Below are 112206 nucleotides of genomic sequence, written 5' to 3'. Positions count from 1 at the left end.
CTGTCAATAAAAGTGAAAACCGTGAAACAAACGATTACTACGAAGAACCCACTAAAAACCAAGTAGCTAATAGATGATGAAATTCCACATATGGGAATCTTTTCACATTGTAATAATATTTCAATTGCAGGTCAATGCCAAAATTTTGGACACTGAAAGTAGGATAAGGGTACCTTTGTAGAATCTCCCAGTAAATTTGTGCGGTCACATAGGTAGAAATAAAGCAGAATCAAGCCGAATTCAGACCTATATGCAATGGAGTTGTGAATATCGAATACATTCAACAAAAAGTAGTAGAATGATCCTCCTCAAAAGAAACTTACACTGCCCTCAAAGTTGCTCGATTTTCCAGCAAGAAAGAGTCATCCATAACAAAAAACCTAAACAAGTCAATTAAATAAGGAACTTCTTTATGAGAAAAATGGATAAAACTCAAGGGTATAATCAAGCATGACATTGCGTTTAGTAGAATAAAACCTAATGATATTCAATTTGATGGATGAAGCTTGGAATTTTGCAGATGCTGGTCTGGCAAGCTCTGCTCCCAGCAAAACAGCCTGATCATCTTCCTTTGTACCCTTGGCCAATTCATCAAGACCGGTATCTGAATGACTGTAGAATGACACCATAGTGATCAATTGTAGAATAAACCGTCCTCAAATTAACCCTAAATTAATAGTTCGTAAACACACTTAATTTTCAAGATGCAATAAACAATCAAGATTCTTTCAAATCAACTTCCTAAAAATGTACTTGTCCATACTTGAAAAATATATTCCCATAGGGAAAATTCTGAAAAGAAGGGAGATAATCATAGCAACATCCGGAGAGAGAAATGAAAAAAGAAACAGAGTTATGGAAACATTATTGAACATAGTTATTTTAGGAGGAGACAATGTTCTCTGTACTCCAAATACTCTGAAAATATCCATGCGACGAAAACTGGAATAATACCCAGCACAAAAGACACCTGGAGCACAGTTAGCAGAGCTCCGTCACTGAATAGGAAAATTTTGTTCGTACAGGGAAAAGCTGAAGGCAAGAATACATTAGAATTTTTATACTGAAACGAGTGGCATGAAAATAAAATTACAGTGAAATGCAAAGGCGACAACGCCCATTTGTTAATATGTTGATGAATATTAGATGGGGGAAAAAAAACAACGGAGATCACTCATGTACTATCTCCAAAATGGAGATTTAGATGGGGGAAAAAAAACAACGGAGATCACTCATGTACTATCTCCAAAATGGAGATCATGAATTCATGATGAATATTCTGCATGTACTATTCCAAGGCAATATACTCATGCATGATTAACCTGCATAAAAATTTGTCTGATTAAACCCATAATTTTACTCCCATTCCATTCAATTCAGGAGATGTTTAGATAGAAACCAAATTATAGTTTTAGAAGTGATTTATCATAAATAAAATTAATATGTAAGATGAATTCTATCTTGACTTACTTAAAAAAAACTTATCCTCCTATTAGAAATAATCCTATTCGAGGCATTATCGAGCACTAAATGTAAAGTATCTTTCCTAATAGAGATTTGAAATTTGGTTTTCCGTCTTGTGAGAGACTAACCATTCTACTAGACCCAACTCTTATTGGATCGGGTGTCATTTTTATGCCCCACTGCTCAAAATCTAATAGCTCCTATCTGACAAACCCACTATTATTGGGCCAACTATAAGCCCACTAGTAGTTAACTATTAGATGCAGAAAGCACACGCAGAGAGATCGTAATATCACCAGCATTGCATGGTTAGAACTATCACACAAAACACTACAAACAACCGAAACTTCAACTACAAATTTGGATTCATCCACAGCGCACACCTGACCCGGAGTGATTGGCCCGGGAACCACCATCCTCGATGCCCAGCAACCGGCTCAAAACTGCAAAAATCCATTGATATGAATGAGAAACACGTGCATTGGACTCTGAAGTTCAGAAGCAGACAATATGAAGGATGCCAGAAATGAAGAATACAAATCACCCGCGCAATTGAAGCTTCCGCTTTGGGAGGATGTGTCAGAGAACGATCAAATATACAAACAACATGAACCTGTGTAGAGAGGAAGAGACAGAGGGAGGGATCTGAAAGGAAAGAAGAGTCTGCTTCAGGCAGAGAGAAAATGTCAGAAGGAACGTCTATCTCTCCCGCTCTCTAATGCACAGTAGTTGAAGGAGTTCGCGGCTTAAGGCTGAGTCTGATTTTTGTTTTAGTCCGTTAATGCTGTGCTGGGTCTTAATCTCGAATCATTGTGGGCGTTGCTACTACATTTTCTCGCTTAACTGCTTTAGGCGTGCTTGAAAATGCAATATCCATCACAGTGGCATATGATACTCGTTACTATGATCAAATCTGAACCATTTAAAATATAGAGTTTCGGTACATTCAACACTTTCAAGTATTTTTTTAAGTGCATTTAATATTCCAAAATATTTTATAATGCATTTAGTATTTTTTAGATGCATTCAGCACTCAGAAGTATTTTTTTGTCTTAATACTGGATGCATCAAAAAATATTTTTAAATATTAGACGCAGTTAAAAAAATACTTAAAGATGCTAGATTTATGTACCAAAATATACTTCAAAATGCTAAACACAACACAGAAACTAGTTTCAGTACTTATCATTATAGTAAAATTTAAACCATTCAAATACTATTTTAATGATATAGATCTAAAGTTTTCAACTGGTAAGTTTTTAAATAAAAAATTATTTTTTAAAAAACTCACAGCTAAGAAATTATATTTATTTTGGATTATATACTTATTAAAAATATTTTTAAAAATAAAAAATATTAAATATTAAATCCTCATCATCCATATTAAATTTGAATAGTTAATATTTGATGAATATCATAATGCTCATTAGCACGATGAGTACTGAAATTGGTTTCTAGATGCACATGAAAAATACTTCTAAATATTAGATATACTTTAACCCTAAAATATAATATAAATGGTCCAAATTTAAAATGTTTGATTTGTGATTTTTTATAATAAATTTATTTTTTAAAATTAATTATAAGATTATCTTTATTTAAAATTTTATATTTATTAAAATAAAAAAATTAAATTGAATCTAGACTATCCAAAATTAATTTGGATGGTTTAGATAAAGATAAGCATTTCATGTGTTCTTGTCAACAACAAAATCTCATTAAAACTTGGCAGATGCCAGATAGTGCTGCCACCTGAACAACTTATTGGTGACAAAATATTTATTTATTATCTATTATTTTGATGTCAATTAAACTATTAAAAGCAACTATAATAATGCCTTCGCTCAGGTACTGAAATATGAAGTGAAATGGGAGAGGGTTATTTTTAAAATTAAAAAAAATTAATTGAAGTTGTTTAAATTTGATATTGGTAATTTATTTATATTTTTTAACATTCTATTTTAATCCATATATATTCTAAGAAAATTTAATAATGAGTCATAAATAATGCATCTCCTTTCTTACTTTATCTTTTTGAAATAGATGGTTTATTTGGTGAAAATTCACAAATATTTTATCATTTATTAAAATTAAAAAAAATTATAAACTGTTCAGATCTATCAAGAGTCAATTGAGGATTGGACAGCAGTGGCAATTGACATTATTCGAAGAAAGTTTCACGCCATAAAAACACACACATCATTTCGTTTTCATTGTTTATGAGTGATTTAAATGCGTAAAATTTATATATACATATATATCTATATGCCATTAATATTTAAAAGAAAAAAGTTACTCGTTAATATAAAATATCAGTTGTGGATAAAATTTAGCTCAAAATTTTTATAATTATTATGTTAAATTTTTAAATCACAAACAGATTAATAATAATTTATATTCTTCCAGTATTTAATATAGGACCTAATTGCGGAGTTAATTTTGATCTTAAATATAAGTTTTATTTCTTATATTTATCAATTTTTTTTAATCACTCTTATGGATACTCCCTAAATCATAATCAAGCATGAGATGGAGAAAGGATATAATGAAGATGATTAAGGTATTTTAGGAAAATCATGACATATTTATTATAATTAACCAACTCACCTAAATCTTTTAATTTAATCAAATTAATTAAATAAGTATTATATTAATTACAGGAAGAATATTAAGAAGTAAAGTTTATGAGCTAATAAATTTCTCACCATTATCACAATCACTATCGGTCCCCATCACTTATACGGACGAGCTGCATCAATGCCACCATTTTCGTTTCCTCAAGTTATTATATTCTCCTTTCGTGGTAGCTGGCTGCCATTAATTGTCACCATATAAATACTTTACATTTTTTTAATTATTTTTCAAATGATACGAGTTCTTATTTTTTTAATTTCCCTTTTATTTTTGTAATTTTTTAACCATGTACCATTTTTACACACACACACAATTGAGTCATTTTCTGGTTATTTCTAGACACCTGGATTTAACTGCTCATCAAATAATTTTGGGCTTATTTCTCCAATATTCTTCATACATAATTAAGAGAAAAGAACAACTAATTAATCAATATCAAGTCAATCAAAACTAATTAAAAAAATGACATTTACATTGGTATAAATATTTTGTTGGCAGGTTTCGTAAGATGGAACATAGAGAAAAAGAAAATACATTCCATGAGATCTTTTAACTGTGGGTCATAATCATCTTTCTCCTTCACCCTCACACCCCCCTCTATATATATATATATATACACACACACTGTTTATAGGATGGCCTGTGTCTGAACAGACACCACATAGCTTGTGAGTATTATATTCCTAGGTTACGTGTCAAAGCAAAGTTGTTACAATATACAATATAATATAAATGTATATATATACTAATTATTGTTAGACCCTTTTGATTTTGGGACAGGTTTCAAATTAAAGCCGAATTCTTAATGGGGATCGATTACCAAGTGGTCTCTCACATGCATGAGGATATATCATTTTATTATTTGGTGATAATATGGTATTTTTATATTATAACCCCCACTGGATTATTTTTATATTCATTCCTGTTAAAGTTAATTTATTAATGTAGATCCGGGCACATCGAAATCTTGTAGTTGATGGAATAGTAATAGATGAGAGGCTTTAAAATTAAGATGAACACTTAAACGCGAATTAATTTGACTGGTGGTAACTAAATTGATTCTCATATAGTCACGTTAAATGGACTGTGATTTTAATTTAAAACTTGAATATTAACTATGTATGCAAGTTAAAATAGTCAACTTACTTATAACCCATCTTGCAAAAATTAATTATGTATTATGAAAATAAAATTAAGTGCATCAGCTATATTATCGTTGTTTCTTTTTTTCATTTTTCAATTTAGGTATATTCTTTTTTATAAGAAAAATTAAACCTTCCAATGCGTTACAATGGAGAAATTCTAGGCAATTCAATAATGAAGTAGTAATAACAAAAAAAAAAAAGAAGGATCTTATGGGTTGTTTGATTCTAACTACTCATACCTAGCTTGTTATATGAAAAAAATTACTTCCTAAAGAAATATATTATATTTCCTATAAAAATAACGTTCCATCTCGAAATTTACTCATGTCTTGTCCATTTAATATCTCATTTCTCATCTCAAAAAAAAAAAAATTATTTCTCAAAAGCTAAATTTATTTTTTTAAAAAAAATTAATTTTCAATCCTAATGACATAAAAATCATTAGTTTAGATTCAGGAGATCTAATTGCAAAAATATTTTCAAAAATTAATATATAACATCTGGAAATTACAAGTTCTCGAGATTTTAATCGGGAATAATGAAATTGCTTCCAAATTCTACAGAAAGTCTCATTCCCAAAATCATGAGAAGCCATATTATATAATTGTTGAACTAAGTAAAAGTAAATCATTTAGTTATATGTATTAAAAAAATTCCATTATCATTTCTTCATACCAAGAACGAACCCTAAAAAAATGCTACCCATATATGATAATGAATGGCACGGAACCCCATTAGATATGATGAAAATGAACGAGAATAATGTTTGATACGTGGAGGCCATTTATCCAACTAGAATATATCAAATCCTAGGGAACACGATGAGTTACAATTTGAACAACTTCTTACCTAAACCATATATATTCATTAATAACCTAGGTGCGTTAAGGAGTTGACTTAACTTAGATTCAAACCAGTTTGAATAGGGTACACATAAGGATATACATTTGTTTGATCAATAATTAACCATGTCATATTAATAATTAAATTAAATTAAGTGGACCAGCAATTACAACTAATTACCTAAAGTTTCATCAATTAGCATTGATCGTCTCGGGCAGTAAATTGGAAAGGTTCCAATTAATCAATCAATTGAAGCAAAATTATTAATTTGGTGTCCTGTCAAATTAATGTCAATTCCATCAGACAATCACTTTATATCATACGAAAATATTTGTGCTTATGTAATCCAAGGAATGCATGCATGCATACATATACATACATACATATATATATATATATATGATGCATGACTAGCAAACAGTATTTATGAGTGCTTACAGTGATACATTTCGTCAATTTTAATTAAGTACGCAATTATTCATAATCTATCGTTAGTTAGGACCTAATCTTGCTTCATTTATTATCCATCATATGGTTGAATTTTCACATGTTGGCAGAGGGAGGCATCTTTTAAAATGAAAGGAAAACACGTAAGCAAATTGTTTGGCTTTCCAAAACTGGACTTCGATCTCTTGCGTTGTAATTTGCGAATAGCTTGTGATTTGAACGTCTTGATCAGATTGTTATTGAATTTAATAATAGTGCGTGCCAAGCCTTCAGATTCACGATACATAAAATTAGAACAGGAAAAAGAAACATAACGAGCGAGAAAGGAAATTCGTTGGGTTTTTCGTGTTTGAACAAGCTTTATTTTAATATATATGAGGCGGAATCCAAAGTTTAGTTGAGTTTTTTTTTGGCCTCACAAGTTAGTCTGAAAGATTATTCTATATTATTTGACACGGTTTTTTTTTTATTACTTATAAGTCCCGTTTCATAAGAAACATTGAAAATAAAGAACAAAGATTGCGATTGGAATTAAAAAAGAAAATCTATTAAAAAGTGTTTAACATGAAAGGTTACTTATTACATGGGATTGGACAAACCTATATAGATGAAATTGAGGAATACCACAGGGAGAAGTGGTATTTTTCAATCCTATTTCAATGGATTTGCCAAATCCCATCTAACAATTAATTATTCATGCTAAATATTTTTTTAATAGCTTTTTCCTAGTTTAATCACAATTCTCACTTCTCAATCTCAATTGTTCGTACCAAACGGGAGCATAGAGTGTGTGATAATACACTTTGTGAGGTATTGGAAAATAAGTTATTCCAAGATTAAAGGACTGCTGATAATCTAGAGGAGCCCTACTGTTAATCAAACAGCCAGTTTTGGAGTAGTTAACTAATTTAGTCAATAATAAAACTAAAACCTTTTTTTAAAAAAAAAAATCTATGAATCGTCGACGAAAATATATTGATTCATTGTCGTTTGATCGATCCTCTCATGCTAAGCTACAAAACTGCAATATCTTATAGAGAGAAGCGTCGACCATTACAACACTATTTCACGTGATCCTCTCCCAAAGTTGTTCAATCTACGTCAGTTGACTATGATTAGTCATTCATCACTTTGGGCTAATAAATCGAATGATATTAATTGTTGTTCCTTGACAAACATTTCTTATTAATTAATGATAAACCACATGGCTCGGGATTTTTAATACAAAAGTTTACCTTAATACCAGGATACGATCAGATTCGAAATCCAAATAACAAAGACTCTTCCTCAGACCTAATTAAAACTGCGCAGCTTTGTTTTACTTTGTCAATGATATATAATATGTCTAGTTGGGGAACAAGTAGTGTCAATATTTCCAAGGTCAAATATATCTCCTCTACAACTATTATTCATACACATAATAGGTCATTTCGTCCACGTTTTAAATCAATATAACCCTAAATTCCATCCATGTCGCATAATGATTTAGAATAATAAACAAAATCTGACCGAACAACAGGTTCTTCTATATATATAGAAATTACTGTCTTGCTCTTTCCTCAGAATAAATTCATAGCTATGAATTGATGCAATAGCTAGAATCGAAGTGCATTATATTCCAGCTGGTCAAGAACAAAATTAAAACGAAATATATAAGATGAAAGCTAACAAAATGGAGATGGGGCAAAGCGTTTAGTATGTTCCTACATTGATAATCAATAACCAAAAAAAAAAATTCAATCAAAATGACGTTAATTAAGCTAGCTCTTCAGATATAGAAACATATATAAATGCAGATCCTACACGGGACTGCATGCTTCTTCTCATACAATATATATAGCTCTTCTAAGCGTACCAGTACCTCGGTCTCATCCCTCCATATGATCACTTTCTTACCTCGGAAGAAGGAAAGCATATCTGAAGTCGGACTAAGTTAGAACTTAATCAGATATATCTAATAATATATAGGTAGATATAAAAACTACATATATATTATATAGCTAGATGTATAAGATACCTATATTTACAATAAAAGATCAGTAGTCGATGATGGTGCTTATAATGGATTATATATAACTAGGGATGATCTTGTTTGAGGAACATGGAAGGAAGAATGTCCTGGAGGAGGCCGTAGTCATAAGGAGGAAGTTGCTGCTGATGAAGAAGAGAAGAAGAAGAAGCATTGGTACTGTGGATAATATTACTGTTGTTGTTGTTATAATAAACGTTGGAAGGGGCAGCTGACGAGTGATGGTGGGGCATGTGAAGGAAGAAATCATGGTGGGAAGCGGCGGCTGCTGCAGCTGCGGCGGCAAGTGATGACGGAGTGTGTGGTGTTAAGAGAGATGAAGGTGTGAACATTGCGGCCGCATTTCCTCTCAGCGATGTGGGGACCGGATGGTTGTGCTGACCCTCATACGTTGTTATCACAGTGGTTGGGTCCTGATATGACCTCTCCACGCGTTTCTTCACTGTGCACTTCTGCGTCGTGCACCTGTAGTAGCTTCTGCGATATAATCCCATTTATATTCGTCAGATTTTTCCACAGTATCTTCTCATCATCATCAAAAGATAATAACCTTTATACTCGACATAACTAAGAGAGCTAGCGGATATGAAGAAGAAGGAGGAGGAACTTTTCAATTGAATCTCACAGTCACAGGCTGTTTCCTTTTTCTTTCTCTTTATTTTCCTCAGATTCGGTAATGTTAGATAGATGGGTAAAGTTATTAATGAGCAGGTTTCGATTCTGAAGTGGTTAAATATGTTTCTCTGACTGGGTGTGTGAGATAGATATCAGATATGGTGCAAATAAATTAATTGAAGAATGTAAGTATATATGTGTAAAATATACCTTGGGTAAGGGCTATTCTTGACTGCTTTCTGTCCATATTTTCTCCATCTATAACCATCTTCAAGGTGATCCACATCGCTCTTGGTCATGAACGCAAACCTGGGCTCCTTCTGCTTCTTCTCTCCTTTCTTCCTGCCTTTGTTCCTGTAAGTTGCACTATCATTAATTTAAGCCTAGCTAGCTAGCTACAAAGTCAATAAGATGCGCCACACAGGTTTCATCAGGTTAAGATTTAGGACAAGAGAGGAAAAGGAAAAGAGATACTTGCCCTTTCTTGCTAGATCCTTCTTCTTCTGATGCTTTGACCTGATCATCACTATCTTTCTTGCTCTTCCCTGAGTCTTCTTCTTCAGCTCCGGCTTCAGAAGAAGATGAATTAGAGACGGAAGAATTCTGGGTCACCGGCGTTTCACTCCCACCACCTAAATCTCCAGGAGCTTCTGATGATGGCTTCTGATTAATAATATTACTGCCTTCAACAGAAGAGAAAACCTCGGAGGAGGAAGGAGACAAGCCAAAGGAAGTAGCAAGAGAATTGTAGTCTAGGCCTCCTTGCAGGCATTCAGTGAAGGTCATGTACGGAGGATCATCAAAACCTGATGATGAAGAGACAGGAATATTAAAGCAAGACAAGTTCTTCTCACAGAACATGGCAGATCCACCTGTGGACTGCTGATTATTATGGCCTAAGTAAAGATCCCGGTAATAAAGATCCTTACTAGGTTCATCAGACATGAAGAAGATGAAGGAGGAAGGAGAAGAGTGAGAGAGTACAAGAGAGCCTAGGGGGTAGTCTTCTTATCTAGTTCAGGGACTTTTAATCGCTTGCACTTGGGGAGTATTATTTATATGTATATAAAAAGAAAAGTCATTGGGTTTGAATGGATGGAGAGGTGATAGGGTCACTTTTTAAAAAAGGAGGTTGACATACCTTCCAATCCCAAACCCAAAAAAGAGCATTCTTTATGAGACGCTAACATTTTCAGTCCATGCTACTTCCATTAAGGAGACTGATCAATATTAGTTAGGGAGGTGGGGAGACCCCCTCTCTGCTGCCCTTTTTAATTGTTTTCTCTCTTCTTTAAAAAAAAGACAACACAACAATTCAATGCCAAACCATTATCAATCCCATTCGTCACAACCCAACAACACACACACACACACACAAATATATATATATATATATCTTATCCCCCCTCTCTCTATATGTGTCTAACCAGTTTCGGTGCTCATCATTTTGAGCACCCCAAGCTCATCAAATCTGAACCATCTGTGTCTCATTTTGAAAGTCCAGATTTAATTTCTTTTTTATTTTTATTTATTTAAAATAATTATTTTAATATGTATAAAATTTAAAATAAAGATAATTTCTTAACTATTATTCTTTTAAAAAATAGTTTTTTTCATTTAGAAATAATTAATTAAAGATTTTAAATCTGGACTATCCAAATAAGATATAAACAATCCAGATTTGATGAGCTTATGGTGCTCATCAAAGTGATGAGCACCGACACTAGTATCCTCTATGTATATATTAAAAAAAAAATATTACCGTTCTTCATATTATATTTCTGAAGATATAATTTAATCTTAGTTTGTTCTTTGGATACCCGAAAACTCACCCATAACATTTTTTTAATTATCTTGAACGTTTCTGCTCAGTCCAAGCAGAGTCTTCTAAGGTGTATACACACCACACCTTATTTATTAGTTTCTCAACTTCTAATGGTTTGGCCAAAATCTGTCTATTGTAGAGGAGATATGAACTCTACTTTTATGTATTGAAGAAATAAATCAGAATATTATTACAAGATGCGCTCTACAACTTTTCATGAGTAAAGTGGCCAACCAAAATCATGAGCCATCGGTACAAGTTTTCTAGTAATCTTATAATGTTGATTGGGAAAAAGAAGAGTCAAAGAAAGCACTAGGGTTGACTCTCTCTCCCCCGTTAATTACTGGCACATTTAAACCTTCCCTCTTGTTCCTTCCACGAATGAACACTCTCCAATAATGCAAAGCTTCTGCACTGCTTATTACAAGAAAATATTATAATTTTATATACTAATTAAAAATTAACAAAGCATATAATTTTTAATGAAATAATGATTTTATAATATTTAAATTTAATATTATTACAACATTACAATTTTTATACATATTTCATACATTCAAATCTCACTATTGATGATGGATCTCTAAGTATTAAATAAATAAGCTTCTACCATAAATACTCTCTAAGTTGTGAAATTTGTTCTCACCTTACCAAGTTTCAGAATCCTATTCATTTAAATCTTTTTTATTATGAAAAAGGAGGGAAAACACACGCATACTCATAAATATAATTCATAAATACAGTGTTTTCCTTCCTTCTTCTTTTTTTTTTTTATCGTGCCATCATAAATAGTACTGCCTCTAGTGCTAGTTGGCTAATTTAATCAGTAGATAAAAAAAATAGTTAAATTAGTTATTTGTAATAAATAGATATTGTATTTTTTAAAATATCTTTACTAATCAAGTGTATTAATTAAAACTATCATTATTATAAAGATTACCTCCAAAAATAGATAAATATAATAAATAAAATAAATTCAAGTCTTATATTTAAAATTAAGATAAAAGTAAAACCAACTCTTATATTAAAAATCATTAAAGCAGAGCGTGTTAACAGGCGGGGAGCGTGGCGCGTGAAGGAGGAGGAGCGATAAATGAATGAGAGGGATGAGAGGTCAATGATTCAAATATTGCTACTAGAAGAGGGATGTATTTGGGAATATAAGGGGCACGCGTGGCGATAGAGGCACCGGCATTTGACCGAATCCGACGGAAGACGAGGCACGTGGCGGAGACGCTGAGGGCCTTTGTCGTGCTGACGAGGAGCCGACGTCAGCGAGGCAGTGGGGAAATAATTGCTTTGTGAGACCCTTTAATTCTGGTTTTGTTTCGCTGCTTTGTATTTGGCCTTCTTTCTACTTCTTTCCCTTTCACTCCTTTTGTTGTTTTCTGTGGAAAACAAAATGCTTTACGTAAAGGCAAATTCAAACCCCTTGTTTGGTTCCCTGGAAAGTGAAATTCATCCACTCGACTCAGCAAGAATGTATAATTCAAATTGCTACGTATTATATATATAGATCCTTGTTTCTTTGTTCTAAAATAAGGAGAACCAAAGCAGGAATCTTAGGATCCGTGAATTGGAGCTTCCAGAGAGATCACAGAATTTTGGATTTTTAACATGTGATCGAGTCCATGGATTGTCGTTGATGAAAAAAAATAATAACAAAATAAAGGTTAGCTACATGTTAATTTCTTAACAGAAATAATGACTGCTACTACTTAACTTATTACCAATATGCTGATTTATAGAGTCCTCGAAAAAGTTTAATTACTGTTGGGAGTAATTATGCAGATTTCATGATTAGTTTATATAATTTATTCGACAAAAAAAAAATACCAGGTTCGAGCTAAAAAGTAAAAACTAACTTTGGGATAGGATAAGATCATTATCACGATGAAAGCTAGAGATAAGGGTCTGACATATGAGAGATCAATTCATTTTAATAAACCATGAGAGATGCAGCCAGATTTTAGGCAGGCTTCATATGATTCATTGGTCAATTTTCTCCTTTTTTTTCCCTAATGATATTCTAATTAATCGATTTTTAAAAAAATATTAACAATAATTAGGAAAAATTCAAAATGTGTGTGTGTGTGTGAAGTAATACTTCACTACTTCACTCACACACACACACAGACAGTACTACTATAGCCTAACAGTCTCGAACTCAAAGAAGAAGAAAAAAATGGTGAAATAGAGAGTGTGTGAAGTAAGTGAGAGAGTGTTAATAATATGATGATTAAGAATCTAATTAAGCGCTAATTAAATATTAGGTCCGAGAGACAACTCAATCGGAGTATTTTTATGTACGAGGAGGAAAAGCTGGTTAAGCATGCATATCTCAAGATTGTTTATGAATTGTGAATGTCAAGTGTCATTTTCTTTAATTTAAACATCTTGATGATCTGATTTCAATATAAATTTGGGAATAATTTTAAACTTTGAACGTCAAAAATTGTAAATAACTAAGCAGATGAGAAAAAGGCAACAAAGAAATTAAAGAAAAATATCAAGTTGTGTATGATCATTAATTAATGATATTTAAAATATGACCCTTTCATGGAAAGAAGAAACAGCTCGTGTTATATTTAATTTAATTTTGGAGGAAAACTATTTTAATTTGCATAGTCAACTCAAGCAGCTCGAAAAAGCTAAAGCCAAACATCAAGTACCAAGGGAGGGGCCAAGGAAATTAAAAGAAATAAGAGTTTATAATTTGTTGGTTTTGATGATATGATTAGTTTAGTCATTTCATGAGACTCTCCCCAATGTAGAAAAATCAAAGGCTCATAAAGTTACTTTTACACTCTCACTTGTGACTTTATGTTCTTCCTCTTCTTTCACATTTCGTTAATTTTTTGTAATATTTTAATAACAATACATGTTTGTGAAATGAAAGATTGTTACTGGCATCAGTTGAATTGAATGGAAGTTAATCAAATACTTGTGAGGTGCATTTGAAGTTTAAATCTTTTGATTGAAAAAAGTCATACATTTAGGTTTGATATCACTCAAATTTAATTTAATAATATTAAATAGTAAATCTTTTTATTTTAATTAATTTAACTAAAATAAGATTAGACTAAAAGGAGAATTAAAATGAGGTCCCATGCAAGAAAAGAAATTAGAAAACAAGTCTCAAAAGTTGTTATTCTCTATTCTCGAATTTGTCATTACAAGTTGTTCAGGTTGTTATTAGACCTTTTAGCAGTTATTTCTCTTATTCAGGACTTGATTGTAATTCTCCCTAGACTAAATGGTAATGTTTCTATGATACTGAGGTGTGCTATAAAATAATTGATCAAGTTGCTGTACTATAATGCCCGAAACAACGTGCATGCAGAATAATGAGCCGCGCCGTAATTAGTGGCTATTTTGTTTGTAAGAGCCCTTTTCTTGGGCATTCTGCAATAGTTAAGAAATGAAACTAAAGGTTTCTCATCACCGTACATGTTTGTTCAATTCAACGGGCGATATGTTTTTTCTCCCCAGTTTTTCATTATAATTAATTTTAACCAAAAATCGGGTGCTAAAATTGCATAATATAGGATGGTGATGAATCCGGCCGGATACTTAACTTGAATAAACCCGTTGCATTGGACAAAATAAAGAGAAGAGCGGGCATTGCAGTTAATTATTACGTCTTTAATATAAAGGTTAGCTGACTAATTTAAGTAGATTAAAATAATTAATTTAGTTAGTTATTTTTAAAAAATAGGTGTTACCTTCTCTAAAATACTCTTACTAATCAAATTTAATGCATTAATTATAACAACTATTTGATGCAACATTTAATATTTGTAACTATTACAAGGACTATGTTGAGAAAAATAAATAAATATGTCCTTATAAGACATACTTACTAATTATAGGATACTAATAATAATATATACTTAATTAGCAAATAGGATGACAACATTTAATAAATAAAACTAACTTACTTCCTTAATAAATAGTCAATTAAGGAGTACTTCCGATCCTTAATATAAGAACTAATTGACTAAATTGAGTAAACTAAAAAAACTAATTAAGTTAGTTATTTGTAATAAATAGGTGTTGTCTTTCCTAAAATATCTTGTTAATAAAGTGTGTTGGCTAGAGCTACCATTATTATAATGACTACCTTGAAGAAAAACAGATAAATATGAGAGATAAAGTAGATTAAGATCTTATATTTAGAACCAAAATAAAAGTCAAATAAACTATTATATTAAGGGTCAAAGGTAGTATGAGAGACAAGGTGAAATAAGGTTTTATATTTATGACCAAATTAAAAGTCAAACTAGTTTTTATATTAAAAACCGGACATAATATAATTTACTTAGATTGTGTAACATAAAAATATTAAAGAATCCGAAGCATCCCGGTTAAAATTGAACCAAGACACAATTAGATGACGTGTGAAATTAAAGATATTATATATATTGGGTTATATATATTGACGTTTAAATCAGATTTCTTTGACTCGTTTATTATATTTAGACTTTAATTAATGGCTTCTTTCACTTGGGGTTGGTAATGCTTGAATAAGTGAAACAATACACTATCTCCATTGTTGTATTCTTCGATTTTCTTCATAGACACAAAATATGTTTAATTCCTTAATCTCTTAATTGAAACAAAGTTGTAGGTCCAGAAAATTGGCAAGTGACTTTCTAATTATTCGAGATAAAAATCGATTTTATACTTTTCAACATAAATAAAACCAGCATGGCTGTAATTAATTATGGAAAAAAACAATATAATAAGCGTTGAAAAGTCTTTATTATTATTATTATAGCAAAATCCAACCAAAAAAACTAACAAGAAGTTAATAAGAACAAATAATTAAAATTTGACGTCCATGTATGGTTGATCACACCAAGTTATCAATTTTATTAATCAATATACCAATTATATATGTTCACAACCCAAAAAAAAATACAATAACAATACAGTAAACGACATGAGTGCGTCATGCGTATATCATACAGAGTACGATTAAAATAATTAAAAGATATTGAGAAGATTAGATTAATATTCAATCAATCTAGAAGCATAATTAAAATATTAGGTGTACAAAATTAATAATAATAATGGAAAAAAGCAAAAGCACATGCACACATCAATTATGGAAAGCTTATGAGAGGCATCTTATTAATAGACGACTCCTTCAAGAGAAATGACAAATGAAAGCGAGTTTTACATAAGATTATATAATTGATTATTCATATTTTATAGTTAATTGGATATGGCGACGTTGCTTCAAAGGGACGACTTTAACTTGTCCCTTTTGTTTTAATTTTTTTATTAATTAAATATTGGGGGAGAATTTGACGCTATTCGTGAAGGAAATGAATTAAAAAAATTAGAATGAAAATGCATGAGATTGTTGACCCGAATGGGGTTGTATCGGTTAAATATATAAATAATTTATAAGTGACATAAAGAGCTTTTGGTATCAATAATGGAAGTCATTATCAACACAGAAGGGCAGGTTTTTTGTTAGGTGTATTAACATAGAAAATTAAACAGGAAAAAAAAAAAGGAATCTTTATAGACGTCGACAACTCCAACCATAATTCAATTTAATCGTACAAAAGCATACAGTAATTCACACTCATTCTTGCTTATGCAGCCTTCCAATTTTATCTAATTTTATCTTATTATAAATATAAAAATTAGTTGAAATATTTATTTTGATCTTATATGTAATATTTTAATTCGTTTTATTTTACAGATTTATAATTCTATTTTCAATCAATTCTTATGATGAAGGTAGTTTTTTATACAAGTTTTGAAAGACGGTACTCTAAAAAAACTTAATAATTTATTGCAAATAATTAATGTAATTAATTTTTAAAAAAATACCACAATTAAACAATACTAAAGAGAAAGGATCACATATATATGAGTTTTGATACCAAAAAAAAAATTTGAAAGACAAAGCAAGCATATTATTCATTTGAATAATATAATTCTGGCTCTTTTGCTTCCGATATCATTAAACTTAATTAATTGTGTGCTTAAATAATTAATTAATTAATGGCAACATATGTTCATTGTATGAAAAAAAGGCAACGTATATTCATGGATAACTTTTATATGCACAATTAAAAAGTTCAATCACGCAAAGGGCTCTTTATTGATCACATTAATTAAGTGACGAGATTTCTGAAGGGGCTCTCCTAACACCCTTTTTGGTGGAATGTCTATTGCTACTTAATCTCACAATTAGGCCTGAATAATCGCATTCATATCTTGTTCTTGAAGCTCTTCAACATAATTAATATAATATAAATCTTATCAGCTCTCAATTTAAACGCACTGAGTATACTTCAAATCTTCCCGTTCAAGCCAATTTTGATCAGATCTTTACAATATTATTTTTTATTTTTTTTTCCAATTTAATCTTTCAGCTTGGTCTTGGTCTAATTCAAGACAAACCCATCATAAATTTCAAACAAAAAATAAAATAAAATAAAATCCTGACGTGACATAAAGTGTTATCAACAAGCGATTTGCTTGGTCATTGATGGAGCACAAATGGAAATGGACTTCTTCACTAACCTTATTCAAAATCTAGAATGTATCAATAATAACCTCTTTTGTTTTTTTTTTAAACAAAGTTACATCCTTGTATATTCGCCATGCCGTTTGATTTTTCCTTTTAATTTAAACAAATTACACACGCAGATATATACACACAAACACATACACATTATAGGTATAACTATGGGGCAATTTTGTTCGAAACACTATCAGATATTAAATATGGACATCTTTCCCAGCAGAGATTTGAACCTTAGTTCACTACATTATGAAAAATTAGTTCTTTTCACTAGACACAATCCTGTTGATAGTATATACTCCCTCCTGTTGGAAATATAAGCTAAACTTTGTTAGAGGGGCTTCGTTTCTTTTATAAGATAACATTCACTTTTATCTAAGCTTAATGAGTTTTTTTCAATTTTACCCACATATATTCTCTTTTCTTTTTGATTCATTTATTGTATCTTTTACTTATTCTCTTTATTAATAAAGGCATATTTAAAAATATATATATACTTTACATATTTATCATTTTAAACTGATCTTAATTAGTTTATTGATAAATATAAACAGATAAAGTTTAGACTATATATTGAAGCGAAGGGAGTATATATTCATGGGAAAATTGCATTAGGGTCCCACCCAAGGAAATTAAATACAAAAGTCTCTTATAGTCATCAAATTAATCTAAAGTTGTAAGACACATTATTGCTAGAGATTTCACTTGTTAAATTACCAAGTTACCCTCATTTTTTTTAAAAGTATGCATTGATAATTAAAAGTGCAATTTTTAACACCTAAGGTGCAAAAAGTAACAACTTATCATGGCGCGTATTAATAACTCATGCATTAAATCTTTGTGATATATTAAAAAAATATGTTGTTAATACCTGTTGTGATAATTGTTAATCATTATACTTTAAACTGTTAACAACTGCTTTTTCAGTTGTCAATATATACTTAAACAAAAGATGAGGACAACTTAGTAATTGAACAAGTAGAATCTTCTACAATGAGATGTTTTGCGACTTTAAATTAAGTTGATGATTTTAAGAGATTTTTTCGTATTTAATTTTTTTAGGTGGGATCTTAATGCAATTTTTCCTATATTTATTGAAGGAGAGAAAATGCTCTCTTACAGAGCCCACTACTACTCTAAGTTTAACTTAAATAACAAGTTTTCTCTTTTGTGTGTTCCACTTTGGGTTATAAAAAGACACAAATCTAACTAGGGTTGCCTTGTCTTGCAGCATAAGTTTGATTAATTAATTAATCGAATTAAATTAAAATGCCAACTCACATCAATGAAACTTTTTTTTTTGGCATCTGAAACCCTTTTTTCTCCCTCCCTCATGAGTTAATTATTTCTTATTGACCTGAAAGTTAAAGTCAACATTCATCAATCACACTCACCATCCACTCCACTTGGAATGTTCCCCAACTTGGTCAAATTTTGAATATATTTTTTTTCCTGATACAATCTAGCATAATTATTAATGCTTTTCAATTCAGAGTTTTTGCAAAAACTTGTTGATCTCAGCACAAAATCCAATGTTTGTGTCTACACCCATGTGTTAAGTTGGGATTTTTAATGTGAAAGGTTCTCCCTTGGATTGATTCTTTCTCAGGTCAACAGTTATTTTGACTGGTTCTAATTTACTAAACCTTTCATCACTTTCGCTTTATGTTTACTAATTTAAAATCTGATTTGATCACACACTGACCCACCAATTCACTGTAGCAACCAAGAAGATAGAGAAAGGAAAAACCTTTTTCGTCGCTTTAATAATTTAGTATTTTGTCTTACAGGGTCATCAACTTTCACAAATTGCAATAATTTAGGATGGTTTGACTTAGTCATGCCCTTGAATTATTGTTAATTGAAGAAAGACCAGGAAGCAATAGTTTGTTTTTTTTAAAAAATTCTTTTTATCTGTAGTTAAGGATTATTTACGTTGTTGGTGGGTACATATCAAATGCTTACACGGAAAAGAAAACAAATATGAATTAAATAATGCTCTACTTTTTATATGCTAAGATTTGTATGGTTCCAAAGAATAAATCATGACAAATCAAAAGTTTCAAAAATTAATTGATAATGCTTGATATTTGAGTCATATGAATAAAAAGACATTTTAAAGAAAACTACCTCCTATTTTAAGATTAGGCTGTGCTTAAATTTAGATTTGTTAATAATACGAGATAGGCAAATATCTAAAGGTTATCAAGAGAAGGTAAGATAAAAAAAAAATATTTGAAAATTATAATCTTTTACCAAGTCATACATATATATGACACAATCATCGTGAACTTTTCATTCAACAATCAAATTTTTGGAATTGCTCCTCAAAAGTCTAGGCTACATGGAGAGTTGCCTTATCATGATTGCTTAAAAGAAACAGAGCACACTGGAGACTGGACTACATCTAATCTACCACTTCCCACAACGTGTTTTGTCTCAAAATTTTAAGCTATGATTAGCATCTGAGTGGATTTTCCAAGGTGAAGGCTCAGAATAATGATTGTGAAAAGGGAAAAAGAAGATGCAATTTTGAAGCAGCCATTGAAGAACAAAAACCAAACCCATTCACCTAATTCTTTTGTTTATATCAGTTCTTGTACTGATATAAAGCCCTTTTCATACTGCATAATCCAAAAAGTTAAGCGTGTCAGCTTTACTATATCATACTCTAAAATCCAAGAGGTTCACAATGACACACACCTAATTCCAACCTCTTCCCAATATTTCTAATCACACTTACATCTCAGATGCCTTTTTTTTAATCATTCTGCTAAAATAATATTAGTGCTTCATCTCAGCCTCTTCCTAGATCTCCAACTAAGGTCAAACAGTTTACACGTAGAATTTGATGATCAAGAATGTTTCTAAAGGTGAGCGTGAAAATTTCTTGGAAGATCCAGTCTACAAAAATAAAATAGATGAGTCTAATCACAAAAAGACATGTAAACATAATAAAATTAAGTTTTCAACGGGAATCACTTCCTGCATACCTACAAGTCTTCTAATAATTGATTTGATTTACTTATCTTTCATAAACCTATATAACTATTAATTTATTTTCAGGTATCTTTTTCTGCGATATATACATATATATATATATATATATTTCCCATTGGTCAGAGTATGGCAGAAGCATCCAATAAAGGAGTGCCTTTCACAAGCACCATCGCATTTTTTGTCATATCTGTTTGTTTGGTGGCTTACTTTCATCAAACAACCAAAAGACCACTCACAAATAGAAACAATTTGTGGGAGTGGAAAAACAAAATCCATCTAGTTGAGCAGATGAGAAGGATTGAAGAAGTCAAAAGGTTCAGATCAAATTTGAGGAAACTTCAAAACTTGTCAAAGATGTCAGGCTTTTCTAGCGAACTTGTTGGCCCTCCTCTTAAATGCACTATAACCCTGTTATTATAACGGTCATAGGGGCCTGCCCACTAAAATTAATTCCCACAGCACCTACTTTCCTATCGGAGAGTCAAGAGAATAATTCAAAATGCGGTTTTCTTTTTCTTGGCCATGAGTATAAGATGATTATAAGCTGAGCCCCCCTGTTTCTGAGTTATGGAACAGATATCAAGTCAAATAATGCATCTTCCAGTACGAAACAGGGGGATTATGAAATGAAATGAGGAATAAAAATTAATTCTCAAGTACAACATAATTTGTAGTTATAAATATTTAGGTAGGATGCAATTAAATAGCACCTTCAAACCATTTCCTCTAAGATCTTTGCATGATATAAGTGAAGCTTCAGGCGTTTCCCTGAATCAAGTTGTCTAAGTTCTATATCCTCAGATCTTATAAAACAGAGACAATGTTCAACAAAAATTCGTAATTGATCAACTTGTGGTCCTAGTGTCCTGCTATTTACCTTTGGATCTGTGGCACCATCTTAAACAAATGAGCAATTTTTTCTTCTTCTGCTTTGCTTCTATCTCCCTGAGCCAAAGAAAAATAAAATGAATGCAGGAAGCCTCACATGGAGATGCAGAAGTTAATGTCAGAGACAAATGAAAAAGGACGGATTCCGCGTACAACTACTTGATGGGGGAGCTTTGCCACCTATTGTGGTCCTGTCCTACTTAATTCAGATTAGTGTGATCCTGTTACCAAACGATCTAATCCAGAAAAGAAAACAAAGAAAGAAAGAAATGGGACAGGTATTCCGCGTACAGCTATGTATAGGCCTATGGAGGGGCAAAGAAGGATGGCTAAAGCAATCCTTGTCGAAAGTCAAAACAGATTATAAAACTGATTAAGTTGAACGAAGGATAGGTCCAGTACGGAATTTACGTTTGTGTTTGTCAGGAATGAAACGGTGGAGACAGACGTTATACAATGATTTTATATTAGAGGACAATGATTCAAGCCAAAATCTTTTTAACTTCAGTAATGGAAAAGGGAACGAGAAGTGATATTGAATACAAATTATTTTATATTTGTACTTAGTGATTAACAATCACAGGAATAATTTAACCCAAACAAAAAAAATACTTATATAAATGAATATCAGGAGAAGTATACTATTCAATAGCTGTGAGAAGTATCACTTCTTTTAAGCAATTTCAAAATATATACAATCCTAACGACAGAGAAGCACACCAGCAATAATGCATATGGATAAACTCAGCTCATTAGACATAGATTTCTTACAAAATAATAAGTGCCTCAAACTACGAGTACCCCTTCGTGATTCGCAAGCCATCTCTGATAAACTAGACATTTCTACTAGTAAAGCAAAGAAAGGTAAACTTCTTCCTCCAGTCATTCGGAAAATTACACCTAACCCCGACGGAATGCTTCTTGTTCGGCAATCACATTCCGCAAACGCTTCATCTAGTTGAGATAGGGTGAGAAAGCAATCACCAACAAGCAGCTTGAGAATATAATGTGTGTGTGTGTGTATCTCCCTGAACTGAAAATACCCCACATGGAACTTGAGAATCTAATATCCCTCTTTTCAACGGATGCCACGGTAGAATAGGATTGATTAATCAAACTGAAGCTGTTTAGCAATTTTGACCCTCCATGAGATCAGCTAGAGTTATTTTTCCACAGTTGCCGGAATCTATCTTATCAAATTTCTCACCAATCAGCAAAATGTCTTTATCTGACACTTTCCCCATCTCCTTGAGCTTGTAAATAACATATTCTGATTTACTGCAAGAGAAACAGCAAATGCTTGTCAACAATCCCTGACAATGCAATGAGGCAAAGCTGAAAGTGCCAGAACAAGCAGAAAATCAGTATACAAGACAATTATTTAACAATTTCCTCTTTCTCCCATCTGAAACAGAGAATGAAACAGTCTCATGCAAATTATAGGTGCCAACCATCCAGGGAAGTGAGAGCAATAGAAGAGCTAAGTAAAAACGATTTATCAAACTTGATATCATGATTACGGCAACAATGCATTAAAAAGGCTAATTATATGACTTTGTTAATGCAATAAAGCAAACTCAATAATTATGATCCAACCATAAAATAGATCTACCTATTACATAGATCCCATTAAACTGATAACCAACAACCATCATGAATGCTAATTATAGCGTTCTAGAAAACTATATTTTGTTGATTATGTTTCCCCTCTAGAATAAAAATGGGATGCCTTTAATAATAGCACTAAACACTTACTTTCATTACACACACACACACACTGAAGCCTAAATTTAAAATCATTCTTGTCAATCACCGATTCTCTAAGCAGAAGCTAGCACTGAGGGAAATTTATGTGAAACTAATCCTATCATATGTCTTTTTGTGCACATGCAATACCAAAATTTTAATTTTAAGCATGTTTAATCCACGTTTTGGAGTTCCATAAGCAGTCCAGCTTCTCCCTACTAAACTGGGAAAATAACTTTCTACTCTAAATCTGCCTAAGCACGCCTTTTCTGCAAGACCTCCAAACCTGAAGAAAAAAATATATATCATAGGAATTGTACACAACTTGACCTTGATCATAACGTTTAGCTGTTTGACATTTCATACTTACAACTTATGAACCCACCAAGCATCCAAGCTTGGAGAAGTAGCAAAAATAAATGGACCTCCCAAAGCTGCAACTGCAAACAATAACTGATCCAAAACCTTAAAATCGAGAACTCACTGGAATTAATCCTGCTTAAATCTGCAGTCCTCCGAACACTAAATTAAAAGTATAACAAAACATGTAGTTGTCCATCCTCTATTTTCCTCTCAAAATTTTAAACACACTACTCTCTTCCATAAACTTGTCTATCCAAGTGCAGTTCTCCAAAGCCTATTACCACAATACTAGTCATTGTTGTATTTGCAATGGTTACCAATGATCTGTGTAAACCTAACTTGCGCAGGCAGTATAATCGGGCAAAATGAAGTTTACCAAGTTACTCTGAAAACATGCCATATCAACAACTGTTTATTGCAAAATATGAGTATAACATCCCAAAAATTTACTTAATTGAGCTGGTTCAGCAACGCAGGACATATTCTCTTTTCATGTTTTTCACTTTGCCTATTAGTTCCATGTTATATGATATGTGCTTGTTAATCCCTCCCTCTATCAAGAAATATTCCGGATCTTAATAACAAGACGGCCTCAATGACAGTGACATTGAGGTAGCCAAGAAGGGGAATATTTCAACAATAGTAGAACCACTTAAAAGTAAGTTTCGATTGGCATGTTATGTCTTCTACTACTAGTTTAATTACTCAGGCCAGGCTGATTCAGCTAAACACTATACCAAGACAGAAAAGCAGAATGCAAGACAGCAACTTGTTCCCTTCAGAGATAGAGGAGTACAAGAACCTCTAATGTATAAAGTTACTGTTCTAAGGTAAACCAAAAACATAATGAAGAGACACAGTTTAACACAAAAACTTACTGTCACAATAACATAATTGATCAGAAGATCTGATAGCCACTTTATTAGAATATAAAGCATTTAGACCACTTGAATCACTAGCCCAAGCATAAAAAACAAACTTCCCAGCTAATATACACATTATAACATCCCAGATTTGATAAATAGAACATGAAGAGACTTAAGAACCACATACCAAGACATTATAAACCAGAACAACCATATAAAACCAACTTCTTAAAATATCTGAAGATTCCATCTCTTCAGAGAATTCTAAAAATAACAAGATCTGTGAAATTAAAATCTTATGATAATCTTAAAAGATGCCACTATTTCCAACATCATGCCTCGATCTAAAATTCTTATTTAGCATGTCCACACCTCACCCAGCACTGGTGTCGATCGGCTCCTACCTCTTGAATATTAACTATACATTGCAACATGTCACCTCACTTCAATATATGTACTCAGAGAACTAATTAATGACGTTTAAGATTTAATTAAAACATGAAAGGAAGGGTTTTGGTTTCTATTCAAGTCAATTTATAACTTTTTCCTTTTTTTTGCTTTCATACCATCTTTAAATTATCCAACGTGAGTATAAGCTATGTGCACATTGCAGGTAGTCAATTTTTAATGTTGATATTTGGCGCATATGGTGTATGGTTATATGTATCAGCTAGAAAAGGAAAAGATTACTTTAAAGAGAACAGAACAAAGTGAACCATTGTTAATAAGAAGAATCAACAGTTCTGAATGTCTTAAAGTACAAGCAACATAATAGAAACCTATGGACTATGAATACCAACTCCATTTCTTATCAAGGACTACTCATTTGCACTTCACTTTCTAAAGACCAACTTGCACTTAAAATGACTCATATCTAATTAAAACAATGAAAGTTTCTGAAAGATGAACATGTAAGAGAGCATACCTCACAAAGCCATTATTGTCTATATCTGCAGCAAGAAACTCAGAAACAGTCATATCCTGACCAAGAATCCAGTTTGCCATTTTCCTGTGTCGCTTATCCACTCTTGCCTCGGCCAAATACAGGAATGCCCGGGCCACTGCAAGCGTTGATACAAGTAACCATATTGCAGCAAAGATGCGACCAGGCAATGTCTTGAATGCATGGTCCCCATACCCAACAGTTGTCACGGACATAACTGAAAGATAAAAAGAATCCAACAACCCGAGCCCTTCCACAAAATGCATAACCCCAAAACCAATTCCAATACAAAGGACGACAACCCCCAATGCTAAAGACACCTTCAACCTAATCCTCATTCTCCCTTTCTTCACATCTATTATATATGATCTCGCATCCTTCTCAAGTCCAACCTTAGTCTTCACCGCTTGGAGCAAGTGATTCTCTTGCAAATCAAGAACATAACTGACCATACCACTGAGCAGTATGTCAATAAACCCAAAACCCACCAATACAAACAATATAGAAAACAGTTTTGTTGCTGTACTATTTGGAGTAATATCACCATAGCCTATTGTACACATTGTCACTATACAAAAATATAAACCGTCTATAACAGGATGAGTCTCAGTTGCTGAAAAATTATGACGATTGAACCAATAAATAACCACCCCCAATGACAAATACACCATAAGAAGAATAACAGCTTGGCGAACAATCGACTGGGAACCAAATTGGGGTCTAACAACTTGGCCCTGGTGATTAACACCGCTGATTACCGCCATAGCCGGGGCAGTTTTGGAGCGATGAAGATTAGTTTTGTGACTAGGATAATTGGGGTCAGTAAGCCAAGACTGTTGGGGTTGTGTATCTTGAGGGTCCTCTGAAGAAGAGGAGGGTCTTGGGGAGTTAAGGGTAAGTGTTAAGGCCTCGAGCAAGGGGGACGAACCTGTGGGGGAAGAAGGGCCAAAGATAAGTCGGTCCTTAATCGCCGAAGGGGTAAGAGGAACAACGACCTCATCGTGCTCCGGTAAAGGGCATAGCAGCGATGGTGGTGGCGGAGGCTTCTTCCTGGGACTAGCATATGGGAGCAGAGGCTCTTTCTCCATACTGGTCGGCCTCAAAACTGCTCTTCGGTTCACAAGAATCCCGGTTACTACGAGAAGGCAAACGGAGGCGGTTTTAAGATGCCGAAACACGTTTCAACAAGCGATTCAATCATTCAATTCATGAACTTAGCAGAAAGTGCTAGTAGAAGAATACATAGCATTAAGTAGTTCCGCGAAAAAAGGAAATTTGGCTTGTCGTCACACAATTGGTCTTCGATGAAGACGAAGGTTGATACGGAAAACGCAAAACGTCAATGATTAATTGAATTTGGGGGGCAAATTAAAGACAAAGAAAACAAGCATGAAATGAAGATAAGTACGGAGTTTACTCCACTGTTGTTCAGTAAAAAGATTATGAATTTAAGGACCGGATTCAGATCGAATCCTCCAAGGTCAATACTACGTGTCACAATCAGACGCTAACTAGTGGCGCGTGACGTTTCTCTTTGATCATGCATCCTCCGACCTGGCCCGTTCCAACAGGAGAGCGAGACAGGATTTGACTTTTGCTTTTCTTTTTCTTTTTCTTTTTTTAAAGGGGGGACTAAAAATTATGCTTGCATTACACGGAGAATATGATCGTGCCGGTAATTTACAATTTTACATCCTATTGTTATGCACATTTTTTCCTATTTCTCAATAAAGTATAAACCTTCATTTTCTTAAATATTAAAAATACCAATAACGAGTGAGAAAAAAAATGTAATGATGAGTTTTTAATGGAATAATGGCGTATTTTCCACTCTACCTGTAATAATGGACATTGAAAAATAATCCCTACCAATAACTTGTAATTAACATGCCGTGAAAAAGGTGCAATGAATCGATGTCATTAAATATAAAATATAAAGTTTTTTATGAGTTTCCATTTATAAATAAAATTATTTTTAATATTTCATGCAATATAGGAGAATTGTATTGGATAGTCCTTATGAAAATAGAAGGCAAAAATGGACCCGCAAAAAAAAAAAAGGAGACAAAATGTAAGTTAATGAAACATGATTTGGATCCGAAATTTTAATTTGTTTTCTTTATTTCATTAAGAAAATATGCAAACTTCTGTGAAACAGACTATTATGAATTCCATTAGCATATTATCTTATTCTCGCATCTTCTCTTACACGTTTGTTTTGATTAATAATCAGTTAAATCCTTGTTGGCATAAAAAAAAAAAATCAGTTAAACTTAAATCCTTAAGTAAGACCTTGTGTGGGGTTTGATTAGGTACCTTAATAGGCAACTTCTACAATTTATTGTAAATTTTTTATGCTATATTTATGGTATTAATAGTATCGATATTAATTCATGCATCTTTTTACATTGATTTGTCTTTTTATATTTCACATTAAGTTCCTGCATCTTCCAGATGATTTTCATGCTAAGTTCGCGAATAAGGTTTATTCTGTTTTAGTATGTGGATTTTAAGGCCATTTATAATAATAAAAAAATTAATATTTCTTTTAAGCGATGCATTATAATTTTTTCTACCAACAATTATGTCAACTTTTTTTCTATATTTATTGACAGAAAAAAACTTGTTTATTGATGAAAAAAAATGTTCCACATTAAAAAAAAAAAAGTACTATTCTCTTGAAAAACTTAATATTCTAATAAATAATACTCCTCCGGTCCTAATTATAAGACCCAATTGACTTATTTGAGGAGATTAAGGAAGTAAGTTAAGTTGGTTATTTATAATAAATAAGTGTTGTCATTCCTAAAATATCCTTGCTAATTAAGTATATTGGCTAAAACTATCATTATTAGAAGGATTATCTTGGAAAAAAATACATAAATATAAGTAACCAAATGGATTGGGGTCTTATAATAAGGACCGGAGGAGTAGTTTTTTTTTGTGCGTGTCATTGGTCAACTGGATGCCAGTTCAAAAGAATCAAAACATACTTGATATGGCTGGTTATGGCTGGCAGACGGCCCTCTTCCTTCGCGGTCAATTTTCAGACATTCCTATATATGCGCGTTAATCTGAATGCTTGATCATGATGTCCATTTCCATTAGCAAGTTTTATAATAAAATCATGAACAGCTCAATGATTCATTAACAAACCAACTCCACGACATGCCCAATTTATTCCTACTTCCAGTTTAAAGTATAAGATAAAGTTTATCTATTTATATTTATCAAGAAATTAGTTAAAATCAGTTTAAAACAATAAATATGTAAAACATGTATTTTTTTAAATACATCATTATTAATAAAAAAATAGTGAGAGATATATAAATGGATTAAAGAGGAAAAAATATGGGGTAAAATTAAAAAAAAAAAACTCATTAAATATTTAGACAAAAGTAAATATTATCTTATTAAAAAAATCAAATCCCTCTAACAAAATTTAGCTTATATTTTAATTCAGAGGAGTATTATTATTATTACTATTACTACATAAAATGTTCGCAACTTCGGCGTTAGAATGTTTGCCCTCCCTTCTATAGAGGTGACTCCAAGGCTACAACAGTGCCATCTGATGCCCATGGGAACTATTTCCAACCAATAATAACATTATGCTCTCCAGGTCTTAATTTCAAGAACTGCCTAGAAAGCTTATTTTAATAAAAATTTTAATTCATTTTATCTCTTATATTTGTCATGTTCTTAAAATTAATTTATTTAACCTATATACTAATATATAATCTAATCTACCAAATTTGAGTGACTCTTGCATAATTGAGACGGTGAGCAAGTGATGAGTTGTAATGATATCACACTAGATTCGAGCATACAAATCGGAAAACCAGACCTCACCCCTACATTAAAATAATAAACGCAATTATGCAGAAGACAAAATCATACGCAGCTCAAGATACGTTAACCTGGCACCGTAGTTAAGCCAAGGCCCTAATCAGATTCTTGAAGGCTATTATTAGAATAAAATTAATTCAATCATAATTTTTTATTTTTGTCCGCAGAACTCGAGATATTTCTCATTTATAAAATTATTTTATGTGATTTCTCATCTTATTTCATTCCATTCCACATGAGAAATGGAACAAAGCTATTGCGTGACATCAACACTACGATAGGTCTGTTCGGCTCAAACGGAGATTCGAGTTTGGATACGCATAAACCTAAAATAATGATACCAGTGAATTAATCCGGAGATTGACCTCAGATAAGCAAACAAGCTATGAGCCCAATCGGCTATAAACATATGAAAGCAGATTTGTGCCATTCATGTCAGGTCACAACCTTAGAAGGAGAAATCTCCATGTCTCCCGTGGATCCAATCTGTTCACAAGCTCTCTTCATAGACTTAACCTGTTGGTACGTTTGCTGACTAGTAAATGGGCATCACCCAAACAGGCATCAACAACCAGAGCTGTAAAATTATTCTTGCTCATCTCCAAGTCTCGCCAAGCCCGAACAGCTTGCAGTCATTTGTGATTATTACATCTAAAAAGGTTCTGTGAAGAGAGCACTGAATGTTAAGTAATCTATATATCTCAGGTCATGTGTACGTAACCATAAATTTAGCAGATGCCACCCACAAGATAGATATTGTCATACATATGAATGTGACCGGTTACAAATGAAAACTCTTCCAGAGTAATTCGAACTGGCAAGGGGCAAAAATTCAAAATCATAAACTGAAACATATATGTCTTGCAACTCAAACGATATACTGTGTGGTTAAATGCACAATAAAGCATCGTATTAACACTCAGCACACCTTTCGAAGGGATATCATAGCAACAGCTAATCATCATCATCAAGGACACTGCGACGCCTTTGTATCTGAAAATGTAACAAGATGTATAACACAGCGGTAATTATACCTAATTTGAAAAAGAATGGGATAGCCAGTAGTCTACAACTTACAGTAACTTTCGTCTGCTTGGTTGTTTGGTTGTTTATCTGCTCCAGCAATGATATGAGTCTTTCTTCAGAAACCTGCACATGCCATTAAATAGATAAAATGCCCTACTCTAATTCCTCACACGCAATACACTTCAACTTCCAAATGGATCTGATCTTATTTATTCTCTTTTCTTCTCAATTGATTACTACAAAATGAGCCTCTTCAAAGAAAGGAATAGAAACGAATGATGTAGGCCATGACAACGTTAGGTTTAGAAAAGAATAAGAAAAAAATTATTTTTATATTTTGCTAACTAAAACTAATGGACTTGAATAATGATGTCAATGCAACGGGCGTTTAACCCGGAGAATTTCAGGTTTTCCTACAATCAGAAATCTGATGACCTCCTCAATGATGAGGCAGCTTCTTGAACTATGGTGATGGCCAAAGCTTCATCATGTCCAATCATGGCAGTGGCTCTATAGAGTTCAAGACCCACTGCTCAATAGCCTGCTAATCAAATGCATTTTTGTCCTCACATTTTGATTCACCGCAAACTTTTCCCCCTCCAAGTTTTAGATGGACTTTGTCAAATTACAATTCTTTTAACACTAAAACTAGTAAGCAAACAGGACCTAAATTACTTTCCTACATTTTCCTACTACGTTCAAAATGTTATTCCTTTTCATCTAAAATTGAAGTGTGCCAGTAGGCTTAAACCTTCACCATCATCAAACAGAGCAGATAATTTATAACCATAAATGAAAATGTAGTTACTTGTCATGAAATATTAAACATACTCAATAACACAAGCCGCTTGTTTAGAATACAATCGACAGTTTACTATCTTTTGCAAGTTTTAATTAGTGTCAACCACAAGACATAGCATGGCACTATAGATTGATCAACATTTCTCAGCATCAAAGATTGTAGAATGATTGGTTGCACAAGAGTTACAACGGAGATCAAAAGGATGGAAAATATAGAAATAGAATCATCATTAGAATAAGAAGTAGAGAAGTTGCGGCAAATGACAAGATCCAAAGTACCTTTTCTGTTATCTGCCCCATTTGAGCAGCTCTCAATATGACATCTTCAACACCTCTTGCTTTCTCAGGTTTCACCAAAGCAATTCGAGCAACTACATATAATGATAGCACAAACAAGAAAGATATAAAAGCGTCAATTACATGCAGAATATAAAGGAAAAGATCAAAACGTAAATAGCAAATTAGCATGCTATCGTAAACAATGGAACATACAAATGTACGATACAATAATACATTATTCTAAGTGAGGGGAGGAAGGATGACAGCAGAGAATGAGAGAGAAAAGCTCATCTTGAAACAAAGAATGGCTCTATTGCCAGTGACATCTTTAATGAGCGGTTTTGTAACATCGTTTTGACTAAAGTTTTGAAGGTAATCTCATCCATGAATATAACCCATTTTAGATGCCTTTTTTTTTCATCTTAAAAAAAATGTCTTTTATTTTCTTGCCCCTAAATGCGATGATTTCTTACCGCACTTCCCCCAAATTGTCTCAACATAGATATAACTAAATTATACAACCGCCAATTGCATCCAAGTAAAAGTAGCACTTTCAATCTTCTGTCAGACCCTCTGTAGAGTAGCATTGAACAGACTATCAAATAAAGTTGCTTCTATAACAATTATCAATTAAAGGATCAAACCAAAACCGGAAGGAAGATTTAGTGCTCTTTAATAGATAAAAAGTGACTAGACAAACAAGAATCCAAAAATTCAGGTATAAACTTACGTCTTTCTCGAGCCTCAGCAGACAATATCTGACTGAGCATCATTTGTCTTCGCTCCTCCGCCTCCCTAAATAAATTGTTTTCTCGTTTAGGTGAATAATCTTTCATCCCAAAAACATTAAATGCAGAAAAGGAAAAAATATTTCAAATATAATTTATAGAACGAAGAAGAAAAGCTCGTGTAATTGTACAGCAATTTAGTATTAAGTGACTGACCTCTTAGCATCCTCCTGAGCCTTCTGCTGTTCAGAGTTTTGTTGACTTCCCTGATAACAATAATGACATGACCAGCAACATCAATATACAATATACTTTCTCTCTTATAGGACTGAGTAAATTTAAAGCCCTAGTGACCACTAACCATGCCTTGCTGAGCCATAAGCTCCTGCATCCTTCTCTTTCTGATTGCTTCTAACTCAGGATCAGCCTGAAAAACAGTAAGTAGCTTTATTAACTAATCTGGAAGAAGTATGAAACTAGGAACCCATAAACCAAAACGTTGAAGCACAAGTCAGTAGAGGGGTGCACTTTGACAGAGATACAAGGTTTGACTAATTTTTCAGGGCTGCCTCACGAGTAATTACAGTTCAAAGGTGGTAGACCAGAGAACAACAAGAATATTAACTAAGAGAAGCCCAATAAACAAAATGCAGAGCACCATGAAATCCAAAGTTTGCAATTCCACATAGGGATCATCTCAATTCTTTGAGATTTCAAAGTTCAAGGTTTCTAAGGTCCGTAGCTCTTATTCAAGCTCAAAAACTCGTAAAGAAACTATCAAACTAGTTTAACACCGATATCAAGCGTCATAATCTCCGCCACCAAATTACCAAAGAAGACATCCAGCATGTAAACAGATCAGTGCTAACCCCCCCACCCCACCCCACCCCAAAAAAAAAACGAAGTCTACTCATGTCAACACGACATGTTTAGGTCAGAAAACATTCAAAATTCGGAAAGAGGATAAATCCTCAACACCCTGATGCAGAGTCCCTCCGTTTTCAGGGGAAATAAAGCAGAAAAATCAGGGGAAATAAAGCAGAAAACGATATAAACGGTTCCATTCATTGAACGCACCATTGGTAAGCTAAGCAGAGTAAACCCTAGAGAACCGAAAGTGAACTTCCCGATTCACCACCTAGGACGAGTAGTAGGATGGAGCAACCTCCTCACCAACTGAACCACGAAAGGCCTTTTGTTTAGAGATCGCGTTTGTAATACGCGATTGCCCTTTTGTTAAAAGATCGCGTTTGCCTTTGTCAGAAGTCAGAATTCAAACAGAGAGCCTATCGGGTGTCGTGGCAAGCGACCATCGTCCATAGCTCTACACGTGAGAGACCTCGGGCGTTATTTGAATGGGCCCACTCTATCGGCCCACTATGAATCTCGCCAGCTAATGGGCCTTCCATTGCGCAACTCTGCTAATGGGTTTGGTGCATGCTCCTTATTATTTGTTCGGGAACAAAAAATAACATCTGTATCCAAAAAAAAAAAGTCAACCTCTCGGACGTTTTTTTTTTCCATAACTGAATATATTGGGTTCAATGCATGTAACAAAAATTAAAGGAAAAATCACCAAAAAAAAACTTAAAAATTAAAAAATTACATACAGACCTGTTCATAAAAATTGTTGTCATTTACTATTAATTATTGTCAAAACCCATACTAATGTTGTAATGGTCCCTTCCAAAATTAAAATGATAACTATTAATTGTCTCTATAAAAAAATGATATTTTTTGCCAACAAAAAATGATATTAATTGGTTATAATTATTGTTAAAAATGATTAATTAGTTTTATGCATTTTCTCTTTTATCTTTTTCAGGAACAACTAAATATATATATATATATATATATATATATATATAAGATATACGTAACTAGCAATTAATTTAAGTAGCGGCTTTAATCAGTAAATTGAATCATTGTTCAAACGGGGAAAGACATGTTCATGGACTTGTCTCAGGATTGGTCAGGCTCAGTGAGAAATTAGATTGAACTGGATGATTTTCACGAAATAAGTGTATAGTAAATTTGAACGAATGATCGAATTTTCTTGATACTGGATTTAACCTCTAAGGAGGCCCAAACAAAGAAAGACACAAATTGTTTTTTTTTTGGGCAGAGAAGACCCGTGATTTGAGAGCAAAGAGATTTTTGTGATGCTGTGATAATGCAGCCTGCATTAAAGACAGATAACAACATTAAATAGTCATGCGCATTATTTTGCCAAATGCTTGTGGTTGGTAAATAGACTCCTAGAAGTGCTTTAAAAAGTGTTTATGTGAGTCAGGATAAAACCCATCTATGTATCTGAAAATCCGTAAAATTATCCAAACACTCTGTTTCTTAGATGAATGAATGAGATTTTGAGCAAAGAAAGCAGAGAAGGTGACAAGTATGAGATGAGAGGACCTAAACGCCCTAAATTCATATGCATCCTCAGTTTTTTTCTAGCTCAGGATTGCCTTCTCTTTTCTTCAATTCCGATGTCCTCAACCTCAACCATATTTCACTCTAAATTTATTAATTAATAATAATACAAATACATTTACATACTTAACCAACCTCTGCTAAGTAATGACTAGTTGACTACCCTCCCCTGCTCTTCTCATTCTTTATTTTTTCCCCCTTCTTTTTCTTGTATAAAAGACAGTTTTATTAAAAACTAAGTAAAACAATATATAAAAAGGATTTCAACAGTTAACATATCAAGAAAGGTAACCATGAAGCCCAATAATAAAATATTAAAAAAAAAACAAGTACATATATAGAAACGTAAAACAGAGAGTAAAAACATAGAGGTAGCAAAGTGCAAAAAGAAACTTGAATGTAATAATAGGTTCGCAGTTTAACCTAGTAGAGAACATCCCAGAACAAGTTTCTTGTCCCGCATCAACTAACCTAACTCCATGCATGGTTACTCTGAAGGCTCAAACAATCATGGAAAGAGTATCGACAAGCACACGTGTAAAACCATTCTCGTAAGTTAACATTACCACGAGACATGAATACAACTCATGATCTCATGACATCTACACCATTTGAGGTGTTGAAAAAGAGGAATTTTTTCTTCTACTTGGCTTACATGTACCTTGTAAATTAAAAACTAGATTGAGATTTAATCCTTTTATAAGATATTAAATCTCAATAATTTTAAATAATAGGAATGAAACGTGAAGAGAGGAAAAAAAGAACAAATAAAATAAAAGATTCAAATCCGATCCGTACCCTCCCTCTGGGCTGAAATCTCAAACCCAATTTGTGAAGATCATATATGGTCTTCAAACCATTGTAGATCCAGATTCACATCAACTTTGTCCCCCCCCCCCCAAGGTATAGCAGGGGAGATTTTATGATTCAAATATCAGAGTGTTTGAAAATTTGAATTTCATATATTTAAAGATTAACAATAAAATCCGTTAAATTTACTAATACGCAGCAAGTTATTTAAATATCTTACACTGCCTATAAAATTAACCGTATAATCCTCCGGTAAGAAACGTTTAATCCACAGTCAATGCTTGCGCGGCAGAATCGTTTCCTCTTTCTTTTTGTTTTTACATGGCATGACCACTGAATCATTACTCAAATCTCTCCGTCAACATCACTCTTTCTTTTTGCTAGTTTAGTCAAAACCTGAAGAAACTAAACAAATCCCATTTGAAGCTAATAACAAGGTCCTCTGGCTTCCAATTACCGAAGCAGACCTGCAGGTGTCAGGGACTCACTCACCGATACATAAGGCAAATCCAGAGACCTCAGCTGAGGAAATGGGCTTCACAATGGGTCTGAATCTTGTTCTTCTCGTCGCTATGGTGGCCACCAATATCCTCGCCCTCTACCACCTCACCGCCTCCTCGTTTCAGCCTCCCAGTTCCCCGAAAACGACTCAACATGTTCCCGATCAGCTCCTCCATCAACTCCATACGATACGCGCCACCGTGAATCGACTCACGCGCCTTCAGCAGTCATCTGGGAGTGACAATCCTGCTTCCGCCACTAAACCCACTGTCCCTTCAGATCTCTTGTTGTACTCTCGTTTGGCTCCTATAGCTTCGGCTTGCCATAACTACCCTGAGCTCCTGCACAAGTACATGAGCTACACTCCTTTCTCGCTCTGCCCTTCAGATTCCGACCTCGCTGAGACTCTCATTCTCCGCGGGTGTCACCCTCTTCCTCGCCGGCGATGTTTCACTAGAACCCCACAAAAACCTACTTCTTCTCTTCCACATAACCCCTTCCCTTCGTCGCTCCCGAGCTCCAATGTTATCTGTTATCTGGGATAAGTACTCCTGCAAAAGCTTTGATTGCCTCAACCGCTTCAATCCAATATGGGTTTCGACCTATCTCAAGAGAGCTCCAAATTCATGAGCTACAAGACCGAATTGGATCTCCCGCTCCCACAATTGATGCAAATCGCAAAATCGGCGAAATCTGTTCTCCGTTTAGGTCTCGACATCGGTGGTGGCACGGGGACCTTTGCTGCGAGAATGAAGCTGCATAATGTGACGATAGTGACTACAACCATGAACGTGGCCGCGCCATACAGTGAGGCCGTGGCGCTGAGGGGGTTGGTGCCGCTGCATGTGCCGCTGCAGCAGAGGCTGCCATTGTTCGATGGTATTGTGGATCTTGTTCGATGCGGTCGCGCAGTAAACCGGTGGATCCCATTAACGATGATGGAGTTTATGTTCTATGATGTGGACAGAGTATTGAGGGGCGGAGGGTATCTGTGGATAGATCAATTCTTCAGCAAGAGAGTGGACCTTGAAAATGTTTATGCCCCTTTGATTGGAAAGTTTGGGTACAAAAAGGTGAAGTGGGCGATCGGAAATAAGACCGATGCTACTGGGTTGAAGAATGGAGAGGTTTACTTGACTGCCTTGCTTCAGAAGCCTCTATCGAGATGAAGTTAAATACAGAGGTAGCGTGCTGTCCCTAATTGGAAGGTCCTTTCTGTATCTAACACCCATATACTTTAAGTACGTTAAATGAAAATTACGTGATTCATGACTAGCTTTTATATGCATTCGCCATTGCAATTTGATTACATTATGTTGTAAGTGAATAGAAGTTATCCGTATAATAAAACACGATAGTTCGGTTTGATAGACCAATTCATGGTGAGCTGAGTAGTTATTGAATGCTTTAATAAATAGGTGACTTAATTGGTTGAACTTTGAGGGTTTCTAGTTATTGGAAGGACCAAGTTGTCTTTCAACATGAAGCTGATGGAAATATTATGTAACAAACATTTACAACGGCCTGGGGCCTAAGGACTACTTTGCTGTTTTCAATGCGTTTGTCTGCCCAGACTATGTACTATTTCATTCAATTACCTTGGATCTTGATTAGTGGAGGTCTTGGTTTCACTGAAATTTTCCATGGAATACTTTGACTCAAGAAGTTATATGCTTCAGTATCTTTTACAAAGGACATCGTTTCAATGTAACCGGAATTTTAGACTTATCAGAGGGGAAGCCATCTGGGCATCTACTGTTGATCAGTCTGAAGAATCATGTCTATTTTCTGCCATTGTGCATGAAGTGCTTCTAAACCTTTTAACAATGAGTATAGTATGTGGGATTGTCTATCATTTGCTTTTTCCAGAAGTTTGCCTCTCAAACTTCTAGACTCGTGGGGGAACAGTTGTGTTACTCCGCAACTCTCTAATTTGTTGTGCTGAAGTGTTTTTGTTTTGGTTGCAGTTAGATGTATTATGTGAGGATGATATGATCAGAAGTTAATTTTCCTGATCTTGCCTATTCTAGACTTGTTCCTGGGACAATCAACCACTTCATGTTTACAGTTTGACGCAATTAATAAGGGGTTGGATAGATTTCCTCTCATGGAACTCCTCACAATTGCATGACATGATTAGATTCCTCTAACATTAGAAAGGAACATAACTCTAATTTTATCAAATAAAATAATAGGTAACAATCACAGTCGTTGCTCTTTAACCATCCATCTACTATTTTTAGTGAGCTCACGTTTATGAAGTTAGACGTAGTTCGATTCATGTGAGAATAGATCCTGGATTATGCTAGAATTTTAGGTAGACATGCATTTCAGATTACAGGAAGGCAGTTTGCACTAAAATGCATGGGCCTTACATTCTATGATAATCCTGGTAACTCTTGTTCATGTTTTGAGCAATTAATGTCGATATCATCTACTTACCAAAAAAAAAAATGTCGATATCATCTGGGGCTTTGCATGTCACCCCCACACTTCACTTCTTACAGAGGAGGAAAAGAGTTCCCCCTTTATAAGGGTCACTACTGTACGTTAGAATAGCATAAGCTTTAACAACTAGTTTAGCACGTGACTTTCTATCATTTGCTTTGACCTAAAGTTTAACAGTTTTTGAACCAAAAAAAAAAATAAAGTCAAAATTCACGAAACATTTTTTGTAATATCAAAGTCTGCATGATTTTTCAGTAGGTTCTGTACCGATGATAAATAATCATGTTATTCTGCAACTCCCTGCAATTTTGCTGTGCTTAGTAAGATTATGTTCTTGATTGCAGTTAGAGATTGGAGTATTTGATATGAGAAATTGTTTATCCTAATTTCCTTGCACCTTCTACCTCAGGCAGTTCGTGAAGAAATACTGATACCTACTGGGACGGATTGCTCTGGTTGCCGGTTGTAAACGTTGCGAAGGCATCCACTCAATGAAGGAAACTTAAAGCAAGATAAAATGGAATTGTATATCGATAGTGGTCTTGGGACAAATGGCGAAGGAAAATATGCCCAATAGACTTTTTTTTTTTTTGCTCATAGTTGTTTTTATTGTTATTTCAATTAATTGTTTAGAAATAAATTTTAGAAACGCCAATTGCCTGGTTAGCAATAATTTTTTAATACGATGGGTATTTTGAGGTTTGTCTTCAGTTGACTAAATTTCAACATACAATCCGGGAAATCCAAGAAACACAAACCAAACTCAGGACGCCCCTGCGGGTAAACTCAACAAATTCTTGTTGGTAAGTTTCGTTATCTCTGGAATTTGCAGAGCTCACCCTTTGAAATGGGAAGAGCACAACACTAGATTATAAGGTTGCCATTAGCACAGTGATCACGCCACAAGATGTTTTTCGAAATTCACTAACAACTAAAGCAACGAAGGCATCCCTCGTGCTGATTTTCTATTACGCTATTTGGGGAAACACCCATAGCCATCTCTCATTCTGCAGCTTTCCGCCTTAGTAGGTGATCCACAGGAAGCTTGTTGATCTTAGCAGCAAGTATGAAGTCATTTTCTGTCAGTCCGCCTGCATGAGCATAGATCACTTTGAAAAATGCCCAGGGAATAGATTCAATAAAACCCAGGATTAAATATCAGGAATCAAAAAAATACATAGTCCTGCTTTGCACGCATAAATTATAAAATGAAACCCAAGACAATCACTTCTCATTTGTTTCAGTACTGACATTACCATCTGCTTTCAAATCGAATTTTTTTAAGTTGCTTCCTTTTCTTTACTTGTTACGAGCAGCTTTTAAGCAAATAAAATAGCAAACTTAAAGCTACTGAATAGATGCCCACATCAAGGCCTCAGAAAATCATAAGAGCAAAGTAGCAAACTTAAAGCTACTGAATAGTGAATAGATGCCCAGATCAAGACTTCAGAAAATCACAAGAGCATGGGACCTTTTCCTTTTTGAAGAGGAAAAAATATACATTTATCTGCTTTACAGAGAGTGACAGGATAGCAAGAGCAGAGATGCATGATAAAAAGGAAAAAAAAAATCAATGTCAATAAAGACAGACCAAATTATCTTATGCTTGAAATGTACTGTTTCATCGATGCTGTAGCCAGTAAGCACCAATATGCCTACACAAACTCGTGTTGATTTCACATCATGCGTGGGAAAAAGCTCTTTTGTATCATATTTCTACATGCCGACAATGGATCAAATAACTTGAATAGTAATTCATACCAACTGCATGAGTCCAAATCTCTATAGTAACATTGTTCCAACCAACAAGGTGAAGATCGGGATGATGACCTGCATTACAAACGCCTCAGTTATATCTTTTGTATAACCTTTAACATCAAACAATAATAGTAACACAACGAATAAAGAACATGATACCTTCATTTTCAGCAAGATCAGCAACTATCTTGAAAAGCTCCAACCCCTTGGTGAAAGATTTTACTTTCCATGACTGCCTCAGCTTCATTATACCATCTTCCTTTACCAAATTCCATCCAGCAACCTGACCACCCCGCGTAAATAACAAAAATGATGGCACTCGGAATTAGAATCAAAGAACTTGAAATTTATAAATGAACCTGCGGCATAAGAGAGTCTGCTACACCATCGGTCATGGGTCGCAATTCCTTTGTATTACATGGTACACACTTCTTAATTAACAGATCTAACAAACAGCCAGAAAACAAAAGGCATATTAGACGACGACACAAGGAGATTTTTGCATATGCGTGCTGTCATCAAACTAGTTTCTTACACAAAGAGCCAATTATTGAGACAAAGTAATAAAATAGCAAGGTTCATCAAAGAAATGATAATTTCTCTTAATAGGAAACAGGGAGAGTATAAAGCTGAAGTACCGAATACATCTATATGGACAATACAACTTTGAATGAGCAGAAAGTGAACAGGAGGGATATCGTTGAATATTGACAAGGCCCAAAAGCAAGGGCACAGGGGTCATTTGAAATTCAAATCCCATGAAACAATCGAAGAAACATCCATGAAACAATGAGAGAATCGTGTTTAAGATGGGACATCTAGCTATCACTCTCAGAGAAATGTAAATAAATATATGTATAAATATATTCATCTAAAAGGAGAGGAGTTTCAATCTATTTTATGCCAATGCATTTTCATCCATTCTCATCCCGTTGGCCATACTAAGAGCAGGAATTTGAAGCATAAACCTCAGTATTACTAATGAAAAATTAAAAATAATTAGATGTGAAAAGAATATACTTGCTCCGCAGCCAAGGAGCAAAAGACTGAAAAAGGTCTAGACGAACCTTTGCTCGTGCAATATGTTCTAAATCTGGGAAGTGACTTATTTGATGAGACTCCAACTTGATCCTTAGGTATGTCAATGACACGACTACATAAACTGCAAGCAAGTTAAAGTGGAATTCCAAAGAACAAAAATTCACGCTGAAAGCATGATAAGTAAAACTCACCAAACATTAAAAACTGTAAATAGTGAATAAATAGGTGTAAAATCAGTATATGCTTAGCAAATGCACGTTGGAAGGAAGGGGAAAACAACTTAGCAAATACACACACTCATAAATAATTATTTAAGCGACTAAAATTAGTAGAAGAGGATCCAGTACCTAGTAGAATACTACAGCCAAATCAATCCAAATCAACAAAACACAGTGAAAATACTAAAGTCAAATCAAAATTTCAACTTAATGACGCCACGGTTCTAAAGTTTCCAATTGATAGCCAAGGCATTCATCACTGATAGATTCTCTCCCTAGTTTCTTACCCCAGGCAGGGGAAGATGGTATCGACTGGCGAAAATTAGACAATCACAGAAAGTGACACATCAAAATGCAAAATCCATATGAATGCGTAAACCCAAAAGAAAAATCTTGAAAACATGGAAAACCCAACCGAAGAAACAAATAGTACCATCCATCCGATCGAAGGAAGTCTTCAAACAACGGTGCAAACGAAGCCTTAAGGTTGGGTGAAGAGAGTAGGGGAAGCTGAAGAAACCGATTCATTCGCTAAAATTTGCCTCAGGCGGTGAGGCTTATTGCAGCTTGTATGATGCACTAACCGTTTCCGCCGGAATTTCGCCGAATGAGCGCAGCAAACCTTTTCACATTCCCCTTCCGCCCGGTTGGTACAACAAGTCTCCAATGCACGGCAGGCGTTTAATTCAATTTAATTTAATTTTTACAAAGCACAAATTTTCCATGTCTAAAAAATAAGTCACAACTTTTGACTCACATATCGCGCAATTTGTAATTTTCGTACCATATATTTCTTAGTTATGAATACAATATAATTTATTTCTCATATTTGCGTGGAAATGTATTTGATTAAAATATAAATTTTTTCTAAAATTATGAGATTGTTTTAAATCACATGTAGGTTATTCTTACGTGTTAGGTAAAATTTTAGGAATAAAAATTTTATATTTTAAGTAATATTATAAATTTATCAATAATTAATAATCTAATTACTAATTATGTTAATTTGAAATCGATCAAAGACATGTTATTGAAAAATGTCTTTTAGTGCTATAAAAAAAGGCCTTTTATAATTTTGTGAAAAAAACTAATAAATTATTATTTTATCTTAAATTATGAATATCTCTTTTTTTATACCAGCGAGTTATGAATATATCAACGCATACGTATATGCGTGTGCAATATATACTGAATCAAAATCAGTAGTGCAACTTATTTTTCAGACTTAAAAAATATAGATAAATTCATAAATTTGTCTCTTGTAAAAGCACCATGGGGCTGCCGATAAAAAATGGTATCATGTGGTTTAAATATTAGAATTTTCAATAAAAAAATGAAAAAAATTATACGTAGGAATAATTATCAAGATTGTTATTAATGAATATCTGACATAGAAAATACCAATAACCACGAGATTGAACATTTCGCTATTTTGCATCATTTTAAAATTTGAATCTCTACTTCTTTCAATATTATTTTAAGTGCACTTTGTTTAGAAACAGCATCATTGCTAGAGAATAAAACAATAAATCAAATTTGCTATAATGGTTTGAGACCCTATAATACTAACTACGATATCGTTTACTTTATACAAGACGCTTCAACTTGCAGGACACTGACTCAATTTTCTGACATCAACCCTGACAAGTTAGATTACAAATTCTCTCTATTGTATGAGAAAGTAGTCTGCATCCTGACCAAAAGTATCCCCAGCAGTAGGAGGTAAGTTACTTCGTTGAACACTTTCACGAACTTAGCATGAGTCTCTGCTTCATGTTGAAACATCCTCACCAATTCTTGCAACTCGAGCTTCCTAACTTCAACCTGTTCCTCGGCAATAGGTTTCCTGAGTCCGAGGTAAGACAGACCAAGTGCAATAAGCACTCCTCCTATAAAGAATGTGATGACTGTGAAGACACCAAATGCATATGGTGTATTTGCTGCCCCAGGTATTCCATCAACGTTAATTCCAAATAGTCCAGTAATGACGGTAAGGACAACGCCAACTCCCCCAAATACGCCTAAATTATGGGTCACTCGCAGGCTTCTGTCCTGAATTAGTATTCAACAAATGCGTCAACAGTTTAGGTGTCAGTATGAGAACAGTTATGGAGAAATCATTTTGAATACTGTTTGTGTAGGAATGGCAATGGATTGGAGTAGGACTTAGTTTGCAATATCCATCCTCATCTTGTTATTCATTTTGTTCAATACCCACGCTTATGATTATGTTTTTTCTTAAAAAAAAGGGGGGGGGGTTTGGTTTCTTTTCTACTAATATCCGTGGGTATTTTATCGCCTGATACCCATCTCTACTTATAAGTTCAAACCTCATCATAGATGGTTTTGTAGATTTATATGATGTAGGAATATGAGGCAAATAGAGATCGAGCTACTTGGCCCAAACATGCTCGAAGCCCTGATTGGATGTTAACTTATCCGACCCAACCAAGATGCGACATGCAGAGTAAATATCGGTGTAAGTTGTCATCCTGTGTTTGAAAATAAGAACTGGGGTGAAAAACTTGGCAACAATACCTGAAGCCAGGCACGAACACTACTCAGCATAACATCTTGAATGGTAAATAGGCGGCCTCGAACTGCTTCTTGCTCCTCAATCATGTTCCTTGTTCTCTTTCTAATTCCCTCTAACACATTTCTTGCCACATTGCCTCTCACATGTTGGAGAAGCTCAAACACAATCTCCTCTCTCGCATGCAGTGACCACTTTACTCTGATAACCTGCAGTGGAAACACAATAGTAAAGACAATGGATAACGCTCCAGTCTCTCCTGCATGGTGCATACAAACTGAGAAGTAAGAGCTATAATATGTGTGCCTGAGTGATTAACATTAAAATGATCAACACACATGAGATCTTCCATATCTCTATAAACGAACAGTTATTCCTTAATATAACCTTTCTACCGGTTATCAGACAAAATAAACATGTGCTGCCTCCATTAAAACCCCAACATCTGTCGTTGTCATCATTAATATTTGAAAAATTAATATCCAAATATGATTTTTTAACCATATGTTTCAGAGACAAATTAATCACTATTAGCAGCACATTTTCCTTACTAAAACATACCAATTAATAATATTACTTCATCTGTTTAACTTTTGTCAGTAAGAGTGTAAGAAACTGCTCCCACGTCAAACGACATACTCAATGTTCAGTTGTTCACAGAAACTCCATAGAAATTATTCAATAAGAAAGTAGCAGACCAAGCCAATATAAAAAGAAATGGTATGCTTCATGTAAAAATGATCGAAAGAAATATATTTGGGCTTACAATTACTCATATAGCTCATAATAAGAAATTCCTTCAAAGAAATATTTTCTGAATCAACATACCTGTCTAGATAACCTTCTGATTTCTTGATTAAGAATTATGCTTAAAAGGTTTATGTCTTCATGGTTTCTCCTAGTCAAAAGGAAAACTCTCAATTTAGCGCAGAGCCATTTTAAAGTAACACTAAAATTTGAATTGCCACACATAATGCACAGTAACAAACCTGTTCATAAACTTCAATTCAATCTCATCCGCTGCCCCAAATATTGTTTTACGGAATAACCTGGATATCTAAAGAAGATTATTAAACCAAAGTAACAAAATTGAAGTTCTCTATGAATTGTAGTTTCCGAAGTGCCATTCCATCACACAGAGTCATGCCTCGATGCAAACATGAGGCCAATTCCTAACATAGCATGCCACTTTTTATGAAGCATGACTCAGATGCAAATAAGCCCATGTATAGTCAATTTCTGAGAGGAAATAAGTCTTACAATCACAATCTTGAACTTCAATTTATTTTTGTTTTTGATTTAGATTTTCTTGATTTTGTGATCTTATCTCCATAAAATCACGACTTTGCATGTTATATAAATGAAACACACACACACACACACACACACACACACACACACAGCTACGAAGGAAAATGATATTCAGCCATTCAAGAATGCATTTGCTGATACGATGCCAAACATTTACCCCTTTTTTCTTTCAGTCAGGGACCCCCTAAGAGTTTCTTCGGAATGATAACTGATTTATGAATCCTCAAGCATATAAAAAGTAACGGAAATGTGCCAAGTTATAAGGCAATTATCAGTTTAGTCTTCTTTACAGGAAAAACGAATGCGCAGCCAGAAAAGGAGAAACAAAGATGTTTCAAAAAGTTAAAACTAAAGCATAGAACACAGCATGAAACATGAGATATAAATATACCACGCACATGACCTGTTTCAAATGCTACTGTTCATACCAAATAAATCACATATCAGATAATGTTGTCATTACCTATCATCCCATTGAGAAAGGTGGCATGCTAAACGTGCTATAACTTCATGCACAGTTCTTGGCATGTCATACCCTCCAACAGAAAGAAGCTCCTAAACCAAAGCAGAGTGCTGAAGCAATGAAACATATTTTTAAAAGTAGAATGCACATGGTAGTGAACTTGTGGCTAGATGTCATCAAAGAAATATGCCAAGGAAGAAAAACCTGGACTTCTGTGATACCCAAAACATTCACTCTTGACACGGACCCCTTTACGTGCATTACAGTTACTAGGAAGTTTTGTGCTTGCCAGGACCTAAGTACCACAGGGACATCATCTTCGTCATCAAAGGGATCACCAACAGACTGTCCTAAGAGCTCAAATAACAGACCTCCAGCAACTCTAACTGGGATCTATATACAAGAGAACAACTTCAGCAATAACCGAGAAACTAGAGGCCGAAGAAATAACCCCTTAGAGTAGGAAAACATTCATTGCTTGTTGCAAATATTGTTCAACAACAAGATTCCTTCTAACATCTATCCTATATTAGCAGTTAAGGATACATTAGGGCTAGAGTAGATCATTCACAAAGATGAGAATTAGAATTACTAGTTGACAATAGATTTTAAAAAATAGTTGGAAAGAAGAAAAAGGAAATGGATCATTTTGACAAACATGTTATTCCAACTTTTTATTCGATCTGAAGGCAAGTAATACATAACACAGTTTACATGCACTTCCTCACCTGTATGTAAAAATGCTTAATACTGGAAACATGCTCACTTAGCTATAGGTGACAATAGTTGATATACTATCAACATATAAAATCAGCAACAAAGCATCTTGCTCATCCAAGATCGGTTCATTTTTTACTTTGTTATTATGGAAGCTGATCTAACAAACAGCAACCCAACAAGCCCCCAGACCAGAAACAAACAAGTAACACCATTGAAGAGATAAGATATGACTTCTTTATATATAGTGGCTAAAGCTGTTGAAGAAGGTCAAAACACTTGCTATTTTAGTGCAATCTTCATTCAAAGATCATCCACAATTCATAATCAAGATTTTCCCCCCAAAAGTTTTGCAAATTATGGAATTCATTTCTTTAGTTTCTCTCTTTAGAGTTTTAGCATATGTATTTCTGATTTTCTTGCTGACATTGTCACTGATCTTGTAAGCTTAGCCTAAGACAGCACCAAGAGCTTGATATTGCGCATTGGAAATGATCTTTAGCAAAGTAGTGTCCAAGATCAGATTTGAAGACAATAACATCTAAGAGTAGAAAAACGGAAAATACAATTTACCTCATAGAGAAGATGTTTCATTCTCTCACTTATTAGCCGACTTTCATCTCTTAGAGCTACACTGATGGCAGGATGAAGCCACTGAGCATTTCTAAGCCACACCTCAATGTTGTGGTGACCTGCAGACACATTGCACCACCATATGGGTCCTGATGGGCGCTCCCAGTAGGGAGCTGCTAAATCTGCCACAGTGAAATCATCTTCATCGTCTGCTGTCCCAAACTGCTGTGAGGCCCAGGCTCCATCAACCTGAACAGTTTGGACAAGCTCCAAAATTCTTGTCCACCCAATTGGCACCCAATGACTACGCTCATACTTTTCTGCAGCATTAAATTGGCCAGACTGAAAAAACTGGCCATCTTGGTCATCTGAGTTATGCAACCGACTACCACTTAAATGAAATGCAGATGATGACTCTGACAACATGTTTCTATCTGGTCTCAGGGAAGCCCCTCTTGAACAATTTGCAGGGACATATATTTTAGGATATTCAACATCCATTTGTTGTTTATCTGGGATAGTTGAAGGGGAACTTGATTGAACTGATTTTCTTTGACCTCGAACAAATTCAAAGGCACAAATAAGCCCATCAGTCCAAAGGTCAATTTGAGAATAATTATCCTTAACATCACAAGTTTTAACGTTTGCAGGTTTCATCTTTTTGCTCAGGGAGTGCGAATGGTCTCTTTCTCTTATGTCACTCATTTTCACCTCCACCCAAGGGTATGCACAAAAGTAAAGCATCCAACATGTATCATCATGTCAAGGTATCTCTGGACCAGAAACTTCACAAAGCACACCACTCTTCCACGAACAGCATCATAAAGGACAGATTCTGTCATGTGATGTTTGAAAAAATTAGTTTGACTTCACATCTTGGTTTGATCATCAATAGAAAAATTTCTAAGTGACCATAAATTAATTGTGCAATTTTGAAGGAAAACTATTTAACTGTGTATTTAGGATAGGACAGTATTTTAATGGGAGAAAAGAAAAGAAAAGGCTCAAGCAAATAAATAATCACTATTCCTCCATCTCTTGTGCCAATCTAAATTTAAACAAAGATTGCATATCACCTGAGGCTAACTTGGGTGACAAGGGTAGGGTAAGATATAGCTTAGGTGATAAGCGTAAGATAGGATGTAGGCAGCATCATAGTGGAAAAGGTCCTCCACTGAAAGGTCGCATTGATGCCCAATATTGGGGGGAAGCCATCCTCACAGAAGTACACATTATCAATAGAATGCCTCCCAAGACCCTTGACTTTAAAACACCGATGTTTTTGTATGCCTATGATGGATGGGCAAAAGACACTAGAACGCAATAAGGAGTAAAATTTTTAATTATTCAGGTAAGAAATTAGACTTGCTCAGGTATGTTAAGCAAATAAGCAGTAAATCAAAGAATTAGTCCCAGTGAAAACCTATCCGTCTTAACCAAGGCCTTAACTGGAAAAAAGAAGGGGGGAAAATCGTGCGTGTGTCTGTGAAACACGATAAAACACAATTACTGCATAGCATTGTATTAGCGCCAATCATTAAATATTTTCCGCCTTCCAAACACCCAACTTCATATTTTCAACAGTTAAAAAAGCCTTGCTATGAATCCCAGGAGCACAAGCATCTAGAGAACTACGCCATGTTAACTCTATGATCCTTCACCAAAGTACCCGTGCTCCAAAACAAAAGTATCATGAAGACAATGATCCGAACCAAGAATAACCAAGAGAAGAACAAAATTTGGAATCAAATGATAGACGATAATAAGCACGATACTAACGCTAACAGGCAAGAAAAGAATACATAAAATCAAGCATTTGGAGACTTACAATTCAAAAGAGAACTTGGAAACTCCTGAACAGAGAAAATTATAACTGGAATACGAAAAAGAAAATTCATATTAACAATGCTAATAATTGAGGCATTGCATCACTGAAGTAAAAGAAATGGACTTTGCCACGTGACGATAGTGGTGGTCGCGGCACGCCCCACGCAAATGGGAAATGGTACGGCGGCAATAACAAGAAGTAAAGTAGCTCGCTTAGCTAACATGCGCCAGCGTGAGCGCCCAAAGTTGCTAATGTACGCCGAGATGGGGGCTTTGTCTTGTCGGGTTGGGCCGGGGAAAGCTGTTCCCCTCTGAAGCGGAATCCATTGAGCATTTTGGGCCGATTAGAGCGGAGGCACAGTGGGCAGCTGCATGCAAAATACAGTTAGGGCCCCGACTAATCTCTGATAAGGAGTTCAAATTTTTACTGAAAGAAGTATCCACATATAGTATTAAAAAGTATCTCAAATAAGATTATTCATAATAAGAAGATGCATAACAAAAAAATACAATTTATTTTTAAGTTGAAAATTGTTTTCATACTTCAAATCAAAAAATGTGCTATACATATTATTATTGATCCTTAAAGAAAAGTTACCGTTGCAATCAATTTAATGAATATATTTATATCTATTACTATCTCATATCGTCAATATAAGAGTCAGTTGAGTTATTTGGGTAGAATTAGGAAGTTTGTTAAAATACTCGTGCTAATCATGTATATTAATTAAAACTATCATTTAATGAAATCTTTAACATGTACACTTACTACAAGGATTACTTTTAAAAACATAGATAAATATAAAAAGCAAAATGAATTAGAGTCTTATTATTAAATCAAATATTAAACTAGCTCTTATATTAAATACCAAAGATAATATTTTATAAGTTTAATATGGATATGTATATAACTTCTTATTTTTAATTTAAATAAAAAATTGTGACACAAGCCAAATACTAATACACTAAAATTTCAAAATGATTTTTTATAACATTAAGTAATTTGTACAATTTTTAACTTGTTTCCTGGTAATAAAAATGCTTAATTAAATATTACTCACGATATTTACTTTGCTGAATACGGGTTGGTCGAATGAATTTATCAAGAAAACTTACCATACAATTGAATGAAATCCTTATGCCAAAACTTACATCAAAATCATTCTTAACCGCTAGTTTTCTCTTAGGGCTATATAAATATAAATTTTGTTTGACTTGTGTCCAACAATTATTATTATTATTTAAACAATAGTTCCTCCACCAAATATAATACTACCTCTTGTTCTAATTACAAGAACCAGTTGACTAATTTGAAGAGATTAAGGTAGTAAGTTGAGTTAGTTATTTGTCTTAAATAGGTATTATATTTCTTAAAATATCCTTGCTAATCAAATGTATGACTAGAACTATTATTGTTAGAAGAGTTATTTTGAAAAAAAATATATAAATATAAAAGACGAAGTGGATTGAAATCATATATTTAAGACCAAAATAAAAATTAAATAAAGTCTTAATAGAAAGTAGTAGTCAAATATACTCATTTAGTTTCTGGCCAATAATACCGGGTATTTATTGAGAAATTGAGGAATTTAAGTTTGCAATAAGGTTATTCCCTTCCCTCAGTAGGAGCAGAAATCCCTTGAAATACATTTTAGATAAGAGGTATAGAGCTCATCAGCATTCTTGCAGATTATATAGAAGTGAGTCTTTCCTTTTTCTGTCCTCATTTTACCTGAAACAACTCGAAAAGATCCCGTTCGTAGTGAATTGCTCTAATTCTGCTATAACAAGTTATGTACCTTGCAGGTTTATGGCTACAATACCCGAGAAGACGGTGGATAGGGCAGTATGCAAAGAACTTTCCACTATAACCAGTAAGAGAACAGTATAAAGGTTGAAAAACGTACAAAGTAGACCAAATTAGCACACTTAGTTCCTACGTTAAACATCACGACAGTAGTGGTGTAGAATACAACCTCGTGGCACAGGGCAGCAGCCAGTCAAGGCCTCTTTAGACCAAATAATGATACATTTTAAATTATTAGACCATAACGCCCCTGATTGGCCACTTTTTTAAGTCACCCAGACCCTGAAAAACCAGGGGACATAGGATTAGTAGCTGTTTTGCCATAGTTGCTGGGGCTGCTTGGTGGCTTGTTGGCCTTGAGATCCGCCAAGGGATGCTTCCCTAGGATTCTGCTGCTGATGTTCCAGAGAAACACCTGTCTGAGAATGGTATAAATTAGGATAGCCTAGAGGTCCAAAATGCTGTGACGGTTGCTGGCCTTGCCGAAATCCACTGGATTGCTGATTCTGTCCCTGAAAGCTGTAATATGTGCTTGCTGGAACTGCAGACATTGTTCGGGAGCCAGGTGCATGTACCCACATGGCAGAATTATCATTCTGGCAAAACAAGAAATACATCGCTCATATGAATTCCGAGGTAAGAAACACAGCTCCAAAACAGAAGGAAAAAACCTTAGCTCTTTCTTTTCTTCCATTCATTCATTCTTTTTTTTTTTTGGGGGGGGGGGGGATTGGAGACTGGAGGGGAGCGCTACAGTTTCTCACAAACACAAGAAAATTTTAAAAATGTCACGATAATGAAAGCCGGTTAAATTAAGGTAAAGCATTTTTAGGCTAAAGATCTTTGTACCTGCTGCAGCGATATCAAATGATTATTGTCCTTGTACTGTGAGTTAATAATATCATCATAGCCAATCGTTGTGCCAGTGGGAGCAGCAGGTGGATTCAAGGGGAAGTTCCCACCAGGAATGCTGTTGGAACTTCCAAAACCATATGCAGATGCAATAGCTGCTGACTGGGGCAAGCTGCTGACAGAAACACTGTTTTTATACTGTGGAAGGACTGCTGCAAGAGATTGGTGGTATGTGCTATTTCCAGCAAAAGCCTGCTGAAATGCTGAAGGCATATAGGTATAGCTCTGAGGCAAGAATGGATAGCTTATCATATTAGCAAAATGTCCCAAAGGAACCGTAGGTTGGGGGTAGGGATGCACAGCAAGATGTTGAGGAAGTGCAGGTCCAGTGGCAATGCCAGCACCAGGCAAGGATTGTTGTGGGTTAGGTTGAGGTGTCGAGATGCTGCTTGCTCTTAGAGCCTGCATATCAACATGGATAAATCATCAGATGACTCAATTCGTGAAGTCACCCTCTTTCCTAGACCCAAAAAATAAATTATACAAATATCTGACTCAGCAAATGCGATAGCAGATGAGCAACACAAATTTAATGACATGCTCTACAGTTGCACTGAGAATCGAATGAAAAGATTTATCCAGCAATTATGTCAAAACATTAACAATTACCCAGAACGTCACTCCATTAAATAGGAAAGTAAGCATGCTTTATCATAGGCATATCAAAATCACAAGTCACTAGGCCAACGCTACAGAAATATCAGGATGAAACCACAAAACTTAAAGAGTCTTGCGCTTTCTATTTAAAAAAAAAAAACACGGAATAGGACTTCAAAGTTGATTTGAACAAGCAAGTCATGCAATCTAGCCGTAAAAGTTCTTAGCGGCCACAATAACATAATTCATGGGCATTAACATAACAGCTCAAGCTTCCAAAATGAAAAGGTCTTTGATGTAATATCAAAGCCTATATAACCAAACGGGCTTAAAATTACATCCTTGCTGCTTCCCATCCTCCTAATTCAGACTAAATTTTCGCACAAGGTATGTTAGCCTTTGCTTTATTCACATTTCAAGCCCAAAGGGCTCTCATATAAGGGGCAGGTATTAAAGTAAAATTATTCCTGAACATTAACAAAGCTTTTTAATTTAAATGGTCATTTACAAACATCAACATGCATAAAAACCCAATATTAGGATTGATGCTCGATAGTAATACCAAAACATGACCGAAACGCTCCCATCATTGAATTAACGAAAGTTAAAAAAAAAGGAGTCGACCCATGACATTCAAAGACAATGAATGAAATTCAGGAACACACAGCACACAGGAAAATGAATGGGAAATTCATTTACAAAGATAACCAGCACATAAAGCCTATATAATCAAATGGTATGAAATTTATCCTCAAAGGCACAGTGAATTTCAGGTACATACAGTGTGCGGATGAAATTCAACTACCAAACATAAACCAGCAAACAGGAACAGCACAAAAGAAAATTCATGCAGTAAAGCAGCAGCAGCAAGCACACAAGAGAAATTGCAAGAGTAGAAGGAACTCTTAGTTTGCAAGAGGCTAGACCACTCGAGTCACTCCACCAAGTAAGCAGATTTCTCCTTGACTCCTCCTTCAACAAAACCTAAATGTTCCCTGCTAACTAACTTCACCACACTCCTCCAACTCACCGTCACATATGGTTGATTCATTAGGTCAATCATTCCCTAGTAATTCCTTTCCCATCATTTCAACAATTTCACCATTTCGGACCCTTCAAGAATATGTCTGATGCTTATTTTTCAAGGGTCCCATCCATTCCACTCTTCTTCCTACTAGAAGTCACAATTCTATCAGAGAGAGTAATAAATCTAAAACCCCCCCCCCAAAAAAAAAAAAAAACCTCAGATACCCTGTAGAAATCGAAAAGAATGGATACTTTGTGAAGCATAAGCAAATAAGATTATTTTGTAACATATTTGTAGGAAGTAAAAGACCACCACTGGATGACAAGCCAAGTACAGGAGGAGAATAACGGAAAGTGGAGACAAAAATGACAAACATCAATAAAAAATCGGTCAGTCTTTTGATATAAACAATTTTTTAAATAAAATGAAAAAAAATTTCTAGCTTGACAAAAACAAAAAAAAAACTCTTATGGGAAGCTCATCAAGGATGCCTCACTATACAGAGATTTAAATACGCTAAAGCAGAAACGCACCTCTGAAACTGATAAAGTGGGACCACCAATTGAAGATGCAATGTTGCTATATTTTGCCGGCATTGACTGTGCTGCAGGGAAGGGTGAGTATGGGATATCCTCCCTTGATGTTTGAACTGTTGAAGACAACAATGCGCTCGGCAAGGAATTTGTATATGCCTGCTCAAAACTAAAATTTAGGTGTGGTGTAGGATTGACCAATATAAATGGAAGATAGAAGAAAAAAAACTAAACCATTACCAATCGTTATAACCACATTAAGACAACAGAAGAAATGGATGCACTGTATTATGGGACAAACTACGCTATAGTTAGATTGTAGACAGATTTTATTTAGCAAAGCAGTTTGGGAGAAGTGGAATCCTAAAATCAGCTTTTATCAAATTATACAATCAACTCAAATTCTTGCGACACAAGGTCAAATTGATTCACCTCATAGACCATAGCAATAGAAATAAAAGATTCTGCAAATTTTAACGGCAAAGTATCTCATCATGTCATTGTAAAATTGACTGGAACTGGAACTCATAGAAGACGCAGAATAAGGCCCAACCCAACTATGAAATATGTTATAATGCAGCTTCATGAATCTTCAATTGTATGTACTTTACCATAACACTAGAGAAGGGAGCAAGGTTTTGCATCTGTGAACTTGTCTGTGAATGAGGAAACGTGACATCTGGTTGCTGGGTGTTTTCATAAGTAAATCCTTGTGAAGATTGAGGAAATGAATATTGATTTCCTGGAGCAGTTTCAACCGGTGTGGAACTTAAAACCTCTGGTTGTGAAATGGAAGGAGATTCATATGTTTCAGCCCCTACACCAGTTCTATGCACCAAATTTCCATCTGAAGTAGTAGTAAGATGTTCATCTCCATAATAGTCAGAATTCCTGTCCCCAAAAACAAAATCCTCGAGAGTTTAGACAACCCTGGAAGACAGAAAACTGCACTAAAGTACATCATCACAAAGCGACATACCTTGCATCTGAAGGCTCAATTGTTGAAGCATCTGTTGTTGCAGATGCCTCCTCCAAGTCGTTTTTCAAGGGCCTAGAAGCAAATTGCCCGGATCCAGAAAATGCAGCATTAGCTCCGGATCCAAAACTTCCAAAGCTCAAATTCAAACATTCCGGATGGTGATGTTGTAGGTGATTTGGAATCACTACAGACGGATGGCCCTCTTCTGATTCTGACGCCTGATCATCTTGGTGCAAATTTAGCTTCTCCATGTTTGCAGCCACTGATGAAATACCATTTTCAGCTGGCAGACAGAAATTAAGAATTCAAGACGGGGACACTTTATGCAGGCACAATTATCATAATCACAGGCAGTTATGAGCTTCAGACAGTAACTGTATTACAATAACAAGATCCAAATCCCCAACCTTCACCACTCACACAGGAGGGGGAGGGGGAAAAAGAACAAAACCGCTAAAACAATAATTACTTTAGATGAGTTCATCAAAGGGAAAATACAAGAATAGCTCCTCCTGCTGTTTTAACCTATAATGGTTTTAGATATACCCTGCATCTATTTGCTTAACCTCACATATGCATAGAACGAGAGACATCACAAATGAAAATTAGGTAACTTCATGCCAGTTCCGTCCAGAAATCAGTGCTCTAATTACTACTAGCTCAATTGTCCTCATTCATACATGCTTCACTCTCTACAATAGAATTCTTTAGCAGACGCATACTTCAAGAGATGTAAAGGTAGAACAAGATTGTAAAGACGGTACAAAACATAAAGCATTGGACCACCTTCATTATTATCAAAAGGATGACAGTGAGATTGATAAGAATTTAAATCCTTGTACAACTTGCCATCAAAAGATGCACCTCCAACATTCTCGTCTGCTACGCTTTTAGCAGACACTGAAGCAGGCTCAACATTGTCTGCATTCTCAACAGGACCACCTCCATCGACATGTTCATCAAAGTGGGATGTCTGCTGCCAATTAGCTTCACCCAAGTTAGATGAGTTTGCATAGAGATCAGAATTTGCATGCATATCAACAACGGAAGATACGTTAACAGCTTGATGGTGATCAATTGAAGGCCATTCATTATTCTGTGAGACACTCTGGCTTAGAGTAAAGTCTTGATCATAGTTTGTCTCCGAAACCTTTGGAGCATGATTTTGCATTGGATGCAAATTGTGATGCGATGCTGCTGGAGGAGCCAAAACATTTTGATGATTACTACTATGGATAGAAGAGTTAGGCATGGAAGCCTTAACCTGTGGCCTGCCCATTTTAACAATATCAGCCATTGACATTTGGCCAGAGCTCCCCATCCAAGCAGAATGCGATCCAGCACGATGTGATGCAGAAGATAGCCCATCAACCACGCCTATGCCACATACTTTATTATTTTCAGTGGCCACAGAATCACTGCAATATAGAACAACAGCACATGAGAATAATATCTTCCCCGTTTATTAATTCTAATGAGATTGGTGCCTAAATGCTTGCAATCACATTTAAAAAGACAGCTAATTGTATGTGCCACCCAAGACATCTAAAAGAACAGCCAAATCCAGACAATAACAAGAAAAAATGCAAATTAAAATTCAGTAAAGCCAATTTTCAGCCAATATCTGCCCAACATTTTCATTGTTCCCTCCCCAAACTCAATGTGCATTCACAGTAATCTGGAACCAACTGTTTGAGAATACAATAACAATCAATCTATCAAATTGAAAGGAGGGGGGGATTTGCATGAGTTGGATAAACCTATTGCGACTTAACAAGTTAACACTTGTGGAGCAGCAAATGAACATAATTAGTTTCATACACCGCTAACCCAGGCAAGTGGTGGCATTTAGTTGTGAGTGTGAGCATAGGCACAGACAAACACATATATATAGTGGGTTCGATTTCCAGGCATCAAACGGCCATAGAAGCTCCATTGATTAATGTGACATATTCCCATCAGGCGCTTTAAACATAGAGAATGATAAAGATACTGCATTGTTTAGCCACAAATTCAAGAAATCCATTTTATAGTACCCTATAACAAGGAAAAAATATTGAAAATTGACAAGACCAAAATAAACTGGATACAGAGTTATCATACATGCCTACCACCACCAAATTGTGTTCTCAATAGCATTTCACATCCCATTTTATAAAATTACAAAAACAGTTTCACTCAGTGAAAAAATAATTGCTTTAATTTGAAACAAAGATAAAAATAAAAAAAATAAAAAAAAAGTCGAACATGAGCTTCAACATCATAAACATGAAAGTAAGTTGCAAGAAGCAGAAAGTAAATAGCACAGTAAGATTATGCCAAGATATTCATTTAAAGGCTAGAAATAAAAAAGATCATCATTTACAAAATTCAATGCACATGCATAGTGAACATTTAAAATGGAAAACTGAAAAGGTGTGTAGAATGACTACATTTTGGCATCAAAAACCAGTAGTATTAGTATCCTCCTGCTGCACACAAAGCCTTAGGGAGGGGGGGCGGGGAAAAAGAAGGGTGTAATAAACATGGTTAATTAGTGCTCTCCTCCAAACCCAAACTCAGATAAAAACAAAGGTAAACAAACCTGTAGGAGGATGGCCACCGGTTGACATTATTCCCTGCACTACTGGATGCAGAAGGCGTAGAGCCTCCATAAACATGTGTTCCATTTTCCCTCTTGTGCAAAGGTTTTCCCTGCAGGAGACCAGAGTCTGACCTCCAGAAAGGACAAAAGTTAAGGGAAATTAAGTTGTAACTTCGTGTGAATTTTAAAGTTTGCAGCAATTGAGTAGCAGTATGTCTGACACTAGTAAAAGAAAATAGCACCCGCCATCCACATACCATTACTACCTAGTTGGTTGGTGCCACTACGTCCCCCATAACGGTCAGTGCCAGTCCTGCCACCACGACTAGATGTGTTATTTGTCCCACGTGACCTGGTATCAATTGTGTCCTTACTCTGAAGCAACAAGGCAAGAACAGGTAAAAAAGAGAAGAAAACCATATAACATCAAAATGAGAAGAAAAAAAGATAGAAATACGAGGATAACAAAAGTCCCTCTTTCCATCCATCGGCAAAACAATAAGCATATCTATAAATTACCCTGCTGAGGATTTACTCTCCAGCACACGTACTTATCTATAAATCCGAGCAAATATGACCCCCGCCCAAGAAAACAAAGTTAAATAAAAACAAACGGCAAAACCAGTTACTGTACACCCTCTTGATAATATAAGAGACGAATTGCCGTGCACAAATTAAATTTTAAACAATGTGAATAAAACGTATGCTTCTCGCATAGACGCACCTCTTTTTTCTTTTCTCGTTTGCTCTTCACCTCATGAAAAGGATCTACACAATTCATAAACTTAAGATTAGAAATTAAGCCATCCAAATACTATAAGCAAGTGATATATCACCAGCCTTCTGACCACTTTGTCTCCAATTTATTATCTATAAAATCTAAGTTTACATCTCTAAATGTGACAAAGAGACTTAGCTGGTATCTACGACAACAAGACAAACAAGAAGCTCTAGATCAATGATTTGTCACACTTCATTTATTTTTAGATTTATTCAATTCTTATTTTGCCAGATAAGAATCAGACGGATCCTATTGATCAATGAAACTGCCGTTGCTCCAGCTGAGAGAGGAGGGGTAAAAGATATGTTTAACGCAAGATAGAATATATAGAGCGATGTAAAGCATGTAACTTGAATTCCAACCAACAACCAGAAAGTTAAAGTTAGACCTGCACAGCTTCAGTAAACTTAAAAATGAAAAGCATGTCATGTAAATTCAAAACTGCAGGCAAAAAAGTTTTTTTATTTCTCGAGCACCCCATAAACTCCACTCAAGAAGCTCTTAAAGAGTATTAGAGCTTGGACCGAGACCAAATTCCCCGACGCCCAGAATAAACCGTAACAAATGCTTAAATTAGATTATCATATAGGCGGCAAACGATAACTTCACCAGAAAAATGAAATATAAAATGATCTCAAACACATGGAAATAGTATAAATCGTTGATGAGAGAACCTTGGGAGAGGAGGCGACTAACAGCTTCGTTGGGGTCCATGTTACACTCTCTAAGCATCGCATAGATCTCATGCTCAGGGAAATTATGGACAATCTCCTTCAAGCTCTGCACCATCTTCCTCGACGCCGTTGGAATCCCCGATATCCCATTGCTACCTTTACCATTGTTGCCTCCTCCTTTGCTACTCATCCTCTGTTCCACCTTCCCTCTCCTGACTATATGTTCCCCGACCAAGCCCGGATCTTCCGACGCCCCAGAGGGCTGGCTCACTTCGCTGCTTGCTAGGGTTCCGCCGCGCGAAGAAGAAGAATAAAGATATCTGTCTCTCTCTCGCTCCCTTTCTCGCTTTGCACCGAAAACCTCTTCTCACAATCTCACTCGCTCTCTCCCTCCTTTTCTCTCTGTGCGGGCAAATTTTCTAATATATTATTTTTCTGTAAATGACCATAATTTTGTTACGAGCTGATTCCCCCTCTTCTATTGCTTCTCAATCATTGCCTCTCGATGCCCACTATTCAGAGAGGGAAGATATGTCCTTTGGGTCTAATTATCGTGACCAATGCTTTGTTTTTTTTAATACTTTCCTTCGTATCAAAAATTATAATTTATAAATAGTCATAAAATTAATATATATTTTTTTACCAGCTATAATTATATACATGTATATGCAAATAATTTACCAGAAGTTATCCAACTTAATTCAATGCGATAAATTTATTGTATTTGTCTTGCATATTTAGTCAACTTTATTTTTGTTGATTAGTTGGGACTAGATAAACTCTTTTTGAACAATATTATATTATACTATTTGCTAATTTAAATTCAAAATATCGATGGCAAAAATAAATTCAAATTGAATATTAATTAAAAAAAAGCCATTGATAATTGATTTTGGTTTTTTAACGCATTTCATTCATCCGAAGTTTCCAGGCTCGATTAGTTCAATTTTAAACAAAAACCAAATCAAACCAATCGACTGAACAAAAAAAATTTTAAAAAAAATTGATTGGTTATCTCACCAGTTCGATTTGATTAGATTTTATATCTGATCTGATTTGGATCATATTTAGATAATTATTTCCCCACTTTCATTACATTTTAAAAAACTCGTGTTAAAATAAGTTAGATGGTTGACGTTAAACTTAATAATATGTTATTATAAACGTTAACTTTAATAACAAGTTGATATTATGTAGTGACGTAATACTAAAGTTAATGGGTTAGAGGAGTAAAAAGATAAAAGTATATAAAATAACTGCTACAGGTATGCTATAAAATATATATTATACGAGTATGTACCCAAAAAAAAAAAAAAAGTCCTGATTCAATTTGGTTCGAGTTCTTAGCACGCAAGACCGATCCTGATCGGCTTCATAAGAGAGAAAACCAGAACATTCCTTATTTTAATTGATCCTTAAAAGTTTTAGCCGGGTTGATTTGCATGATTTGATACAAGAATGATCTAAAATAACTTATAAACGGCTTTTCAATTATAATTTATGAATTATATAATAAGTATGTAAAATGAGTTTTATCTTAACTTTCACGTGTTTATAATTACTTATGTAAGTGATGCTAACTACTCACCTAGAAAGTTTTGTTTGGTTTTGAATACCTTCACTGCACACGATAGAGTTGATCAAAATTTTTAAGGAGACCTATATTGCAGTCCTTATTCTTTGGTCTCATTTTTAATGAGGTCCCTCAAAATTTCTTTTATTGAATCCTTATTGTTTCAACCGTTTAAGCCATTTACCCTTCCCTTAAAACACATTAAAAACAAGTTACACGTTTGTCCATGAGCAGTGATGTAACAAATTTGAAATATATACATTAGGTTAGGGATGACGCAGAATTTGGGCTCGATCCTTCGCAGATGAGAGAAGGGAGAATTTTTGCTGCGCAAATCCTTGATTTCTTGTTGTGCATGGTTAAGGGATTTGAGTTTTCATAGTGGCTTTTTAGTTGTGCGTCTCACTCTTCTTGGCAGTTGACATTAAGTTTTGTTAGGTATTAGAGTCGTCAAAACAGGCTGAGCCCATCAGACCAGCCCATTTAAGCATTTTTAAGTGAAGGGCTAGGCTTATATTTGAGGATGCTGAAAACAAAATTGGGCTTAAAAGGGTTAGCCCTTTAGGACTCAGGAATAAAAGGACCGTCCTGTTAGGGTCGAGAGCCGGCCCTTTTAAATCCGCCTATTTTTTTAATTAAGATATTTATATAGTTATGGATTCATTTTTTATGGATAAGTTTGAATTAGAAAATTATTTAGAAGAACTAATACTTAATCCATATAATTGAAAACAATTAGATGTCTTGAAATGGTGGAAGGACAATTAAAATCAATTTTCAATTCTTTCAAAGATAACAGTTAATATTCTTAGCATTTCAATCACTACAGTAACTAATGAATTTTCCTCTGCTATCAATTCACATGTCTTAACAAAGTATAAAAATTTTCTTATTCTAACAAATGTTTAGGCTCTCATCTGTACTCATAACTACTACATAGTTTTACTTTAGACAAAGTGATGAAAACAAAAACCTTGATATTTTTATCATGAAAAAGAGCACACTTCCAGTGAAGAACAATCAAATATTGTTGATCTTGATGATGGTGATGAAGATGAAGATAATAATCATGTTGATATTCTTAATTTTTAATTGCTTGGTTTTATCATTCTACTTTCCCTATTTTATTTGGTTTTTTTAGTTTGGATAATAATCATTAATGTTTGATGTTTTTCTTATACATCATTAGTTTATTTTACTAATATTATAATTTGAATAAAAAAATTAGATGTTTTATTGTTTTATTTTTTTTAATTTCAAAACAATTGAAAAGAATTTAAATTTTTAAAAAATAACATAAAAAGGCTTGCCCTTTTAGGCCTTGAGCCCACACATCTGAGGGCCGGGCTTTAATAACACAATAATTTTAAGATATGCAGGTTTTAAAGGGCCAGTCTTTTTAAGCCCTAGCCCTTCAAGTGCTAGTCTTTTAGGCCTGGGCCGGCCCTTATTAACAGCTCTACTGGGCATATGATTAAAGGATCCAAGTTAGCACACACGTGGACTCAATTTCTAACTCTAAAATAACACGCAAATTACTTTTGAAGTTACAAGTATGTCTAGTGCTTTGTTGCTAATAGTTAAATACAATGTGAGTGAGGTCATTTGAATCACTAAGGGAAGAGGAAGCGTCGAGTCTGATGAAACAGTTATCTGTAGAGGATGGTTTTGCTGTTAACCTCGCTGAGCAAATTCTCGCCACCGCTAGCAGGACTGCTTCAGGGGCAGCTTTCAGCAAGATGGACGGCCAAAAGAAGCAATCATGTGTGATTCTACTATAGTTCTCTTAGAGAATATTTAGATGGAAGTCAAACTACGATTTTAAAAATGTTTTTATAGAAACGAAATAAATATATAAAGATGTATTTCATGTTACCAGACATCTTTTTAGTGCGGCAAGATATCGTTGATTTCTTCCCTTCTCAAAAGTGGCTTTAGGTGACTACCGAAGCAAGACGCATGTATTAGGAGGAGGTGTGCAAGAAAATTGATGTGGTTCTTGAAAGAGGAGGAGGAGTTGAATTTCTATTCTATGTTCTTTTGAACTTGAATTGAGGTGCATCAGATCCTTTGTTTTCATGTTTGCCATGTCCGATCCTATCAGCCACTGCTCATCAGCGGCATTTAACTCTTTTTTAACGTTTTTCCAAGTAGAATGATTGACAATTTAAACGGTTGAAGTAATAAGGATTCAATAACAAGGAATAACTTGCGAGAATGAGACCAGAGTGCAGGGACTATGATACTACCTCCTGTCTTTAATATAAGACCTCGTTTGATATTTATTTTGATTCTAAATATAAGACCTCAATCCATTTTATCTTTAATATTTATGTATTTTTTTCTAAGGTGGCCATTCTAACAATAGTAATTCTAACCAACACACTTGATTAGTAAGGATATTCTAGGAAACGCAACACCTATTTATTACAAATAACTAACTTAATTTATTTTCTTAATTTTTTCAAATTAGTCAATTAGCTCTTATAATTAGAATTGGAAGCAGTATTAGTTTTTCCAAATTTTTATCAGGCAAGCAAATGATCTTTTGGGTTAAGCTTGATACAATTAGTATTATGGTCCCATCTAGAATTATGTTTGGAATCACTTAACATGCTTGGTACTGATTCCGGTCTTAATTATAAGAGCTGGGTGACTAATTTGAGGAGATTGAGAAAATAAGTTAAGTTAGTTATTTGTAATGAATATGTGTTGTCTTTCCTAAAATATCCTTACTGATCAACTAGATTGGTTAGAAATACCATTGTTAGAAAGACTAACTTGAAAAAAAAATGCATAAATATAAAATACAGAGTAGATTGGAGTTTTGTATTTAGGACTAAAATAAAAGTCAAACAAGGTATTATATTAAGAACCAGAGGTAGTATAAGTCAAGACCAAATTCTCCTTATATACTAACCTTATATTTTGTAAATTAATATTCCAATAGACCCCATTACTATTATTCCAACCCACGGCCGCAGAGCAGCAATGATAAGCAATGATTAATAATTGATTGTTGAATTAATTTTTGCAGGAAATAAATAATAAATACTTTAACTTATATATTCAAATACTTTTCACAATTTATTTGCAAGTGAACTTTTATGGAGTCGCCATCTAGAGCCCGGCCTCATGACGAGGCGGCTGAGCTTGAAAAAAATTATAATTTTCTTTTATAATTGGATTTTTCAGGTTAGTTCAGATGAGTCATGAAAAATTCGGTTAACTGAAAAATGTGAATTATTTTTTTTTAATAATAGGAAAATAAATAACGCCTAGACTCATCGAGGGAGAAAAATGTCTCCACTAACTTCTTTTTCCACTTCCTCTCCACTTAATATTTTTGTTACTGAATTAACTTTCAATGGTTGAGATTCAAAACTAAGTATAAAACTATTACTATTACATTATATATAATAAAAATTTACAATTGCTAAACCATTCCCATCAAATTTTAATACTATAAATTTATCAACTTATATTTTATTATTTAAAATTTAATATTATAACAATATTTTTACATAATAAATTTTAGCCGTTGAAACTTGATCTAGTGATAAAAATATTAAATGGAAAAAAATGAAGAGAAAAATTAGTAGAAACAATCTTCTTTTGACTCACCACATTCTCATCGATATGATAACTTCCATACAATATTTGGAGTCATATTCATCTTGTCACTGCGATAAAATCTGAATCGTTTAGAGTTTGATGTGAACAACCTAAAACATCAAGGTAAATTTAAAATTTAAAATCAATTTGAATGATCATACTAAATTTTGTATGACCATAAAATGTGCTCCCTTGCTAAAATTAAATGTCTACCTTGTAGCCTTATTAATTATTTTTTATTTCCTATCTATCCTAAAAATATTATCCGGATTTTGATAACACAGACTTTTTATTTGGCATGCAAACTACTATCTTTCGATTCTATTTATAAGATCTCGTTTGCAAACTATAAACAAAATTTTATAATTAGAACTGGAGGTAGTATAATCTCATTTTTTACATGACATTTGATAGAGCTGATGTCAAACCCCAGAATACAACGCATTTGTATTTGATGTTATTCCTATAATCTTGAATATTTAAGAATGTTTAAAGCATATGGTGGTAAAAAAATATTAAGGAATGTACCCAAAAAAAATATTAAGGAATATTTGCAATTAATATAAAGATATGGCGACATTGACCGTTAATTTCGAGGATCTATTTTTTTTTTTTCCGATGCTGAAATTGAGGCCATCCTTTAAAAAATGATAATAACAAATGGTCTTGACAATTTGGGCTTTTGGCCCGAAAGCCCAGATTGTTAGGGCCGGGCTTATATGGACTTGTTTTTGTATAGTTGAGCTTATTCAACCCGACTCAAATGAGGACCGGCTTGCCCGAATAATTGGCCTTCTCTTGTATTCTTTTTTTTTTTTTTTTTTTTAATTTTTTAAAAGCTCTACCTTCAAGTTGTGCTTTACCTGGGCACTAATACTACTAGTTATGCTGTTAAAAAATTCAGAGGGTGTTTGAATTACTTTTTAGAAATAATTTTACAGCGGAAAAAGAACTCAGCCTCACAATTTTATTTTATTGACGAAGTTTATAATTCTTTTAGAAACATAACAAATTAAAAATGCATCTTAAGGCAAAATATATCATGAAATTGTATCGAAAATGTCAAATATATATTATACTCTGTCGAAAAAAGGGGTCAAATATATATTGGTTACTGTTACTTTTCTTGTGGTAGAGTTTTTAACCTCCTTTTTAAAATCTAGTCCAAAGATTTTTCATTTTATTTTATTGGAGTAAAAAGGCGGGGGATTCTAACTGATAAAATGCAAGGCATAATCATCACTCAGTCATCCTCCAAAAGAGCTCCAGAAGAGATGAGCATCTGGCTCGCAGTTCCACCACCGTCGCCGGCAGCGAGACCCCGACTTCTTTGCAATTCAAGACTCAATTGCATCAGTTGGCTCGACAGGACTTTGGTCGGCGCTTTTTCCGGTGTTCTCTCGTTCGGACTCTTGGTCTCCTCGCCGTCTGCCATTGCATTCGAAACTCCTTCCCTTCAAACCTCGATTTCTCCTCCTCTTACTTCTTCTGAAATTTGCCGTGAATTTGAGCCAGAAGACAGGGCTGACACGGGTCCAGAGGTAGTGACTAATGAGGGAATTGTTGAGGAAGCTTGGAAAATTGTCAATGATAGCTTTCTTGATGCTGGTGGTCGTCGCTGGTCGCAAGAGAGTTGGCAGGTAACACGATGCCTGTCACAGTTCATTAGCTTATCGAATTTTTAGCCAAAGAGGCCGGGGCGGCAATTTTTGTATTTTGTTTCGCATCCCTTCTATCACATGCCTGTTGAAGTGGACGAGGGCCCAATTTCCATAGCGTAGCCTTCCAATTTGAAATATCAGCTTATTGATCTTTCTTGGTTTGATAGAAATGTTTGCTTGGATGATTTAGCTCTGTTCTGTTGACTCCGTTTTTGTATTTGATAGCTCTAATTTATCCCACGTCAATCTTGTGCTCCATTTAATCACGGACAGATTTTATTCTAGTTCCTCGCGGTGGCTTTTGGTCCCATTATTATGCGAAACTAGCTTGCGTCTATGCTGAAGTCTATTATTTTTTAATATCTGGTACTGCGTGATGGCTGACGCAAATGCCATTTTATAACTCCAGCAAAAGAGGGGGGATATCTTGATCAATTCCATTCAGACGAGATCAAAAGCTCATCAGATAATAAAGAGAATGCTTGCCAGTTTAGGTGATCCCTATACGCGGTTTCTTTCCCCTGAGGAGGTAATTGATTCTTCATTTTCTCTGGTCCAATGCATTGATTATAATGATTGCATGCTTTATTGTATTTTTTTGCATATAACTTTAATGCAAAATAAATTTTTAGAATAAAGGTGTCTGCATTTTCACTTAAGTCACCTTCTCTTCCCCTGTATAAACTTGACGTTTGAAACTGATGATCAAAATTTATTCAAAAAAATATTATTTTTATTATGAATATGATATGAAAGCACAATTTTTATCTTCATTTTTTTTTGGAAATAATGAAATTAAAATATTATAACTTATTAAGTTTACACAATTGCTCCTGTTTATTATAATAAACTTAATAATATTTTATTTCCGAAATTAACTTATTATTTATTGGTTAAATTTAAAAATTATTTTATGAATATATTCTTTGTTTAATAATTTTACAATTTACTAAATTCAGAAAATTGATTATCTTATGTTGATAAAATATATATTTACTACTTGTTATGTAAATATAAATAGTATTTTATTTCCAAAATTAAATTATTATTCATTGGTGTTTTGATCAATATAGATGTAATCGTACCTTATCTTTTGATGCAAGGTAAGTACTAAGTATAGCACATCTTTTGGTTCTAGGGGGAGAAGAGTGCACTTTTAAAACAGAGGATGAAGTTGTGTAATTTAAGTATCTCCCAAGAGAGGGGAGAATAATTTATACTTGCTGTTGTCTATTATGATTCTCATAAACTATTTATGACTCTGCTTGATGATTTTGTTTATGCATGAATGATGCCACACACATACACGTGTAATTTCTTCTAAAGTGCTTTTTACAATTATTATTTAATGGCATATGAACTTTTTTATTGTTAAAAGTTCTCGAAGATGGCGAGGTATGACATGACTGGTATTGGAATAAACCTTAGGGAAGTTCCAGATGAAAATGGAATTATCAGAATGAAGGTGCTAGGAATTATACTGGATGGCCCTGCTCATTCTGCTGGTGTGAGACAGGTAGACTGAGGTGTTTCTATTGATTTAATGCACTAATATCTTTTCGAATTTAGATTTATCTGCAATGAATTTCTGTCTGCAGCTGATCCTCAATGTTATTGTGATGTCAGAATCATTTCTGCGCCTTAACCATATTATAATTTAAAAATGATTGCACTGGAATTTTTCTGGGTCTCTTCTTCTTTTTAGCTCCTTACTTACCCGTCTACTTTCAATATTAGAATTTTTATCCCTGAAAAAAAAAAAGCATCACCCCACGTATAGTAATTATGCCTTTTGAAAAGTTTGCTCTGCATTTTCTTTTCTTTCCACTGTTCGGATTATCCCCAACGGTGATTTATTATTGATCAATTTTGCTGCCTTTATTTGTTTTCCATTTGGAATTATCAAATGGTGTACATGCAAAGAATTAATGTGTATATAGTATAATGATTGATAGGGTTCCCCTCATTTTTTTCTTTTTGGGCTAGGGGGATGAAATCTTAGCTGTCAATGGTGTTGAGGTTCAGGGGAAATCAGCATTTGAAGTTTCGTCTTTGTTGCAGGGCCCTAATGAAACATTTGTGACTATTCAGGTTGTGAATTGTGATTCCAAAATTTTAGCATGCGCAGAAGCCTTTGTCTGTATTTGCTACAATGTTGAAATTGGAGAAATTATTTTTACTGATAGGTCAAGCATGGCAACTGTGGGCCTACAGAATCAATAGAAGTACAGCGGCAACTTGTTGCTAGAACACCAGTCTTTTATCGGCTGGAACAAGCAGATGGTGATACTACTCCTGCGGGGTACATACGCCTTAAAGAGTTCAATGCATTAGCGAGGAAAGATTTAGTCATTGGTCAGTTTCAGTTGACTTCTATAATTATGGTGCTTTCTTAATCAGAACATGTTTTCTTCTTTGGTTCCAAAATATTTTAGCGTGAAAAAATTGGCACACTTCTCTTTCCTCATTACTACTCAGTTACTCTAATTGTCTATGTGGTATAAATTCTTGATCCTGCTTTGTAACATGGTATGTTCTTTAAGTTTTGATAAAAAATGCGTATGGAACTTGAAAAGGATGGTAGAATGAATATGCAATGCTAATTCACTCTGATCTTTGCTCTAATGAACTTGGTGCCAGAAACTAATTGAAGATTACATTTTGCTGTTTCTTTGTTTGTAGTATTCTATGTATCTTGTTGGTGTTTCCCATGCAGTGTCAAATTATCATAAATTTTTCCAATAGCATTGAATAGAAAGGCAACGACTTGTTGGATCTTCCTCTTTTCTTCTTTTCCCATTGGGTTTCTATTTCTGGCGTCTTGAGTTGTGGATCATCTTGTAATACATCACAGTAATGAATTTCGCAGCAATGAAGAGACTACAAGATATGGGTGCTTCATATTTTATTTTGGATCTTAGAGATAATCTTGGAGGACTAGTACAGGTTTCTTTTCCCTGTAACCTGTATACATCTTTTTATGTTAAATTTGAGTAAATGTTCCACTTTATGCATGCATTCAGAAAATAATTTTCTGCCTTTCAAATATGTTCCATTTGGTTGTTTCTTTTGTTCAGGCTGGGATTGAAATTGCCAAGCTCTTCCTTGGAGAAGGGGACACGGTATGTTAATTCATGTCAGCATACTGCAGATTGCCGTGCTTTTAATTTATAATTATAATATTTTTTGTCTTATCTTTATGGTCAAAGCTCTCAAAAAGTACTAAGGGTAACTGTCATTTGCCTACTATTGATATTGTATGCTGAGTTGCTGACTGTATTCGTGGCTTGATTGTCTAACACGGCATTTGTTCTACTGATGTCTTCCCGACAGGTCATCTACACTGTTGGTAGAGATTCGCAGTTCCAAAAGGCTATTGTTGCTGATGCTTCACCATTGGTTCAAGCTCCTGTTATTGTACACACTGCTCTTCATCTTAAATCATTCTAGAAATATTTCTCTCCTAGATTTATCCTTTTTAGGTTTGCATTTGGAGAAGCAACTGTTCAAGGCATTTCATTGTCAAACTTTTAATGAAACATAGCTTCTCAGTCAAATAGATGTCTGGTCCTATTAGTTGCCCAATTTTTAGGGAGTGAAAAAAATGTGTTTTTACATTGACCAAGGCCTTTATATGGGTCGTGATCCTGTAAGCAATCCCCCCGCCGCCCCGTGGGGGTCCTCTTGCCTTGCTGATTCATGTCTTTGCTGTACTGGACATTTTGAAATATCTTATTGGCTTCTGTCATTGCAGGTTTTAGTGAATGATAAAACGGCTAGTGCAAGTGAAATAGTGAGCAGTTCATTTTCCCAACTATATCATTGTTAATTCATCTTCCACTTCTTGTGCTAACTTAATACGCTGTTATTTATTTTAGGTTGCTTCTGCATTACATGATAATTGTAGAGCTGTTCTTGTGGGACAACGCACGTATGGCAAGGTTTATAAATTTTTTTTTGAATCACTTTGCAAGATAGCGCATTTTTACCTGTACAGACCTCTTCATGCAATGAATGTTTTCTCGGGGGCGGGAGAATTTTTTTTTTTTTTTTTTGGGGTGGGGTTGTAATGACCGGGAGCTGTGCCGTATCATGAGTTTCTTTTTCTTACGCACGTCTGAGTATGTGGTATGTAATAGTTGCTTCAATTTTCTTGACACTCACGCACAATGTCATTGACAGGGTTTGATCCAATCAGTATTTGAACTGCGTGATGGATCCGGTGTGGTTGTCACAGTTGGCAAGTATGTAACACCAAATCACAAGGACATAAATGGCAATGGGATAGAGCCTGATTTCCAGAAACTTCCAGGTAGGTCCCGCCCACCCCCAACAAAAAAAAAGAGGGTAGATTGCCTTTGGTAATGTGAATCCATATCCATATGCGCAGCGTTGGATGATGTCAGCAAACGGCTTTCGAACTGCACTATGCTTCAGCAAGGATGAAATAGTCCATAGTGGTATTCTTATGCAACTTGTTGCTTGTCATATAATTCCAATGTTTTGAAGAATCTGTTGGTTGTTAACTGCCACGCTCTTCCTGAGAATGTCAGGTTTTATTACTATTACTAGACTATACATGGAGCAGCCTGCCGAACTGGCATTTGACAAACAGCTGGCCTCAATGCCCAAAATGAGTGGACAATGGAACGCTTTGGAATAATGGCATCATCGAGATCAAACTGGATGGTTGGTGAAAAGCAAGGTGTACAGGAACCATAAAGGGGAGTTGAATCCGATAGGCCTGGCCTGCAGAACAGACGCAGCTTGTGATTACGACTTCACACAGGAAACGTTACTACAATTTTTTAACCTTTCAAAACTTGGGATCTTCTGTTTCTTTTGTAAAATCTCTCATTTTTTCTCTTGATGAGAGTGTATCATAGCCTTGGTTTCATTGTTTGAGGGTATACAGGAGCAAAATCTCACTACCTTGTCAAGAGAGTAGTTAATGAAATGCAGATTTTACCAGTTTAGGGGTTGTATACTGTGCTTTTTTACGCTTCCTCCACCATGTTAGCAAGGCAACTAATGAGATGCTTGCTCACATGGCATTAACTAAAATTTACTGATCAGTTCTAGTTGGAGGATTCATTCTAGTCTTAAATATAATATTTCAATTCTACATCTCCCGTGTATTATTTTTTTCCTCAAAATTTTCATGTAGTTAGATTTTTACAGTATGATATATAAATTATGTTAATAAACTTCAATAATAGTTAAAATGATGTTTTAAAAAAAAATGTCACACATTTATTTGCAATTAAATAATTTATTTAATTTTCTTAGTTTGTGTGAATAATTAGTAATAAATCATGTAAATAAGTCTCGACTTTACTTTTGCTTTATTGCAACGTATTATCCAAATTACAACGAAAATCCAGAAATAGTTACCTGATCTCAATCAAAAATTAAAAAAAATGTTAAAAGTGATGATCTTTCTATAATTTAAGCTAGCATCTTTTTATCAACATTTCATCGCCTCATCAACATTCCGTTGTAGTCTAGTTGGTTAGGATACTCGGCTCTCACCCGAGAGACCCGGGTTCGAGTCCCGGCAACGGAAATTTTTTTTTTGGGGTTTCTTTTAATTCTATGGGCAACAGTACGGTTGGGAAGTCGGAGGATTCTGAAATCCTATTTCAAAGAACTCATTATCGGGCCCCCAAAGCCACCATACTCAAGTTAAGACCCAATCTTAAATACCAAATTAACATCAGATCGATAAATCATAAATTTATTCTCCTCCCCCCCCCCATTATCTTCCATTGTCACTGAATATATGAAACCCTGAATCTGAATTAATCAGAATGCTATCCTTCCAACCTTAATCTAAAGTTTCTCAAGATCATATATGAAAAGGGGAAAAAAGAGCAAACTCCCCTGGCTAAAGCGATACCTAGTAAATATAACAAAATCTTCGTAATACCGAAGAGACAATGGCGATAACGAGGTAGCTTAAGAATAGAGAATCCAAGCCAGCTTCTTAAGGGAGAAGACAGTATCGGATAACTAGAGATTTGCCCGAAAAGGAATCGTAAATATTCCAGAGGAAGTATCAGTATTTATAAAAATGAAAAGAAATGGTATGTGTCGAGACACGCAAGTGGACAAGATTACTGAGGAGACAACATTCTTCATTACAGACCCTAAAAGGCAACAAAGTACATTACCACAATCTACAGGCTTTAGCTTTTGGTTCAGTCCCATAAAACAGTGAAAAAGAGGGGCAAAAAAGAGGAGGGGCATTACGGAGATCTCATGGGTCATATCATTAATTATTTATTATATTTTAGCCCCAAGCAACAGATTTAATTCCAAATGGATCACCCTTTTACCTTTTTCCCTCGACAAGCACCTTTTTGCCTCTTTCTGCACCTACAATTGCTTGCTAATTTCAGCTACCCCATGCCTCCTTTCTCAAGTTTTCTCATATTCTTCCTTCTCTCCTGGATCCAAGAAAGCCACGATTCTTCAAGTATTTGTTTTATATATAAGATGCAAAATACAAGGACAAAATTCTTCACACCAACCCCATTCTTCTCTTGTTTTTTGTATCTTAGCTTCTCCAGACTTGACATTGATCCAAACCAAGAACACAGCAAATCAAGCATAGAAGCCAACCTGCAGAAATGGGTGCTAGGAGTCTTTGGCACCTGACCTTGCTCTCCTTCTGTCTTTTATTCAGTTCAGGTGATAAACTTTGTGTTTAACACCTATAAGCTCAGATGTATTTGTTTTGCCTTCTTAGCTTCAAACATTGATTTAGCAACATTAAGCAATAGAGCTTACAACGTAATTATATTCAAGAAACAGAAGCTGATCATTCATCAACAACAGCAACCCAGCAAATCTCCTGCATGCGTGTATGAATAAATGAAGCAGTGTATCAAAAATATATTTTGCTAACGCATGAAGAGTTCCATAGCTGTAGGCAGAATTACTAATAGCAGCTCTGAAACAAAGTCAAAATGATGATTAATATTAGCTGCAGCAAGGGTATATATAGCACTTAAATGAATTACAAAATTATTCCTTCTATCAAAATCCAAAACCCATGTTTTAGTTTATCCCTGATTGGCCTCCTTGGAGAAGAAACAGAAAGTTTTGAGTCCATTCATGTGGGTTCATTATCAATATATTTTCAAGCTTTTCTTACTGCGAAGCTAAGTATTCTTCGTTTCTTTTCCAGGAACAGGGATAGCCAGAATATTAGGAGATGAAGAAAACCAGGGAATCTTCTCATCATCTGAATTTGAAACTCTGCCGGATGGAGTTCCTGTCGTCAATCCAACAACTCCGGGCACAGCAAATCCATCTCCTTTGGCAAACCCAACATCACCTCAAGCACCAGATACAACAGGGCAAACCCCAACAACACCATATATGCCCCCCTTATCCCCAGACTCACCCATGACAACCCCAACCACACCTCCAGCCAATCCAACCATATCCCCAACCAATCCAACTGCACCTCCGACTGACTCAAGTGCACCTCCGGCCAACCCAACTGCACCTCCGGCCATTCCAACAGCACCTCCAGCCAACCCAACCACAACTCCAACAAGCCCAACCACAAACAGTCCTGCATCTTCAGGTGGTCAATGGTGTGTTGCAAGCCAAACGGCTTCAGAAACTGCTTTACAAGTGGCTCTTGACTTTGCTTGTGGCTATGGAGGTGCTGATTGTTCTGCAATTCAAGCAGGGGCAAGTTGTTATAATCCAAACACCGTTCGTGACCATGCTTCTTATGCATTCAATGAATATTACCAGAAGAATCCAGCACCTACAAGCTGTTCATTTGGAGGAATAGCACAGCTTACAAACAAGGACCCAAGTAAGTCCTAATTACAACATCCTTGAGATGATTTTATTGTTGAAACTCGAGTCTGCAATGAAGAAATTCAAATTATCAATTTGTTCTTGTCTTCAGAAATGGGGAAGTCAAGAATAAAAGTCATCAAAACTTTTCCACCATGGACACTTCAATTTAATATGGAAAAGACTAAACAATGTCCCTCTAAACCAACTCCATGCATAAATCTCTTTTCAGTAGCTAACGAAGGTCTGGCCTCTGCCTCCACGAAATGCCCCCTTCAGTAACTGATGGATGTTCTCACGCATTCCTTAGTGACCTTAGCTTGCTCACCCTTCACCAGATTGATACACATCTATGTCATTATTTTTCACTGCATTGATTATGGGCTTCACTAATTTCATTCATTTAGTACTGGATCATATAGTAAGCATAAAATATTCAAGATCATGACAGTTATTTTGCTTCACTAACTTAAACTACAAAGAAACATTTTTTATATTATTGCAGGTACTGGGAACTGCCACTATTCATCAACAAAATCACAAGGGTGAGAATTCTTAGCCGCATTATCTTATTCGTATTATAATGCTAAAAAATGAAGATCGATCACTGAATCCCACATCCTAACATGTACTGTGCATGCAGCATGAGTCCACCAACAAATCAAAGCCCGCTGACAAATCAAAGCCCTCTTAACCAATCCAGTCCAATGAGTACAACTCCTCCAAGTGTGTCAATGCCTGGTGGATCAACAATACTTGGTTCAGAACCAACACAAAGCCCCAGCTTAGCCTCAGCTCCCTCTTATTCCTTGCTGCTGATGTTCACCATGTGCAGCCTCTGGGCTTCGGTCCTCACAGAGAATATTATCTAGACCATATACATGGTGCAGTCACCGTTTCGAAATGAGCTGGAATTCACGTAGCATGCCGGCATTCTCTTGAGACTTCGAGGAGGCAGAAGGTCAATAATTCCATTTGTTATTTGAAGTCTTGCTGTTTAAGTTAGTACTACCTTTGAGCTATATATGTCCATTAGTTGATCATAAAGCCCAAAAAAGTAGTAGAACAAAAGATTATAGGTGTTGTAAACAGATTTTCTATAGTATTAGCATAATAATAAATTGCTAGACAGTCTATTTTCTCTTGGAATATTTCTTCCATAGAGAAACTCTGAAGCTTATATTGGCTATAATATAATTATTTATAGAGCCAAGAGCCATTTTAAAGGAATTATTCAGCAATCAGTCTAAAACAAGACCATAATTGTAGACAAGGATGTTCAGAAGACTAGCTCCAAGGAATCTAACTCATCCACGACAGTAATATATGAAAATGTCATGTAACTACGTCATTGGGCATCATATAAACATGGTTCGATGAGGATAATTTTCACCTGCTAAAAGTGAGAAAATTTGCATGGAGAAACCAAAAATTTAAATATAAGAGATAATAGATGTCAACTCTTGAGTAAAAGGTAATGATTCTATATATTCGCCCTCTTTGAGTATTTATTTGTGGAAGCGGATGCTTACCTTAAAGTCAAAATGCAATACTGATTCATCTCATCATATTTTTCAAGATTATTTCCACGATCAAGTAATATGCCCATGAAATATTAACACATTCAAAAAACAACAGAGCATTGTTCTGCGAACCCAGGATAACATCCACTCAGAAGGATTACAATCTTAACAAATGAGAAAGCTGGAGTTCAGAGAGCACCTGAACTAGGTGCACTAGACTTCTAATAAAAAGCACTAGAGCAGTACAAGTGAGTTTAACAATCCTAAAGTTTTGAGGGCAGGGAGATGTGCCAAGTTACAAACAGCCGTTAAACAAGTCAGATTAACATTAAATATTGAAGAGTAATGAAAATACATGTGGCTTTGTAGTCATTTATAGAGTCCAATACTAGTAAAAACTATTACATTATAAAGAACAACATTGGGCATTTATTCACTTTTTTCTACAGCTATGCCACTCAGATATATTTCTATTACAATTCACCAGAATTTATTATTTTACAATCATTTCAGATCAGAAGCAACAAGGAAGAAACAGTGATACAGATGACAGCTAAGGTGGCCACAATTGAACCTTGGTCAAATGCTTTCTGCAAGCTTGCTCTTGAGAAATGCTGGAAAGCCAAATAACCCGCAATCAACAATGAAATGATAGCCCCTTCTGTTGTTCCCCTGACAACGTAGGAAAAATAAAGAATGTGAACGACTTAATGGCTCCCATATGATGCTTAACTTAAGTCAAAATGATGAATTTACTTACCTTAATTTCATAACTTCATATGGAGCGACGATCACCAAGAGCAATGCTATAAATGGCAACTCAAGTTCACCTGAAAATTTAAAAGATAACCAGAAGAATTTTTATGTATCATCCTTCAGTTTATTTGCAGGAGAGTAATAAGGGACAAAATAATGAACTGATTTCCACCAATTCCAATGGAAGCTGTGGTGTTTGGGGAATCTATAAATTAAAATCTAATGTTACTCTCTCCAGATTTGCTAAATTTCATTCTACTATCTCATAAATATGAGCAGCAGACAACAGAACCTACCAGGTATATGAAAGAAGAGACGAACCAGGAGTGCTAGGAATGCAGACCATAGACCATATCTACCCCTGCAAACCCAATGTGTGTAAGTTGATTTGAGGAAAAAAATAAGGAATTGATGTAGTCCGTTGGTGAAAGAGTATTTCATGTTGAGCAGGAAGACAAAAATGCTCAGGTGGGGTGGAAAACGTACTGCATCCAAGCAACGATACTTGCAGGAGCTTGCAAGGCAAATAATGGAACAATGAATGACTTCGGCACGCCAGTGCCTTTAGCCAGTATTAAAACCCTGAAAATTTCTAAATACTCATCAGCCATATTTTATTTTTTATTGTTAACGAAAGCGATAGATAAAACAGTAACTGCAAGGCAAAAGACTGAAAGTGACATTTCTGTTTAACATTAGTTGTAAGTAAAAATTATCAGATCACCGAAAAAATTGTCATATAAAGTAGAGTAAAGCTTCATTAGAGATAAATATAGGTGAAATTTTCAGATTGATCACTCCATCTTGAATGGTATAGAGGACACAACTATTATCAAAACGAGTTCTCTCGGGAAGAGAGTGACTCTTCAAAGTACAAGGGATACAGCATTTGGTCACAATAGTAAACGGAGACAAATTACAATTAGTAGCTTGATCTGTATTTGACCCATGGCACCTAACTGACCTAACAGCTAAATCAGTCCCCTTCGTTCCCAAACCAAATTCTGTCTAAAAAATCCGATGTTAAAAACACGCGAACAGAATAACTCTTATTTCTGTGACGGGTATTTGAAAAGAAAACGAATGAAAGCCTGCTGATTTGCTGTTTCCATCTTCGAAAATAACATTTCAGATTCATAGGTAATATGCACTACTATTATTCCTGAGTTTCATCCAAAGGGCGCCTTTTCGTCATCTTGGATTGCATTATGAGTTATCCACTGAGCTCATCCACACTTGCTTTAAGGTTTTTACTCTCCATCTCCAACAATCACTTGTGAGTTATGATTGAGAACCAAATTATATTAAAAATACATTATTTGTGACGATAACTACACTAAATTCAGAAAATTCCACTGCAAATCTGGAGTTAACTCAGTTCTTCCAGATTTACATACATATGCATATAAGCAAATATATATTGATTTAAGAGAGGAGAAGTAACTGACACAGAAGAAACAGTCGAGATCCACTGGAGATTGCGAGCAGTGAGAGGAGCAGCATAGCAGACGGCACGGGATCCTCTGGTTCTCCTTGTCTTCACTATCCTTCCATTGTGCTCAATCAAAGACCTACAGCCTCATCAAAACCAGATTATAAATCAAACGGCTCAGATACTCTCTTATTCATGCATTAGAAATTCGTACTTATTTAGAAAGTTCGATACCTTAACGGATTGTAGCTGTAGCTAAGCGATGCCCCAGAAACAAGAGAACCAGAACGTGGAGGTATAGCCAGAGCTCGAGGACGGAGGTATGAGCTCTTGATGCTGATGGAGAAGAGTGAAGGAGTAGTTTTCACAGTTGATAAGAGAGAAGCAGACGACATTTCTTCTTCCTCTTCTCCTTCTTCTCCTTCTTCTCCTTCTTTTTGCTCGTTTTTCTTTCCGTTCTTTCTGCTCTACCGATGAAGGCTTTCTACGTGTCTTTTCTCCTAGCTGAGTTCTATAGGATACAGCATTTTGTAGTCTTATTATTACCGCATTTTCACGTAAAGCTAAGGGAACTGATCCCAAGGCTTCAGCACATGATGCCGCGTAATTTCTTTGTAAGGGGGCTAATCTCACTCTCTCTGGAATTATGAGGATAGCCCCTTTTTTTGCGTGTGCATGAGTTAGTGCACTGGATTAAATAATTTTATTCACTTTAATATTAGAAGACAAATTTTTTTAACAAGAAAAAAATTTAGATCAAATCTTTTATATCAAGTTTTCTAATAAATTTATAATTAAATACTATTAAATATTAATATTTCAAAAATAAAATATGTAATCATATGTAATTAAAGAATTGACACAATAGATATAAAAAACTTAACGTAAGTCTTGTCTTTTTTAATATTGACGTTGTCAATAGATATTGATCCAATATAAGAACTAGTTGAGGGTCCTAAATATAAAATGTCAATCTATTTTATCTCTCAAATTTATAATATGTTCTCAAAAATATTCTTATTAATTGTAAGGTATTTCCACCCAAGTATAATTTTAATATATATGATTAAATGAGGGTACTTTAGAAAAGTTAGCACATATTTATTGCAAATAACTAATTTAACTAATTTTTTAATCTCTTTAAATTAATTATCTAATTCTTATATTAAATATTAGAGGTAGTAGTTGACAATAATATAATTTTTGAAGGGGGAAAAAAAAAGATGAGAGTGGGACATACACTGATGAACATTTAAAATCCGTTTCATTTATATATAGTAGTAATATATTTCTTAACTCTTATACAACCCTTTAATTATGAGAGCTAGCAGAGGATTTTAATTTAATCTTAAAATCTCACTTTATTTTACCTGCCAAAGTCATAATTTTTCTTAAACTCTCTATTTGTTAATCAGAATTTTCTATGAGCAAAGTAGTTTCCAACGCAGACAAGGCCCAAGGCCTAAGCTGGTGACCTCGATTGCACTTAGGAGGGGTGCCCGCTTAAGGCCTCCTCAAGTAGGAGAGCCTACGTCATAATTTGCGGCAGTGGATCCCCTTAAAAAAATAAAATAAATAATTATTTTAGAGAAATTAATGCATATCTTCTTAATAGAAATAATTCTATTCAAAATATTATGGGTAGTGAATGTGACACTTATTAAAATTTATCATATTATAAGAAATTAATATTTTCTGCTAGACACTGATTACTTTTTTTATACACGTATGGATCTTGTCGGTAACAAGCATTTCGTCAGGAAAGGTGAAATGAAATCTTAATAAGCTGGCACAGAAGCGTCTGGCTTCTTTTCTCCTGACCAATGAACGGCTCAAACATAGGCCCAAAAAGACTCGTTCTTATCCAGCAAGTGGGCCCACTAGCCAGCTTTCAGGCCCAAACTAAACTAAAATAAGACTAAAATGGCACCAACCGTCGAGGATGTGCGAGGAGGCAAGGCAGGCGACAAAGAGGAGCAAGCCACGTGGGATGACGTCATCCAACTCGAGTTCGGAGAAGAAAGAGCCGTCGATGTGCATGCGGCTTTGATGTTGACCTTTTAACAACCCGGTTTCTCCCCCAAAACTCGCTCCACCGTTGTTTCTAGTGAAAAATAAAATTGAATTTTATTTATTCTTCGTATTTTCACCTTGAGCACAAATTTTTCACTTAGAGTGTGTTTGGTTGGAGGGGAGGGAAGGAGAGGGGAGGGGAGGGAAAATGAACCCCTCCCCTCGTTTGGTTTAAAATTTTGGAGGGGAGGGGAGTCAAAATGTCCCCTCCCCTCCCCTCCCCTCTTCCATTTTGGCTCCCCTCCAAATTGGGGGTTTTTGGAGGGGAGCCAAAATTTTGGACCATTATACCTTTGTAGTTTTTTTAATATTCCACTTCTACCCATAAAATATATTATTATAATATTTATTTCAAATAAAAAATATATTATCCTAAGTAAAAAAATAAAAAATAAATACATTATTATAATTAAAAATATATTATAAAAATTATTTAAAAATAAAAAAGTATTTAAATAAAAAATTATAATATTATAAAATTAATTTTTTATAAATATATTATTTACTAAATATATTTTAAAGCTGGAAAAAAAGATAGCCTAAAGAAAATAAAATTTCATTTTTCTTAGAGCATATAAAATTTGTTAATTTGATTATTTTAAATATATTATTATATTAATTAGAATAAAAAATTACTGTACCAATTTTTTAATACACATATTAACATGATAAGACTGAATTTTTATTAAATTATATGATTTAAATTAAGATGTAAATTAATTTATATAATATATCAATAAAAAACATAAACTAATATGTAAGGGTAAAATGATAAATTGATTATTACTATCCCTCCCCTCCCCTCCTTGAACCAAACAAGAGATCATTAAATACCCTCCCCTCCCCTCCTTTTTAATCAAACCAAACAAGGTGAAGATGAAACCTCCCCTCCCCTTTCCTACCCCTCTCTCCCCTCCCCTCCCCTCAAACCAAACAGGCCCTTATGGCTTTATTTTTTTTTTTTTGGGTTAAGAATGGCTTTATTAGTTGTTACGATATGACAATTGTATAATTCGAGGGGTGCTTGGTTTGGGCCAAAAACCATTCTAAAATAAATATTTTTACATAAATCGAAATAAAACCCATATCACTTTCTTATTTTGTATACTATAAAATTATTTTTAAAATTATAGTATAGTTTTCATCTAAACATCCTCTTAATCAAACTGTTTGAAGATGATGATTCAATTTGTAACCCAGAGAGAATAAGTGTTCCTCTTGTGAAAAATTGGTCAGACAGGAAGCATGCATAATTCTAATCTTTGCTTAAATTATGTGGTTTTTAATTAATAGAAAACCATAAAATCGTATAATTATATTTCACATGTTTAGAGATTGCAAACATGCTTTTAAGATTGTTTCAACCATGGCCAAGTGTTTATAAGTACTTTTTTTGTGTGTATGAGATGAGTACTTTTATATAAGACTTTTATTATATATTTATCTTGTATTTTATAAATTATAATTAAAAAAATTACTTTTAAAAGATTCAATCACAATTTCAGGCAAACCTATCATGGCCTCCTTTTTTCTCCCTTTTTTTTTTTTTAAATGGCGATCTTAGTAGAGATATTGTGCGCAGGTAATTACAACAAAGAGAGGGATATAGAAATGAGAAAGAATGTGCTGTGCTATCTCTAGGCTTTCTACGAACCCGTTTGACATAGCTTTTTCTTTTTTGTGAAAAAAAGAGGCCAAGGCCTAAATAACAATTACTCCTCCGGTCCTTAATATAAGACCCATTTAACTAATTTAATTAGATTAAGAAAGTTAGGTAAGTTAGTTAATTATAAGAAATATAACACATTTTTTCTAAAACACCACAATCATCTTTCTTAATACCTCATCTCTTTCTTTTACTTGATTATGGTTGAGAGAGTACCTATAGGGATAATTTAGAGAAAATTGATAAATATGATAAATGGATCTTATATTTAGGATCAAAACCAATTCAAGAATTGGGTCCTATGTTAAGGATCGGAGGAGTAGCTTATTCTTTTAAGGCCAATTCCTTCTAAGCCTTCTCGCAGTGACCCATTCAATTCCATGGGAGGATTATTCCAGACTTTCCTCTTTTCATTCTGGTTCAGACTCATCTTCGCTAACATGTCAGCACACTGATTCCCTTCCCTATAGATATGCCACCAGCTAATGGTCCAGTCTTCCGTCTACAGTTCTTCAATTTTCCGGGACAAGGTATAGCAACATAAAATTCTTGTTCCTATCCTAAGTTCGTATATGACAGTGGCAGCATCGCACTCAGCTACAATTTTATGAAATCCCAGTCCTTTGCGCAGTTTCAGGCCTTCATATATCCCCCAAACTTCTATCATTTTTGCATCACATCTATGTAATTTTTTTCAGAATCTGGCTAATCCTTCCCCACAGTCTCCTCTGATAACTCCCCCACACCCTACTTATCCATTCTTCGTGACCATTCCATCTGTCTATTATCTTGTGGAGCCCATTTTGCCACTAGTGGCTCGTTCTGCTTCCTCTCTATTACTCCTCCGTTCCATTTCTCATGACAGGCTCGTAAATATTTTCTAATGACACGCCCTGTCTCTCTCGGCGTTTGGAACTCTTTGTTATGAACCCGTAAGTTCCTCCATTTCCACAAATGCCAATAATTGCATGCAAATAATTCTAGCCAACTCTGATCCTCTCTTCTCTTGTTTCCACTTGTAATTTTCCTATACAACCAATCCTTTCTATCCCATCTAAAGAAATTCTTCCTTAAATGGTCTGGCACAAGTTGTCTCTAAGTCAAAGCAGTGAATGGATAATCTTTTAATGCATGTAATGTATCCTCATCGTAAGCTTGGGATTTGCATTGGGTGCTCATCAGTTTTGATGAGCACCCAATACTCATCAGATCTGATCTGGACGGTCCAGATTTATTTTTATTTTTACTTTTATTTTTTAAAAATAATTATTTTAATAGGTATAGGATAAAAAATAAAGATAATATCTTAACTATCATTCTTTAAAAATATAACTTTTTCTATTTTAAAATAATTATTTAATAATATTAAATCTGAACCGTCCATATTAGATCTGGACGGTCCAGATTGCTCATCAGGTGATGAGCATTGGGTGCTCATCACCTGATGAGCACTGAATGGGAACCCGTAAGCTTGGCATATAGTACACGTTGTTGTTCTTGTACATGAATACTTTAACTCTCTCAAGAACTTTGAGCTTCCAAACAACCTTCTAGCGATTACCTTCTGTTCCTTCGTTCTCTCCTTTTACAAGTTTATATGCACTTGTAGTTGAGAAGATCCCATCTCCTTGCGGCTTCCATTTCACCCCATCTTCTTCTCCATTTTTCAAGGGAGGTATCATGTCTTTGATGTTTAGAAGAACCTGAGGAAGAAAGTTCCCTATTGTCTCCAGTCTCCCGTTTCCACATTTATCCGTCAGATCCCTGACTCTTAGATTCTTCTCTAATCTTGGATTGCTTCCCACATAAGAGACGAGTTTTGGCTCGGCGAGTATCCATTTGTCTGTCCATACTTGAGTAGAGGCTCCATTTTTTACTTCTCTCTCCACGTTATTTTGAAACGTATCCCTCAACTTGCTTAGTTTTTTTCATAGGCGCGAGTCCCTTGTTTTTACTTCGGGAGTGTTGGACTCATCTCTCCCGTATTTGCCATGTAGAACTCTGACTCACAAGTCCTGCGGATTTTGATGCATCCTCCAAATTAGTTTTAGTAGAAACACATCATCCATCCCTTTCAAGTCCTTTATGCCTATTCCTCTGTTGCTCTTATGTTTACATAGCGCGTGTCACACCACATCATGCCACTTTTTTTTCGTCTCCTTGTTCTCCCCAGATAAATTTTCGGCTCTGTCAATTTCTTCTATCACCCCCTTCGGCGGCCCATCATGCTACCCATAATAGATTTGACTAGCGTCATTCTCCTTGCCTATTTGGCATAGCTTTGAAAATTACTCACAAGCATATTCTACTTAAGTGAAAACAAGACTCTTCTTATATAATTACTACTTCCAATCCTAATTATAAGAACTAGTTGACTAATTTGAGAAGATTATGGAAGTAGGTTAAGTTAGTTATTTATAATAAATAGGTATTGTTTTTCCTAAAATATCCTTACTAATCAAATTTATTAGTTAGAACTATCATTATTAAAGGGACTACTTTGAAAAAAATACATAAATACGAGAGACAGAGTGGATTTTGGTCTTATAATTATGATCAAAATAAAAGTCAAAAGAAGTCTTATATTAAGGATCGGAGGTAGTATTTTATATTCTGTAAATCAATATTAAAAGGTTTATTATAAGCTATTCCAAATGGGCTCATACGATCCAATTCATTGTTTTTATTTTAAAAAAGGGACACTACGACACACAGGATATAATGTCTTTCTTCTTCTTTACACACTCGTGACCATTTAATTATGTTAGATTTAAGCATTATTTGGCGCAGTTAAGAGTATTCCTTTTAACACTAGTAGAAAATAATACTTCTAATTTTTCATATAAGAGCTAATTTGATTTTCAGTTTTATCTTAAATATAAAACTTTAATTCATTTTATTTCTTATATCTGACAAAGTTAAATCAATTCTACTAATAGCTAAGCCTGTACATTTTCCTATACTCTGTTCACCGTTGAGTTGATTGTTTTAAAGACGTAGTTGTGGATTTTTTGTTTCTGGATAACGTATCAACGCTAAACTATAAACATCAGTTGACGGATTAGGTTTAGGTGTAAACGGAGAAGTACTGAGTTTCTACGTAACTTGTACTAATCCGTTAGCGAGTGCGTTTAAGATCATCAAATAGTTCTTCTTACGCGTTTTCCACTTTTATAGGCATTGATACTAGCATATTATTTTAATTGTAATATAGTACTTGACTGACTAATTTGAATATATTAAGAAAATTAATTAGATTAGTTATTTGTAATGAATAGGTATTGCATTTCTTAAAATATTCTTGTTAATCAAGTATACTAACTAGAACTACTATTATTACGGATAAATATGAAGAGCAAAGTGAATTAAAATCTTATATTTAAGATTAAAATAAAAATTAATTGGGTTCTCCTATTAAGCAGCGGAGGACGTTTTAGCTCATAATGTATTTAAAGTTAGGAACAAAACCCTGTCAAACTTCCAAACTGTGGAAACCCAAAATCTAATTTTGCTTACCTTTTCCTGTTATCTTCTTCAACATCTGCGCTAATTTTAAAACTTCACGTAACCTCATAATGGCGATGTGGATATTTCCTGGAATATTCCTTTCTTACTTTAGTAAAACATCCACGCCATATCGGGTTTCAAGTTTATTCCAGATCACAAATGGTCCCAGTTTACACGAAATATTATTTGAGCATAAATAACTAGTTTACATATAAAAAAGATATATTGTATATAAAGAGAAATTCAACTGCTCATGGCACAAGAAAAAATGATTACATATAAGGAAAGATAAATGGTTCATATGTAAAGTTAAGTTGCACATTACAATAGTTGAGTTGCACAAAATTTTTATGGAACATTTGCCAATTAATTTCTTCATAAGAAATTAATAACATTTTTTAAAATAAACCAACACATCAATTTGAATTGCATTCTTTGATCTGGTGTTCCAACTGAACTAAAATTATTCCCGCATGAATTTACCAATATACTCTTCCGGTCTTTAATATAATACCTATTTAACTAATTTGATTAGATTAAGAAAGTTATGTAAGTTAGTTAATTATAAAAAAATATGACATGTTTTTTGTAAAATATCATAATTATTTTTTTTAATACTCTCCCCTCCATTTTCTATTTGATTATGGTTGAGAGAATATTCATAGAAGTAATTTAGAAAATTTTGATAAATGTGAGAAATAAGTTTTATATTTATGACTAAAATCAATTCAACAATTATATCCTACATTATTAAGGGAAGGAGGAGTACCGCTTTTTTAGAAACCTGGGATGACAACTGTCAGCAGCTTCTTGAATAGGTGAATATTTAATAGCTCAACCCTTTGAAACTAAAATTATTTTTTTTTGCCAACGAAATTAAACAAATTTACTTTTCAGTTATTTGGAACGCAATTTTTTAAGCTGTCTCTTTCCTTGTTATTGAGTACATTTGGTTTGAACAGTAGTAGTGGTCAGCTTCTTTGGCGAATTAAAATCTGGAACTGGTTATAATAAAAGGAAATTTGGGGAATTATTCCTCATTAAAAAATTTTACTAATGAGAAGATCCAAAAGCAGAGCACCAATATCTCGTATGTATAAAATTTATAGAGTACTGATGCTTTTTATGTGGAAAAATGTATTAGTTCTTTTTAAAGGTAAAATATTTAATGAGAGACTTTTTCTCAGTATTTTTTAAAATAAATTGACGTCGCATTACAGTTCAAGTGCCCAAATAAGTTTACGGAAAAAATCAACAATTTAAATTTATGTACTTAAAAGCATTTTTTTTAACCAGCTTCCCTTAAAGCCTCTCATATGTTTTTTTTTTTTATACAAAAAGGAGGAAAACACCTCAGAAAAGCTAGCCTACGTCGGCGTCCAACTCGATATCTTGTTGCAGCAAATAACTCATCAGGGGGGTGTAGGATTGTGTGAAGTCCGGGGGTGCCTCCAAAGCTTTCTTTGCTAGCCAGTTAGCTACCCCATTTACTTCACGGGGCACATGCATCAGAACCACAGTCCATCTTCTTTCCAGGAGACCTCTTATTTCCGTTATCACACCTCCATCGGGATGACCAGCTACCGTAGTGCACTTCGTAAGCCTAAGATCCGCAGCGTCTGTCTCAACATGCAACTGTCGAATACCATGGTCCCAAGTTATTTTTAGACAGAGCAGAACCGCCCATAGCTCAGCAGAGAGACTATCACCATGTTCAAGGTGGTGCATGAACCCCAGGATAAAAGCTCCCTTCTCATCTCGCACCAAGCCCCCACATCGACCTCCTTTCCATCTCGAGTATGCCCCGTCCACATTTGCTTTTGCCCAACCTCTCGGAGGTGGCTTCCACCGTGCTTCCCGATCAATGACAGTGCACCCATTCAATCTTTACACCTGCTAGCTTTGTTTTGGACTGCTTCAAACTTGTAACAATCGACATCCCTTGCTTATACACGCTGTCATTGCTTCTATCCTTCCCTTCAAAGACTCTTTCATTTCGGCGTTGCCACAGGAGCCAGCAGATGGTGATAAAGCCTCTCATTTCCACGAAAAGAGGATAAGGAGATGTTTTCAACTCAAGCATTCACTGTTTTACAAACCGCAGCTAGAGCTGGGAATGCGGGCTGGCGGTGCGGATACGGGCCAGCCCGCAGCGGTGCGGGCCAAAAACTTTGGCGGGCTGGCATTTTGCCAGCCCGAGCCTGCCGGCCCGCCTAACTTTTTTTAAAAAAAATATTATTATTTATATAAATTTGAGTTTAGTTTGTAATGTTAAAATTGGACTTGGAGTTTTAAACTTGAGTAAAGAGTTATAATAAAATAATGTGAGAATTAATTTATAATTTGAGAAGATATTTTAGAAAAAACTAACACATATTTTTTTCTAAATAATTAATTTGACTATTTTTCTTATCCAAATTAATTAAGTAGATCTTTTATGTATGTATTACATATGCAATTACATGGATGAGAAGATGTAAATATGAAATTTGGGGGTTAAAATCCTCCAATTATATTGTATAATATATTAGAAATTATATAAAATTAAAAATAAAAAAAATAAAAAAAGCGGGCTAGCGCAGTGCGGGCTGGAGTAGCCCGCACCTTGGCGGGTTGGAGTAGCCCGCACCTTGGCGGGTTGGCATTTTGCCAACCCGAACCCGCCATTTTTGGTGGGTTGGGCCCGCATTACCAGCTCTAACGGCAGCCCGGGAGCTTTTATTATCGATGTTGTTAAATTATTTTTAAAATTTAAATTCTCATGTTTTGATTTGACTTATTAAAGTTACATTACGCATGTGACCTCGACGGCCTCAGGCTCCTCCACAAGTCCAAGCCACTAGTTAATGAGTACGAGGTAACCCATAGAACGATGAATGGGAGAAGGAGATAAAATATATCCATCAAAAGTATTTCATCCCAGGTTAATGTAATAACTAGTTGATAGATTTGATTCAATTTTAAATATAAGTTTTTAATTTATTTTGTCTCATACATATATTATTTTTTAATCAATTCTTTATTGTCTGTGTGCACAGTGTTTTTTGTGCAATTTTCAATGTAGATAACTAAGATAAGTATTTTTCAAAACTAAATACTTCTCCGGTACTTAATATAGAACATAATTATTGAGTTGATTTTAGTCATAAATATAATATCTATTTCTTATATTTATCAATCTTTCTTAAATTATCCCCATAAATACTCCCTTAACCATAATTAAATAGAAAAGGAAAGGAGAATATTAAAAAATATAATTACTGTGTTTCAGAAAAAGCATGTCATATTTTTTATAATTAACTAACTTATCTAACTTTCTTACTATAATCAAATTAGTTAAATAGCTTTTATATTAAAGACCTGAAGAGTAAATATTTTTTATAAAATAAAAAATAATTAATTTTTATTATGTATAAATTAGTCATGATATAAGTATTGCTCTTATATTTTCCTCCCCCCTATTAATAATATTACGTCCCTTTTTTTTTTTTTTTGATGAGTATTACGTCCCTTTTCTTGTTCACGTAGTCGCCTTTTTCTGCTTTTTGGGACCCTAACTGGTCACTGTACTAACGAGATCCAAGTAACTGATTTGGATGAGGATGACACATCATCCAAAAGTAAAAATAGATTGACGCACGTGCACCTTCATTTGAGTTCAATCTCATCTTCTCTTCTTCTTGTATTAATTATGCGTTGAAATAAAAGCACGTGTTCGTTGGTTTTTTTTTTTAATTCTTTATTTCTCTCTGATTTCTTTTTAAAGAACAACCATGTGGTTCTATTGGCTTGGCCTTGTAAAAATTTAAAATTATATTTTAAATTAGAATGCAATGGATATAATATATCGTGCTTTTGATTGAAACACAAGTGTTTCGTTTGAAAGCTTGCAACTACATTTTCATCTAAAGAAATTATCATGACTTCAAAATTACGTACCACCTGGTGTCCTAAATATAATAAAGCATATTTTATACTCCTCCGGTCCTAATTATAAGACCCAATTGACTTATTTGAGGAGATTAAGGAAGTAAGTTAAGTTGGTTATTTATAATAAATAAGTGTTGTCATTCCTAAAATATCCTTGCTAATTAAGTATATTGGCTAAAATTATCATTATTAGAAGGATTATCTTGGAAAAAAATGCATAAATATAAGAGACAAAATGGATTGGGGTCTTATAATTAAGACCAAATAAAAAGTCAAATGGGGTCTTATAATAAGGACCGGAGGAGTAATATAAATTGTACTTCAAATTATGTCCTATGTTTTATACTATGATCTATATTCTATATTTGGGACTAAAAGTTGTATTAATGTCTTTGTTAATTAATTTAATGCTACCTCCGGTCTTAATTATAAGAACTAGTTAGCTAATTCGAGGAGATTAAGAAAAAAATTAAGTTAGTTATTTGTAATAAATAGGTTTTGTCTTTTCTAAAATATCATTACTAATTAAATGTATTGACTAAAACTATTATTGTTTGAAGACTATATTGAAAAAAATACATAAATATAAGAGACAAAGTGGGATAGAATTTTATATTTAGGACTAAAATAAAAATCAAATAAGATATTATATTAAAGACCAGAGGTAGTAATTCATAAGAGAAAAAAGATATTTTTGTCAAAATTAAATATATTATTTCCTGACCGACAACCCCATTCTGTCGGTGTTTAAATTATATAAGTGATTTCGGTATCTATATAAAAGACGGGACTCATTAGCATTAAGTCCAAGATTAAACATAAAATTCTAAATGAATTTTTAATGTGAAAATTTTCTCAATACAAGAATATTAAATTCCTAGTGCCCAGCTTTATAATCTCATATTTTTTATTTTTGGACTGAATAAATAATACCATTTTATAATCTGATCAAGAAGCCCAATGCTGCAAACTTTTGCCTTGAGAGAATTATTTACTCTATGTCCTGACAAAAAAAAAAATATTTGTGCATAAAGTGTCAACCTTTTTATAAATATTTATTGTTATCATTGTTGTTAGAATGCTAGCCCACTCGGATTAGTTTATCTTCTTATTTAATATTTTTAGTGCATCATTGTTTTTAGTTTATTTCGATGTCATGTCATATTTGTTTATATACTTATAGAGGGTGACATTTTAGGTTGCTGGTTGCTCATGTTATTATATTACATTATATTTCATCCTATAAATTATTAATTATAAATTTGAAAATGAAAATTTTCCATTAAAATTTTATGCTATCCACGATTTTAAAATTAAAACAAAATTTGATTTTATTTGAAATTAGATGAAAAGTAAAAAAACTTAAGGACCTGATAATGTTCTGTAAGAAAATTATTAATTAAAAATAATTAATGTCAATAACAATTCTATAAAGGAAAAAAAAACCCAAACCGCTTAAACTAATCATAAGTGTGATGAATTTTTATTTCAGATTTACAAAACCTAAGTTCTTAAAGATATTTTATTTCAAAAAAGATAACTTTGTTTGTTTTTTTTTTATGATTAATACTACCTCTGATCTTAGATATAAGAGTTAGATGGCTTTTCTAAATATAAAATTTTAATCAATGTTTTAAAAGCCGGACCGGAAGTCGGACCGGAAAGATCAACGGGTCATGGTTCAATCGGTCGGATCGGTCGGACCGTTCGGTCAGACCGGTGACACAATAATTAATTTAAAAAAATATTATATACATATAATTAGTATATATGAAAAATATCAAATTATTAAATAATTTAGAAATGCATTTAAATAATCTAAAATTATAATAAAATCATTGAAAATGGACTAAAACCTTATATATTTAATTTTATGTATGTTTAAAATATTTAATTTATTACAAATTATCAATTCATTCAAATCAAAATATTTTTTTAAAAGATAGATCAAATATCGAAACAAAAAGACTAGCGACTCACGATTTTAACACCACAATATATGAAATTTTCAATGAAATAATATTATATGGTTATAACTAGTCTAAAAATATATTAGGATATTTAAGGGGATCAATTTTTTTTATTTTTCTTCTATTTTTTAAAAAAATTTTAGTATTTTTCAGTCAGGCTAAAAAACCGTCCGGTTTTCTGAAAACCGTTCCGGTTCCCGGTCCAACTCCGGTTTCCGGCTTAATAACGGCTCAACTCCGGTCCAATCCGGCTCAACTATGTGAACGGTTTTTTGGTCCAAACCGAGCCGTTAACGAGTCCGGGTGACAGTTCAACCGGTCCGACCGTCCGGTCCGGTCCGGTTCTTTAATCATTGATTTTAATTCACTTTGTCTCCTATATTTATAATATTCTAAAAAAATCTTTATTGATTATAAGATATTTATACTCAAGTGTGGTTTCAATATACATGATTGAATGAGGATAATTTTAAAAAATCAACACACATTTGTTACAAATAATAAATTTAACTAATTTTTTAAATTTTTTAAACTAATTATCTAATTTTATATTAAAGACAAAAGGTTGTATTTGTTAAGGTATTTTTTTGGCCACCTTTTTGCGCTGAAAGCTTAATAATGTTATTTCGTTATTTCTCCTGAATTATGAGGTGACTTGCATATTTTTAAATCTAAATCTTACAAGGATGCAATACTCTACCCGGATTTTTAAAATTTATTTCGTGTATTATCTTTTGTTCCAGATTTATACTCACATGACTTTTTTTTTGGATACAACATAAATTTTTAATCATGGATATAATTATGAAGAATTGTGATTCGTCGCCTGATTTCCCATTTTTAATTAAGTTAAGGAATTTCTCATATAATTTCATACGTGTTATTCACCGAGTATTAAATGGATAGATTAAAAATTAAACACATCTAATATCTATTCATTAGAAAAACTATGATCAAAACTCAAAATGGTACTTCTCCAGTCCTAAATATAAAATTCTTTTTATAGTGTAAATTACATTACAAAAAGCGTCTTATATTTACAACTGTAGGAGTAGTTAAAAGAAAAAAAAGAAAGAAAGAAACATAGCTCACTGGGACAATCTATTTTGTGGACACAATTATAGTAACTCGAGCATATTATCTGTTGGGAAAAATATTATTTGATAAAAACACTTTTGACAATTGCAAGATAAATTTGATTTTTTTATTTTTTTTGCCAACGAGTTTGATGTAACTTGAAAAGTTAATAAAGCAAGCAACACAACAACTAATATCACGTGACTAAAAGTCGAATACAACATTCTGGCAATTGTTAACAAGAGTGAATAAAAGAATAACAAAACAAGAATAGCATATTAAAAGAAAAAAAGGACAAAAGATGTCCAAATTCTGAAAAAAGTCATAGCTTAATAGATAATGTAATCAACCATGAACCATCATCAACTATGCTCTTAAAATTTGTAGTAACTGATTTATTTAAAAAATGAGCTGGATATAGATCCGAATATATTTAACCAACAAGATTTAAATAATATTTTAATTAGAATTTAAATATATTAAATTAAATAGAAAGTATTATAATTAAATGAGATTTTAATTAGAAGTTCAAATAAAAAATTTATTAATTAATTTTTGATTTGAATAATATCTTAATTGGGATTTTAATTGGAGGCTCAAAAAAATTAATAATCAATTTTACATTTAAATAATATTTTAATTAGGATTTGAATAATATCTATTAGAATTTCAAATTTAATCAATATATATATACTAGTTCGTGCATGGCATGCGCAAAAAAAAATCTAATTTAGTAGTAAATTACGCAGTACTTTCACAAAAGTGATTAACATAATGAAAATAAAATGGACCAAAAATGATTAGTACCAGTTCCGAAGAAAAAGATATACTTTAATTAACAAGGCGTTCTAGGAAATGAAGGTTGACGCCAGCATGATTCCTCCGAATCGAAGTGGCGTATATCCAAAAATCCTAACCTCAATTTTCAAAGAGAAATTTTTACTTTTAATCTGGGCGTAAGCCTGCATTGATTAACATATTATTATTATTTGGACGCCAAATGACCTTTAAATACATTTCAATCCTCCACATTCATCCCATTCCAACTCCGTTCATGCCCATCCTTCTTTCTCTCTCTACTCTCTTTCTCTCTCTCAATCATTCTCTGCTCCTTTTCACTCCTTTGGACCAATCATCGCTCCGCTCTTGCTCTTCCTCTCACAAAAGATTCCCCATTGGGCTGCCCCGTGAAAGCAGAAGAAATTTAGAAGGGACTGTGCTTCCTATCCTTCACTTCTTTTCTACTTTCTGATCGTTGACAATAGGGGTTTTTGGGTCGATTCAATTGGAAATTTCTTTGGGTCTGAGGCTCCGTCGTACGTTGCTGTTTTGTCTCTGAACTCTATCTGTCTTCTTTCTAAAGCTCCAGGGTTTGCTGATTTTGTGTTCTCCTTTCCAGGTGATTTGTGGGCTTTATTTTGATTAAGCGTTTCTTTGTTTTTCGAATGCCAAAATTTGAGACTTTTGAACACTCTCGGGGCTTGATCGAAATGATCAGCGAATAATTGCAGCCGAATTTGCTTTCTGTTTTTGGGTGGGGAAGGGGGCAAGTTTGAGTGCAGCGGTTGTGATGATCGCGGGTTTCAGTCTATGTTACTCTGAAGTCTCCAATTGCTCGAAGTGTTTTAAATTTATGGTCTTGGGATGTAGGGTACCGCTTCGCTCTTGTCGAGAAATCGAGTTATTTTGGTAGTTGCGATCACTTGGTTTATGGCTTTATGGTATGGTAACTGTTCATTTCCCCCCTCTTCAATAAATGTCAAGAGCCGGATGGATGCCCCGTCTAGCATTTCACATAGCTCAACTGCCAGCGCCTCAACGATTGAATTTGAGTGGGGTCCATTTTAAGGTTACCCGATTGTAGTGGATTGAGCTCGTACTGTTTATTGTAAACCGTCATCATGAGTTTAAAACTAAATTTGGTGACCTGGGGCTAAATCACCTTTTTCTTTTCCAGCGTGTCTATGTGCTAGGAACCTAAATTATGTGTGTGTTTTTTTTTTTTTTTGGGTTTGTGGTTAGCATGGTCTTTGGAATTAGTATTGAGGATGAATTCAGTCATATTTTGATTTCTAATGACATATTCACCTCGCTTTGTTTATGGAGAAAGATGGTGGGGCTGGATGTGATGGCCTCTGGACCTCTGGAAGGGAGGTCTTCGGTCTTTGTCCTATTTCCTGACCCATCATCGGACCTTGTCCTCTTTCCTGATCTGTCATCCAGCATGAAAGAAGTGACCTTCATATTTGTTCTATTGCAATAGTGAAATAAGAAAACCGTTGAAATTTGTTCAAATTTATTTTCATGTTGTGGAAGGCGGACAGTATTTTGATTGGAGTTGCATCTCTTCATGCTACATTGACTCTAATGATTGAAGTTGACTATGAGATTGTATATCAAGCACTAGATCTCTCTGCTGATTCGTGACAACCTTCTATAGAGTTCCTTAGTTTCATATTTTTTTGAAGAATATTGTTATTTAAAGCTTGAATCTCGATGTTCATGAGCACTTGCAGTGGCACCATGTGCCTCTGGTGGATTCTTGTTTCTATTTTTAATGATATCCTTCACAAATGTATAATAGTTAGATGACTCCCTGTTTATCACGTTTAAGTGATTATACCTGCATTTATGTACATTTATGGGGAGAATGGTTGATTTTTCTTTGTTTTTATTCCTATTTGTGTACGGAAGATCAATAAGATATATATATATATATATATATATTAACATTGCTATTAACGTAGAAAAACTGTCATTCTCAATTTCTGTGTGTGTGTGTGTGTTTTAAATTTTCCCGTCTGTGCATTTAATGCTGAACCTAGATATGTTAAAAATGAAATTTTAGGTTTTAACTTAACTAGTATTATTGTGTGTAGAACTTTTCTTTACCAATAGCTCATTTATTCTTACCCGTTTGCCACTATTAGCGGTTTTTCAAGTTATTTGATGATTGACATATCTTTTGCACTATTATCTTATGGTGAAAGAGAAAATAACTCAAATTATGTTTTCTATTACGTGTCCGATGCAGAAGGGCAATGCAATGAAGCAGTCTTTCGACATTTCAGCTTCTGGTATTTCTCTTAAGTCATTAATTTTGTTTTGATTGTCAATATGAGTATGAAATTACGTTAAATACGTCCTTTTCATTACTAGTAGGTCCAACCAAGATTCCATCTATAAATATCCCTAAACAAGTGGGACTTAATGCTTGGGGGGTTTCATCTGGATCTGAAGCCTACCATGCCTCATCAGATGCTAGCCTTTTTTCTACCTCATTGCCTGTTTTGCCACATGAGAAGTGTATGTATTGGATGCTTTACTAAAGAATGGTTGTTGTTTGTGTGCTTTGTTCGCCATGAAATTTATTGACTTGTTTTGGGTTATCTGTAGTGAACTTGAATGACACCGAAAATGAGTATCAGTCTGTGGATGACATCTCATCTGGCTTTAAAAAACTCCACCAAAATTTAGAGGTTAATGAATCACTTGAAGATGCGAATATTGAAGCACTTGGGACAACGCTTCCAGATGACGAGGAGGAGCTTTTAGCTGGCATAACGGATGATTTTGACCTGAGTGGTTTGCCTGGTTCCCTGGAGGACTTGGAAGATTATGATCTTTTTGGAGGTGGAGGTATGGAACTGGAAACTGATACTCATGAAGGTCTTACAGTGGGCATTTCAAAACTAAGTTTCTCTGATAGTACAATTGGCAATGGTTTGCCCCATTATTCCTTTCCTAATGGTGTTGGAACTGTTGCTGGGGAACATCCATATGGGGAGCATCCATCTCGAACATTATTTGTTCGAAATATTAACAGTAATGTGGAGGATTCAGAATTGAGAGCCCTGTTTGAGGTGAGTCTAAACTTGGGTGATCTCAATCTAAACTTAGTGCATACGAATGATGTTTGCACTTGTCCATGCCACTTTATACTCTTCCTTTGGATTGGTTGTGTTACTTCTTTAAAAATTATCTTGCCAAGTATGAATGCATATTTTTCTTTTTATTGTCGTGGGTGTGGGTATGCATTGCTTTTGTGGATAGGCGGAGAGGTGTTCAATCACATTTAAGTATACATACCTGCATGTGCGTAGATTTAGTCTCTATATCTCATTTAGTGGTTTATTTCTTCTGATCCTCTTGCTATACAAAGAGAGGAAACTCATTATTGGATTGTTCAGAAGAGCTGAGTATATCAAGTGTTTGCTTGGTTATGGACTGTGTGTAGAACTAAAGGAGTAATTTGGTGTGGTAATTCATACTTTGTTGTGGTTGTTGTTATTAGTTGGATGCACTAGCTACCGATTGGAATTGGAAATCAATCCAAGTGATTGCTTGTCTAAATTTATTATCTGCTATTTCGCCAATTTGTCGGTATAATGATTAATGGAAATAGAAATGCCTTGTTGCTTTTTAGGCTTATGGGAACTGCATGAAGAATAGTTACTAAAAAGCTAGTTATTTTGTCCAACTTTTGTGCATGGATTTATGGAATGCGAATTATTTATTAACTGATGCTTTTATTCTCTACATTCACGGTGCAAGTTTCTCTATTCTTAGACCTTTTTCCTTTGCAGCAGAAGAGGCCTTCGCTTGCATAGAAATGATGCCAATTATTTCTTAGCTGATATTGATATTCTTTAAATTTTCTACACAAATTATTAATTAGTTTTAGATGTTTTCTTTTTAGCAATATGGTGATATTAGAACCCTCTATACTGCATGTAAACATCGGGGGTTTGTAATGATATCCTACTATGACATCCGTGCTGCTCGAACAGCTATGCGTGCATTACAAAACAAACCTCTGCGGCGAAGGAAACTTGACATTCATTTCTCAATACCGAAGGTTTCTGAGCAACTATACTGTCCTCATGATTTGTCCTATAATTAATTGGTTGCCATAAGAGTATTTTTTTTCCCTGTATGTCCCAGGATAATCCATCCGACAAGGATATAAATCAAGGAACATTGGTGGTTTTTAATTTGGATCCGTCTGTTTCTAATGAAGACCTTCGACAAATATTTGGGGCTTATGGCGAGGTCAAAGAGGTGATGATTAATCCCTGAATAATTTGTGTATAACAGCCCTGTGTTTTATTGATGGAGGACGATTACATATATAGGAGAAATAGGAGAGATTAAATCTAATCTAATCCACCTAAATTTCTCCTATAATCTCAATAATAAGGACTAAGATAATGATAATAATTACAAATCTGGTTTGGAAGGTAATAACAGAATATGTATTGGAAAACTAGGTTATATCCTAAATGGGCCCATAAAAGATGGCAGGCCCACTTCCAACAATCCCTTTTTATTATCGTATTTCTGGGTTACATTTTTTTAATCACTTGGTTAACGGTTAATAACTTGACATTTCTACAGATAAGGGAAACTCCTCACAAGAGGCATCATAAATTTGTTGAATTTTATGATGTCAGAGCTGCGGAAGCAGCACTTAAATCATTGAACAGGAGTGACATAGCTGGTAAACGTATAAAGCTAGAACCTAGTCGTCCTGGTGGAGCTCGTCGAAAGTGCGTATGCTACTAGTGTTACTTTTGATTTTATTTTATATTTTCAGTAACTGGAGATTGCCTTTATCCTCCTGTAGAGGCTAGGACTATTGTCTATTATTTTTTAAATCTTCAACGTGCAATTACTTCATTTAGTAGGATCTGGTATGATTAGAACTAATTAAGCCCTGGCTAGTGGTTAGATATCGTGGTCTTCAAATCTGGTTGGTGTTCTATGGCAATCTGGTAAGTTAAATACATGTTTATATGGTTTACAATCTAATTGATTGACTCTTCTTTTATTTGGTTAAGAAAATAACTCTAGTTAATCAATCACTGCTTGTGGTTGGGGGGAATTCAGAAGACATCTCTCTAGTAGGGTGGGCATGGGAATGTACATGATTGCTTTTCTTGGCTTTATTATCATAGTGATTTCAGTGTTTTTGCGTTCCTTAATTTATTGCTTCATAGCTAATAGATTGATCATTGATGCATAAAATATCAATTGATAACCACATCTTGTATCTTCTAGTTTGATGCTCCAGCTAAATCAAGATCTTGATCAAGATGATTCTCGGAATTTCCGACATCAAGTGGGTTCACCTGTAGCCAACTCTCCACCAGGTAGGTCCCTTGAGATGCTTAAAATCCATTGTCATGGTGTTTTTATAATAGCGTTGCATTTTCTTCACGGTCACCGTGTTCCCTCTGCGATTGTGATCTCTATGATGGAATGAAGTTAATAACACAGTTATAACAGGTAACTGGTTGCAGTTTAACAGCCCCATTGAACATAAGCCAATGCAACCTATCAGTAATTCTCCTGGCTCTAGGATTATGAGCCCAACAACTGGCAACCATTTGCCAGGATTAGCTTCAATCTTGCAACCTCAAGGATCTAACTCTATAAAGGGTGCAGCTATTGGTAAGGACCTGGGAAGGAGTAGTCATGGAGATCACATGTTTAGTAGTGCCAATTCATCACATGGAGCCACATTTCAATCTCATTCACTTCCAGAACCAGCATTCGGCCAATATCATGGAGCTTTGTCCTCTTTGGGTCCATCAACTTCAAATGGATCTTCTGTGGAAACCTTGTCTGGGCCTCAGTTTCTTTGGGGAAATTCAAGCTTATACTCTGAGCACACCAAACCTTCACCTTGGCCTAGACCATCTGTAGGGCCTCCATTCACATCAAATGGAAAGGGTCATGGCTTCCCATACTCTGGTCAGAATGGTTCCTTTGTTGGATCGTCCCAGCATCATCTTCATCATCATGTAGGCTCTGCTCCATCAGGTGTTCCATTTGAGAGGCGCTTTGGTTTTCTTCCTGAATCATCTGAAACCTCATTTATGAATCATGTTGGTTATGGAGGCATAAATGTGGGACACAATGATGGAAACTACATGGTTAACATGGGTGGATCTGTTAATGCTGGCATTACTATTCCGCGGAACATGTCTGAAAATGTTCAATCAAACTTTAGAATGAGATCTTCTCCAAGGCTTAGCCCTGTGTTTCTGGGTAATGGTCCTTACTCAGGGCTGCCACCCACTGCCCTGGACAGTTTGACTGACCGTGGAAGGAGTAGACGGCTAGAGAACAATGGTAGCCAAGTTGATAGCAAGAAGCAATTTTTGCTTGACTTGGATAAGATTAAAAGCGGTGAAGATGCAAGGACTACTTTAATGATAAAGAATATCCCAAATAAGTATGAGTCACTTTAGGCTATTTATTGACATCTTTTTACTGGATGCTTGGATGATAGATTTATTGTTGATATCTTGCAGGTACACTTCAAAAATGTTACTAGCCGCCATTGACGAAAATCACAGGGGCACCTATGATTTCCTCTATCTGCCTATTGATTTTAAGGTATGTGCTGCGTTTCTGTGTAGGCCATATGCCTAATAAAGAAAAATGTATTGCCGAGACTATCAGTAGGAAAGAGAACAAGAAGTTCTTCTCCTGTTAGAAAAGAAATTACAGATTCATTAGCAAACATAGTTTTGCAGTCTCTTTCTGAATCCACTGGGGTAATCCTGCTTATAAAGCCATTGGCTGAAATATATAAAGGCCACAAAACAATGATTCTCTCCCGAGTCAGAGGTATAGGGAATGCGTATGATTAGTCACTCTGTGTTCTGTACCAACCGAGGACTCCACAAAACAGCTGGCGTAGTGCAGGGCCAAAGAACTTTCTGTTCTTTGTTCATGGCAAAGCCAGGGCATTTGATGGCTAAAAAAACCTGCAGGTTAGGTGGATACACCAAATTCTTCTGAAAATTTCCAAGCAACCTGCTCCGACTCTGTCAAGCCATTTCACAATGCAAAACAAATTGTTAATTGTTTCAGAATTCCCAAAATACATGACAAAAGCATATGGAGAAATAGGCATATTGGGTCTTAAATTCGAATGATTTGTATTAATTCTATTTAGTGCAGCAGTCCAAACAATTGGACGGGGGCCTTGGACTTGCAAAAATCGAGACAAAGAAAACCAATGTCCATTCAGACTTGAATAAACAAAAAAATCTCATGAAAGAGCAAGAATAGGAATAAAAAGTACAAACTCCAAATCCTTTTAACTGGGAAAAGTAGAAACACAAAACGGAGTGCGGATTTCCTATAATGAAGGAAGATTATCAACAATTCTAGCATTTAACTTTCTAGAGAAGTTAAAATCGTACAAGGTCTCATTGTCTATCTAGATATCGTGGTCTCTGTTTCCTTTAATCCAGTGAAGCTTATGGGTATTTTTGCTGTGGATGCAGAATAAGTGTAATGTGGGTTATGCATTTATCAACATGCTGTCACCTTCTCTTATCATTCCATTCTACGAGGTATAAGAAATTTTAAAGAGGCTTTTTGGCATAATTCTATTTCATTGCCCCAAAAGTTGTGCTGTAGACTCTACTTTTCCAATTTCTTTTGAACATCTGTAATCTTTGCGTTTATTTAAAATTAAAAGAGAGAGAGAGATTATAAAAGAGACGCTTTATCTTTAAAAACGTAAAAGTTTGCATGTGTTAAAGTACTGAAAGATTCACCTTGTCTGATTTTGTAGACATTCAATGGGAAGAAGTGGGAGAAGTTTAATAGTGAGAAAGTTGCTTCTTTGGCATATGCTCGAATCCAAGGAAAGGCTGCCCTTGTGAGCCACTTCCAGAATTCTAGTTTGATGAATGAAGACAAGAGGTGCCGCCCGATTCTCTTCCACTCGGAGGGTCCTGAAGCTGGTGATCAGGTAGGGATGCCGTAATTGAAAAAACGTAATGGCATTTTATTTTTTCTGTGCCTTAAACTGGTTTATTTTCTCCCCTTTTTGGATTAACTTATTCGGTCTACTGATGTAATAGCAGCTTGGCAACTAAATATGATAATTTCTTCCTAATGGCCTAACTGCAATGCTTTTATACTTCTGTAGATTGTACAAGAACATCTTCCCTCCAACAATCTCAACATCCAAGTCCTTGGGTCAAGTGATTCGCATTTGAATGACTCTCCTGGAAGCCCCCCCAAGGATAACCCTACTGTGAACTTGGAGACAAGCTAACTTTATGCAAGATGCACAGTTGCTGGAGCCCAACTTTTGGTGGCTGTTAACAATTTTTTGCATATAAGTGTATTTAGGAAGAAATAACAGGAGCGTGTAGATTTTATGATGTAGTTATTCTCGGACGTATTTTGCTAGGATTTGCTGCACATATAGCAGGTCTGATAATACTTAAAGGAGGGTGGCATTAGCTGAAGAGCTGAGGGAACTGAATTTGCTTTGCTCAAGGTGTTTCTCTCCATTTTTGCTGATTTTTGTGATTGGTGAGTTTGCCATTGGATGTATTATGAAGATGTTCATATCAGTTAGGGGTTGATATTTTGAGAGTTGATAAGTTAGACTTTTGGGGGTACAAATTGTATAGAGGGGGGTAAACAGACTTCGTTCTATATTTTAATGTATCAGCACTCTTGAAATTAAATTGTGGAGTGCGTATTTGGATTACTGTTTATGGCATGCAAAGAAATTGAATAGATCTTGCCGCTTGGTTTCCTGATACCTTAGTTTCGATACTCTCTGAGTCCCCTCTTTGATGTGCGTCAAGGACCTTCTTCTTTTTTCCTTCCAAATCATATTTCCTGTTTATGCCTCGGAAACAAACCCCAAAAGTCCGTTTAAACTTACAGTAATCTGATTATGTCATCGAACTTGAAGTTTGTATTTACTTCTAGATATTTAGAATTACATGACTTGCTATAGAACGTTGTAAGTACCGTACTGGTTCATTTAGTTGCCTTGCCCCCTACCTGTTGCGTCCAATAAGAGAGCAATAAAGGGTAAAACTAAACATTATTGCCGATATCGAGGAGCTTAATTTTTTTTTTTCGACTTTGAATTGAAATGAAGCAGATATAAAAAGAATATCTCCTATTTTTCAATAAAAAGTCCAGACCAACTCAGTGGGTGTTATGAGAAAATTACTCGTGCTTTATAGCACAACTCGTTCCGCATATTTCTCTGATACAACGTTCTTAGTCATTGAAACCTCAATATTTGTAATATAGCAATAATTTTCTTATTTTATTGGTAAAGAGGTTATTACAGCTTATTTAAATAGAAAGAATAACATGAGAAACCTGAAAAACTTGACATTTAAAACATAAGCATCAGGGATTCTTTTACCCCTGGGTGTGGGATCACAACTTGCTATCGCCCGCACACACGCATTGTGTTTGAGCCACAGAAGAAAGGCATATTCGCTGATTGCCTCCGCAGCTATGCTTTTCCTTTGAACCATGTGATAGAGATTGATAGAACCCTGTATAGAAATTGGCGCTTACCAGATATATGCCAGGTCTCAAAGCTACGTTAGATGCTTCTTTGCAGAGAATAAAATTAACTTTAACATGCTTGTCTCTGGTAGCCAATTCCTTTGCCTTTATTTTCTTGTTCTAAGTTCAAGATCGATGAGGAAGTAGCACTTGTTATGTTCTCTTGTATGGTGAACACGACCATTCATCCTACTGAGGATTTTCCGGGACATGTATAGCCCTAGACCTTCCTGTGTAGTCCATTCATCCTCTGCTTCAAACATGTCCTGAAGAACAGCAGAAGGAAGGCCTCGACCCGCGTGTGTTATTCTGCACCGTCAAGACGGTAAAAAGGAAAGGGTTAGTATACAACTCCACATAAATCAATTGCTATTTGATGCTTTCTTTGAAGTAACCACGGTAGTAATTGGAGATAAACTATATGGTCTTGTACAAGAACATACAGGCCTACTTGCACTATTTTTAGAAGGTGTCGCACTCAACATTAGCTTCCTAGATACTCTAAAAACTTGAACGACATTGAAGCAAAAGAGAAAAAGGGTCATAATGATCGACCAACGATGGAGATTATTAGCTGTCAGAACAGAAAAAGAGAAGACAGCCCGGTTGTAATAGGACTTGTTCACCTCTGTTATCCAAGATTTGGGCTCGCCACGTCCCTGGGAAACTTGATACGCAGAAAATTCAGATAGACTAATAGAAGGTTGATACAGACTTTGGAGTTGGACTTCACTTGTCAAAAGTGTCTAAACGTCAGCAAGATAAATCCATAACTGATAAGAATAAGACATGCATGGCTGCATGCGGCAAGAACAAGCATAAAAGGTGTAAATTTTACTTGCAGCGGAAAAGGGAACAATCAAATATTCAAATCTCAGATAGTAGATTATTGTATTGAGAACAAATTACTATAGGGGGAAAAGTGTTAGCTAACATATTAACCAGCTGTTCGTGATCCAATGCCAAAAAAAATCTTGGTTTGCGTACCTGAACTGTGGATGGATAAACTCGTTGCCATCTTGCATTATCTTCAAACCGGGTGAAATCTTAATTTCTATCCAGCCATTAGGAGATGGCGTGTGAGCCACATTAAGCAATATTTCAGACAGGACCAGCTGCAGCCTAATCTGATCACCATATAGGGTAAGTGTCTTGATATCGTCAGTGATTACGTGAAACAGCTTCAAGATTTTCCCTCTTATCGAGATCATGACTTGACTTACAATAGCATCCAATATATTTCCCAGGACAAATTCTTCATCATTTAGCTTCACCGTGCTGCTATCAACTGAATTAAATGTGAACTTAGCAAAAATGTATGTTAATTTGTATGTACATATTTAAGCATATATAACACACAGCATTAATAACTAACGGTGTCCCAAAAATATAAGCTAAGAAGTGAACAAACAGAGCCGAGCTAACCAATAGCTTCTAGCCTAAGTGGAGGCAGTAAGACAATGGAGAAGCGAATAAACAGATTCCTTTTCTTTTTTTTTCTTTTTTTGAACAAATGAAATTAAAATTAGAGCGCTCATGCTTGTTGGGACACAAGATCGCTTACCCCCTCCCTGTCAGTGCTTCCTAAATCTGCGTTCTCAATAATGGACATTATCTGTCTCTCACATGCATTGCTAGTATCAAGAAATTGCTTTTGATTTTCTGAGACAGCTGTATTCTCCAGGACTTGGTGTGTGAAGAGCATGCCATTCAAAGGATTCTTCATCTCTTGAAGTATATAAGCTCCTTGATTTTAGAAAAGCTTGCCTTACCCTTTGACTTCTGTCCTTCTAAAGACGGATGCGGGTCAGGTCATACAATCTGCAAGAAGCAGAAACTGCCAATTATATTCCCACATGCATCATTCCTCTTGTTTGCTGTTAAGAAAACCTCCACAAATTCTCCTTGTCTATTGAAAAATCCAAAAGAGAATTTCTCAGAATCTTGACGTCTGATTCCTCTATACAATGAAATCATAAAGTTGGTCAATGCGTCTTGACCTTTCAGTTGACATAGGCCCCCAAAGATTTCCCCGGGAAGCATTTTTCCGATAACTTCATCTTTCTTCCAAACTGTCAACCTTTCCATGGCTGCGTTCCATTCAGAGCAGCAGGCATTCTCATCAGAAGCAAATATAGGTGGAATCAATGGATTGGGACTCTGGATGATAGCCTTGTAATCGCCTTCCAACTTGATAAATTCGTTTTGGAAAACTTTTTCATAAGTGATATACTGACCCACAATGCATACCCGACAACAGCATTTTTGTGATCTCTACTTGTCCAGGCATTGGCTATTATATGTATGACTGACTTTTGTTGATGAAGCCCAAAATGCTTTAGTTTCAACTCAACATTTTGTCCTCCTGACCTGAAGAATACATTGGTGAATCAAACATATAGAAACTTTTCATAAAGAATGACAAAAAGATAAAATCAAGGATTTTTTTTAGACCAATTGAAAAAAGAGAATATTGAATGAGGAGAAATAAAAATAAGCAGGCAAGTGGGAATCTAAGTCATCAGTAACATTTCTGCAGATCTATCATGAGTCATAACAGTGACTAACACCAATAAGTTCCATAACATACGTTAACCAGGGACACATTTGGTCTCAAGAGACTCGGTATGACAATCAAGTGTAGGCACTGGCAAAACCAGCAGAAGGGATGCCTAATGCTTCTCATAATTCGATTGTATTCAGGAATGAAAAGAAAGAAAAAAGTCAACGGAACAAAACTATATTTAAGGAAGCTTGGTGAGTTGAATAAGCAAACAAGAATAAGTGCAGCCCCTCATGGTATATGAATTTATCTATGATAGAATAACCTATCACTTCCGGCAACCACGACATATGTTATCGGTAACTTCTGAGTTTAATGAATTGAATATCTCCATCAAGGGGGAATCATGTTTTTAAGGATTATCAGCAGAGCGACCAGTAAACTACAAAATAATTTAGGAACAGCAATGACTCATGGATGCGTTGAGTTGAATCCCAATATCAAAACTCCACTTGAGATTGCTGTGGAACCTTTCTGTAAGAACATATTTACCTCGCAAGGCTCTGCTTAAAATATTTTCAACAGTTTCACGTGAGTCAGCATGGACTATTTCATTTACTAGGGATTTCCCCATAGCTTCAGTGGCCTGCAGCCAAGTCAATTCTGCAATTTTTGCATTCCATCCATTGATTAGACCAGCTGAATTAACTCCAAAAATTGGAACTGTTGCTGTCTCGATTAATCTAACCATCTCAAATGCCACCGAACTGAGTTCATCCATCCCAGCCATTGCAGTATCACTGCGCTGAGTATAACTAAGTGTCTTAAGACCAAAGTTCTGTGTGTTTTGGAAGGATTCTGGCACTATAAGCTGCAACGAGTTAATAGCATTGATTTCTGACTCTTCCCAAGGCAAGCTTTTGCTTTTGATTACTTCAAGGAAAGCTTTAAATGATGATCTTGGGTTCATTTTTCCTCCATCATCTTTATCCTCCGGATGGTACTTGGCTCCTCCCCATTGAACTTCCTTGGCAGCGTGAGATCTGAACCAGAACAGAAAATCTCTCATATTTATTCTTGCTGTTGTCATGCCACAAACTGCATTCCCCGGTAAAGCATCTCCTGGATAACCAGCTTCGGCCAAACTATCAGTGCTCAAACCTGTCGAGTCCCCATGATTATTGAGTAGCCATTCTGCAATGTCTTTTACCTGTGACTCAGTTGGGGTGGTGCCTAACAGCCAGCAATCTCCACCATAATACAATGCTGCCCCATCACGCTTCACGAGATCCATGATACTGGGAGACTGAGTGACAATGCCCAATGGGGCATCGCGGAGAAGCATGTCACATAATAAGGTCTGTGTCCTAAGCATTCTCTTCTCTGCTATTTGTGATGCTTGTAGCATCTCCATGTAAAGCTGCAGTCCAAAAGCCTGCATGAGAAACTCACAAGCATAGCGAAGAGGGAAAGGCACGTGACGTCTTGAAGTGTGATGGCAAACTAATAAACCCCAAAGCTTGGTTGCATCATTTCCATTGACTATAACTGCTATCACCAGTGAAGCAATAGAGCCCATGTTAGCCATGAATTGTGCGTGGCATTCATGTGGTGATCGAAGGGTTGAATTGACCAGGCAAAGCGGTTGCCTTAATTGTTGACTCTGCATGACCTTACCTGGATTCGCATGCCAATCACATATATCCTGACACGGTTTTGCTTAAATAAGAAGCGAGCAGCTTAAGGAATTTCCATGGCAGGATAATGTAAACCCAAATAGGGCTCTAAGTCTGACCTTCTAATTTCTGACACAACTTGACCATGATCATCCTCGTGGAACTTATAAACCATAACCCTGTCATATCCAGTAAGCTTCTGGACTTCTTCAACAACTGTATCACATAACACACCAATATCTCCCGGCCAGGAAGAGATTGGAGCCTTGAAATGGCTCGAACTGCAAGTTTCTGTGACTGGACTGCTCCAGCGAGTGACAGAGCATGATCATTGGACGGTGCAGGTTCTAAATCAACCACAATCCCCACGTCAATCCTATGCGATATTGCATAGAATGAGACCCCTTCTCTGCATATTCGATAAATAAGTCGTCATTTTTTCTTCCGACACCGATTTTGGAGGGTAAATCACAGACCTCGAGTAGTCTAATGATTTGCCAGCATCAACACGGTACTGAGCAATCGCTTTGTCTCTGTTGGCGGTGCTGGTGATGCTCTTCATGTTGGCTATGTTGAGAAGCTCATCATTCGAGGGTTCTTTCTGGTTTGTCCTAAAAAACGAACTGCAGCATCTGGATCTTTATGACCCACAATCTTTAATTTACCTGCTTAGTGCATTCTGGTGCATGATTCTCGTTGTGCTCGTCATTTTGCAGCTCCGTTGGTATCTCCTCGTTAAAATCGATTTAAAACTCATTAATTACAGTAGCTCAATCCTGCATTATGAATCATGATGCAACTTACTTCCTTTTCGAATGCAATAGTTGCATACTCTACTGTTTTGTAATATCACGAGGAATCGAGGATGGTTTTGCTAAAGAGTGCGCACTGATAATGAAATGCCAAAATGCAAACACACACTCTCTCTCCTTTATTATTTTCAAATCAATCCGGGCAAATGTCTATATCGTTATTGTGCTTTGTTGCCATGACAATTCCCAAGGACCACGGATTGCCAGCGGATGAAAGAGAAAGGAAAGATTCTTGAACCAGAATCTGAAGTCTGAACTCAAAACACGGTTCAGTCATGATGGGCTCATCTTACCAGGAAGAAAACTTCACACCGAGGAAACATAGTTTCACTCATTAGTGCCTGATGCACAAAGCTGCGAATCTGATCTGGATATGTTAGTGTAAAATATATTACAGTCACCGTAATATATTTCATGCATCACTGAGCTTGAGGAATAACCGAATAAGTGACTATTCAAAATTATATGGATTGGTATATCAATTATTCCTATCTTTTCCCTCATGAAACGTGAATTTTAATTATGAAATCTCCATGAATCAACAGGCACCTTGGAGGCAGAATATGTGACTGAGAACAAAATATGGAGGGAAAGAGGGGCAGAAGAGAAGTTTGCTTTGGCCATGAAACGTGAGCCTTTCAAAGTCCCCCTATCAGTCACGTCAAGCATAAATCCCAAAACCAGTTTCTAAAGTTCCCAATGTATTCATACATTTTGGCCAAATATATATATATTCATACTTTGGTAAATCTATTTTTATGTAATTAAGAACACTAAGAAGACAATTTATTGAGGGAAATTTGATGAAAAGTCTCCATTTAGCAAAAGGATTGGGTGCAATTATCCTCAGTGGTTGTATGAAAGTTTTTAGAACAATATATGGTTACAGCCTGTTTAAATTCAATTTTTTATTGGCATAAATATTTTTCAGATAGAGAAATTTTACAAAGTCCCCATTCATATATAATATGAAAATGCCAGCACTTTGTGTCCAGTTTCGTTAATTTTAAACATTTTTGGCTTTGTACTATCTTGATTCGTTATGATCCACTTCGCAACTAGATATCAAAGGCCTATTTGGGTAACAAGTAAAACTATGGTTTGGGAGGCAAAAATCACATTTTGATTAAAAACCATGGTTAGAAAAAATGTAGCCAAACATCATGATTTTTGGCAAAATCACTTTTGAATTGAAAACCATGGTTTGGGGTCTAAAATCATGGTTTTTCATAAAGTGAAATTTTTTTGCTTTTGAAGGTATAAAACCATGGTTTGTGATTAAAAAATAGATAAATATAAGAAATAAAGTAGATTGGGATCTTATATTAAGAATCAAATTGAATATCCAATTAGTTTTTATATTAAGGACAAGAGGTAATATTAATTAATTATATTTTTTTATATACAATTTATTATTTAATTTCAAAAAAATATAAATTAAAATCTATTTTTCTATAATTATCATATTAACTATGTCCTTTTTAGTAATTTACACATAAAAATTGATTATTGTAACAACCACTCAACATTTTCACTTTATCAAAATTATTTTTTTCACAAAATATATTCTTCTAAAATCTATTCACATAATCTATTTTTTCAAAAGCCATTCTCCAAACCACGGTTTGGTTATTTTTTCAAAAGCTATTCTCTAGAATCTATTCTCCAAATTATGGTTTGGTTTCATCCAAACACCCCCTAAAAATTAGTACGGTAATTTAGAACATTTATTTGGAAATATAGATTTTGGCAAACAAATTGGAAGTATAGATCAATTTCATGCATAAAGTTTAATGTTATCTATTAATATTTTGAAGATTATGAAAATTGTGTCCTGTTATTTAAAAAAATCCTTTTTGGATAACAAGACAGTTATGGGAAGGGAATATGTGTATATCAAATCCAAACGGGATCTGTCCTTTAGCAATTATTTGAGGGGGGAAATAAATAAATAATAAATACATTATTTTTTTAAAAAAAATAAGAATATCATCCAATTTGACCAAGGTTAAAATCTTACTTCATGCTGGTAAAAAAAGAAAAAAACCTACTTGATGCTCTGTTCCAATCTTAACGGACGCTAGTGGCTTTTATACCACACTAATCTAAGGGTTATCAATTAATTGGTTTGACTTAAAAATAAAAATCTGGTAATTCAAGTTATTGCGAGCTTTTAAAGGTTAAGTGACTGAACAAACCATAAAATGACTGTGTTCAGATGGACAACACACACACACACATATAGAGAGAGGAAAAAAAAACTGTGCTGAAATGGTGAGAAGCACTTAATAATGCATGAAAAAATGAAATTTAAATTTAAATAACAATGTTATAATCAATCATGAGTTAATGGTGAAAAAACTACACATCAGAATTAGATTAAAAAATGCACACAAGTGAGAAGACGTTTAGAGCTCAATTTCATAATGTTTTGTCTTGCATATATATCGAAAATCTAACAAAAAGAATGCTCACTAAAGCTTTCATTAGTGCCCTCCTTATGCCAAGACAAATGACTCTTCCTTGTTCACCTTCGTTCTGATTTAATTTGATTTTTCTACCCTAAAAAGGTAAAATTAATTATTACTACCTCTGGTCCTAATTATAAGAGCCAGCTGACTAATTTGAAGAGATTAAGGAAGTAAGTTGTGTTAGTTATTTGTCTTAAATATGTATTATTTTTTTCTAAAATATTCTTACGAATCAAGTGTATTGACTAAAACTATCATTGTTAGAAGGGCTACTTTGAAAAAAAAAATGTATAAATATAAGAGATAAAGTGGATTGGGGTCTTATATTTATGATCAAAATAAAAATCAAACAGGGTTTTATATTAAGGACTAGAGGCAGTATATCAGTAAAAGAGGCAGCAACACATGAAACTTTAAAGGTCAAAAATTAATATGATAATGGACATATAAAAAAGGCGGTTTAAGTTTGAGACATGATTAAATAAAATATTCCGAGTTCATTTCCCAACAAAATTTCCAAGTATGATTTGCTTTACAATATCAGTTTCTTTTTTAATTTTGAAATGGGTCTTTCTTAATTGGGCTTTATCATGTAGGCCGCGCCCAGTGAGGGAACCGGCATTTTCAGTATAAAGTCATGAGCTTATGATCATGTCCATTTTCAATAATCAGATAAATCTAACGATTTAAACTATTTTTTTAATAGGTTTATACTTCAAATAAAATGCAAAAAATTCTATATTATGTCCCTTAATTTAGAATTAAACAACAAAAGGCAGTTTAGATTACCCTAATGGCTATGAATTAATGTTGACATAAATTTAAGAATTAAGCAAACATCACAACCATCACAAATGATATCAACTCTTTCTCAAATTCCCCTGCTGTCCTCTCCTTTCGTAGCAACGGAGAGAATGATGGAAGAGGTTTCATTACTGATGAAAGAACAGCTACGCAAGACAAGAAGAAAGCAACAAAGGATGACAACAAAGAGAGGACTTTTTCAAATCTGAATTGTAAAAGAAAAGAAGCCGAATGACATTGTAAGTTCCATTGCCAATCACTGGGTGTCATACTTTGGGAAGAAGTGAGAGGTGAAGTTGATGATAGAAGATCTAAAAAAAAGAGAAGGATGAAGAGAGAGAGGAAAAGAAAAAGGAAAGGGAAGGAAATCTGGAAAGGAATAAAGAGAAAAAAAGAATAGCATTTTGGACATTTTACCATCATTTCATATTTGTAATATAATATCGGGTCTCCTAAAGCTATTTTTTATATTGAGAAACTCATTTAGCAATTTTACATATTGAGAGTTTTTATTTGCCATTTTTTCTACTTAACACTTCATTCCTACTAAAAAATGAACGTTATATTACTGGAATTAAAATTTGAAATACCAAATTAGGTATACAAATACATTACATTAAAGATTGGGATAAAAATTATTTTGGCATTCAAGCAGGAGGGGGAAAAAAAGGGAAGTCAAGGTCGTTAAAAATTGCAAGTTAATATAAAATACTATCTCCTGTTTTTAATATAAGAACTAATTTAACTTTTAATTTAGTTTTAAATATAAGATCTCAATCTACTTTTTCTCTTATATTTATCTATATTTTTCAAGGTATTTCTTATAGTAGTTACATATGTTAAATATTTCATTAAATGATACTTGATTAGTAAAAACATTTTATGAAAGATAATATGACAAATAACTAATTGAATCAATTTTCTTAATTTACCTAAATTAATCAGCTAACTTTTAAAGACAAAAAATAGTAATATAAAAGAGGTAAACTCATATAATAGACTTAGGGGGTATTTGGAAAGCATCAAAAGTGCTTCTCAAAAACACTTTTTCGCAAATCGAGATAAACTCCTCTATATATTTACTTCGTATACCGTAAAAACACTTTTAAAATCATAGTTTTGATTCCTTTCAAACACCCCTTTAGTAAGCAAACTCACATAATAGACTTAGAAAGTAAACACCTGAGATTGTTTGAATCTTTTCTATACACGGTCAAACTTACAAGTACCGATTATTTTCAATTAAAAAATACCAATTACTTATTTGAAGAATAATACTCCTCCGATCCTAATTATAAGACCCAATTGACTTATTTGAGGAGATTAAGGAAGTAAGTTAAGTTGGTTATTTATAATAAATAAGTGTTGTTATTCCTAAAATATCCTTGCTAATTAAGTATATTGGCTAAAACTATCATTATTAGAAGGATTATCTTGGAAAAAAATGCATAAATATAAGAGAGAAAATGGATTGGGTCTTATAATTAGGACCAAATAAAAAGTCAAATTGGGTCTTATAATAAGGACCGGAGGAGTACTACATATTATGTCAGCCTATATTAATAAAAATTCCAAGTGAAGAGGTTTGGAGCTTTGAATGGCTTCCCACTAGGCTTAAATCAATCAGATGATTATCTGTTAATTTTTTTTTTTAATTTTTGAAGGACGTGGTTCAAATAATTGAATCATTTCGAATCCAAAGGTCAATCTATAAACAGACTTGCTTTTTGTGGAAGTATTGTAAATAACTAGTATGGTAGTACCTCTAGTCTTAATTATAAAAACTAGTTAACTAATTTGAAAAGATTAAAAAAGTAAATTGAGTTAGTTATTTGTTCTAAATAGGTGTTGTTTTTTTTAAAATATCATTACTAATCAAGTGTATTGGTTAGAATTACCGTTATTAAAAGGACTACTTTGAAAAAATAAACGTATAAATATGAGAGAAAAAATGGATTAGAGTCTTTTATTTAAGACCAAAATAAAATTCAAATAAAGTTTTATAAAGTCAAATAAAGTCTTATATTAAAAAACGGAGGTAGTAATAAAAAGATTTCTTTGACCAACGTATCTAACGAAACAAAAAAAAAATTTCGTGTTTTAGATTTGCTTTATTTGAATTACTCAGCTCAATTTGCTTCAAAGCTAGGCAGGTCAATTAATTTATGATTTTGTACAAGAGACCACCAATTTTAGTCGAGCTAGGATCGCCAACGAGTCTAAAGGAAACACAAAACTCACATAAACATGAAATTTAGATTGACTCTGCGAGTCAACTCAAAGAGTGCATATATAAAAAAAGAATTAAGATGGAAATTTATTCTGAAAATGTGTAATTAATAACACTAAGCATATGAAATTTTTTTAGGTTTAATATTATCTTGAAAATTTAAAATCATAATAATTTTATTC

At 34.5% G+C, this 112206-nt stretch overlaps 10 protein-coding genes, 1 non-coding gene and 4 pseudogenes across 28 annotated transcripts in view; 6 read left to right on the top strand and 9 right to left on the bottom strand.

The window, feature by feature from the left end:
* Positions 1–2076, bottom strand: part of LOC114722785 (protein REDUCED WALL ACETYLATION 1-like) — a 6154-nt gene extending 4078 nt beyond the window's left edge. The window contains exons 1-6 of the mRNA XM_028908879.1: positions 2009–2076; positions 1848–1907; positions 882–970; positions 478–614; positions 324–380; positions 174–246 (exon numbers count right to left, since the gene is read on the bottom strand). Of these exons, the coding sequence (XP_028764712.1) occupies positions 174–246; positions 324–380; positions 478–614; positions 882–932 (318 nt within the window). The 5' untranslated portion in view covers positions 933–970; positions 1848–1907; positions 2009–2076. The remainder of the gene's footprint in view (positions 1–173; positions 247–323; positions 381–477; positions 615–881; positions 971–1847; positions 1908–2008) is intronic.
* A 6335-nt stretch (positions 2077–8411) lies between these two features.
* LOC114722786 (WRKY transcription factor 28-like) lies at positions 8412–10212 on the bottom strand. 2 transcript variants are annotated; one of them, XR_003738185.1, is made up of 4 exons: positions 9656–10212; positions 9388–9531; positions 8551–9039; positions 8426–8450 (listed from the first exon to the last, which is right to left on the bottom strand). XR_003738185.1 is itself a non-coding variant. In XM_028908880.1 (3 exons), the coding sequence occupies exons 1-3, from the start codon at positions 10120–10122 to the stop codon at positions 8610–8612; spliced, it is 1041 nt and encodes a 346-aa protein (XP_028764713.1). In that variant the 5' UTR covers positions 10123–10212; the 3' UTR covers positions 8412–8609. The 2 variants fall into 2 exon arrangements, 1 of the variants encoding a protein (XP_028764713.1); XM_028908880.1 differs by having other exon boundaries at positions 8412–9039.
* An 11817-nt stretch (positions 10213–22029) lies between these two features.
* Positions 22030–26714, bottom strand: LOC114722799 (two-pore potassium channel 3-like). The gene is made up of 2 exons (XM_028908899.1): positions 25341–26714; positions 22030–22718 (listed from the first exon to the last, which is right to left on the bottom strand). Exons 1-2 carry the CDS (start codon positions 26444–26446, stop codon positions 22568–22570), a joined length of 1257 nt encoding a protein of 418 aa, XP_028764732.1. The 5' UTR covers positions 26447–26714; the 3' UTR covers positions 22030–22567.
* Positions 26715–29520: 2806 nt separating this feature from the next.
* Positions 29521–33305, bottom strand: LOC114722814 (DNA-binding protein DDB_G0278111-like). 2 transcript variants are annotated; one of them, XM_028908915.1, is made up of 8 exons: positions 33119–33305; positions 32403–32468; positions 32258–32307; positions 32044–32108; positions 31314–31405; positions 30285–30356; positions 30136–30200; positions 29521–29869 (listed from the first exon to the last, which is right to left on the bottom strand). In XM_028908915.1, the coding sequence occupies exons 1-7, from the start codon at positions 33119–33121 to the stop codon at positions 30162–30164; spliced, it is 387 nt and encodes a 128-aa protein (XP_028764748.1). In that variant the 5' UTR covers positions 33122–33305; the 3' UTR covers positions 29521–29869; positions 30136–30161. The 2 variants fall into 2 exon arrangements, with proteins under 2 accessions (XP_028764748.1, XP_028764747.1); XM_028908914.1 differs by having other exon boundaries at positions 29651–30021.
* Positions 33306–35687: 2382 nt separating this feature from the next.
* Positions 35688–38939, top strand: LOC114722969 (uncharacterized; annotated as a pseudogene).
* Positions 38940–39014: 75 nt separating this feature from the next.
* On the bottom strand, positions 39015–41886 carry LOC114722968 (pterin-4-alpha-carbinolamine dehydratase 2, mitochondrial-like). 4 transcript variants are annotated; one of them, XM_028909090.1, is made up of 6 exons: positions 41684–41886; positions 41059–41153; positions 40351–40436; positions 40151–40274; positions 39995–40063; positions 39015–39324 (listed from the first exon to the last, which is right to left on the bottom strand). In XM_028909090.1, exons 1-6 carry the CDS (start codon positions 41776–41778, stop codon positions 39236–39238), a joined length of 558 nt encoding a protein of 185 aa, XP_028764923.1. In that variant the 5' UTR covers positions 41779–41886; the 3' UTR covers positions 39015–39235. The 4 variants fall into 4 exon arrangements, with proteins under 4 accessions (XP_028764923.1, XP_028764925.1, XP_028764921.1 ...); XM_028909092.1 differs by having other exon boundaries at positions 39221–39343; XM_028909088.1 differs by lacking the exon at positions 39015–39324 and adding an exon at positions 39692–39888.
* Positions 41887–42690: 804 nt separating this feature from the next.
* LOC114722829 (uncharacterized) lies at positions 42691–48661 on the bottom strand (annotated as a pseudogene).
* Positions 48662–50499: 1838 nt separating this feature from the next.
* Positions 50500–58968, bottom strand: LOC114722827 (GBF-interacting protein 1-like). Of its 3 annotated transcripts, none has more exons than XM_028908933.1 (10): positions 58569–58968; positions 57838–57881; positions 57371–57488; positions 57114–57240; positions 55316–55947; positions 54530–54812; positions 54162–54441; positions 53551–53709; positions 51331–51795; positions 50500–51077 (listed from the first exon to the last, which is right to left on the bottom strand). In XM_028908933.1, exons 1-10 carry the CDS (start codon positions 58756–58758, stop codon positions 50787–50789), a joined length of 2589 nt encoding a protein of 862 aa, XP_028764766.1. In that variant the 5' UTR covers positions 58759–58968; the 3' UTR covers positions 50500–50786. The 3 variants fall into 3 exon arrangements, with proteins under 3 accessions (XP_028764766.1, XP_028764768.1, XP_028764767.1); XM_028908935.1 differs by having other exon boundaries at positions 50630–51077; positions 55379–55947; XM_028908934.1 differs by having other exon boundaries at positions 50630–51077; positions 57380–57488.
* A 6010-nt stretch (positions 58969–64978) lies between these two features.
* LOC114722795 (carboxyl-terminal-processing peptidase 1, chloroplastic) lies at positions 64979–70498 on the top strand. Of its 4 annotated transcripts, none has more exons than XM_028908893.1 (13): positions 64979–65396; positions 65827–65946; positions 66796–66933; positions 67404–67508; positions 67604–67772; positions 68287–68363; positions 68495–68539; positions 68751–68834; positions 69172–69210; positions 69296–69358; positions 69600–69729; positions 69808–69877; positions 69971–70498. In XM_028908893.1, exons 1-12 carry the CDS (start codon positions 64980–64982, stop codon positions 69861–69863), a joined length of 1443 nt encoding a protein of 480 aa, XP_028764726.1. In that variant the 5' UTR covers position 64979; the 3' UTR covers positions 69864–69877; positions 69971–70498. The 4 variants fall into 4 exon arrangements, with proteins under 4 accessions (XP_028764726.1, XP_028764727.1, XP_028764728.1 ...); XM_028908894.1 differs by having other exon boundaries at positions 69808–69883; positions 69968–70498; XM_028908895.1 differs by having other exon boundaries at positions 69990–70048.
* Positions 70499–70910: 412 nt separating this feature from the next.
* On the top strand, positions 70911–70983 carry TRNAE-CUC (transfer RNA glutamic acid (anticodon CUC)). The gene has a single exon. It is a non-coding gene; the product is annotated as a tRNA-Glu (tRNA).
* Positions 70984–71452: 469 nt separating this feature from the next.
* LOC114722950 (merozoite surface protein CMZ-8-like) lies at positions 71453–75234 on the top strand. The gene is made up of 4 exons (XM_028909070.1): positions 71453–72110; positions 72610–73254; positions 73744–73783; positions 73882–75234. The coding sequence occupies exons 1-4, from the start codon at positions 72050–72052 to the stop codon at positions 74108–74110; spliced, it is 975 nt and encodes a 324-aa protein (XP_028764903.1). The 5' UTR covers positions 71453–72049; the 3' UTR covers positions 74111–75234.
* On the bottom strand, positions 75070–77486 carry LOC114722951 (cold-regulated 413 inner membrane protein 1, chloroplastic). Its single transcript, XM_028909071.1, has 6 exons — positions 77184–77486; positions 76966–77088; positions 76004–76099; positions 75814–75878; positions 75522–75591; positions 75070–75433 (listed from the first exon to the last, which is right to left on the bottom strand). The coding sequence occupies exons 1-6, from the start codon at positions 77342–77344 to the stop codon at positions 75271–75273; spliced, it is 678 nt and encodes a 225-aa protein (XP_028764904.1). The 5' UTR covers positions 77345–77486; the 3' UTR covers positions 75070–75270.
* Positions 77487–78385: 899 nt separating this feature from the next.
* LOC114722998 (uncharacterized) lies at positions 78386–78506 on the top strand (annotated as a pseudogene).
* A 4774-nt stretch (positions 78507–83280) lies between these two features.
* Positions 83281–100755, top strand: LOC114722831 (protein MEI2-like 5). 8 transcript variants are annotated; one of them, XM_028908945.1, is made up of 14 exons: positions 83281–83286; positions 92384–92571; positions 94202–94249; positions 94332–94478; positions 94569–95035; positions 95872–96030; positions 96117–96233; positions 96570–96721; positions 97233–97324; positions 97461–98412; positions 98492–98576; positions 99476–99544; positions 99769–99948; positions 100129–100755. In XM_028908945.1, exons 3-14 carry the CDS (start codon positions 94219–94221, stop codon positions 100255–100257), a joined length of 2580 nt encoding a protein of 859 aa, XP_028764778.1. In that variant the 5' UTR covers positions 83281–83286; positions 92384–92571; positions 94202–94218; the 3' UTR covers positions 100258–100755. The 8 variants fall into 8 exon arrangements, with proteins under 8 accessions (XP_028764778.1, XP_028764777.1, XP_028764774.1 ...); XM_028908944.1 differs by lacking the exon at positions 83281–83286 and having other exon boundaries at positions 92232–92488; positions 94207–94249; positions 94335–94478; XM_028908941.1 differs by lacking the exon at positions 83281–83286 and having other exon boundaries at positions 92232–92488; positions 94207–94249.
* A 485-nt stretch (positions 100756–101240) lies between these two features.
* LOC114722919 (phytochrome E-like) lies at positions 101241–106269 on the bottom strand (annotated as a pseudogene).
* Positions 106270–112206: the final 5937 nt, after the last annotated feature.

The sequence above is a fragment of the Neltuma alba genome, unplaced genomic scaffold, assembly GCF_004799145.2.
Source record: "Neltuma alba isolate B1F8T4 unplaced genomic scaffold, ASM479914v2 tig00012116_pilon, whole genome shotgun sequence".
NCBI lineage: Eukaryota > Viridiplantae > Streptophyta > Magnoliopsida > Fabales > Fabaceae > Neltuma > Neltuma alba.
Note: the sequence above shows the minus strand (reverse complement) of the source record. Positions and strands in the feature narration are given on the sequence as shown.

Excerpts from the sequence above, each read along its gene's own strand:
- LOC114722831 (XM_028908938.1), top strand. The coding sequence starts at position 92,929 with ATGTCAAGAGCCGGATGGATGCCCCGTCTAGCATTTCACATAGCTCAA. Across the intron at positions 96,234-96,569 it reads CTTATGGCGAGGTCAAAGAG|ATAAGGGAAACTCCTCACAA; the intron begins GTGATGATTAAT and ends ACATTTCTACAG. Across the intron at positions 99,545-99,768 it reads TTATCATTCCATTCTACGAG|ACATTCAATGGGAAGAAGTG; the intron begins GTATAAGAAATT and ends CTGATTTTGTAG.
- LOC114722814 (XM_028908915.1), bottom strand. Across the intron at positions 31,406-32,043 it reads TGCTGAGGCTCGAGAAAGAC|TTGCTCGAATTGCTTTGGTG; the intron begins GTAAGTTTATAC and ends CATTATATGTAG. Across the intron at positions 30,357-31,313 it reads TGGGGCAGATAACAGAAAAG|GTTTCTGAAGAAAGACTCAT; the intron begins GTACTTTGGATC and ends TGGCATGTGCAG.
- LOC114722951 (XM_028909071.1), bottom strand. The coding sequence starts at position 77,344 with ATGTCGTCTGCTTCTCTCTTATCAACTGTGAAAACTACTCCTTCACTC. Across the intron at positions 75,879-76,003 it reads AGTATCGTTGCTTGGATGCA|GGGTAGATATGGTCTATGGT; the intron begins GTACGTTTTCCA and ends TTGGGTTTGCAG. Across the intron at positions 75,592-75,813 it reads TCTCTTCTTTCATATACCTG|GTGAACTTGAGTTGCCATTT; the intron begins GTAGGTTCTGTT and ends TTAAATTTTCAG.
- LOC114722968 (XM_028909088.1), bottom strand. The coding sequence starts at position 41,778 with ATGAATCGGTTTCTTCAGCTTCCCCTACTCTCTTCACCCAACCTTAAG. Across the intron at positions 40,064-40,150 it reads TGATCTTGCTGAAAATGAAG|GTCATCATCCCGATCTTCAC; the intron begins GTATCATGTTCT and ends TTTGTAATGCAG. Across the intron at positions 39,889-39,994 it reads GATTTGGACTCATGCAGTTG|GCATATTGGTGCTTACTGGC; the intron begins GTATGAATTACT and ends GAGTTTGTGTAG.
- LOC114722795 (XM_028908891.1), top strand. The coding sequence starts at position 64,980 with ATGCAAGGCATAATCATCACTCAGTCATCCTCCAAAAGAGCTCCAGAA. Across the intron at positions 67,509-67,603 it reads AAACATTTGTGACTATTCAG|GTCAAGCATGGCAACTGTGG; the intron begins GTTGTGAATTGT and ends TTTTACTGATAG. Across the intron at positions 68,835-69,171 it reads TGGTTCAAGCTCCTGTTATT|GTTTTAGTGAATGATAAAAC; the intron begins GTACACACTGCT and ends CTGTCATTGCAG.
- LOC114722799 (XM_028908899.1), bottom strand. The coding sequence starts at position 26,446 with ATGGAGAAAGAGCCTCTGCTCCCATATGCTAGTCCCAGGAAGAAGCCT. Across the intron at positions 22,719-25,340 it reads GACAATAATGGCTTTGTGAG|TAAATCAGAATATGTTATTT; the intron begins GTATGCTCTCTT and ends TTTCTCTTGCAG.
- LOC114722950 (XM_028909070.1), top strand. The coding sequence starts at position 72,050 with ATGGGTGCTAGGAGTCTTTGGCACCTGACCTTGCTCTCCTTCTGTCTT. Across the intron at positions 72,111-72,609 it reads CTGTCTTTTATTCAGTTCAG|GAACAGGGATAGCCAGAATA; the intron begins GTGATAAACTTT and ends TTTCTTTTCCAG. Across the intron at positions 73,255-73,743 it reads GCTTACAAACAAGGACCCAA|GTACTGGGAACTGCCACTAT; the intron begins GTAAGTCCTAAT and ends ATATTATTGCAG.
- LOC114722827 (XM_028908933.1), bottom strand. The coding sequence starts at position 58,758 with ATGAGTAGCAAAGGAGGAGGCAACAATGGTAAAGGTAGCAATGGGATA. Across the intron at positions 57,882-58,568 it reads TAGTCGCCTCCTCTCCCAAG|ATCCTTTTCATGAGGTGAAG; the intron begins GTTCTCTCATCA and ends TGAATTGTGTAG. Across the intron at positions 54,813-55,315 it reads TCCTTTTGATAATAATGAAG|CTGAAAATGGTATTTCATCA; the intron begins GTGGTCCAATGC and ends TCTGTCTGCCAG.
- LOC114722786 (XM_028908880.1), bottom strand. The coding sequence starts at position 10,122 with ATGTCTGATGAACCTAGTAAGGATCTTTATTACCGGGATCTTTACTTA. Across the intron at positions 9,532-9,655 it reads GAAGGATCTAGCAAGAAAGG|GAACAAAGGCAGGAAGAAAG; the intron begins GCAAGTATCTCT and ends TGCAACTTACAG. Across the intron at positions 9,040-9,387 it reads AAGAATAGCCCTTACCCAAG|AAGCTACTACAGGTGCACGA; the intron begins GTATATTTTACA and ends ATTATATCGCAG.